The sequence below is a fragment of the Akebia trifoliata genome, chromosome 4, assembly GCF_017979445.1.
Source record: "Akebia trifoliata isolate Shusen 1 chromosome 4, ASM1797944v1, whole genome shotgun sequence".
Lineage (NCBI taxonomy): Eukaryota > Viridiplantae > Streptophyta > Magnoliopsida > Ranunculales > Lardizabalaceae > Akebia > Akebia trifoliata.
The window spans coordinates 41,467,445-41,611,623 of record NC_141378.1 but is presented as its reverse complement, the minus strand read 5'-3'; the positions used below and the strand labels follow the sequence as shown (position 1 = coordinate 41,611,623).

At 34.9% G+C, this 144,179-nt stretch overlaps 7 protein-coding genes across 20 annotated transcripts in view; 6 read left to right on the top strand and 1 right to left on the bottom strand.

Moving 5' to 3' along the window:
- The first annotated feature begins 5,286 nt into the window (after window positions 1-5,286).
- On the top strand, window positions 5,287-9,450 carry LOC147405025 (uncharacterized). The gene is made up of 2 exons (XM_086441150.1): window positions 5,287-9,051; window positions 9,193-9,450. The coding sequence occupies exon 1, from the start codon at window positions 6,237-6,239 to the stop codon at window positions 8,970-8,972; it is 2,736 nt and encodes a 911-aa protein (XP_086297276.1). The 5' UTR covers window positions 5,287-6,236; the 3' UTR covers window positions 8,973-9,051; window positions 9,193-9,450.
- Window positions 9,451-27,738: 18,288 nt separating this feature from the next.
- Window positions 27,739-59,928, top strand: LOC147405024 (B3 domain-containing protein Os01g0723500-like). 2 transcript variants are annotated; one of them, XM_086441148.1, is made up of 6 exons: window positions 27,739-28,340; window positions 53,696-53,864; window positions 55,775-55,914; window positions 56,713-57,058; window positions 59,236-59,306; window positions 59,504-59,928. In XM_086441148.1, exons 1-6 carry the CDS (start codon window positions 28,272-28,274, stop codon window positions 59,777-59,779), a joined length of 1,071 nt encoding a protein of 356 aa, XP_086297274.1. In that variant the 5' UTR covers window positions 27,739-28,271; the 3' UTR covers window positions 59,780-59,928. The 2 variants fall into 2 exon arrangements, with proteins under 2 accessions (XP_086297274.1, XP_086297275.1); XM_086441149.1 differs by having other exon boundaries at window positions 27,760-28,340; window positions 56,728-57,058; window positions 59,504-59,926.
- Window positions 59,929-62,232: 2,304 nt separating this feature from the next.
- Window positions 62,233-83,976, top strand: LOC147405023 (B3 domain-containing protein Os01g0723500-like). Of its 8 annotated transcripts, XM_086441144.1 has the most exons (8): window positions 62,234-62,614; window positions 65,851-66,256; window positions 67,826-67,965; window positions 68,810-69,140; window positions 77,236-77,303; window positions 77,528-77,614; window positions 77,747-77,847; window positions 83,309-83,971. In XM_086441144.1, exons 1-7 carry the CDS (start codon window positions 62,531-62,533, stop codon window positions 77,804-77,806), a joined length of 1,176 nt encoding a protein of 391 aa, XP_086297270.1. In that variant the 5' UTR covers window positions 62,234-62,530; the 3' UTR covers window positions 77,807-77,847; window positions 83,309-83,971. The 8 variants fall into 8 exon arrangements, 4 of the variants coding, with proteins under 4 accessions (XP_086297271.1, XP_086297269.1, XP_086297270.1 ...); XR_015178038.1 differs by having other exon boundaries at window positions 62,233-62,614; window positions 77,528-77,847; window positions 83,309-83,976; XM_086441145.1 differs by lacking the exon at window positions 83,309-83,971 and having other exon boundaries at window positions 62,233-62,614; window positions 77,236-77,381; window positions 77,514-77,614; window positions 77,747-77,830.
- A 2,933-nt stretch (window positions 83,977-86,909) lies between these two features.
- On the top strand, window positions 86,910-100,807 carry LOC147405022 (B3 domain-containing protein Os01g0723500-like). 4 transcript variants are annotated; one of them, XR_015178043.1, is made up of 6 exons: window positions 86,910-87,323; window positions 94,271-94,700; window positions 95,693-95,838; window positions 97,525-98,005; window positions 98,283-98,385; window positions 100,073-100,210. XR_015178043.1 is itself a non-coding variant. In XM_086441147.1 (4 exons), exons 1-4 carry the CDS (start codon window positions 87,267-87,269, stop codon window positions 100,349-100,351), a joined length of 912 nt encoding a protein of 303 aa, XP_086297273.1. In that variant the 5' UTR covers window positions 86,926-87,266; the 3' UTR covers window positions 100,352-100,807. The 4 variants fall into 4 exon arrangements, 1 of the variants encoding a protein (XP_086297273.1); XR_015178042.1 differs by lacking the exon at window positions 98,283-98,385 and having other exon boundaries at window positions 100,073-100,211; XR_015178044.1 differs by lacking the exon at window positions 98,283-98,385 and having other exon boundaries at window positions 97,525-97,887; window positions 100,073-100,208.
- Window positions 100,808-103,350: 2,543 nt separating this feature from the next.
- Window positions 103,351-120,432, bottom strand: LOC147405021 (seven transmembrane domain protein). The gene is made up of 7 exons (XM_086441141.1): window positions 120,274-120,432; window positions 116,602-116,671; window positions 115,214-115,273; window positions 107,244-107,358; window positions 106,949-107,064; window positions 106,111-106,235; window positions 103,351-103,701 (listed from the first exon to the last, which is right to left on the bottom strand). The coding sequence occupies exons 1-7, from the start codon at window positions 120,348-120,350 to the stop codon at window positions 103,578-103,580; spliced, it is 687 nt and encodes a 228-aa protein (XP_086297267.1). The 5' UTR covers window positions 120,351-120,432; the 3' UTR covers window positions 103,351-103,577.
- Window positions 120,433-132,376: 11,944 nt separating this feature from the next.
- Window positions 132,377-139,058, top strand: LOC147405020 (putative membrane protein At3g27390). 2 transcript variants are annotated; one of them, XM_086441139.1, is made up of 10 exons: window positions 132,377-132,854; window positions 132,945-133,053; window positions 133,546-133,741; window positions 133,902-134,035; window positions 134,468-134,756; window positions 134,934-135,040; window positions 136,087-136,228; window positions 136,632-136,824; window positions 138,033-138,276; window positions 138,678-139,058. In XM_086441139.1, exons 1-10 carry the CDS (start codon window positions 132,761-132,763, stop codon window positions 138,805-138,807), a joined length of 1,638 nt encoding a protein of 545 aa, XP_086297265.1. In that variant the 5' UTR covers window positions 132,377-132,760; the 3' UTR covers window positions 138,808-139,058. The 2 variants fall into 2 exon arrangements, with proteins under 2 accessions (XP_086297265.1, XP_086297266.1); XM_086441140.1 differs by lacking the exon at window positions 132,945-133,053 and having other exon boundaries at window positions 132,379-132,854.
- A 3,361-nt stretch (window positions 139,059-142,419) lies between these two features.
- Window positions 142,420-144,179, top strand: part of LOC147405019 (putative membrane protein At3g27390) — a 5,355-nt gene continuing 3,595 nt past the window's right edge. Inside the window, exons 1-5 of one of the 2 annotated variants that reach the window (XM_086441137.1) lie at window positions 142,420-142,591; window positions 142,722-142,830; window positions 143,305-143,500; window positions 143,599-143,732; window positions 144,151-144,179. The exon at window positions 144,151-144,179 is cut by the window's right edge and continues 260 nt beyond it. In XM_086441137.1, coding sequence (XP_086297263.1) covers window positions 142,498-142,591; window positions 142,722-142,830; window positions 143,305-143,500; window positions 143,599-143,732; window positions 144,151-144,179 — 562 coding nt within the window. In that variant the 5' untranslated portion in view covers window positions 142,420-142,497. The remainder of the gene's footprint in view (window positions 142,592-142,721; window positions 142,831-143,304; window positions 143,501-143,598; window positions 143,733-144,150) is intronic. The other variant, XM_086441138.1, reaches the window with a different exon arrangement.

Sequence of the window (144,179 nt, the reverse complement as noted above, 5' to 3'; positions counted from 1 at the left end):
CTCTACTCCTTCAACCATACAAGAGTTGTATTCTCCTAAAATACTAAGGACTCAAAAAGACTCAAAGAAGAAGAAGAAAAGAAGAAAGAAGATACAAGGTGGGTTCAAGGCAATCCCCCCTCTCTCTCTATCCTCTCCTCCTCCCTTTTCTATCACCCCTCTCCCCTTCATTTTATTTTTTAGGATGAATGGACCCCAAGGCTAAAGGTCTATAAGGGTCATTTCCATCAATGGAATGACCCTATGATCAAGTCGAAAATGAACCCCTATCTAGGGTACAAATACACCCACGTGGCACATTGTTTTTCACATCTTTTTAAATAAATAAAAAAAATGACCAAGTTTCTTTGAGGTTACCGCCATTTGGCGGGGAGAAAAGGGTGCCTAACACCTTCCCTTTTCTCCAATTGAGTCACTTACCATAATCTCAAGGGTTGATTTATCCTTATCCATCGAGAGTCACTAAATGTCGAAAATGTCACCTTTTCTAAAAAATACACATCGGGTGACCATTCACACCCACTTACAAAAATGAATGGTGGTGACTCCAAACCATTGTAGATGTGATCGTCGTAATGACGAAATCACGTGTCTACAATATATATATATATATATATATATATGGGTCCCGTTCAGCAATAAACATTTTGGCAAAACATTTTTGAAAACATGGGTTAGAGGTTTTGGAATGGGCTGATTTTTGGTGAGGATGATCTCTAGGATGATCTTTACGAAGAGATCATCCTCACCAAAAATCAGCCCATTCCAAAACTTCTAGCCCCATGTTTACAAGTTGAAAAATCATGGATCGTCCATTTTTTGTAAATCATTTTTGATGGGGTTAGAACTTTTGGAATGGGCTGATTTTTTGTGATGATGATCTCCTCACCTTAGTGATCATCCTCATCAAAAATCAGCCTATTCCAAAACCTCTAACCCATGTTTTAAAAAATGTTTTGCCAAAATGTTTGTTGCTGAACATTTCTCCATATATATATATGGGGGCGGTTCAAGGGCCATATGAGAAAACATATGAAAAAACTTTCGTTTTTCAAAATAAGAGTTAGAGGTTTTGGATTGAGCTGATTTTTTGCAAGGATGGTCACTATGATGAAAAGATCATCCTCACAAAAAATCAGCTCAATCAGAAACTTCTAAATCCATCAAAAGTGATTTACAAATTAGTGATAAAAATTGGTAAAAAATCGACGGTCCACATTCTAAATCACTTTTAATGGGGTTAGAAGTTTCAGATTGGGTTGATTTTTTTTTTTTTTTTGGATGATCTTCCCATCATAGAGATCATCCTCACAAAAAATCAGCTCAATCCAAAATTTCTAACCCATATTTTAAAATTTTATTAAAAACGAAAGTTTTTACATATGTTTTCTCATATGGCCCTTGAACCTGACCCTATATATATATATATATATATATATATATATATATATATAGATATATGTGAAAATAATTATATTTTGTTATAAAATAACATAGATTATAAGATATTTAATCATAAAATCTTAATTTATTTAAATATTAAAATTTTAAATTCTAAAAAATAATTATTTTAATTAAAATATATAAAATCTCGGTTGATTTAGCCAAGTTTTACTGACTCGACCGAGATTTTGAAAATATTGTCCAAGTCATCTTGTTTATCTCATAAGATGTGTGAAACTTGAGACGCTCTGTAAATCTGTTGACTCAAGCAAGCTATCCCAATTTTGGACGAGTTGGGACGATTAGTTGTCTCTTAGTCTTTCTTTTGTAGGTGGTGGGTCTAAAGTAGAGATAAGAAAAAAAAATCTTGCATAAGTTTTGAGGTGTGCCATGATATCTCAATGTTGTAGGTGTGGTAATGGAGGGATCATGAGGCGGGATAGCCACTACCCAAATAACATAAGCGTTGAATGCCTCACATGACACGATGCTTCGATGTTCCAATGGCATTCATGAATTATGAACTATGTCGAGGGCTCCCCACACTCAAGCTACGTCCTTGGGTTATAGTCCAAATGTCCATATGGGGAACCTAACATTGTCAATATGCAATATAATGGATCTATTTCTAATGTACTAGGCCACATGGTCGCATGTACTATGCTACAACATCGCGTGGTACGATACTACCCAACCACTGCACACCAAGTAGCTTGTACTGAGAAAAATGAATCCATAAGACCATCCGAGGGATGACACACCCTTGACCCACACTGGCGGCATAACAGGAGCATAACAAGCACATGTGCCAAGTCTCAAAGCCACAATGTCGGTCTCCTTATTCAAAATCGTCCTAGGATATGCTCAAATGCCTACGAGAATCCAGAAAGACCTCATTTAGGATCGTCCCTAGTCGACATTGGGTTGAAACAAGAAATGCCCATGTAATAGCCTGTGTAACCATGGGGAGGGGTGGGCAAGCACCCCCTTCTTAAAGAAGATTCTAAATCGTTTACACAATTTTAGGAGGAAACATCAAAACTAGGGGTCAATCCTATTTGACCCTTATGTATGTCAAAGAACTTTGCTTGATGAGCCGTCTGTTGTGTTGGATTCATGTCAACATAGGGCTCAAGGTAGTAGGAATGCACTTGTGCAACCATTGAATATACTTGCAACTCATCATGGGATACAAGAAGTGACGGACCAAGGATCGAGCAATGACACGCTCGAATCAATGTCTGGATTCGTAAACACTAAGGGTATGTTTGATTGCACATGGAAAATAGGGTGGAAAATCAATTTCCATGGAAAATGATATTTTTCAAGTGTTTGATTGCACATGAAAATGAAAATTCATTTTCCACCTTAATCAAAAAGTCCACCAAAACATGGATTTCAATTTCTCACCCATATGGGTGGGAAAGTGAAATCCACCCATATTTTTCATCTCCAATTTTTTCACATTCATATCTTCTTCTTCACCTCCACCACCACCACCATTACACTAACATCGTCATTGTCACCATCACCGTCGTCGTTGCCTTGGCCGTCGCCGTCGTCGTCACCGCCATCATCATCTCCGACCACCTTTCCTCTCTCTCTCTCTCTTCTTCTCCTTCTCCATTCCTCATCTCCGCCACCACCACCACCATGTTATCCCCTCATCTTCTTCCTCACTTACCTCCGTCGTCATCTCCACCGCCACCATCACCATCCCCACCGTCGTTATCGCCACCACCACCGTAGCCACCGCCACTATCGCCACCACCGCCATCGCCACCACCGCTACCGCCACTTATCTTCTTCCTCTCCCCCTTCTCTCATCATTCTTTTTTCTCCTCCTCTTCTTTTTTTTTCTCATTTAATTTTCCCATGATTTTATCCAAGTAAAGGTAAAATCAAACAATAGAATTTGATTTTCCAACCCTACCTATTTTCCATCACAATTTTTCCATGGATTTCAAATTCCATGGAAAGTCACTTTCCATGCAATCAAACATACCCTAATTGTAATCTTTGTGGTTTCCAATTAGGCGGACATATGGAGATCCCAAAATAGGACGTCATGGCATGTGCAAGAATAAGATGGGGTGATACTGTAAGGAACACAAGTAATTTGGACATGGATACCCAAAGAGTTAAAAGTATGACTCCTAACTATTAAAAAAAAGAAATGAGCAATCTTCGTTTCTCAAAGCTTAAACTTTGCCAAAACTTTACTGACTTAATCATCGGTATGTTTTCTAGTAGAGGTAAAGGATATATTGAAACTAAAAAATTGTGGTTATTGTCTGGGTTGAAAAAAAAAAATTATGCACACAACCATAAAAGAGGAGAACTTCAAAAGGAAAGTGTACGCAATCCCTCAGTTACAACTTTTACTAGCTCTTTCAAGTAGAATATCACAATGTCTAAAGTATAATAATGGAAAGTGGGAGAAGTCTTTATGAGGAGAAAAGGAAATTTGACCTCGCACACTTATGCAAAGAACATAATTTAAATACATTGATCTAGCTACGTAATAAATAAATAACTAACCCATCAACTTATAAGTTAGAATTAAGGGTGCTAATGGGTTGGTTCCTACGTTATTTAAACTAGAAGAATTATTTTTTTCTATTCTAATTCTTCTCGATTCTGATTCTAATTATTGTCAATTCGAGTTTCAATTCTAGTTCTAAAATAAGTGGAATTAGAATCGGAACTGCCAAGAAACATGGATATCCATCTTTTTAAGAATCGAATGAGAAAAATAAGATTTCAAATCATTATAAAGCTATTTTTTCCTTTCAAAAAATTAATATACTATCTACAAAATTATCGATTTAATTATAATTTTTTTTCAAATAAAGACAAAAGTACAGACTAAAGATTTTTTCAAAAATTAAAATTCATCTTTTATACAAGTCATAAATTTTTAAAAGAGACGACGCATTTTAAGTTCAAATGCATAGTTTATTTGAAAACTTGAAGAACTTTATAAATATAAATTAATTTTAAAATAGAAAAAGTTTAAAATCAACTATAATATAAAAAAGAAATGACAACGTAAATTCATTCTCATAATTCACATTCTATTTTAGACATAACTATGACTGATTCTTATAAGAGTCGTGATTTTTTAACTCGAAAATTTTCACTCGATCTGTACTTGACTGACATGGCAACAACATAGAATCATAGATCTTTTTCTTTGGGATACACAAGGAAAAGATCAAAGGTTCCATGCCTTCGTCACATCAACCGAGTAAAGACCGAGTGAAAATTCTTGAGTCAGGAAATCGTTAGCAATCACTTTGGATTCGGGTTAAATGGGTACTCATTGACCCGTTTAGTTAGAACTTAGAACTAGTTGTTGGCCGAATAAATCAAATCAAATCGGAGAGATTCGCTTTGACTATGTAGATTCGATTCTGACTCAACAGAGTCAATCCGAGTCGACAAACTTTATTGGATCCTATTTGCATGGAAATCGTACCCCAAACAAAATAAACCCATTAAATAAACATCAAAAATAAAAATATGAAAAATAAAATAAAGAATTTAAATGTAGTGGATGTATTATATAGACAGAAGAAAACATTATAAGTAAGTTGATTTGACTTTAGCCATTATAGGAGGACAAATAGGCAGTCGTGGGTCCCACCAAAAAACAATCTAAGAATATTTAAAGCTTTTTCTTCATGCCAGTGGTATGGAAAAATATAGTTAAATTCCATTAAAAAAAAAAAAAAGTTATTGGTTGAAGTTTCTAAAGTCAAATAGGGTGTGTTTTAATTTTTAACTTTTTTTTTACTGTATAGTAAAAAGGAAAAAAATTGATTGGAAGCAATCAATGTGGCCATGTTTTTGAGGATTGCAAGTAAATGAGAAGTTGATGAGGAAGATTTGCATTTAATTTTGTTGCAGAGGTGAGAGTGAGAGGTGTGGTAGGAGGCTTGGAGAGAGCTTGTTATCATTGTTGGCTTTTCTCTACAAATCAGCTTCAAGAGTCTTTATTTATTTATTCAATTTTTTTTTTTTTTTTGAGGTTTTGATGAACTTCTAGTTTTTTTTTTTTTTTTTTGGTTCTTGCTTTTCTGCAACATTCATGGTGTGAGAGTCATAAAGGGTTTTTGGTTTTGACATCTTTTGGGTTTTGTGGATCTGGGTTTTTGGTGGGTTTGAATTAGGGTTTCTGGAAAATTTGTAACTGGCGGGTCTTTAATTTGTTTGGGTTTAAATGATTTTGTGAATTTTTTGGGGATTTCGGGGTCTTGGTTGTACTGGGTTTCTCTCTTTTTACCCTGGATGTCATTTTTCTGTTGAATCTCTGGTTTTCTGGTTGGGTTTTGGTTGGGATGTCTGGAATCAATGATGGGTTTTGATCCTTGAGTTTGAATTTCTAGGTTTTTGATTTGGGGGTGTTGTATTTGAATTCAATTCTGTGGATTTGGGGTTCTTGGAGGAAGCTAAAGTTATGGTTTCTTTTGATCTGGTTTAAAGATTGGTCTGGAATCAGATTGTTCCCTTTAAAAGTTCTGACGAATCAATGGAAGAATCTATGGTTTGTAGGTTTGAATGTTTTTGGATAAAGTAAAGGCTCCTCTCACTGATTCTCTGTTGCTTTCCCTCCTTAACTTAGGGCTTTGATTTTTTGATTTTGAGAAAGTTCAGATTCTCTTTCACTTTGTTTTGAACCTGAACCTTGAATCTGCTTTGTTTTGGGTTCATTTAGATGGATTAAATCCTGAGTTTTTGGTGGTTGAACTTGAACTTGAGCTGGTTTTGGTTTCACTTTGTTTGGATTCATGCATTTTTCACTATGGAAGCCTATATCCCACTGTGCTGCCTTATTCCTAGAAAAGAAGAACAAAAGGAGAGATGGGTCTGGTGGTTTGACAGAGGAAAGCAAGCGAAAACCATCGATTCTTCGCCAATTACAAGAAAACAAGCTTCGAGAGGCACTTGAAGAGGCTTCGGAAGATGGGTCACTGGTAAAATCTCAAGACGTCGATCCAGAATCATTTTCCAATCAAGATGGAAGCTTTGGGAGGTCAAGATCCCTCGCTAGGCTCCACGCCCAAAGGGAATTCCTTCGAGCGACTGCCCTCGCAGCGGACCGCACGTTTGACTCCGAAGAGTCAATCCCCAACCTTCATGAGTCATTCTCGAAGTTCCTCACAATGTACCCAAAGTTCCAATCTTCGGAGAAGATCGATCAACTAAGATCCGATGAGTATGGGCACCTATCCGAATTGATTGCCAAGGTATGTCTAGACTATTGTGGATTCGGGCTTTTCTCTTACTTTCAAACTGTTCAGTATTGGGAGTCATCTGCATTTAGTTTGTCTGAGATAACTGCAAACTTGAGCAATCATGCATTATATGGGGGTGCTGAGAAAGGCACTGCTGAGCATGATATAAAGACTAGAATTATGGATTATTTGAACATCCCCGAGAGCGAATATGGCCTTGTTTTTACTGTCAGTAGAGGGTCTGCCTTTAAATTGCTAGCCGAATCTTACCCATTTCAAACAAACAAGAAACTTTTAACCATGTTTGATTACGAGAGCCAATCAGTTAATTGGATGGCTCAGAGTGCCAAAGAAAAGGGTGCAAAGATCTATAGTGCTTGGTTTAAATGGCCAACGTTGCAACTTTCCTCGAAAGAGCTTAGAAAACAGATATCGAACAAGAAGAGAAGGAAGAAAGATTCGGCTGTTGGTCTTTTTGTGTTCCCCGTTCAATCTAGAGTTACGGGAGCTAAGTATTCGTATCAGTGGATGGCTTTGGCTCAGCAGAACAATTGGCATGTATTGCTCGATGCCGGATCATTGGGTCCTAAGGATATGGACTCACTCGGGCTGTCGTTGTTTCGGCCTGATTTTATTATCACTTCTTTTTATCGGGTATTTGGTTCTGATCCGACTGGGTTCGGATGTCTCCTTATCAAGAAATCTGTGATGGGAAGCCTACATAACCAGTCAGGGTGTACTGGGTCGGGAATGGTAAGGATCGTTCCGGTTTTCCCGCAATATTTGAGTGATTCGATGGATGCACTTGATGGTTTGGTAGGTAATGAAGCCGAGGGGATTGATGGGAACGAAGAATTAATCCAAGAAAGTCATCGGAAATCACAATTGCCTGCTTTTTCGGGTGCGTACACGTCTGCTCAAGTGAGGGACGTGTTTGAGACCGAGATGGAACACGATAACAGCTCTGATAGGGATGGGGCAAGCACAATTTTTGAAGAAGCGGAGAGCATTTCGATAGGTGAGGTGATGAAGAGCCCGGTTTTCAGCGAAGATGAGTTTTCGGACAATTCGTTCTGGATCGATTTGGGTCAGAGCCCATTTGGTTCTGACCATTCGGGCCAATTGAACAAACCAAATTTGGGTTCTCCTCTGCCACCTCCTTGGTTTAGTGGTAAGAAGAATCAGAAGCGACACTCTCCGAAACCTGCCTCAAAGATGTCTAGAAGTCCAATTGATGATGATAGGTTGGTGAACTTTAGACATAATGAGGACCATGTGTTATCATTTGATGCAGCCGTGTTGTCGGTCTCGCAAGAATTGGATCGTGTCAAGGAAGTCTCAGAAGAGGAGCAGTTCACAAACGGAGGGGAGATTCAGGAAGAATCTGCAATCAGAGAAGAATCAATGCTGACCGAGTCAAAGTTGTCTGACTATCGACATGGTAGCCTCGAGAATGGCTCGACGTCTGAAATATGCCAAGAGACAAAAGAAAGTGCTATAAGGAGAGAGACGGAAGGCGAGTTTAGGCTATTGGGAAGGAGGGAAGGGAACAGATTTGCGGGCGGAAGATTTTTCGGTTTGGAGGAGAACGAACGAGTGATGAGTATGGAACGAAGGGTGTCATTTAGCACGGAAGAGAACCGAAAAGGAGGACGTTTGAGTCATACTTTGGAGCGTGGAGAGGTTCCTTCAACTTCTCTTGGTGATGATGAGTCTATTAGTGATGAAGATGAAGATGAAGACGGGCAAGAGTGGGGTAGGAGAGAGCCTGAGATAATATGCCGGCATCTCGATCATGTAAACATGTTGGGTCTCAACAAAACGACACTAAGACTTCGATATCTCATTAATTGGCTTGTCACGTCTTTATTGCAACTTCGGTTTGCGGGTTCGGACGGAGGCACGGGAATGCATCTCATTCAAATCTATGGCCCCAAGATCAAATATGAAAGAGGTGCGGCCGTAGCATTCAATGTGAGAGTCAGTAGTGGGGAACTAATTAATCCTGAAATTGTTCAAAAATTAGCCGAGAAAAATGGTATCTCTCTTGGCATTGGCTTCCTTAGTCATATTCGGATTGTAGATAACTCGAAACAGCATCGAGGGGATGGTCGCCATGATAGTAAAAATGGGTTCATCCGAGTCGAGGTTGTAACAGCGTCTCTCAGCTTTCTCACTACCTTCGAAGACGTGTACAAGATGTGGGTTTTCATGGCCAAATTTCTTAATCCGACTTTTATTGAAGGAGATGGATTACTACCCACCGTTCCTGAGGGTTCAGAAACCTAAGATTTCGAGGCTGATATAGATGTTTTTTCTTTTTCAAACGTGGATAGAAAATGCAAAAGCACGGAAGGACGCCGCGAAGGTATGTTTCTTGTGCAGTCTGCTTCTTTTGATTCTTCCTTGAGAGGGATTTTCCGTGCGAGCTGGTGAATGAATCTGTTTATCCATCGTTATTTTGTATTTCCTTTAAATGTTTTTTTTTCTCCTTTGTGGGTTCATGTAGATTGTAGAGTTTGCCTTAGAAATGTTCACCACCATAGAGAGCCATTATTTGGGACTCGAAGACGTCATAGCCTCGGTGGTACTTAAGTATAATACCACCTCAATGCGAAATCTTTGATATGCGGTAATAATTACATCGTAAAATACTGTATGATATCATGATACCCAAATCCGATGTTGAAGTTGAAGTTGAAGTTGTGTTATACTAAATTTTCACGCGGACTAAGACATCTCCGAAATTTATATGTTTCTTTTTCTATTATTGGTGTATAGGCTTCATTGTGATGAAATGCTTAGTACCAAAAAGTCTAATTGGTGAAGGTATTTTGGATTAAAGAAGAAAGTCAAGAAACAAAATAAATGATATTCATTAGGCTACGTTTTAGCCTCTCTGTGCACAAACAAGCTAAGAAAAGACTCTAATCTTTGATTTAGTCTCTAAATTGACTCAAATGAAATCTTTGTCTAGATAGACAAAAACAAACAATATTTGTTTGCATATGTGTTTTCTTGGTTGGTTCCAATAGGAAAAATGTTTGTTTGAGGGTCTCTGTCTTGGTTTTTCAAGGATCATGTCCCATTGTGTAATCTTAGTTTTGAAGTATAAATCTCTATCAGATTGGTTTTTTTTTTTTTTTTTTCGTTGAATTTTATCAGATTGATGATTGTTCATACAGGAATAAAAAAAAAAAAAAGTCAGGTTCAAGGATATGGATGTTTGAAGATCAACTCCTTTATTTAAATTTTGGATTTTTCTCTCATGACCCAATCTTTCATTTTCCTATAGAATGAGATTCCATTGTAGTCAAAAGCTAATCTTATAATGTGACAGTTTTTGGCAAAACATTTTTCAAAACATGGGTTAGAGGTCTTGGAATGGGCTGATTTTTGGTGAGGATGATCTCTACGGTGAGTAGATCATCCTCACCAAAAATCAGCCCATTCCAAAACTTCTAACCCATGTTTACCAGCTGAAAAATCGTGGACCGTCCATTTTTTGTAAACTGTTTTTGATGGGGTTAGAAGTTTTGGAATGGGCTGATTTTTGGTGATGATGATCTCCTCACTGTAGAGATCATCCTCACCAAAAATCAGCCCATTCCAAAACCTCTAACTCATGTTTTGAAAAATGTTTTGCCAAAAAGTTTGCTAAAAAGTTGGCCATTGAACGCCCCCCATATATATATATATGGGAAATGTTCAGCACCCTATATATATATGAGTAGCGTTCAATGGCCAACAGTTTGGCAAACATTTTGGCAAACTCATTTTTCAAAACATGGGTTAGAGGTCTTGGAATGGGCTGATTTTTGGTGACGATGATCTCTATGGTGAGGAGATCATCTTCACCAAAAATCAGCCCATTCCAAAACTTCTAACCTCATCAAAAATGGTTTACAAAAAATGGACGGTTCACGATTTTTCAACTTGTAAAATGGGGCTAGAAGTTTTGGAATGAGCTGATTTTTGGTGAGGATGATCTCCTCACCGTAGAGATCATCCTCACCAAAAATCAGCCCATTCCAAGACCTCTAATCCATGTTTTGAAAAAGTGTTTGCCAAAATGTTTGCCAAACTGTTGGCCACGGATAGGGATCCTATATATATATATATATATACAGGGTCACGTTCAATGGGAAACTTTTTAGCAAACTTTTTGGCAAAACATTTTTCAAAACTTGAGTTAGAAGTTTTGGAATGGGCTGATTTTTGGTGAGAATGATCTCTACGGTGAGGAGATCATCATCACCAAAAATCAGCCAATTCCAAAACTTCTAACCCCATCAAAAATAGTTTACAAAAAATGGATGGTCCACGATTTTTCAACTTGTAAACATGGGTTAGAAGTTTTGGAATGGACTGATTTTTGGTGAGGATGATCTCCTCACCGTAGAGATCATTCTCACCAAAAATCAGCCCATTCCAAAACTTCTAACTCATGTTTTGAAAAATGTTTTGCCAAAAAGTTAGCCATTGAACACTACCCATATATATATATATGGGAATTGTTCAGCAGCCCTAAAGTTTGCCAAGTTTGGTGCCAAACATTTTTCAAAATATGGGTTAGAAGCTTTGGAATTAGCTGATTTTTTGTGATGATGATCTCTATGATGAGGAGATCATTCTCACAAAAAATCAGCCTATTCCAAAACTTCTAACCCCATCAAAAGTGATTTACAAAAATTGAACGGTCCACGATTCTTCAACTTGTAAAATAGGGTTAGAAATTTCAAAATGAGCTGATTTTTTGTGAGGATGATCTCTTTATTGTAGAGATCATCCTCACAAAAAATCAGCCTATTCCAAGACTTCTAACCCCATCAAAAGTGATTTACAAAAATTGGACGGTCCACGATTCTTCAACTTATAAAATAGGATTAGAAGTTTCAAAATGAGCTAATTTTTTGTGAGGATGATCTCTTCACTGTAGATATCATTCTCACAAAAAATCAGCCTATTCCAAAACTTCTAATCCCATCAAAAGCGATTTACAAAAAATGTTTGGCACAAAACTTGGCAAACTTTAGGGCTGTCGAACCGCTCCCTATATATATATATATATAGGGTCCTGTTCAGCAACAAACATTTTGACAAACATTTTAGCAAAACATTTTTCAAAACATGGGTTAGAGGTTTTGGAATGGACTGATTTTTGGTGAGGATGATCTCTACGGTGAGGAGATCATCCTCACCAAAAATCAGCCCATTCCAAAATTTCTAACCCCAGTTTACAAGTTGAAAAATCGTGGACCATCCATTTTTTGTAAACCATTTTTGATGGAGTTAGAAGTTTTGGAATGGGCTGATTTTTGGTGATGATGATCTCCTCACCGTAGAGATCATCCTCACCAAAAATCAGTCCATTCCAAAACCTCTAACCCATATTTTGAAAAATGTTTTGCCAAAATGTTTGTTGCTGAACATTTCCCATATATATATATATATATATATATATGTTCGGCACCCAACTATTTACTCTACACTTTGCCATACGTGTTTTGTCCTATATGGATTAGAAATTTTGGAATTGACTGATTTTTGGTGAGGATAATCTCTATGATTAGAAGATCATCCTCACCAAAAATCAGCCCATTCCAAAACTTCTAACCCATGTTTACAAGCTGAAAAATCGTGGACCGTCCATTTTTGGTAAACTGTTTTTGATGGGGTTAAAAGTTTTGGAATGGGCTGATTTTTGGTGATGATGATCTCCTCACCGTAGAGATCATCTTCACCAAAAATCAGCCCATTCCAAAACCTCTAACTCATGTTTTGAAAAATGTTTTGCCAAAAAGTTGGCTATTGAACGCCCCCCCTATATATATATATATGGGAAATGTTCAGCACCCTAAGTTTTACCACACACTTTAACAAACATTTTTTGTCCTACATGGGTTAGAAGTTTTGGAATGGGCTGATTTTTGGTGAGGATGATCTCTATGATTAGAAGATCATCCTCCCCAAAAATCAGCCCATTCCGAAATGTTTAGCCCCATGTTTACAAGTTGAAAAATCGTGGACCGTCCAATTTTTGTAAATCATTTTTGATGGGGTTAGAAGTTTTGGAATGAGCTGATTTTTGGTGAGGATGATCTCCTCACCATAGAGATCATCCTCACCAAAAATCAGCTCATTCCGAAACTTCTAACCCATGTAGGACAAAACGCGTTTGTTAAAGTGTGTGGTAAAACTTAGGGTGCCGAACGGGACCCTATATATATATATATATATGGGAAATGTTCAGCACCCTAAGTTTTACCACACACTTTAACAAACGTTTTTTGTCCTACATGGGTTAGAAGTTTTGGAATGGGCTGATTTTTGGTGAGGATGATCTCTACGATTTGAAGATCATCCTCCCCAAAAATTAGCCCATTCCGAAATGTTTAGCCCCATGTTTACACGTTGAAAAATTGTGGACCGTCCATTTTTTGTAAACCATTTTTGATGGGGTTAGAAGTTTTGGAATGAGCTGATTTTTAGTGAGGATGATCTCCTCACCATAGAGATCATCCTCACCAAAAATCAGCCCATTCCAAAACTTCTAACCCATGTAAGACAAAACACATTTGTTAAAGTGTGTGGTAAAGCTTAGGGTCCTGAACGGGACCCTATGAACGCTACTCTATATATATATATATATATAGGGTCCCGTTCGCCACCCTTAGTTTTATCACACACTTTAACAAACGCGTTTTGTCTTACATGGGTTAGAAGTTTCGGAATGAGCTGATTTTTGGTGAGGATGATCTCTATGGTGAGGAGATCATCCTCACCAAAAATCAGCTCATTCCAAAACTTCTAACCCCATCAAAATTGATTTACAAAAAATGGACGGTCCACGATTTTTCAAAGTGTAAACATGGGGCTAAACATTTCGGAATGGGCTGATTTTTGGTGAGGATGATCTCTATGATTAGAAGATCATCCTCCCCAAAAATCAGCCCATTCCGAAATGTTTAGCCCCATGTTTACAAGTTGAAAAATCGTGGACCGTCCAATTTTTGTAAATCATTTTTGATGGGGTTAGAAGTTTTGGAATGAGCTGATTTTTGGTGAGGATGATCTCCTCACCATAGAGATCATCCTCACCAAAAATCAGCTCATTCCGAAACTTCTAACCCATGTAGGACAAAACGCGTTTGTTAAAGTGTGTGGTAAAACTTAGGGTGCCGAACGGGACCCTATATATATATATATATATGGGAAATGTTCAGCACCCTAAGTTTTACCACACACTTTAACAAACGTTTTTTGTCCTACATGGGTTAGAAGTTTTGGAATGGGCTGATTTTTGGTGAGGATGATCTCTACGATTTGAAGATCATCCTCCCCAAAAATTAGCCCATTCCGAAATGTTTAGCCCCATGTTTACACGTTGAAAAATTGTGGACCGTCCATTTTTTGTAAACCATTTTTGATGGGGTTAGAAGTTTTGGAATGAGCTGATTTTTAGTGAGGATGATCTCCTCACCATAGAGATCATCCTCACCAAAAATCAGCCCATTCCAAAACTTCTAACCCATGTAAGACAAAACACATTTGTTAAAGTGTGTGGTAAAGCTTAGGGTCCTGAACGGGACCCTATGAACGCTACTCTATATATATATATATATAGGGTCCCGTTCGCCACCCTTAGTTTTATCACACACTTTAACAAACGCGTTTTGTCTTACATGGGTTAGAAGTTTCGGAATGAGCTGATTTTTGGTGAGGATGATCTCTATGGTGAGGAGATCATCCTCACCAAAAATCAGCTCATTCCAAAACTTCTAACCCCATCAAAATTGATTTACAAAAAATGGACGGTCCACGATTTTTCAACGTGTAAACATGGGGCTAAACATTTCGGAATGGGCTGATTTTTGGGGAGGATGATCTTCTAATCATAGAGATCATCCTCACCAAAAATCAGCTCATTCCAAAACTTCTAACCCATGTAGGACAAAAAACGTTTGTTAAAGTGTGTGGTAAAACTTAGGGTGCTGAACATTTCCCATATATATATATATATATATATATATATATATATATGGGAAATGTTCAGCACCCTAAGTTTTACCACACACTTTAACAAACGTTTTTTGTCCTACATGGGTTAGAAGTTTTGGAATGAGCTGATTTTTGGTGAGATCATCCTCACCAAAAATCAGCCCATTCCGAAATGTTTAGCCCCATGTTTACACGTTGAAAAATCGTGGACCGTCCATTTTTTGTAGATCAATTTTGATGGGGTTAGAAGTTTTGGAATGAGCTGATTTTTGGTGAGGATGATCTCCTCACCATAGAGATCATCCTCACCAAAAATCAGCTCATTCCGAAACTTCTAACTCATGTAAGACAAAACACGTTTGTTAAAGTGTGTGGTAAAACTTAGGGTGCCGAACGGGACCCTATATATATATATATATATATATAAGGAAATGTTCAGCAACAAACATTTTGGCAAAACATTTTTTAAAACATGGGTTAGAGGTTTTGGAATGGGCTGATTTTTGGTGAGGATGATCTCTACGGTGAGGAGATCATTATCATCAAAAATCAGCCCATTCCAAAACTTCTAATCCTATCAAAAATGATTTACAAGAAATGGACGGCCCATGATTTTTCAACTTGTAAACTAGGGCTAGAAGTTTTGGAATGGGCTGACTTTTGGTGAAGATGATCTCCTCACCGTAGAGATCATCCTCACAAAAAATCAGCCCATTCCAAAACCTCTAACCCATGTTTTGAAAAATGTTTGTCAAAATGTTTGTTGCTGAACGGGACCCATACATATATATATATAGAAAGGGAAATGTTCAGCACCCTAAGTTTTACCACACACTTTAACAAACGTTTTTTGTCTTACATGGGTTAGAAGTTTTGGAATGGGCTGATTTTTGGTGAGGATGATCTCTATGATTAGAAGATCATCCTCCCCAAAAATCAGCCCATTCCGAAATGTTTAGCCCCATGTTTACAAGTTGATAAATCGTGGACCGTTCATTTTTTGTAAATCATTTTTGATGGGGTTAGAAGTTTTGGAATGAGCTGATTTTTGGTGAGGATGATCTCCTCACCATAGAGATCATCCTCACCAAAAATCAGCTCATTCCGAAACTTCTAACCCATGTAGGACAAAATGCGTTTGTTAAAGTGTGTGGTAAAACTTAGGGTGCGGAACGGGACCCATATATAAAAGAATTAAGGTGATATCTGATGAAGGTGTTGAGATCATCTCTATCTATTTGTCTAGATAAGGAAGAAGAAGCAATAAAAAACATTTGTGGTTAAGATGTGGGCAACAAAGAGATGTGGTTGGACTTGTAACAGTGAGTTGATGTTAACAAAAGCTGATATCCTCTTTATATATATGTTGATGCAGACCACGTCATCTACATGAGAAAAGGTAGACTTTGTTACATTAGCTGACCCCTCATTTTCTTTTTGTTGGGCCACCTTTGTTTGCCATGAAAATAATGCAGAGGTTGATATGTGGCTCCCACCTAAGTGAGTGCTTTTGTGGGTCCTCTTTTTTTTTTTCAAGTTGTTTAACAAAGAGATGTTACTCTATCCCTTTGTTTAAAAATGGTTGATAGGTGATTAATATCTGCCTTCTATCTTTCTCTTTTTCTTGGTTTTTTTTTTTTGGATGATTTAGACTTACCCCTCCACATATTTGTGAATATTTGAGATACCCCTTATGTTTTTAAAAGTGATGACATACCCGGTTGACCTTGGTCTTCTGTTATAGAATAATAAAAAAAATGTCCTAAATGCCTTCATCTTCATTCTCTAGCCAAAAAAAAGAAACTCTTGGATTTATCACCTTAGGAAAAACCCTCCATTTTTCTCCAAATCATTGGATGGTTCTCGGGATTTGTGTTTTAGCATGCTTCTAATGTATGATGATCATGTATTACATTACAGATAGCGTACTGATGGCTGTGATTAAATCTTAAGTAGGCCAATACAATTCATTGATGACTGTAAATTAATCCAATCAAAATTCAAAATTCGAGTAGTTCAATTTGGAAACATATTTCTTGAAGACTTGGATAGTGCAGCTGATAAGGTGTTCGGTTGGCGTAGCTTCTTTGTCAGATTATTATAAGCAAATTTAGGAGTCAAAAAAATTGTTGTGTGGAGGGGTATGTCTAAACACTCATAATTCAATAGAACTGTTAACTAAGGTATAGTGTTTGGGAATGCAGTTGGGAAGTGTGTCCCCCATGGTTTCAAAACTCGTCCGAGATCGAGATGTATTGTTCAAATCGTCTCAGTATTAGGCATGAACGAGACAGACACACAAGTCAATTTTTAGAATGAGATTTAATACCTCATGTTCATTTTTTAAATTTTTGAACGAGACGTCTCAAACGTATTGGAATACTCGGCTGAGATGACTCGGTATCAAGCTTGGACGAGACAAAAAGCGAAACCGAGTTTTAAAATCATGGTGTCCCCTGCTGCTTGTGATCTTTAAGCGTTTCTTGATACAAAAAGATTGCTTGAATTAGAATATAACTTTTGCTTCCAGCTTTCCTTGAATGCCAAAAGTCATAGTTTGGATAAGCATCTTAGAAGCATTGCAATTTTTTTAACATTATTATTATTATTTTTTTTAAACTTGTGGAACATTTTTAACTTAGCTTCGAACATTTGTTTTCCAGTGATAACTAATTGTTGTTTTTGTTTATCAAATGACTAGAGGATGCCAGTAGTGTAGAGTTCGCTCGTGCCTACACCACGGGCATCCTCTTTGGGGGTTAAAGGGGTAAAAGAGGTAAATAATAAAATTGGAGGGATATAATTAAAAAATCTTTAGGATTGAAAAGATAAAAGAGGAAAGAGAGTAAAGTTAGATGGGTAATACTGAAAATGGGAAGGGGTTGGGAGAGGAAGAGAGGAAAGACAATAAAATTCAAGAGGGTCCAGGAAAATAATAAAGCGGGGTTCACTTGGTTAGATGGCATGTTTATCCCCATAATTGTAGCAATGGTGGTGTAATGTCTTGAATATTTATTATGCATATTGAGGTAGTTAATTTTTATGTATTATGCGTATCTCGAAAATTTTAACTATTATGAAATTGATCTCGTAGAAAGATTTAAGGGAATAAGTTTAGAGCATTTGGAAAATCTATTTCAAATTATAAATATATGAGAATTAGAGTTCAAACGAAAAATTAGCATATGCCTCGTTAAGCGTGCAAATAACTCATCAAAATATGAGTTTTTATAGAAATCGTTTCAACAAAATCTGAGTACACCATTAGATTCGTATCGAAAAATTATTCAAAATGGATTATGAGTTTATGTAAATCAGAGTCTTGAACGATAATTTATTAACAAAAGAAAATAATTACATAAATGATCATTTCATCCTTGGTATCATATAAATATCAAAATTAGAGAAGAAAAAAAATTAGATATCTCTTTCTTCATCTACTTTCTTTTCCAATGTAAGTTCTTAGAACTTCTAGCTATGATTCGACACCCTAGAACAAGAATCAAGAACTCATAAAGAAAAGAAAAACCTTTACCTCATCGAGATCTTCGATTTAAGCTGGAGAGATTTCATTAGGAACAAAATCTAAGTTTGGGAGTTTTAAGCAAGGAGTTTTGTTGGGAGCCAATCTTGTCGAAAAAGTATCGTAAAATACCAAAACAAGTAGAAAATCTTCTTTTCTACCTTCTAATTATTAGTTTTTTTTAGAACATAGATTTATTAAAAGTATTTTGTTTGGATTTTTTATTTAGGGTTGAGTCACTTCATGCATGTTTAAGTGTTTGATGCCATAGTTTTTGTTTTATTTGTGTTAAATAAGTTGTTTTTGTATTTTCTTATAAGTTTTCGGAAATAAAATAAAATAAAATAATTTTTGAAAATTTTTTTGGAAAAAATCTGAGGGGAAATCTCGAAGAACGCAAGTTTTGCCTTTTGGACCGTTATTATAGTGATTTGAAAGCCGTTATAATGGTCTAATGATATTATAGCGATTTCAAAATTGTCATGTCAAAATTGTTATTTTCAAAATCGCAATGTCAAAATTGTTATATCGCCATATGCCAAAATCGCTATTTTTTTGTTATGTCAGACACGTTTTTAGCACTGTATCAGACACAATCCAGCATAGTACCAGACACATCTAATAACTTATTTTCATTAAATAAATTAAATAAATGTTCATTTACTTTAAATTATTTTATTGAAAATAAAATAATACTCTCATTTGGAAACAATGGAAATAATTTAAAAATCAAAATCTTAAATTATCAAAATCTAATTTTTGGGTTCAAGAACAAAACCCAGATTATGATGTTTTTATTAGATTTTCAAATCATGTTTTCTCTGATATTCCTTCAAATTAAGTTTCAAAAAATATGTGAAGTTGAATCTCGTAATTAAGACTTTCATTTCCAAAAACTCATTTTATGTTTGAAGAACTTTAAAAAATCACTTTTTCAACACTAAGTCAAATTTTTATCGTGTTCAACTTTAACTATTTATTGTTTTATCGTGTTTTTCGAGTCTTTCTACTCAACCAAAACCATCATATGGAATTAGTTTATACATTTGAATCACTAATGCTTTCTATAAAATATATATTTTGATAGATACTTAGGAAGATTGATGATTTATCAATGGATTGATATATGAATAGTGAGAATTTATGTTCTCCCTTGATTGAATGAGACAATGACTCTAGAGATATGATAGATGGATGGATAAATATCTCACATGTTCTCACAACCACATGGAGATATGATTGATTGATTAATAGAATGATGAGTGTATTAACATAAATGACTGGAGGGCATTACCATTGCTTGTATTTTTGATAAAAATAATAATTGTATATATGTAACAAAACAAGCTATTTTATTTATTAGTAAAGAATTGTAGAAAGCCTAGAAAAAGTGATGCGTTAATATATTGTCGGAAGCAACGGGTCAATCTAGGATAAAACTTTATATCATATATTCTTTGATAATATGGGATACCTTAGAGCGTAATATGACTTATAATATCTGAAATTTTCTTATATTCTTTCCTAATGAATATTGTGTGTAAGTTTTTATATAATGTAAAAATGATCTCAGTTTATATGTATTGTCTCTTAATAGGCTTAGACGCAAGGAGTTCATTATTAGGTTAGTTACTGATCACTTTAGTCTGTAGTCGTCAAACGAATAACCAACTAAATTGGTTCAAGTATTTGAATATTGGTTAACGACAAAATTTCGAGCTAGACAAATGGTCACCCATGCATGATAGCAACGACTGACAAAAAATTCATATGAAAATGATGAGATTCCATACCAAAAGTAGTTTGGAATATCGATATGTCATGTCGAGACTCTCCTATTGATGTGTTTCTCAACACTCTTATCGATTACACCGTTGTATTTGTATTATGTATTTTCCTTTATTATGTGATGATAAATAAATGTTTTTAAACTTCTGAATGTATGACATATCATTTTCATGAAAGAATCGATAGATTGATGAATATTACAAATGTTTACTATTTTTTTATCTAGTCATTATTCAAATGCTATGTTATGATAAAATTTGTATTATTTAAATATTCACCATGTTTATACGTTGCATGTTGTGACTAGTTGTTAGAACGATATATTTCATGTTGAGTAACTCTTCGTTACTCACCCTACTATTTACCATTTCAGATTACATAGTTATTGAGGAGCTAAATTTATGAGGAGTTGTATAAATAAGTTTTTAAGGAGACTTATGTTGAGGAGTTTCAACCTCTGTGTACTCGACGATTGTTGTAGGGTTTAACAGTTGTTCATGTTTAACATTTTGAGAGATTTGTACCTATTTTAAGAGATTATATATTTTTAGATTTAAATATGGATTAAGATTATGATTGTTCTTAGTTTCTGCAAACTCTGATTATTGTCTATTAATTATAGATTTTTGCCTCGTTATAACTATTAATCGTGAACTGTTATATATTAGTATATGTTAAAATGGGTTGGGATTGTTAATCACACATCAAGATTCTAACAAAAGAATCATTGGGATTCATTTTTGGATTTTTGGGCGTGAAAGGTGGGATCCATAATCTTATTTTATTATATAAACTATAGTTCGCCAGTACCTACGATACAAACATTCTATTTAGGATTAAGGGGTAAAAGTGGAAAAAAAGAGTTAAGGAGTGTAATTAAAAAATCAAGTTAAATGGTAAAAGATGAAAAATAATAAAGTGGGTTAAATGAGTAAAAGATAAAATATAGTAAAGTTGGAGGGGGTGAAAATGAAAGACAATAAAGTGGGTCCACAAATATTGTAGTTGGATGAGATGTTTATCCTACCTGGGTGGAAGTTTGTCCCGCATAAAAGTAAGTCATAGACTAGAGTTCGTCCATGCCTACAACACGGGCATCCTCTTAGGTAGAGGTGCATACAGTTCAGGTAAGAGGAAGTATTGGAACCAAACCAAACTTGGTCGATTCTACAAATCCTAAATTGAAATTGAACCAAATATACCTTAGATTTGAACCAACCCAAATTGAATTTAATTTGGTTCTCAAGTCACCAAAATGGCATATGCTCATCCATCTTTCTCTCACCATTCAAAAACCCTAAAATCATAATTAACCTCTATAAAATCAAATTGACAATTACCCAATCTTTCGCTAACCTGCATCACCTATCGGTTCCTCTGCAAACCCACCCACCAAAACCTTAACACTAAAGGCCTGTAGCCTCTAAATATCTGTTCCACCTTTAACAACCATGTCATCACAATCATCGTACATTGTAGAAATTCATCACCTCCACAACCACTTCATCTCACTACACCTCCCACAACCATTTCTCTCGACTCCATGAAAAAAATTAGATTTCTAAGTTTAAAGTCTTTAATGTGTTTTTTAATGAAGAAAAATGAACAAACCCAACATCATCTTCATCTTCACGATTTACAAGAGAACGACTGTAGACACCCCATTTTTGCATTCGTCTGATTAATCAACTCGTCAACCTAATTGCAACGGTTCCCAATAATGGATGTTTATTTTAATGTTTTATTTTGTTACCAGATATGTTTCAGAAATTCGGATGAGGTATCTCAAATTAACAGAACTGTAAAAACCACACTACGATAGGAAAATATAATCCCAATAGCTTAGAAATCATCATTTTTCAGACAAAAAGAAGTTTCACAATAAAAATCACTAAAAAATGACCAAATTATCAAAATACCCATAATCTTAAAATATTCCTAGAGCCTACATTACACTTAAGAAAATCCATTCAAACACATAAAATAACAAATCGAAACCAAATAAATCATTTCGCCAATTTTCATAGAATTCGACAAAATTACAAAAATACTCCTCGTAAAGTTCACGACCATTCCACACAAAAATTTCATAAATGATAAAAACCAACATTTCCATTGAATTCTTTTCAAAAAATTGATTTCAAAACATTTTGGAACATTGAAAAACGACTTAAAATGCAAAAAGTCTTCTTCGAGGGCAAAATAGTAATTTTACCATTTTTATAATTAAAAATTTTGAAATTAATAAATAAAATATTAAATAATTAAAGTGAAACATTAATAAAATTAATTTAAAATTTTAAACCAAAAAAATCGATTAATCAGGCTCTTAGGTAAAATTGTTGATGGTTGCCAAGATATTTATTCAAGGACCCCTCCATTTGGGGGTCTAAAGAATTAAAGATATAATAGAGGGAGGTTCTCGAAAAAATTAAAGTCAATAAAGTAAGACTAAAGTCAAGATATTAAAGTCAATCAAGTAAGACTAAAGTCAAAATCTTAAAGTCAATCAAATAATACCAAAAGTCAAAATCCTAATAGAGTTCTAATTAAATAATAATTCTATTTAACAATCCTAATTAAATAATAACTCTATTTAATAGAATTCTAACTAAAATATAACTCTATCTAAAATAATTCTAATTAAAATATAACTCTAACTAAAAGAATTATAATTAAACACTAATTCTATCTAAAAGGCACTTAAAAAAAATCTATAAATAGGGGTCCCTGCAACCTATTTTCGTATCCAAAAATAAATCCTAAGAGAAGTAGATCAAAAAACTTCCCTAGCCTCCCATAAATCCTAATTTTGAAGCCCCAACTCCTTACATAACACCCATACTTCGATTTTAACTCGAAAAACACCTGAAAACCTTTTAAAAACACCCAGAAATCCATAAAAAAATTTGAAGAATCCAGATCTAAGAAAGAAATACCTTGTTTCGGAGATTAGAAATCAGATTCGAAGACAAAACGAAGCGAGGAGTACTGTACAAGAAGCTGCTCCATCAGATCTGAGGGAACAAGACCGTTGTCTTCAGAAAGGTATAAATTTCTTATTTTTTGTTTTATTAGGTATTTTAGCAATGTAGTTTACTTTGGAATTAGTAGAGACCGGCGTTTGTCGGGCGGGATTGGTGCCTAACACCTTCCAACTTCGTAATGTGATCCCCGGACTCAATATTTTTTAGTAGACTAGTCATTTTTATCCGTTTCGAGTCTATATTCGGCTCCTAGACCGTAATAACTAGGTGGTGACTCTCAAACCTCAAGGGTCAAAAGCGGATCCGCGTACTCCGCGGATCGAGGGCGCTTTCAATGACATGCTCCTAAATATTTGTAAGATTATAATTGTTAACTACCAACCAACTCCTTACCCAATTCAATGGCATCTTTATCGGTAGGTCCTTCTCTAAGCACTGTTCATCCCAATTCTCATTTTTTGTCCTATGATAAATTTTCTCCAACTCACCCAGTATTTTTAATATCTATTTCTTCCATTGTTGAACTCAAAACTTACAAATAGGTCATACGTGATTCGAAATGGTGTGATGGATGCTGAGATTCAAGCATTGAAGGCTAATAATACTTGGACCCTCACGACTTTACCCCCTAACAACGAGCCCATTGGTTATAAATGGGTATATAAAATCAAATATAACTCAGATGGTTCAATCGAGCAATATAGGGCACAACTTGTTGTCGAGGGTTATAATCAAAAGGAAGGTCTTGATTATCATGAGATATTTACACCAATTGCTAAGCTAGTTACTGTTTGATGCCTACTTGCTATCGCTGCCATATGCAATTGGTCTCTTCATCAGCTCAACGTTAACAATGCATTTCTCCATATTGATTTAGAATAGAAGGTTTATATGAATCTTCCTTTGAAATTTACTTGCAAGGGGGAGCAACAAGTATGCAAGTTGAATAAATCACTATATGATTTAAAACAAGCCTCCCGACAATGGTTTGCCAAGTTGTCAATCGCTTTTCTTAATGCCAGGTATACTCAATCGAAAGTTGATAACTCGCTTTTTACCTGATCTACTACAACATCATTCACAACCGTCTTAGTGTATGTAGATGACATCATCCTTGCTGGCAATTATCAAAAAACAATCAAGTCTCTCAAGCTTTATTTTCAACAACATTTTAAGATTAAAGATCTTGGCCCACTTAAATATTTCTTGGGCATAGAGATTGCTTGATCTTCTTCTGGGATTCATCTCTCTCAACACAAGTATGTCTTAAAATTTTTGGATGATATTGGATTTCTGAGTAGACCAACTTCTTTTCCAATGGAATAAAGATTAAAATTATCCTCTACTAATGGTGATTTGCTCTTGGATATTTTTACCCATTGTCAATTAATTGGCTGTCTTTTATATCTCACAATCACTAAGCCAAACATTACCTACTCAATTCAAGTTCTTAGACAGTTCATGGATAAACCTCGTCATCCTCATTTGAATGTTGCACATCATGTCTTATGATATCTAAAACAATGACCTAAACAAAGAATCTTATTATCGACTTCCAATTCCCTACAATTACGTGCATTTTGTGATTCTGATTGGGAAAGTTGTTCAGAAACACGCCACTCTGTTACTGGCTATTATGTCATGCTTGGTACCTCACCCATCTTGTGGAAATCTAATAAACAATACATGGTATCTCATTCTTCTGTAAAAGCCGAATACCAAGCTATGGCATCTACATGTTGCGAAATCCAATGACTCTTATATCTATTACAAGATCTTCTTATTTCACATTCCCTATTAGCCATGTTGTATTGTGACAATAAGGCAACCCTCCACATTGTCGTTAATCAGTTTTTTCACGAATGTACCAAACATATTGAAATTGATTGTCACTTCATTCATAAGAAACTTTAACAAGGGCTAATAAAGACGTCACATATTTCTATGATTTATTAGCCCGCGGATGTTTTAACCAATCCTCTTGACACAATTTCAACATTTGATTCGCAAGTTGAGCATTCACAATCTTCATGCGCCAACTTGAGGGGGAGTCTTAGATATAGTTGAATTCAAAATTCAAATTAGCATAGCTAGATAGCTATTGTAACAATTTCTGTAATTAATACAAGATACTTATTTTAATCTTTCATTATTTCATTATTCAATTACCCATAATCATGGGCAATGTGTAAATACAAATTTGTATATAAAATCAGCATATGCTGGTCAATAAAACACAATTTGAACTCCTAAATTTTTTCCATTTGGTTTAAGTTTGCACAAGAGCGAGAAGGGGGATTGTTATGTTACTTTTGTCCTCACCCTACTTTTTCTTGATTTGTGTTCTTGAAGTGGCTTTTGAAGCTTGATCTTTCTTGTAGAGATTGAGGGTTGGTTGGGATACTTGTCGTATGAGGACTTGAGATAGATGAACTATTGGTTGAGAGTCGTAGAAAAATTTTTGGTGTAGGGATTGAAGTTGTGAAATACGTGGTATAAAACTTGAGTAGAGGTTTAAGAGAGATTGAGATATTGAGAGGGTGAGAGAGAGAATTTTTTAGAGTTGAGAGGCTTGAAAGAAAAGGTTCAAGCATGGGGAGAATTTGTGAGAATGGGGTGAGCTTTTATAGTATTTTTGGGTGACTTTTAGGGATAAAATGGGATGAAAGTAAGAAATGATGGAAAATGACATGAAGTTTGTGAATGAAGTGGAGGAATTATGAAGTTAGTGGAGGATAAAAATATGGAAAATGGTATGAGTGGATTGCTTTTGACCCAAACCCATGAATAACATTCAATTGGGTTGGGTAAGTAATCCATACCTAGGTTGAGTATTGGGTGAGGTTGAGGGATGTGGGTGTTGAGTTGAAAGAATGACTTATGTAAGGGGTTAGGTACTTCAATTTTGAGAGGGTAAAGGGTATTGTGACATGTATCCTAAAATGGTAAACATGTGTAGCTTTATGGTGAGTTAGGTGACGAGATTAAAGAGAATGGGTATAATGTAGTATGGAGGTGGCTAGTGATGAATTTTTTTGAAAAAATAATGGGGGTAGGTTATAATATGTGGTGTGGGTTTAGGTATGGGTTATTTAGCTTTTGAGGACCATGATAAGGTTGGTTGAAATGGATTTGGGAGATTGATTGTGTTGATGACAAGTGTCCAATTCTTTTCAGAATGAGTTTTTTGAGGGTTTGTGGACCCTTAATATTAGTCCATGGACCTTGATTGGGCTCTTAAAGTAGTGTTAGACTTGGGTTTGGTCATAGGTAAGGTTTATGTTAGGGGATGAGTTGGAATTGGTTTATGTTAGGGTTAGGTTTAGGTTTGAAATTGATTTAAGATAATGTTGAAAAGGGTTTAGGCTTAGAAGTGGTGGATTCTAGATGGGCTTGGTAATGGGGTTAGGATTTGATTTTATGTTTGGGGTTAGAGTGATGATGGATTTAGAAAATGAGTGGGTTTAGAATTTAGATAGGGCTTATTGTGGGTCCATAGGACTATTGGAGGTCTTAGGACCTTTAAAAGAACAAAAAGATCAAGTTTTTGAAGATTTGGGTCTTTAGGCCGGTTGATAAGTTTTGTTTTATTATTATTATAAACATACGTTTTAAAGTCCTTTTCAAGTAAGGCTCGTTCAAATTGGGTACATATAAAATTCTGATAAGAACTAGTTCATCGAAAGAAATAATTTTTTATATATTTATTCATGGATTCTTTACTCATACTTGTTTAATTGGAATTCTTGATCCAACTAAAAAGAACATACACAATTATGCTTCGTGATTCCATAATTTAATTTTTTCAATTTCCAATTGACCCTTGGATACAAATCACGAGAATGTATATTCTTCCTCAAATATGTTATTGAGAGGTAAAGAATTAAATCTTCTTAAGAAATAAAGTTTTTACGTGGAATATGAATCAAATTGAAAGACCCATTTAAGTTGTTAATAGAACTAACAAAAAAATTAAAATTTTCTTCACAAAATTTGTTATCTTCATTCTCTTTTTTACCTTACTTATTACTTCAACCTTCAAATGCCCTCATCTCTATCTACCCCTACAAACTGGGTTCATTCTCAAGTTGATAACCACGAGCCGCAAACCCGTATTCGAACCAAGCGAACTCAAGATTGTAATAGAGGATCATACACTTTTAAACCTGATCCAATTGTTGAATTGATTGGATTTGGATCCTTATATTGACTTATGTCTTGTTGAGTGTCGTGTTATCTGCCTTCGCTCCTAGGTGTTGCGTGCTCATGTATCGTGCCCCAGTTAGACCCATGACTCTCTTATATTCATAGTTGCGCCTTTCCCACCATATCATTCTTTTGGATCAATTGATTGGTTTACATGGTATTAGAGTGACAGGTTCGATAGTTGGTTGGTTAACATGCCTTATGATAGAAGACACTAACGACTTGACTAGGACAACTGTTAATGGATCAGGTTCAGATTGGTACCAATCTTACAAGGATAAGACCTTAAATTGATCCGCTAAGCTCTGATTAAACACTTATTGAATGGGATTTTTGTCAAATCTCAAGATTAAGATCCAAACCGAATCCAATAATGACCGGTTCGGATTAAACCCAATTAACTGTACAATTTATATACATTTCTCACATTTCATCAGATCAGGTCCTTATTGAATCATTGGTTGGATCCTTATTGGAATCCAATCCAAATTCAAAGTTATTAGATTAGAACGGATTGGATTTCGGGTCTGATCTTATCCATTGACAGCCCTTGGCCTGAATGGATTCTCCTAATTGGATTGGTCACAGATCGGCCAACCGATCCGATCCATTTGACAGTTGTACTGTCATCCCGAGCTGATCGTCTTCCCTAGGCTCACTCTCTTTGGATGCCCCCCGAAGTAACGATCTGGACAAATGTGCTTTTCCCGCCCTTTTTCCTTCATTTGTTCATTCCTTCTCAACTGCAAATCGGCCTTCCCGCCTTTTTTCCTCCATTTGTTTATTCTTTCTCTACTGCTATACAATCAATGGAGAGAGAGAGAGGGATAGGGAGAGGAGCTAGGGAGAGAGAGAGAGGAACTAGGGTTCTGAAATCTATCCTTTGTTCCTCATATGGAGGATTCGAACTCGAAATTAGGGTTTTAGAGAGTCAAATAACTTACTTTTAGTGGATTGTTTCCACGTTTTAGGTTTTATCGGAGCAACTGGTTTATTTCCTTAATTACTAGATTTGTTTTAAAGATTTTCATATAATTTTTATTATTGAGGAGGTTCGATCTTCCTTGAAAAGATCTGCTACAAATGGAGAACAATTTGGCAAGGAAACCCCATTTCTTCAAAGTTCTGATTGGGGATTTCAAGCCGAGGCTGGTATCTCTCTCTCTCTCTCTCTCTCTCATATCTTCTTCATTAAATCTAATCATAATCATTATTAGCTTAGTATAAAGTTTAATGAACTAGAATCAATTATATCATATTTGTTTTCTTGATTGTCTCTTTGTCTCCATCTTAGATGTATATTGTTTTTTCATTAATGAAACTCCAAAAAAAAAAAAAAAAAGGTGAGAGAGTGAAAATTTTGATCTTGATTGTAAAATGAGAATGTTTTGTATCCACTATCTACAACTATTTAACTTAAAGTTGGAGCATTGATGTAATTCAATATATGTTGGGGTGTTTAACCTTCTGGCTTTCGCTCACTGTGTAGCCCATTTCTGTCACGCCCTCATATGAGGATGCGCGTCATCCATAACTTAGCAAGCCCAACCCGAACATCAAACAACCCCAACTCAAGAAACCACATAGTTAGCTAAGAAATCAAATTGCCCAAGCCAAAACGAGAAGGTAGGGCTTAGAATCCAATAAAAGTCCAATCAACCGAGAGAGCATTTCAGTGTAAGGTCATGTTTAGCTGGCGTGTAGTAAGCTAAAAATCTTATGGCGATCAGAGTTTGATCATGCGGCAAATCTTCGCGTTTAATGACAAATCCGTATGTGCTTATCAAAATAATGTTGACAATGACATTATCTGACTTCCCAACCCCGATACAGTGAAATCCAATCAACTCAGTAATTAATACGTTGAGACACTTCGAATCAAACACGAGTATTAGCATTTGTGAAACATGGGTGTGAAATCTGAAAGCAGAGTCAGTAGCCCATAGCCAGTTCACACCCTATTTGGTGATGGACCTGGGCTAACCGTGTCGTGACACCTGTCCTAGACTAGGAGCTATAAAACCCCCACTCAGAGATTCAAAAGGGGTTGAGAAAAAATCATGGGAACACACAAAAAAAAAATCTGATGTAGGGTAGAACACACAAACCTAGAGTTTATGTTAAAAATTTAGTTCTAGAGTGAAATCTCAAGAACTAAGATTAACGAAGAATCTTTATATCGAGCAAAACAGACTAGAAATTTCAATCTAGGTTTTAGATTGATGGAAATCAATCGCAAACACTAAAATTAAGAACTAACATCGGCCTCTTATGCTAAAAAAACAAAGAAAGAGAAGAAAAGTCTTTTTTTTTATTAATCGATTTTCAAAAACACTTACTTTTCTGATTTGTTTATTGGAGCTCCTTATATAAATATCTCTATAAGAACTTAGAAATCTTCTAATACTAAAAGTAACTTCCTAATCTTTCTATAACAGATTACTAACCTTTTAATCCTATTAGAACTTAATTTGAACATCTAAAAGGACTTCTAATTATAACCTAAAGAATTAAAATAAATTTAAAACATAAAACAAATTAGAAATTAACTAAGAAAATAAACTTTCTAAAATTGAAATAGAAACTAATTAGGACTATTTAAGTAACTTAAAAAATAAAAACTTAATAAAAGAAAGAGTCCTAAGAGAAGTTGGATTAGGTCTTAAGGATCAATCAAAGCTTTGGTCGAGTTGACTCGGTTAAAAATATTTGCCTAGGTCAAACAGGGTTGACTTAGTAAATACTGTTGATTTTTTTCTTCGATGCATCTTAACTCGATCATAGGCATTGGGATAAGTGTCGACAAGCCTATCTACATCCTGTTATCTAGGTTGGAGAGAATTCACCCTCGAATTCGTAGCAACATCATTGGAAGGATTATCACCAAAATATGGAGATGGACTTGAACTGGTAGGTATTAAAATTGATCTTCTTTAGCACTTCTGAAGGCTCAATCTACTTGAACTTAGTTTTCTTGTAGGTGCCTATTGGAAAATTATCATTGCTAAGTTAGATCATCACTAAATATCCTTCTTCATGGGATTTGAAATGCTTATGCTTAAATTCGTAATAACTCTTTACGGTAAACAATCAATTAAAGAAATCATCGATGTGGAGAAGGCTATTGAATTGTGGGATGTCCGTCTTTAGCTGATATTCTACTCAATTGATTTGTGTGGGTGATGGAGTATAGTAGGTATTCAATTTATCAGGATAATCGGTGTAAGGAGTTGGTTGGGTTTGGGAAAGACGTTTAGGGTTATATGTAAGTGGATGGTTTCGGGATTGTTTTTGCAGTTTTCGAGAGGTATAATGTTGGGGAAGTCTGTGAACAACTTGGTTTGAAGGTGGTGGAACAAAAGGATTTTGTCGGGGAGGGAGGTTTGGGAGTGGGGAATTTTGGTTTTGGCCTTGGAGGGTTTGGGGAGTACTTTTTGTAGTGGAAACAACTCAGTCAATGCTGTTGATTTCTTCCTTTGATGCATCTTAACTTGATCATAGGCATTGAGATAAGTGTTAGCAAGCCTATCTACATCATTCTCCCCAGGTTGGAGAGAAGTTGTCCTCGAATTCTTAGTAGCATCATCGAAAGGATAATCACTGAAGTAGGGAGATAGGGGCTTGAGTTGGTAGGCATTAGAATTGATCTTCTTTAACACTTTTAAAGGCTCAATCTTTTTTAACTTAGTTTTGTTGTACGTGCCCATTGGAAAATTATCATTGCTAAAGTAGACCATCTCTAAAATATCCTTCTTCATAGGATTTGAGATGCCTATGCTTATATTTGAAAAAAATCTTCACAATAAACAACCAATCAAGGAAATCATCGATGTGGATAGGGCCATTGAATTATGGGATGTCCATCTTTAGTTGATATTCTACCTGATTGATTTGTGTGGGTAATGGAGTATAGTAGGGATCCAATTTATCAAGATAATTGGTGTAAGGGATTGGTTGGATTTGGGAAAGATGTTGAGGGTTATATGGAGGGCTTGGATTACGAGAATCATGTTGTAGGGTTACTTTTGGTGTTTTAGAGAGGTATGATGTTGGGGAAGTCCGTAAACAACTTGGTTTGAAGGTGGTGGAACAAAGGGATTTTGTTGGGGTGTGGAATTTCGGTTTTGGCTCTGGAGAGTTTGGGGAGTATTTTTAATAGCGGTAACAGCTTGGGGATGAGAAGAGATACCTTCATCAGCAAATTGAGGAAGAGATTGTAAAACATCTTCTTCAACTTGATGAACTCTTTGTAATGGCTGCTCTAATTGGACCTTGACTATGGATTGAATTTCACTTCGTTGTAATTTGAGTCTGTCATCAAGAGTTTGCTTCTTTTTTTGAAGTTTCTCCATCTCTTTGTCATATTTTGCCAACTCTTTATTGTATTTTGCTTGAATTTGCTTTAAATCCACTCCAATCTCTCATCAATTAATTAAAGAATATTATCAAACCAAGCAATAATTTCCTCAAGTGCACTACGTACTTCTCCGCGTTTAATATATTCTTGTGCGTCTCCCTTCAAAAGATTGTGGCTCCTTGTACCCATCGGCATGATGAAGAACAAAATGGTATGACTTTGATACCAACTGATATAGGGTAGAACACACAAACCTGGAGTTTATGTTAAAAATCTGGTTCTAAGGTGAAATCCCAAGAACTAAGAGTTATGAAGAATCTCTATGTCGAGTAAAACAGACTAGAAACTTCAATCTAGGTTTGAGATTGATGGAAATCAATCGCAAACACTAAAATTAAGAACCAATATCGAGTTCTTATGCTAAAAAAAAAAAAAAAGGGAAGAAAAGTCTCTTCTTTTATTAATCAATCTCAAGAAAAGTTACTTTCATGAATTTGTTTATTGGAGCTTCTTATATAGATAACTCCATAAGAACTTAGAAACCATCTAAAATACTAAGAAATAACTTCCTGATCTATCTATAACATATTCATAACCTTTTAATGCTATTAAAACTCAATTTGGATATCTAAACGGACTTCTAATTATAACTTAAAGAATAAAAACGACTAACTAGGACTACTTAAACACTTAAAAATAGAAACTCAATAAAAGAAAGAGTCCTAAGAGAAGTTAGACCAGGTCTCGTGGATCGGTCAAAGCTTGGGTCGAGTTGACTTGGTCAACCTAGGTTGACTCAACCTTGACTTAGTCGATGTTGTTGATTTCTTCCTTTGATGCATCTCAACTCGATCATAGGCATTGAGATAAGTGTGGGCAAGCCTATTTATATCACCCCCAAGTTGTTTCCACTACCAAAAGTACTCCCCAAACCCTCTAGGGCCAAAATCAAAATTCCCCACCTTCAAACCTCCCTTCCCAACAAAATCTTTTTGTTCCACCACTTTCAAACCTTGAGTTTAGGATAAAAATCTGGTTCTAGGGTGAAATCCCAAGAATTAAGAGTAATGAAGAATCTCTATGTCAAGCAAAACAGACTAGAAACTTCAATCTAAGTTTGAAATTGATGGAAATCAATCGCAAACACTAAAATTATGAACCAATATCGGGCTCTTATGCTCAAAAATAAAAACAAATAAAAGGAAGAAAAGTCTCTTCTTTTATTAATCGAACTTAAAAAAAACTTACTTTTCTGCATTTGTTTATTGAAGCTCTTTATATAGGTAACTCTATAAGAACTTAGAAACCTTCTAAAATACTAAAAAGTAATTTCTTAATCTATCTATAACATGTTACTAACCTTCTAATCCTATTAGAACTTAATTTGAACGTCTAAAAGGACTTCTAATTATAACCTAAAGAATTAAAACGAATTTAAGACATAAAACAAATTAGAAACTAACTAGGAAAAGAAACTTTCTAAAATTGAAATGGAAACTAACTAGGACTACGTAAGTAATTTAAAAAATAGAAACTCAATAAAAGAATGAGTCCTAAGAGAAGTTGGACTAGGTCTTGAAGACCAATCAAAGCTTGGGTTGAGTCGACTCGGTCAAAAATATTTGCCTAGGTCAAACAAAGTTGACTCGATCAATGCTGTTGATTTCTTTCTTTGATGAATCTTAACTCGATCATAGACATTGGGATAAGTGTCGACAAGCCTATCTACATCAGAACTACTTTGCAACTCACTATTCATCATCTTCTCCATCTCGAATTAGCATATTTTTTCCTCTACTTGTATTTTTTACTCACTTGATGTTCGCAGGAGCCTTGGCAAGCAGCATACTGGGGCCTCATCCTTCTTCTTTCGACCTTCGAGGAGCGAAGGGCAAACTATGTCAGTAACAACTAAGGGGAAAGGTTGAAAGATCGAAGGCCTAGGGAGTAGATTTGGAGGATTGTGGATCAGTTTGTTAGATCTAGGATTTCATACATTTCAAGGAGTGGAAGCCCTAAAAAGCTTCCACACTTTTGGCATCGTCTATGGAAAGTTGCGAAAATACCTACCTAGGAACACACTTGGGAGTTCACGCAAGTATGGAGATTCGAGTAAACAAACAAACACGAAAATAATATACTATAGTTCCGATCACAAAAACATCAGCAGGGGCAACACAAAACCAAGCAAGAAAGATGACCTTAGAGCCAAGGGAGCATTCCCCCTTAGCGAACCATGCGGGCAAAGCAATAGGACAAGCAGTACTAGGGATGGTGTGTGCCCCTCAAAATAACTAGGTAAAAAACTCTTATCAAGCTCGGGAACGTCTAGGTGAGCGGATGCCCCATTCCCAACCCCGAAGATCTCGGTACGAGGAAAAGCCTAGCATAGCAAGTGTAGAAATGGGGAATGTGGACAGACTTGAAACCCAAATAGTAAGCTCGGGAAGAAAGATCGTTATCACTATGGTGTTTCGATTACACCTGGAATAATATCTAGAGGTGCCAACCAGACTATGAAGGAGTAGCTTGATGATGAGAACAGTTAGTCATACTGAACAATATCAAGAAACAGACCTACTTCATTGGGGATATCGTGGAGTGCCCTCTCGAAGCAGTTCCCGATGAACCAGACTATCAAGAAGTCTAATCAATGGCATAACATCTTTGTTTAAATTTCTTTTAATATATGTACATGTCCTGGAACTGGCATAATGAAAAATATATCTCCAAGGAAAACAACACACTGAGGTCGTTTAAAACACACTCGTGTGACTCTGGAAGGGCAAGTTTGATAATAACAACACATCGAGCTCGTTTAAAACATATTAGTGTGACTCTGGGAAATACAAGTTTGATAAATAACAACACATCGAGGTTGTTTAAAACACACTTAACTGACTTTGGGAAAGACAAGTCTAATAAATAACAACACATTGAGGTTGTTTAAAGCACACTCATGTGACTCTGGGAAAGACAAGTCTGATAAATAGAGAACACACCAAGGTCGTTTGAAACACACTCGTGTGGCTTTGGGAAACACACTCCAACGAATCTAATTTGGGAAAAACCTAACATAAAATACCAAGGCCATTTAAAAACACACTCATATATCAAAAAGAAAAATTCAAGTAACAGCACAACAAGGTTGATTTGACACACTCTTGGTTCTAGGCATGACAAGTTTGGAAAAGACAAATCCGAGCGATGAATAAATATCGAGATATCACTCAGAACTCGAAGGTATAGCCCAAGTAGAAATCAGAAAAAAAAAAAAAAAAAAAGAAGTAAAAAGGGAAATAAGACAATGAAGGACAATAGTTAAGAAGTAAATATTTTTCTTTGTGAAAACCAAGATAGTACACAAAATAACCAGGGCATACCTTGGTGGTACAAGGTTTCTTTACAACAGACCAAGGAGGTACGAAGTACATTCAAAAGAAGGAAAAAATTTAGTACATAAAGAATTTTTGATAATATTCAATACATTAAGAAATGCAACAAACGGTTTTTAGGTTGAGTTACGACTGAAAAGAAATTACCTGAGCTCTGAGGTACCTGAAATTATATAGGAAAGGCACACAGGTGACAGATTGTGTATAAATGAAGTAATCCAGCCTCGACATCCTCAAAGACAGGGCCAACCAAAGTAGAATAAAGTATTTTACTTCTCTTCCCATACTTAGGGATAGTAACCATGTTTACTTCTGACTATCTCGATAGGAATTGTTTAAAGGCCATCACAACCAACAAAAAAAAGGAATTTTTTATAGCCCCTATGGGTGGTACAACTGAAATTTTTAGAAAAACACAATAAAACTCAGGGGCAGGGGGGTTATCAGTCCATGAATTGGTAATTGGAGGAAGGTCAGTTGCAACATCCAAATAATGAATGGAGAGTCGGGGGCTTGAGGAACAACTGCGGCATTCGTAATTAAGCCAGAATTTAAAAACATAAAATTAATCATTTCTATTAAAGTCCTATTTTTATGTTCCGCTACATCGTTTTGTTGGGGTGTTCTAGGGGCAAAAGTTTCATGTGTTATTCCAACATTTTAACAATGAACAATAAAATCATTATCAAAATATTATAGTCTTCTATCACTTTTTTTAAATTTTAGTTTTCTTTTCCAATTGATTTTCTACTTCTACTTTATATAATTTAAAAGCTTGAAAAACATCATTTTTATTTCTTAGTAAATATATACAACATAATAAAAGTAATAAAGCATCTTTTACCACTTCTAGTTAGCATACCATTTAATTCACATAAATCAAAATATATTAATTCTAAGATAGTAGAAGTTCTTTCTACACTATGATGTGATTTCTTTACTATTTTAGATTGAATACAAATTTGACATTTATCATCATTTTCTTTATTAATCTTAGACTACTAAGTCTAAATTCATCATATTCTTTGTAGTTTGAGAATTTAAATGTCCTAGTCTAGCATGCCATAAATCAGAAGACTCATCGATATAAGCCGAAAAACTACTATCATTTATTACATTCAATTTAATCATATTGTTTACAACATATCCTTTGCCAATGACAACATCATCTTTGGTCAAGATCAATTTTCCAGAATGGAGTAACTTGAAACCATTTTTGTCTAACATACATTGTTTGTAATTTCTGGCGCATGAAGAACATCTTTTAACAAAAGAGTTTTCCTAGAAGTTAGTTTGAGTTTCATAGTATTGGATCCCGTAATCTTAATGGTAGAATAATTTTCCATGTAAAGTTGCTCTTCATCTTGAGTTTTGTAAGATTTGAAGGCTAACCTATCAAATGACACATGTCGTGTTGCACCTGAGTTGATCCACCAATGTCCTTTGATTTCAACCATATTTGCTTCGAACATAGCAACAACCACTACATCCCCTACCATGTTAGATTCAGTTTTCGATTTCTTTCCTTGACGTTTTCTACAATCTCTTGCAAAATATCATTTTTTTCCTACATGCATTACAATCGTCTTCATTCTTTTTAAATTGACCATGACCATTCTTTTTGATAAATTTCTTGAATGGTTTACTCTTGGTAAAAGGCTTATTGTTTTTCCTTTTTTCTTGAACTAAAAATTCGACCATATGAGCCTTAATAGGCTTAGGGCGATCATCCTTTCTATCTCTGATCTTATTTTCTTTTTCTATTTTCAAATTTTTGAAAATTTCATCTAAAGTTTGCAAATTCTTGTTGTGAGACAGTTTTTCTAGTCTTTTCAATTGGGTGGTAATTTGGAAATAATTGCAACCACTTGGAAACTTTCGGGAAGTTTGATATTTTCTTCCTCCATTTCAATAACAATAAATTGCAATTCTTGAACTTGTTCAAGAATTGATTTATTTTCTACCATTTTAAAATCAAAGTATTAAGCAACTAAAAAAGGTTTCGTACTCGTTTCTTCGGTTAAATACTTTCTCTAGGGAGTACCTAATTCTTTGGCAGTGGTGCACTTGCAAAATGAGTTGAACAATCTATCAGTCATGGCATTGAGTACCTGGTCCCAACAGTCCAGATCATCTTCTTTCCCTTTTCGTTGAGTGTTCATTTGTTTAGAAGTTGCATCCATTGAGATAGTTGGACATGGTTTTGTGAGTACATATGGGACCTTAAATTGATTGAGCATGAAAAATGCATTTTGTTGCCATCATTTAAAATTCAACCCATCAAAACGTTCAAATTTCACAAGATCTTGATTCATGAACTTGATGTTTTGTGCCATTAGAGCAATATTTTATTGTTTATAAATTATTGAAATAAAGTGAATGAAAATGGAGAAAAAGATTGCTTTGAGGCACTTAGTAATCTAAGTTGTCTTATAGACAACAGACGCCCCCTTTGTGGTTGAAATCGAAGATGCAAATGGGTTGTTGGCGAATTTGTCTTCAGGATACAAAAGAGTCCAGTTTTACCAAAACTATATATTTCCTCAAAATATGCACTATCTTTGAAAAAATCTATCATACAGAATTTTTTTTTTTTTGGAGAGTATCATACAGAATTTCGGATAAATGAATACATTTTTTTTTTTGTAGAAAAACAGAAAAGAGTTTAATTAAGAAGAAAGTTAAAAAGACAGTAAATTTTTTGAGTAGTTTTCTTCACAGAATTGATCTCTATATATAGAGAACAATCCCAAAGGTCACATCTATTCGAAAATGGACAAAAGAACTCAATAGGTACGAAATCCATTGGAAGGTGTTCATTGGGAACCACTAGGCACCTATTTGGATCCGAGAACCCGTTAGGCACCCTATAGGCCCTTTAGGAACTCTTTGGGCCGGTTTGGAGCCTATCCAAAGTTGAAGGGCCCCCCTCTCTTTATTTCTCTCTTTCTTTCATTTCTTTTATATATACATATATATATATATATATATACATATATATATATATAGGGATCAGGTTTGGCAGCCAATGTTAGGGAGCAACATGTCTGTCCTATGTGTCTTAAAAATTTCGGATTGGGCTGATTTTTTGTGAGGATGACTTCTATGGTGAGAAGATTATCTCACAAAAATTCAGCCCAAACTGAACCTTCTAAGTCCATCAAAAGTGGTTTACAAATTTTCGGTAAAAAATCGACTATCCACAATTTCTAAACCAATTTTGATGGGGTTACAAGTTTCAGATTGAGCTGATTTTTTTGCAAGGATGATCTTTTACCATAGAGATCATCCTCCCAAAAAATCAGCTCAATTCGAAACTTTTAAGCCACATAGGACAAACGTGTTGGCTCCCTAAAGTTGGTTGCCGAACACCACCCTATATATATATATATATATATATTATATAAAACCAACAATTATTAATTTTTTCATATAGATAAAAAGCCATTAGGAGTTCTCAAGTAAAGTTTTTGAAATGAAGAAAGAAGTGAAGATTTTATTTATAGGTTTCAAAAATCCCTGCAAAAGTTTTAGAAAACAATATGGGATTTACAAAATATTTGAAAAAAAAAGCCAAGACCACTGTTCTCACAAATATCAATCCATGTGAAAAGATGTTAACTGTTAGGACTGCTCCAAATAATAAAAAAACTTATTTTTTCACTTTTAAGTATTTTTCAATTTACTATTTAAAAGAAATGTAATTAATTTTATTTGAATCAACACTAAATAAATATATAAGTATATTTATTTTTTAATTTTGTTCATATTTTTATGCATATGTTTTAGAAGTAGATCCTAAGATTTATACAGATGCTATAACATCTTTAGATAGTGTGTTTTGGAAAGAAGTTATAGATGATGAAATTGAATCTATTAAATCTAATAGAACTTGGCATTTAGTATCTTAGTTCCAGGTTGTAAGGCCTTAGGACATAAGTGGGTTTTCAAAAAGAAACTAAAACCAGATGGTAGTATAGATATAAGGCAAGATTCGTAGCCAAAGAGTTCAGGCCAAAAGAAGGAATAGATTATTCTGATATATTCTTACCTGTTTTGCTTGATTGACCTCTATTAGAGTTCTTTTACCATTAGCATCTGTTCGTAATTTGTATATACATCAAATGGATGTAAAAACTGCCTTTTTAAATGGTGACTTAGATGATGAAATTTACTTAGAACAACTAGGAGGTTATATAGAACCGAGTAAGAATCATTTGGTTTGTAAATTAAATAAATCTTTATATGGTCTTTTAAACAATCACGAAAACAGTGGCATGATAAATTTGATAAGAAAATAAAATAATTTGGTTTTAAATTAAATAAGAGTGATAGATGTATTTATAGTAAGGTGATAAATCAAAGTTGTGTGATTGTGTCATTATATGTTAATTTTTTGTACAAATATTGATATAATTGTAAAAATTAAAAATTATCATAAATCATCTTTTGACATGAAAGATATGGGAGATGCAGATTCTATTTTTGGAATAAATATCATAAAAGAAGATAAAACTATTACTTTATCTCAAGCGCATTATGTTGAAAAAATATTGGGAACATATTGTATGTTTGATTGCTCACCTTCTTTTACTCCTTGTGATCCTAGTAAGAAATTAATTAAGAATTCTGGTAAAGCAGAATCCCAATTAGAATATTTTAAAAATAATTGGTAGCTTTAGGTATTTAATGCAATGTACAGGACCCAATATAGCTTTTATAGTGGGGGTATTGAGTAGGTTTACTCTTAATCTAGGACCTAAACGTTGGGAAGCCATTAGAAGGGTTTAAAATATTTACAAGAAACTGTGAATTATTGTTTACAATATAGTGAAAAATCAAAATTTGTAGAATGGTTCTCAAATGCTACATGGAACTCTGATTCTCATGATTCAAAGTCCACAAGTGGTTGGATTTATACTTTAGCAGGAGGATCGATATCATGAGGGGTCAAAGAAGCAAACTTGTATTTTTTACATCAAGTATCTAGTCAGAATACATAGCATTATTAGTTGCAGTAAAAGAAACAGAATGGCTTTCAAGTTTTATTAGATTGATTCCATTGACTCTTGTTCGTGATTATGCAATTACTATTTACTGTGATAATAAAGCTATGTCGACTATTTCAAGTAGTAGAAAATATAAGGGTATGTCAAGGCATATAGGTTTTAGATATAACATTATTCGACAAATGGAGTAATCGTGCTTGAGTTCGTACCAACTTTGTGATTATGCAATTATTATCTACTGTGATAATAAAGCTATGTTGGCTATTTCAGGTAACAAAAAATTTAAGGGTAAATCAAGGCATATAGGCTTTAGATATAATATTGTTCGACAAATGGAGTAATCGTGCTCGAGTTCGTACCAACTTCAGAAATACTTGCAGATTCGCTAACAAAAGCACTAACTAGAGAGGTAGTTTTGATAACATTGAGGGGGATGGGCTTAAGATCGATATCCATGAAGATAAAGTAGTAGAACCTTAACTTAGTAGATTTAGAGATGCCAGTTTCTAAGTTCAAAGAGGTAAGAAACTATTTTACTATCTTTGAAAGTGCACAAAGTATGTTACATATTGCTTATCCCTATGATGTTATTTAGTGCACATTTCTTGTAATGAGAAGATGATGAGTTTAACTCTTAATGAATTTGTAGGCTATCTTAAGTTGGGGTGTTAAGAAGTTACAAGAGCACTTATGACGGATTCACTTATATGAGTATAAAAGTTTAGCTGCTTTAAACAGAGAAACAGTCCTCTCTATGAAATACTCATGAAAATCCAAATTTAAGCGTATGGCCGTAAAACACTAGCCTTTTGTCACTAATTAGTTAGATTATAATAAATGTGTATATAATTCCGATTTATTAAAAAGGATTTAAGTTCAAGGCTATAAGCTACTTGAATACCTTATAAACTTTGAATTATATATACAAGTCATAGGTTCAAATCATTAGGTGCCTATGGTGATACTTATTATGATCATTCTGACGCACATGAAGTTTGCCTCTATTAATTAATTATTTTTTGAATCAAGTAGGGGATTGTTAAGAAATAAATATACTTCATATTTATTTAGTGTTGATTCAAATAAAATTAATTTTATTAACTTTAAATAGTCAATTGAAAAGTACTTTAAAGTGAAAAAGTAACTGTTTTTTATTTGGGGCAATCCTACTGGTTGACATCTTTTCACATGGATTGATGTATGTGAAAAAAAAAATGGTTTTAGCTCTATTTTCAAATATTTTGTGAATCCCACATTGCTGTATAAAACTTTTGGAGGGATTTTTGAAACCTATAAATAAGATTTCTTTCTTCATTCTAAAGACTCCTTAAGAGCTGCTAATGACTTTTTAGCTAAATGAAAAAATTAATAATTTTTGGTTATATATACATATAATATAAAAGAAAGAAAAGAGAGAGAGAGAGAGAGAGAGAGAGAGATAAAAAAAAATGGTGGCCCTCGAACTTTGGATAGGCTCCAAACTGGCCCAAAGGGTTCCTAATGGACCCGGGGGTGCCCAATGGGTTCTTGGATCCGAATAGGTGCCTAGTGGTTCCAAAAGGAACCATTGGATTTCGGTGTAAAAGGTGCCTCCCAAAGAACACCTTCCAATGGGTTTCGTACCTATTTAGTTTTTTGTCCATTTTTGAATGGATGTGACCATTGAGATTGTTATCTACATGTAGAGATCAATTTTGTGAAGAAAACTAATCAAAAAATTTAATCTCTTTTTAACTTTTTTCGTAATTAAACTCTTTTCTGTTTTTCTACAAAAAAATGTATTCGTGTATCCGAAATTCTGTGTGATAGATTTTCTCAAAGATAGTGCATATCTTGAGGAAAGATACAATTTTGGCAAAACTGGATTTTTTTGTATCTTGCAGACAAATTCACCAACAACCCATTTGCATCTTCGATTTCAACCACAGTAGAGGCGTCTGTTGTCTATAAGACAACTTAGATTACCACGTGCCTCAAAAAAATCTTTTTCTCCCTTTTCATCTACTTTATTTCAACAATTTCTTTGTATTAATTTAATTGGTATGCATGCATACACACAATCACTTGTGTATGTATTATACATTGTTGTAAGTGCTATAACATAATTAGTTTTGTTATATTATTTTGAATCCTTCTATTTGTTTTACCCTTTTGTTTTGCGTACTCTGTGCATTTGTAGGGAGTAATAATGGCTTTCCCTCTCATGTTTATTGTTTTTTATTACTATTGTATTTTATATTGGAAATAATGTAGTTTTCTAGTTTTCTATTATTTCTATGTAAGGGCATTTATGTTCATTCACACATTGGTTAATATAAATATCCGCCAAGATCTCATTATGTGAGTTGATAATTCTCTTTTTACAATTATTCTTGGTATCAGGGCCTTAGAGGACCCATCGACCACTCCTTGGGTTCTTCCACTTCGGTTGTGGGATTTTGAAGCTTCTTTCTTTTCTTCTCCTCTCTTTTCTCCCATTTATCTTTTAGACCTTGAGATCAAACTAACCTAGCAACATCTTTGTTAGAGAGTCTCCCTTTCAGGGATTATATTTTTTTTTCTTTTTGGTTTTAGATACCCTAATCACGTGATGAAATAAAAGATGATGGTTCAATAACAAAAGACTGGTTTGCTTAGTTGCAACTAGAATTTTGTGGGACATCCTAGGGAGTGCAATATGACTGTTGGACTATTGGTTGGGCTAATTAGGACTGCGTTTGTTGTTTTTGGGTCTGGGTGTAGCCTTAAGACTTTGTTGCTGTTATTTTTTGTGTTTTGGGTCTGTGCAACAACCCTAGGATGTGTGAAAGCCTGTGTGAATCTAGTTTTGCCCTATTTTAGTGTTTTCTATGTTGTTTTTCTGCCCTACGACCTTGTTTTTGTCTTGAGATAGGGCTTCCTTGTGTTGCAGGCTTCGACAACAGGGTATGACTATTGTTGGCTGTTTTTTTGCTGTTGCGATAGTGTGTCTCTTGGCTATTGTTTTATTGATTTGCGATAGGGCTAATGATTAATAGTGTTGTTTTCAGCCCCTCTGATGATCGCACATTGGATTTAGGTTGGCAAGAGGCCTCCTTTCAAGCCAAATCTTCAGCTATGTGATTTTTCTTTTTGACTTTGAGGAAGACTTCCACTATTCTTTTTGTTTTTGAGGCTGGTGTGAATTCAAGTTTCTTGCCTCAACTTCTTCCTTATCTCCAGATTTCTAATAATTTTTTGGTTCTCGCACCCTAAGTGTATGTCGATTTAATCCTGCACGATTTTTCCCTAAAATTGTAATCCTTCTACATTTGATTATTATTGTTTAGAGTTATGACATCTCATTAGTTTTGGTCTCAGTTTGTTGAGGTAAATTTGGATGATTTTTGGGTACTGTTAATACTTGTCGTGGCCGAGGGGGTTGTAGTCATGGTTGAAAGAGTAGTCTTATTTGCAATCATTATGGGAAAACGGGCCATGAGAAGATTCGATGCTTTTCGCTTTATTTTCATTTGTTGAACTCTATCGCCACTCCTTTGTTAGGGCATTTTGCTCTCCATGCTGCCACTGTGGATTCCTCACTTGTTCCCACCACTGTCTCTCCTGACACTGTTGATTTACAACAGCTTCAAACCCAGATTGTCACTATTGTTTGTACTTAGATCCATGCTTATACTCGTTCATCTTCTATTGTGGTCTTAGTTACCATGCCTCTAGGTATACTTCTGCATTTCATGTCATACATTCTGGCCCAGCTCCCCTGACATAGGTTATTGATTCTGGTGCCTCTGATCACATGATTGGTAAGTCTAGCCATTTTACTTCATCTATTATTCCTGATACTTATAGGAAAATTTACCTTGTTGATGGGTTTTTTACACTTATACACAAGGGTACCATCCCGTTATCATCTAGTATTTCTCTTAACTCTATGGTCCATGTTCCTCTCTTATTTCTTAATCTTTTGTCTATGAGTAGTATTACCAAATCTCTAAATTACTTAATGACCTTTTTTCTTACTGACTGTACTTTACAAGACTCAATTTTGAGGAGGATTTTTGGCAAGGGGTATTAGAGGGATGGGTTATACCTGTTTGGATCTCCGCATATTGCTGCTTCAACCTCTATGCTACCCTCCTCTAAGAGTCTTACTTTTTCTTCTATGTCTTTAGATTTGTGCAATGCTCGCTTAGGACATGTTAATTTTCAACACTTATGTTCTTTATTTCTTGTTTTAAAAAATTCTTGTAGTGAGCATAAATTTCACTGCCTTGTGTGTGAGCTTTCCAAATCTACACATACTTCATATATCCTTCGCATGCATCGGTTTAATACTATGTTTGATTTAGTTCATTTTGATGTATGGGGGCCTTCCCTTGTTATTGCTTTTACTGGTCATCAGTATTATGTTACATTTATAGATAACTATTCTCGTTGTACTTGGGTCTATTTGATCTGATCTCGGTCTGAAGTGCTTCCTATTTTTGTTAACTTTTTAAAAATGATTCAGATTCAGTATAACATCATTGTTAAAGTCCTTCAGTCTGATAATAGAGGTGAGTATATTTTTTATGAGATTCGTTCTCACCTTTATGAGCATAGTATGCTCTACCAGTTGACTTGTCCCTATACTCTTGAGTAGAATGTGGTGGCGGAATGCAAGAACCGCCATCTTATGAACATTGTCTATTGCCTTTTTCGAGGAATGCATGTTCTTAAGTTATATTGGAGCATGACAGTCCTCACTGAGGCTTTTCTTGTTAACTATGCTCCAAGTTACACCTTCAGGGGAACATGTGCCTTTTCATGCTCTTCGCCCTGATAGCACCCTTTTTCCGATTACACCTAGAGTGTTTGGTTGCACTTGCTTTATTCAGACCGCACCCCTCAATGCACGAAATTAGATAACAAAGCTATTCAGTGTTTTCTTGGGCTACTCATTTATGTCCAAGGGGTATTATGATCTTGTTTCTCATCGTGTTATACACTTTATGGATGTTACTTTTTTGAAAATGTTCTTTACTTTTGTGCCACATCGTCTTTGTCGAGCTCTTTTCTTTTATAGGATCCTTTTCCTATAGTGCTACCTTCTCCAGTCTTCTCTCCATTTTTGCCAACGCTTCAGGTTTATTCCCGTTACCCTCGTCCCTTTCCAACCTTGCCAACCTCCTCCTTGGACTCAAGTATATTCCTTTCTACCCCTGCTCTTACTTACCTATTGTACTTCACAAAGGTAAGTGAGGGTGTGTTGCTGATCATCCTAGTGTCTAATTTGTTTCTTATTAAGGATTCTTTCCTTATCAGACTTATCTTGCTACCACTACTTCTATTCGAGTTCATCAATATGTATAAGAGGCTTTGCAAGATCTTCATTGGACTGGAGCCATGACTGCTGAGATGGATACTTTGCAGAAGAATCACATTTGGGAGTTTGTTCCCCTTCCCTCTAGGAGTAGACAACTGGTTGTAAATGGGTTTGCATTGTCAATTATCTGTCGGATGACACCATTGATCAAAACAAAGCATGCCTAGTTGCTAAGGGATTTATGCAGACTCTTGGAAAGGATTTTGGCGCTACATCTGCCCATGTAGCTAAACTTTCCACTGTTCACCTCCTTATTTCTCCAACTGCATAGCACTCATGGCTTCTTCACCAACTCGATGTGAAGAATGCTTCTCTGAATGGTGATCTGATTGAGGTTATCTATATAGACCACCCCCCTCCTGGATTTGTCTTCAGGGGGAGTATTCTGTGAATGTATGTTGCCTTATCAAATCTCTATATGGCTTGAAACAGTCTTAACAAGCCTGGTTTTAACATTTTTGTAAGGTTATTTTATCTATGAAGTTTTCCAGATGCCACTCAAATCATACCTTCTTTATTTGTCGAGGATTGAATGGCCGTTGCGTCATTGTTCTGATTTATGTGGATGATATTATCCTGACTAAAGATGATGCCCAATGGGTTGATAGGGTAAAGATGATATTGGGTCGTGTTTTTGAGGTTAAGGACTTGGGTCCCCTCAAGTACTTTTTGGGATAGAAGTGGTTCACTCTCGCCGTGGTATTCGCTATCTCAGCGAAAATACACATTGGATCTTCTTTAGGAAATTGGTATGCTTGGTTCTCGTCCTACTTCTTCTCCCTATGAATTAGAATCATCATTTTCATGCCAAACTGGTGATCTATTATATGATTTTTCTTTTTATCAGAGACTCGTAGGCTATTTGATTTATCTAACTAACACTAAACCAGATTTGATTTTTGCGGTTAATGTGGTCAGTCAATTCAAGCATGCTCTGTGCACTTCTCGTCTTGACGTCGTTTATCTTATTCTTCGCTACTTGAAGTCGAGTCTTGGTCTTGGGTTATTCTACTTGTCCACTGCTCAACCTCATTTATCTTGCTTTATTGACATTGATTATGTTGGTTTTATGATAGATAGGAGATCTATCTTTGGTTTTTGTACTTTTGATGGTGATAACCTGATCTCATGAAAAAGTAAGAAACAAAGTGGTTTTCTGTTTTTCTGCTGAAGCTGAGTATCGTGTTATGACCCTTGGCAAATGTGAGCTTATTTGATTTTGATCTTTGCTGACGGAGTTAGGATTACCTGGAGTTGGTTCTTCCATATTGTTTTGCGACAACAAGTTTGCTATCGTGCTTGCTTCTGACTCTATTCTTCACAAGAGAACCAAACATATAGAGGTTGATGTTCACTTTCTCAGGGAGAAAGTTCAATCTGGTGCTCTTCAGACAATATTTGTATCTTTTTCAAATCAGTTTGTCGACATGTTTACGAGTCTGTTGTTCTTTCCATTACTAACTCTCATCTTGTCAAGCTGGGCTTAGTTGATATATTATTGGAAATAATGTAGTTTCCTAGTTTTTGATTATTTCTATTTACACATTGGTTGGTATAAATATTTGTCAAGCTTTCATTATGAGACTTGACAATTCTCTTTTTACAATTCTTCTTTTTGGACCATAAGATCTTTGTTGAGACCATAAGATTTCTGTTGGTCATTATCATTTTGAAAAGCATAACTTTTGGTGGAGAACAATGGTTGGGTGGCTCAAATTTAATCAGGTCTTGTGCACGTGCCCAGTAAAATGAACACTTAGTAGATAACTATTGTATAAATAGCGTGGCGATACTTATCGTATGTGTTGCACAAAATAGGAAATTGTATTGCATTATTTCTACAACCTCTTCCTTTCACAATCTATTTTCATGCTTTCACTTCAATTGGTGAGGCCTATTTAGCTACTTTTGCTACTTTGTGATATAGTACAATATATCTTGATTTTTTTGTTGTTGTATGGTGTTTTAGAATTTATAGGCTTTGGGCTTCTTAATCGAAGCCACAATGTTTTAACTTTGCATTTTCGTTAGCTCTCTATCATTTCAACTACTGTATTGATTTCATTAGGCAAAGAAGGCGTGTAGGGTTTAGCTTGTTCTACTCAGCGTAAGAAAAATGGGAAATTGTATATTCTTTCTTCTTCTAATAAATTATGTTTGCCTGCACACAAAAAAATGGAAAATTGTAGAGGTTGGGCAATTATATCTTGGGCGCAATATGTCAGATATTATTTGCAACAAAAAATTTCGTAGAGGTGTGAAACACCTTAACATCCATGGTTGTAGACTTGGGAGAAAGGGCTCAACCTTTGTGCTGAGGAGATGAGTGCAAGTGAAACCTTCTATTTCATAGAAGAGTCGTAATTTTCTGACGCCCCCTCTAACACACTCCCCTATATGCCCCTTGAGGTGGCATGGGCTAGAACTATATATTTTTTTCTTGGGGTACACAATTGTATATGTGCACTTGTGTATCTTGAGGAAAATATCTATAGTTCTAGCACATGCCACCTCAGGGGACGTATGGGGGCGTGTGTTAGAGGGGGTGTCAGAAAATCATTATTCTTCATAGAATTCCTCATTTCCGTATTGAGGAGTCTTGACAGTAAAGTAATTTTGAATCCGTGTATCATTCTTCCCTAAAAATCATGTATATAGCAACGAAAAACAATCTCATTGTATTTTTCTTGCTGCAAAGGATATATCGATTCTTCGAAAGGGACATGAGGGTATAAGCTTTACCACATAATTCCCCCATTTTTTGTTGTGGATGAGTCTATAGCTTGCATTGCTTATTCAAAGCCTGTCAAAAAGTGGTGTATATTTCTTTTGGATCTGACTTCTACTTTATTTGTGTTGAATAACTCTATTTTATTTAGTATTTTGTGTTTTTTGTCCTTTTCATCTTTTTCACTTTTAGACTTTGTAATCCCTTTAAAGACTAATTAGGGTTTTGTAATTAATCAAGTTAGAATTCTTTCAATTCAAGTTGGTATCAGAGCCTACATCCATCGCCCCCCAACCCTTTTTACCTCCATCACCCCCCAACACCCAACCTTGTTACAACTCTAAAAACTCTTACCTTATATTTTTTTGTGTGCTCCACACCCTAATCGCACCATGCGATAGGGTCTTGTAAACCTCCTAAAGGGCTGCAATCATCGCATGCTCACTGTTTGGAGGTTGAGATCATAGCAAATCTGTTATTTGTGGGCTGTGATCACTGCATAACCACTGTTTGGAGGCTGTGATCACTGTAGACCCATTGTTTGGAAGCTGCGATCACTACAGACCCACTGTTTTGTTGTTTGAGGGGTGCGACAACAAGAAACCTGCTGTTTTGGAGGTTGCGATCACAGCAACTTGCTGTTTGAGTGTTGCGACAACAGCAAACCTGTTGTTTTGGAGGGATCACAACAACTTGCTGTTTGAGGGTTGTGACAACAACAAACCTACTGCTTGGAGGCTGTGATCATGGCAGCCTTGCTATTTGAGGATTACAATAGTCGCATGATTGTTTCTTGGTGCCCTACAATTGAGTTGATAGTTGTTTGGGTCACCTTCAATAGTGTTTGATCACCTTCCACGCCTCTTACGATCGTGTATTACCACCCTTAGGGTGTTGCGATTAGTTTCTTATTTGAACTCCCTTCAAACCAAAGCACATAAATTTTTTAATGGCCTTCGAGATGTCTTCTTTCTTGATCATCAGTAGTAGTGATGGATCGGGAGGTCTTCCTTCTCATTCGATCGAATTTTCAAGCATCCAAATTACCACCTTAAAATTAGATGGTCCTAATTACCTTCTTTGGGCCTGATTAGTTGAAATGTTTATTGTTGAAAAAAAAAAGATCGGTTATCTCACTGGGATGGACACACCACCTGCATTGATTGATACTACTTATCCTCAATGGTTTGTTAATGAGTCTATGGTCCGTTCTTGGCTGGTTACATTTATGCAACTACACGTTGCTGCTAGTTTTATGTTCTCCAAGACCGCAAAACAAATATAGGATTCTGCAAAGAGTATTTACTTTCAACGTTAAAATAATGTCCAGATTTTTAACATAGACCGTGAGATTTCTCGTTTTTCGCAAGGTGACTCTTCAGTCACCACCTATATATCATAGCTACATGCTCGATAGGAAGAGTTGACCTTTTATTCCTCATCCTCTACTTGGAAGGACTTTTTTAATGAGGCATTATATGTGTCGATTCTGGATAAGAATCGATTTTTTCAGTTTCTATTGGGCTCTGAGATGAGTTTGAGTATGCGAAAGTTCACTTATTGGGTATGAATCCCTTTTCGTTCCTATAGATTGTATATTCTTATGTTTTAGCTGATGAGAGTCTTCGTATATTGTCCTACCCTACTCTTCAGGAGACCACTCTACTATGCTTGTTAGCATACCTTCTCCATAGTCTTCCAGCAAATATCTGCCTACACGTCAACGACATAAGTGTGATTATTGTGGAAAATTGGGTCACGTGAAAGCTCGTTGTTATGCGCTTCATGGTTGTCTTAATCAGCAACGCCAACTATCTGACTGACCTTCAGCTCATTTTGTCTCTCAGTCGACTACTGATCAAGCACTCCCTTCGACTACTGATCAAGCACTCCCTTCAACTACCTCTTTCTCGGAGTCGATTTCTATGTCTTAGGCTGAACTTGACAAGTTCAGGAAATTCTTCAATTAGAGGGAAACTTTATCTCAGTCGGTTTTTACTTTTGCTCACTCAGGTACCTTTGTATCTGCTCACAGTGTTTCTACCACTTCCTCATCTTGGATCATTGATTCTGGTGCCTCAGATAACAATGATCGGTATGTTCTCTCTGTTCAAAACTTATAGTGTTTGCTCTGGTCAATGCAAGGTTCGCCTTACTGATGGTTCTTTATCTTCTATTGCTGGTCAAAGTCATTTTTCTGTTATACCTTCTTTATCCTTAAATAATACATTGCATGTTCCTTAACTTACTACTAATCTTATTTCTGTTAGTAGCATTACTAAACATTTGAATTGCAGTGTAATCTTTTATCCCTCATTGTGCCTTTTAGGATCTGGAGTCGAAGAGGACAATTGGCAATGGATGTGAAATGAATGGCTTGTATCTCTTAGACACGTTTGTTTTACCTAGCACTCATTTTGTTTCTCAGCTTAGTAGTAGTAGTCAGTCTAATAAGGTACTTGTAATGCGTTGGCATCTACGCTTAGGTCATATTTCCTTTGAATATTTGAAACACATGTTCCCTACTTTATTTAATAATATCAATTTGTTTGATTTTTTTGTGAAACTTGTCAATTAGCTAAAGATGTTCATTCTAATTATCCTATTAGTATGAATACTACTGCACTTGCTCTGTTTGACCTAATTCACTCTGATGTGTGGGGTCCTTCCCCTATCACATCCACTCTTGGTTTTAGCTATTTTGTCTTGTTCATCGATGAGCACAGTTGTACTACTTGGGTTTATCTTATGAAACATAAGAGTAAAGTATATGAGATATTCAAACAATTTCTTGTTATGGCTCATACCCAATTTGGTCGCACAGTCAAGACTTTCCGTTCTAATCATAGTACCGAATACACTTACAGTGAGGTATTGAAGATTTGTTTAGAGTCTAGCATTGAGCATCAAATGTCTAATGTTAAGACCACTAAGCAGAATGGTCGATCAGAAAGGAAAAATCGTCATATTCTAGAGTTAGCTTGTGCCCTCTGTATTGGCATAAACATACCACAATTCTATTGGGTTGATATAGTTCTTACTACGGTTTACCTTATTAATCAGACCGCCTCCCGAATTATTCAGTTTGCCACTCCCTTTTTTAAGTTCCATCCAGATCGTCCATTGTTTCCCTTTTATACGTGTGTATTTGTTTTGTTAAAATTCTTGACCACACTCGCACTAAACTTGACCCTAAGGCTATAAAATGTATTTTTTTAATTATTCCTTTACCCAGAAAGGATACCGTTGTTATCATCCTCTCTCTCGAAGGTGTTTTATTTCTCGGGATGTTTCGTTCTTTGAGCATACCTCAAATTACATTGGGTCAGTTGGCATTCAGTTTAAATCGTTTCCTTTAGATTCTCCTGATGATGACCCTTTTCCCTTGTTATTTTCTCTTCCCATGTCTGTTCCTCCTTCTCCTTTTCCTTCTTCTGTCAATTCTTCACTTTCTCAATTGCAATACTCTCGACAACTACACAATAGTACCATCACTTTTATACCAGACCAGCTTGCTTCCTCGCCTTCAGCTCCGCCTCCTACTGTTCCTTGTGATGATCATCCTATCTTCACTTGCAAGGGTAAACACACTTATACTTATCCCATTTCTAATTATGTATCTGATTTCATTCTCTCACCCTCCTATTGGAGTTTTCCTGCTTCTATTTTTGTTGTTTTTCTTCTTAATACTGTTGCAGATGTTATTGCCCATCCTGAGTGGCAAGCAGTTATGCTTGATGAATTGAATGCTCTTAAAAAAATTTAGACTTGGGAATTAGTTCATCTTTCGCTTAGGAAGAAGGCTGTGGGATGCCGATGGGTGTTCGTCATTAAGCATAACCCTGATGTTTATATTGCTCATTATAAGGCTCGTTTAGTGGCCAAAGGATATGCTCAACCTTGTGGGATTGATTACTACGAGTCATTTGCTCCTATTGCCAATATGACCACCATTCGAGTTCTTTTTTCTGTTGCTGCTACCAGAGGGTGGCCCTTTTTTCAGTTAGATGTCAAAAATGCATTTCTTAATGGTGATCTTCAGGAAGAAGTCTATATGGTCCAACCTTTTGGTTTTCTTTCTGCTACTTCTTCTGGACATGTCTGTCGTCTTTGTCGTTCTCTTTATGGAGTGAAGCAGTCTCCTCGTGCATGGTTTGGCCGCTTTATTAAGTCTATGCATCAGTTTGGTTTTCCTCAGAGTTTTGCTAATCATACCATTTTCCCGCCTCACTCCCAGGGAAAAATTGTCGTTCTAATTGTTTATGTGGATGATATTGTTCTTACTGGAGATGATTATGATGGTATTGTAGAAGTAAAATTTTATTTAGGCCGTCAATTTGAGATTAAGGACCTTGGGCATCTTTGTTATTTTTTGGGAATTGAGGTTGCGCGGTCCCATTTTAGTATCTTTATCTCTCAGTGTAAATATGTCCTTGATTTACTCTGTGACTCCGGTCAGCTTGTTTCTCATCTCATCGATACTCCTATTGAGCATAATCACAAGTTGGTTGATTCTGAGGGGGAGTGTTTGCTGGATATTGGCTAGTATCAACGTCTTGTGGGAAAATTGATCCACTTGTCTATGATTCGTCTTGACATTGCCTTTGTTGTATGTGTTGTAAGTCAGTTTATGCACTCTCCTCACACATCTCATCTTACTGTTGTCCATCGTATTCTTAGATATCTTAAGGGATATCCTGGTCGAGGTATTTTGTTTAGTAATCATGGTTATCTTCGCGTTGAGGCATGGACTAATGCAGATTATGCTAGTTCAATGATTGATAGACAATTCACTTCTAGGTATTGCACTAAAATTAATGGCAACTTGATAACTTAGTATAGTAAGAAGTAGTATGTGATTTCTCGATCAAGTGCTGAGTTAAAATACAGAGCTATGGCCCTTGGAGTGTGAGTTGTTGTAGCTCAAGACCTTATTAGTTGATTTGTGTCTCCCAATGATAGTCTCATTTTCACTATATTGTGATAATAAATCAACTATTAATATAGCAGCAAACCCAGTTCAGCATGACAGAATGAAGCATATCGAAGTTGATCGACATTTCATTAGAAAGAAGATTGTTTCTAGGCAGATTTGTACTCACTTTGTTCCTACATCCTAACAACTTGCCGATATTCTTACCAAAGTGTTAGCAAAACCGCCTTTGAAGGTATCTTGTCTGAGTTAGGCATTGTCGATATCCACTCACCAATTTGAGGGAGAGTGTTGAATAACTCTATTTTATTTAGTATTTTGTTTTTTGTCCTTTTTCGTCTTTTCCACTTATTAGACTTTGTAATCCCTTTAAAGCCAATTTAGGACTTTGTAATTAATCAAGTTAGAATTCTCTCAATTCAAGTATCTGCATTAACATGCGTTCATTCCTATAATTTAAATCTCAGATTTTGATCCTATGTTATAACCATGCATGTTTGCATTATTGAATTTGTGATACAGAGTTCTGTTTTCTTGTGAAAGGGCCTTGACATTCCAGATTGTAAGTGACAATATCAGATTCGTGTTTCTTGCCGATTTCTATAGCTTAATAAAGGTTCATTTTTATTTGCTAGTACCTGGTAATCTAATGGTTCATCAGAGCTCGCTTCTCTGTCCCTCCTTTATTTTTATTTTTCATTACTTTTATGGTTCTACAAGTCAGACTTTTCTATTTTGTAGAGGATTCCACCATCCTTTCTGAAGCAAATTTCACAAGAATCATCTGAAACAGCAATTCTAGAGGGTCCAAGTGGTAATCATTGGCATGTCAAACTAAATAAAACTCTGAATGACATATATCTACAAGATGGTTGGGAAGAGTTTTCAAGAGCTCACTCCTTGAGAGAAGGTGAATTTTTAGTCTTCAAACATTGTGGTTATATGCATTTCATAGTAAAGATCTTTGATAAAAGTGCATGTGAGCGAGAGGATGCCTTTAAGGTTAAATGTTCTCAACCCGCCAACATCCAAGGAAACAAGAGACAGAGACCATTGAAGAGTCCTCTGGAACCCAGCCACCTGTCTCACCATTTGAAGAAGCGTAAAAATGACTGCATCCTTGAACAGAAATGTCAATGCAAGGTTAGAATATGGAACCGAGTTAATTTTTACTGCAGTTCACATTAGGCAATATGATATCTGATTTCTTCTCATTAAAAAGATCTTTCCAATTTTCATTGAACAGGTTGAAGAACATATATAAGTTTTTGATCAGCCTGAAAATAAAAATATTTCTATTAGTTTATAAATTAAGACAATGTTCTTTGGAAAGGTAGAAATATTAAAAAGAATTCCGTTGAAACATCAAGAAATGATAAATCAGAGATGAAAACCCTCCCAAAAGTCATAAAATTACAATGAACAATCATATGAAATCTATAAATGAACATGATAATGTTCCGCTATAAGTTGGAGCAAGTATTCAAGAACCCGAAAGCTACAAACATTGTGGAAATGAGAATAACAATGTCTTATTAACCATACTTACACTAATTAAAGCATGGACGATTGTATATGTGAGGAAACATAAATGTGCTTAGGTGATTAAAATGCATCAAAATAAGTTGGTATATTGACATACTTAAACAATCACAATTATATTTGTGATTATATGAACGTGCTAAAGTGTGTAAAATACGTCAAACTAAGATTATATATTGATATGTAATTTATCGTAATTCATTACTACTAATGAATGAATATAATGTGTAATTTACCAGTAATTTATAATTTAAACATTATCAATGTTTTAAAATATGTATTCAAAAAAAATATTTCTTCTTAATATTATGTGGTGGAAATATTTTGGTAAACAATAAAATTCATAAGAAATATTATTTTTGAATACATATTTTTTTGAATATTATTGTTTACTAAAATATTTCCACCAAAATCTTGGATTTTTATACCTGAAATTTGATTATTTGATTGAAATTTACTATTCACTGAAATATTTTCCTAAATGAATGGTAATTTCCACAGAAATATATTAAAAAGGAAACTGCCTTTTAAATTTCGTGTTGAGCCTTGTGGTAGTGGAAATATTTCAGTATATTCCAGGGAAATGTGTCCAAATTTAATACTATGTTGATTAAGTGTAAATTATATTAAAAAGGAGGAGATGATGGAAAGAGGTGGAGAAACCTGGATGGAGAACAAACAACTACAGTGGGAAACTGAAAAGCCTCTTAGCTCTCAGCCCAACAAACAATCATAAATTAAAGCATTTGTTTCGATTTTAGAGGTTTTTTTCTTTGAAGGCTTTTTGATTATGTTGGATTGTGAAGGCAATGAGGAATCATATTTTTGAAGCCTATCTCCTGCCTTGCATTTTTTCTTCTGCCCTTGTTTCTCCTCTTTCTTTATTGGGGTTTCTTAGGATTGATTTTCTTGACTTCCTGGTTTGTATGCATTTTTTTCTTCTCTTTTCTCAATGAATAAAATAAATATAAGCATGTGAGTATTATATACATTTGTGGATATATTCTCGTCAAAATGCATTTCATAGCTCGTGCTTGTCCTTTGTAAAAGAGTGCTAGACATTGGATACCATTATTTGGTTTATAGGTTACCAAATATGACTAGAAGGACTACAATGTCATATTAAAGGCCATGGTTCTTTTGGATGACACCATGTGGACATTTCCATTTTATCTCACTTATAAATTTAGAAACCCCTTCTTAAGCATGATGGAGACGTAACTTCTTGCTCTTCCGTTTTTCCACAAAATTCTGGTAATTATTGGTTGTCTGATGCAGGAAAAAGAGGATCTCTAATACCAAAACCAAGTAGGACTGTGGAAACCAGAGGAATGAAAGCAAAGGAAACAGCATGCTCTTTTACCTCCTCCTTTCCTTATTTTGAGGTTCAAATTAAAGTGGGACCCCCATTTCATGTGGTGAGTTTTTATGTGTACCTTGTGTATTTTGGTTTATCTATCATTGCTTGTTGAGTCTTTGGGGTGAGCGTATGACATGGATCTTGTGATACAACCTTTTGTGTTATAATAACTATCAACAAGACCACTATATAGGTACAATGGTAGACATTCTGTTTTGTGTTCTACTGCAGTGGAAGGAATTAAAAAATGCTCTTAAAAAAGACTGAAAAAGGAAGCAAGGAAATAATAAATTAAAAGAACAAGCCCATTACATTTCTTATTTTTGGAGAGAAACTTCCCAAAGTAAGGCTTGAAACCATAATTAAATTAGTTGACATATTGCAATGCAAGTTTGATGTCGTGGGTTCAAGTCAGCTTACCCCAATTTTCTTTTTCCAGGGTACCAAACCTGGAACTTTAATCGGTCAATGGGAAAAAAAAAATGCTAGAATTTTCCATGTTCAAAACCTCTGAACCATAGCCATAGTGAAGATTACTCATAAAAATAAAAAGAAATACCATAGTGAAGATTAACCATGCTATAGAAGCAGATTACGATTGTGTTGCCATTGGTGCTTGTGATTTACCGGTCTGTTATAAATTGACAGGTTTACTTATTAAAAATAAATAAATAAATTGGTGGGTTTCATATGCTCAACTGCAATTTGTTTCTTTGAACCGTTCCATATAAACTATGAAGGACTACGACTGTGCCACCAATGGTGTTTGTGATTTTCATGAGTGGACCTACCATGTCTATGAATTCTTTACTTTCCATGAACTGTTATTGTAACTTCTCTTTTAATAACCAGATAGATATTGCTTATGCAGATGGTGCCGGTTTCCTTTTCAAGGTTACATCTTCCAAGTGTATCGACAGAAGTGACCCTACTAAATCAAGAAGGGAAAATATGGATGGTGAATTTTCATATTTATTCTGGAAAACACTTGTTGGATGGAGGGTGGGATTCCTTTTTCTATGCTAATAATCTAAAAAATGGAGATTATTGTGTGTTCGAGCTTGTCGATGAACTTGAAATGAAGGTTCATATTTTCCGAGTTAGTAGTCAAATGTCTCGTAACTCTATTAGGCTAAAGGAAGAAACACATGAACCTAGCATGGGAAAGGGCTGGAGGATCATGGACACTTCCTTGTGTACAGGTATGCATATATACTTGGTGAAATGGACACATAATGAACCGGTATCTCAATTATGTGTTATGTTACCTAGATAAAATCATTTTGTACTAAAATGAAAGTGACCGACACTGGCTTGATTCAACCAAAAGATTCTACCTTTGTCGACTTTCAAACCTCAAGAACAATATAGGGTTTTGAGGGACTTTGAATACAAGAGATTTTTAGGAAGAAAAAAATCAGGGATTTTTACCAAGAGGTTGAAGAAAAGTTTCTACAGGTTTTAATAGGTTAAAACATTCTTAGAGAGGTTAAAGACAACAGATTTTTGGGAAAAATCTAGGGCCTGTTTGAAGATGAAGATGTTTTGGGCATTTTATTGTTGTTTCTCTTTCAGGACCAAGGTCAAGGGGTATTTCATCCAAACATAGTCATATCTAATTTCCTTCAAAATCTAGGGGGGTACCTCATAAGTACCCTATTGTAGAGGGTCCTTGTTCTGGTGGTATGTTTTTAGTTTTTCCTTCTTAAAAAGCTTTGAAAAAATTAGAAAGGAAAAGAAGAAAAAGTGGTGCATAATTATATTATATTGGAGTGGTAATATGATAGTCCTAGATTACAGTGTCTATTGTTTTGGACATGAAGATATAATCCTCTCTAGTTTTTGACTAAGATGGATTGCACTGCTTGCTTGGGAGGTTATTTGGTGTTTGAGGGAGTTTTTAGTGTTTTGGGCTCCTCAACATCATACATTCGTATTTTGTGTTGTTTCCATTCAAAATGTGCATTTTACCTGTTTGGCATGTAAAAAGATTTAAATACTTTACCTTAAATCCTCAACTTTAGTATTTGTAACCTAAATCTGTTGACATATACCCTAAATGTTAGCTATCTAAAGTAGTTTCTTTTTAGAAAGGCATCATCTTCATCGGATAAAGGTAAAATGAGGTGTTTGGACACTCATGGCCATTCATCTTGTTCTCTTCACTTTTATACCTAGATATTTTGTCTTCTTCTCCATTTTTATCATCTTCAGTATTTTTGTATCGGAGATCAATAAGCTGTTTTAGCAATACTTTGTAGGATAGTCATTTGCTGTTTCATTTCTACATCCATTCATCCCGACAGGTGTGTGTTTCCTACTAGGTATGTACGCCCAGTCCCTTCATCTATTCTCTTTTCGATAGAGAACCAATCTGGTATGTGTTTCAGATAATAAATGTTGCACCTCATAGTGACCAAGTACCAAACCTTCACACCTCATAAGCAAAGTGCGATGATGTAATTCAATATCGAAGCGTGATGTTATACTTAAATAGTGCTGTCTTCGAAATAGTAATGTAATGGTATTTGCTACTCTATCGTTCTTATATCGTAGCATTGCTCTTTCAAGATGACATCTACCCCACTAGAGATCTTATCGTAGTGCATCTTTATTTTACAGAAGTGATACATTTTGGTACCATAGTCTTGCTTTTTTATAATAGATTCGTATGATACTAAATTTGAGTGGCACTAAAAAAAATATTTGTTGTAGCTCTGCGCTCTCTATCGTTCTAATATCATAACTTTGCATTTCGTAATAGAAGCGTATTTGCTTTCTTGGACATAATTCCATGTGCACAACGATTGTTTATAATGTAGGTGGATGAGCATGTTCAATTGTATTGTCACTTTGATGGATCATATTACTAAAGGAAATCCCTTGCTGATCATTTACGTATAGATTCCTTTACAACGTATACTTTTATATGGAAACGGTCGTTCCAATGTTTGTTTCCTATACCCCCTCTCTCTCTCTCTCTCTCTTACTTTATCTTTATGAAGAGTTTCATAATTCTTTCCCTCAATTGATACTAGATAGTTTCATAAAAAATAAAAAAAAAAATTGAAAGTAGAGAATTGGGATCTGTATTGGGTCAGTACAATATGATACATGAAGGTGGAAGGATATAGATTCAAGGAAAGTTGGAGTCGGTTCGCCAATAATCATGATCTACATGTAGGGAACATGGTTGTCTCATAATGTATGAAGGTGACATGATATTCCATGTATGGATTTTTTGATGCACCAATGGAATTCATGATTAATGATGTTAATTTTTTTTGTCAAGTATTAATGATGGTAAGTTGTATTTTATAGTTTTGACTATTTTATTTGGTTTTATTTATTTATTTTTTCTTTTGCTTATGAGAGACAGGACCTAGTGCCGTAAATCCCTATTTCATGGTGACTATTGGGAAGAAAAACCTTGCCGAGTGTCCTTACGTGGTGAGAATTACTTAACTTTCCTGTGATCTACCTAGAAATGATAAATTTTTTTATGCTACAATACAAAGTCGTAACAGTTATATATGGTGATGTCATTTTTGATCTTCAAAACACTACTCTTTTTTATATCATACAATGGGACTTCGATACTCCTCGAATAACATCATTATCAATTATGATAAATTTTTTTTTTCCAGAATGTTCCTTCAAATTTTGTAAAAGAACACCTCACTAAATTTAAAGGTTGCATGGCATCCCTTGAAAATAAATACGGAAGGATATGGCCTGTGAAAATACCGCAACGACGTCAAGCTTCTCGTGTTACATTTGGAACTGGTTGGCGTGAGTTTTCTATGGGAAACAACCTTGTACAAGGAGACGTTTGTAGATTTGAATTGATAGCAAAAGCAAAGCGAAATGGTAAATTGAAGTTTCGCTTCACACTCACTCAGGATAATTTCTCCCAAGTTTAAGATGCTTATCCTCTATGTTGTTTTCGTATAAAGTTTTTTAGATTTATTTTGGAAGAATAGGTGTATGATATGGTTTGGATATGCTGCGCGCGAACCTTCATTTTAAATGAACAATTTTGTGATTAAACCTCAGAAGAAACGAATTTAAGATGCTATATAGTAACTTTCATTAACACTATAATTGCTATGCATTTAATTTATTAATAGTAGTAAATTGCTCCTGTAATATTGTGAAAGCTACTTTTGATCTTTCGTTTACATTAAAATTGTAATGTATGTAAAGATGATCACTAATGATTTTCTCACTCGAAAATTTTCACTATGTCTGTACTTGGCTGATGTGGCAAGGGTATAGAACCGTTGATCGTTTTGTTGTGTATCCCGAAAAAAAAGATCTATGGTTCTGTGCCCTTACCACGCCAGCCGCATACACATCGAGTGAGAAAACCAGGATTCAAAGATAATATGCAGTAACAAGTAGATCCTCAGTAGCTGTAACTCCCTGCAACACTCTCCACAAATGAGTCACATTGTAACAAAATTACACCTCAGTTTTCTAATGATCATTGGCCTATTACTGTTTTTTTTTATATTAATGCTAGAGTGACCTCAGCGGGGGACATTTTGACGTGGTGGTGCACGCATGTTCATAGATGTGTTTTCTCTAAGATGTAAAATGCATCTACCGATATGTGCACACCACCACTTCAAGGTGTCCCCCATGTGTCCCCTGTAGAGGTCACTTCAGCACGACTTTTTTGTTTTAAGAACTCCCATCTAGGCCGGGATCCAAAACTTTGAAAATGGAAAATCACAAAACTAACAATTTTTAACTGTTTCATTTTACTATCTTGTTGACGTGGCACTCCATCACATGGTTTTAAAACTTGTTCGGATATCTCGTCCATGAATGAGATCAAGACATGTCAGATGAATCTTTCGATTGATTCAAGTTGTCACATTCAACAATGAGACAAAATAAACGGATTTTTGAGAAACACATTTATTTAAGACGTGGTTTTAAAACTCGTTTAGACTTGTCAATCCGTTTCGTTGGTGGATGATACCAAGATGAATCGGACAAGTTAAAATCATGATCCGTCAATCGTTCAAATGAGTTACATGAAAAACTAAAAAAAAAGTTATAACCTCCCACTAGGGGTGGATTTACAAAGGGGGCACTTGCCCCCACAATATTTTCCGAGTCTATAAAAACGACTTATTTGCCCCCACAAAAAAAAATTCACTCTTAAGCTGCCCACATTGGCAAAATCCTGGCTCCGCCCCTGCCTCTGACCCCATGATGGAGAAGATGATGTTTTTGGCAAAGAAGTGACTCCTTTATGATTTTTGCCCATTTGCACGTGTAGCACAGTACAAGATCATTCACATTTGCAAATGTTTTGTGATAAAGGCCATCCTTGGTATGATGTAAATGATTTGTTACATATGCTTGGTTACATTCTGAAATTTTTTTACATCACAAATTATTTGTATGAACCTCTTAAACCCTTCACAACTTTCAACAAATAGTTTGCAGCCTAAAAAGTACTGCAAATCGTTTGTTGTGCAAAACTTTTGCATTTGTAAATGATTTGTATGGTACCAAGCTGGGCAAAAAAGTTTACTATTGCTTGGTAATCACTAAGAAATTTCTTGCAAAATCATTTTTGTGATTGGTTGCAAAAATTTTCAATAAATTCTTGTTAAAATAAAACTTTTAAACCATTTTTATTTAAATTGACCTAATAAAAAAAAGTATTCAAATTACAAAAACACTCCCTATAAAATGTATGGTAACCCAAATATTGGAAATTCAAATACCCATTATCAAAGAAGCTATTCAAATTGCAAAAATAATACCTCCAATACTTGGTACAATAATATGCAAATAAAGTTACAAAAATACCCTCACAATGAGGGATATTTTGCAATAACATCAACGAGAAGTACTATTTGTAATTTTCAAATGCAAATTAATGTATGTTTGATGAGATGTATTTTTATGAATTTATTATTATAGTAAGGTTAATTTTTATGATTCTAAAATTTCTATTTCTATGATGAGGAGTATTTTTGAAATTTTAATATATAATTTAATATTTTTGTAATTTGATTAACATTTTTGGTAAATCGTATACTATTATGCATAAGTTAAAGTCGAATAATTTTGCAGATGATTTGAGATATTTAATCTATCCATGCAAATCATTTGCATTGTGCAACCAAGCACTCGAAATCATGGGAATCATTTTCAGAGGAAATTCATTTTCTCATAATTAATTTTCTTAAGATTTCATTTTCTCTTTTTCAGTCCAAAGAATGTGTCACGTGGCACAGAGTAAGGTACGGTTGGGGCGCGGCGCCATGATTTCGTTTGAATTAAATACACACACCTGTCTTTGTGTCATTCTGCTGTGATCCTGAGCAGATCGTTCTCCCTATGCTTTCTCCATTGGATGAACCTTTTTTCACGAATCTTAACGAACATCCAACGGTACGCAGTTTCAAAACCGTTGTCTTCTTCGATCCACCATAGCTTTCTGCATGTTTCTGTTCCCGCCATCAGACAATTGTACGGAAACTCCATCATGCTTTCTTCCATTTCCCGCCATTTCCTTCTGTCTCACCTGCTATAAATCAAGAGATCGAGATCAAGATCGAGAGATATCTTGTTTTTCTGAATCTGTCCTCTCACTTCGACAATTGGAGATCGAAATTAGGGTTTAAGACAGTGAAGGAGAGCACAGAATGAAGAATCGTTGGCAGGAGAGCAGTTTGGAGAGAAAATCTGATTTCTTTAAGGTTCTAATTGGGGATTTCGAACAGAGACTGGTAATGATCTTTTTTTTTTTCTTTAATTTATGAATCAAAGAAAGTGCAAAACGTGATCTTGATGATTGTGGAGCAACTAATCCTTGAATCTATATATGTGATCCCACATAAACTGAAAATGCTAAAAAAAACCCTAAATTCCACGAATAATTTGTCCCAAAAGAATAACAAACTCAAAATGTTAATAATGAGATCTGGGTCGGTTGCTCCTTCCCCTTGAACATGGGATTATTTCTCTCCTTTTAGATTCTCCAATAGATAACAAAAGATAATAGGTACTAAATCCTCTCTCTCCCCTGTAAGGCTTTGGATTGCCAACTCTCATGAAAGACTGAATCGAAGAGGAAAACAAGTGAAATAATGTAATAAGGACAAGAAATGGGACCACTCAAGTTCATGTTAGGTTTTGCTAGCTTTGCATATCGGTTGTACACGAGACACTTGAATCGAACTCTTTTTCAAAGAAATAATGCAGTACTGACCATTGAAACAATGTAGAAAAAAATGAAGGTAGAATTTTGGGGTAGAGTGTGGTATTAGCTTCCCAAGTTTTCTGTATAACATCGCCTAGAATTCCAGGTTTAGTTCAATTGTGCAATAAGATGAGTATTGTGGAGAAAAAAAATCTGTATGTCGTTCTGTATTCTTCCAATAAATTCATACTCTGATTTGTCCACACTTAATCAATCACACAAGAAAACGAAAAATAATAGAGACAACAAGAAAGAAATCACAAGAGATTTGTTTGTGGGGGTTTTCATCTATCTGACAATTATATCCTTGAGAATTCGAAAGTCATTTCACCAGTTTCTTAGATTTGTTTATGCATGCTTCGGCCCCATGATGAATAGTACTTTCCCAATGTCTTTAGTTTGGGGAGTGAACGTTCCTTCTAAAGTCTCAGTTTCAGTGTGGCTAGCACTGGAAAGAATAACTACAATAGATCAATTTATTAAAAGAGGCTTCCAAACTCCAAATTGTTGCTTGATGTGCTTAAGGAATGAGGTGTCTGCAAACCACTTGCTTCTTCATTGTGCCATCGTCCATCATGTTTGGTCTCATTTTCTTGGTCTATTTGGAGCGAGCTGCCTTCCACATTCTATTAAGGCTCTTTTGGAGTCATGGTGCTCATGGGAAGGTTCATTTATAGCTTCAAAAAGGATTCTTTGGAGTGTTCTTCCGGGTGCAATCTTTTGGGCACTTTGGAAGGAGAGGAATAGGCATTCTTTTGAAAGCAAGGTGTTACAGTTGCATGATCTTATTTTGTCCATCCTTGGGTTTTTGTTTTTTGGGAGGAAGATGTTCAAAGAGTTTAAAGGGTATTTTTTTGGAAGATTTTGTTGTTAGATGGGACTTAATTTGTTATTTAGAGGGGGCCTAAGGGGCTTTCCCCGCTTCTTTTTGTAAGTTGTATCTCGGGGTCATCTCGTCCCCTTTTTCTTTAATAAAATTTTAACTTATAAAAAGAAAATGTTATATGCCTTTTTTCACCCAAAGAATAGCCCCTTTTTTTGTCTTGACCATTGACATCCCAATAACCCAATGGTAATGACGATCTCCCTCACCTTGAGTTTGTACAAAATGGTGGTCTTACTTTCAGCATCAAGACCCACCATTGTATACACATCTCTTGCCTGGCAAAAATCCATTTGAATAGTTTGGCAAAAGACAATCCCATCTGTGTATTTAATGGGGGCTTTTGAGTAGTGTTAGAGAATCAAGCCAAGCCTTTTAATGTCGCCTATTTTTATTCGAATCATTGGCTTGGTTTAAAGATATTCACAGTCATAATAGGTGTATGTTACACCACCAAAATATAACATGTCCATTTTTTAGGAATTAAGCAAACAATAAGAGATGTACTTGCACGTCAATTACATCCTCCATTGATCCTGAATACCTCTCCTTTTTCTTCTTCTTTTGGTGTGATTTCAAGATAAGATCTAGAGTTTGTGTGGGATTATGAAACATTTCCCAAGTCACTGAGTCATGGTAGAGGAGTCCCAAAGACATCATCAACTCGGCGAGTGAATCCTTTCTCTTTGCAAGAGAGATAAAGAATAATAATAATAAAAAAAACTAACCTTAATTTCAACCAGAAAACTCCAATGTTTGCCAATGGAAGAAGGGGTAAAATCTTGCATGAACTTGATTCATAGAACAATTAGCGCAAACAATGCATAGATTTATCCTCGATTCCATAGAATAATATTTTTAGCATTGCAAACATGAACTTGAGACATATATTGTCTGATCTTCGTAAGAATGCATGCTGAATGGGAGAAAGGAAAGATCCAAGTCGGACTTGGATCACTACGTGAAAATTGGAAAATTTGATGGCCTAGGGTTGTTGAAAATTTTTATGTTCCCCAGATTTGACGCCTTAGAGCCGTTAAATTTCTCTCATCCTCCTTTAATTTGACGGTTTTTGCCCGTTGAAAAAAAAAAAAAAAAATCGACAATGAAAACTTTGACACATTGGTTTGTTGAATTTTATAAAATTCAACAGCCTTGGGCTGTCAAATATGGTTTTTTTTTGTCACATTGTGAATTTGACTCATTCATGGAGTTTGAGGAACGAGTCAAACTTGTCAGGGAGTTGGATTTGGACTCGGCAAGTAACTTTATCGGATTTGACTTATTCAAGTAATCTTGATGAAACGAGTCCATTTTCTCTGGGAGTCAGACTTCAGGGTCTAGTGGAAATGAGTTTGATTTAGTCAAACTTGGAAGGCAACTCCATAAGATTTGATTTACGTATGGTCTTGAGGAAATGTGTTTGATTTGTCAGGGAGTTGTACTCGGAAGGCAACTTGATAAGATTTGATTCCCTCTAGCTCTCAAGGAAATGAGTTTGATTTGTTAGGGAGTTGTACTCAGAAGGTACCTATCATATGTGTTGCACAAAACATAAAATAATATTGCACTATTTCTACAACATCTTTCTTTCAAAATGTCTTTCCATGCTTTCTCTTCAATTGGTGCAGCACAATTTAGCTAGTTTGCTAAGTAGGGATACAGTACATCTATTCATGGATTTTTTTTTTTGTATGGTATAATAGGATTGATTGGCTTAGGGCTTTTTGATCCAAGCTGCAATATTTTACTATTATGTGCTATTATTTCACCTATTAATGTAATGGTTCATTCAGAGCTTTCTTTTCCATCCCTCCTGTATTTCTTGTTATTACTTATTACTGTTATGGTTCTAAAGGTCAAGCTTTTGTATTTTGTAGAGGATTCCACTGGCCTATGTGAAGCAACTTTCACAAGAATCATCTGAAGCAGCAATTATAGAGGGTCCGAGCGGTAGTTGTTGGCATGTCCAAATAAATAAAACTACGAATGACATGTATCTACAAGATGGTTGGGAAGAGTTTTCAAGAGCTCACTCCTTGAGAGAAGGTGAATTTTTAGTCTTCAAACATTGTGCTAATATGCATTTCAAAGTAAAGATCTTTGACAAAAGTGCATGTGAGCGAGAGGATGCCTTTAAGGTTAAATGTTCTCAAGAACCAGCCAACTTCCAAGGAAACAAGAGACAGAGACCATTGAAGAGTCCTCTGGAACCCAGCCACCTGTCTCACCATTCGAAGAAGAGTAAAAATGACTGCATCCTTGAACAGAAATGTCCATATCAAGGTTAGAATATGGAAACCGAGTTAATTTTTACTGCAGTTTAAGGTTTCACATTAGGCAATATGATATCTGATTTCTTCTCATTGAAAAGATCTTTCCAATTTTCATCGACCAGGTTGAAGAACATATATAAGTTTCGATCAGCCTGAAAATAAAAATATTTCTATTAGTTTATAAATTAAGACAATGTTCTTTGGAAAGTTAGAAATATTAAGAATTTTTTTGTTGAAACATCAAGAAATGATAAATCAGAGATGAAAACATGCCCAAAAGCCATAAAATTACAATGAACAATCATATGGAATCTATAAATGAATATAATAATGTCCCGCTATAAGTTGGAGCAAGTATTCAAGAGCCTGAAAACTACAAACATTAGGATACATCAAAAGAAGTTGTTATATTGATATACTTAAACAATTAATATTATATTTGTGATTGTATGAATGTGCTAAAGTGCGTAAAATACATCAAAACTAAGATTATCTATTGATATGTAATTTATCATAATTCATTACTACTAATGAATGAATATAATGTGTAATTTAAGAGTAATTTATAATTTAAATTTTATCAATGTTTTAAAATATGTATTCAAACATACTATTTCTTCTGAATATTTTTTGGTGGAAATATTTTGGTAAACAATAATATTTCTTCTGAATATTATTGTTTACCAAAATCTTGGATTTTTATACCTGAAATTTGATTATTTTGATTGAAATTTACTATTCACTGAAATATTTTCCTAAATGAATGGTAATTTCCACAGAAATATATATAAAAGGAAACTGCCTTTTAAATTTCGTGTTGAGCCTTGTGGTAGTGGAAATATTTCAGTATATTCCAGGGAAATGTGTCCAAATTTAATACTATGTTGATTAAGTGTAAATTATATTAAAAAGGAGGAGATGGTGGAAAGAGGTGGAGAAATCTGGATGGAGAACAAACAACTACAGTGGGAAACTGAAAAGCCTCTTAGCTCTCAACCCAACAAACAATCATAAATTAAAGCATTTGTTTCGATTTTAGAGGTTTTTTCTTTGAAGGCTTTTTGATTATGTTGGATCATGAAGGCAATGAGGAATCATATTTTTGAAGCCTATCTCCTGCCTTGCATTTTTTCTTCTCCCCTTGTTTCTCCTCTTTCTTTATTGGGGTTTCTTAGGATTGATTTTCTTGACTTCCTACTTTGCATGCATTTGTTTCTTTTCTTTTCTTTTCTCAATGAATAAAATAAATATAAGCATGTGTATATTATATACATTTGTGGATATATTCTCGTCGAAATGCATTTAGTAGCTCGTGCATTTCCTTTGTAAATGAGTGCTATACCATTATTTGGTTTATAGGTTACCCAATAAGACTAGAAGGACTACAATGTCATATTAGAGGCCATGGTTCTTTTGGATGACACTATGTTGGCGAAGCTGGATAATTTGTGGTATAATATACATTTCCATTTTATCTCACTTATAAATTTAGAAACCCCTTCTTAAGCATGATGGAGACGTAACTTCTTGCTCTTCCGTCTTTCCAGAAAATGCTGTAATTATTGGTTGTCTGATGCAGGAAAAAGAGGATCTCTAATACCAAAACCAAGTACGACCGTGGTAACCAGAGGAACGAAAGCAAAGGAAGCAGCATACTCTTTTACGTCTTCCTTTCCTTATTTTGAGGCTCAAATTAAAGTGGGACCCCCATTTCATGTGGTGAGTTTTTATGTGTTCCTTGTGTATTTTGGTTTGTCTATCATTGCTTGTTGAGTCTTTGGGGTGAACGTATGAAATGGATCTTGTGATACAACCTTGTGTTTTATATTAACTATCAACAAGGCCATTGTATAGGTAGAATGGTAGACATTCTGTTTTGTGTTCTTCTGCAGTGGAAGAAATTAAAAAATGCTCTTAAAAAAGACTGAAAAAGGAAGCAAGGAAATAATAAATTAAAAATAACCCAATTATATTTCTTATTTTTGGAGAGAAACTTCCCAAAGGCTTGAAACCATAATTCAGTTAGTTGACATATTGCATTGCAAGTTTGATGTCATGGGTTCAAGTCAGGATACTCCAATTTTTTTTCCAGGGTACCAAACCTGGAGCTTTATCTGCCAATGGGAAAAAAAAATGCTAGAATTTTCCGTGTTCAAAACCTCTGAACCATAGCCATAGTGAAGATTACTCATAAAAATAAAAATAAAAACCATAGTGAAGGGTAACTATCCTATAGAGGCAGATTACGATTGCGTTACCAATTGTGCTTGTGATTTTCATGAGCAGACATTGCCATGTTCATGAATGATTAAAGTTTACCGATCTTTTATAAATTGACAGGTTTACTTATTAAAAATAAATAAATAAATTCGTGGGTTTCATATGTTCAACTGCAATTTGTTTCTTTGAACCGTTCCATATAAACTATGAAGGACTACGATTGTGCCACCAATGGTGTTTGTGATTTTCATGAGTGGACCTACCATGCCTATGAATTATTTACTTTCCATGAACTATTATTATAACTTCTCTTTTAATAACCAGATAGATATTGCTTATGCAGATGGTGCCAGTTTCCTTTTCAAGGTTACATCTTCCAAGTGTATCGACAGAAGTGACCCTACTAAATCAAGAAGGGAAAATATGGATGGTGAATTTTCATATTTATTCTGGAAAACACTTGTTGGATGGAGGGTGGGATTCCTTTTTCCATGCTAATAATTTAAAAAATGGAGATTATTGTGTGTTCGAGCTTGTTGATGAACTTGAAATGAAGGTTCATATTTTCCGAGTTAGTAGTCAAATGTCTCGCAACTCTATTAGGCTAAAGGAAGAAACACATGAACCTTGCATGGGAAAGGGCTGGAGGATCGTGGACACTTCCTTATGTACAGGTATGCATATATGCTTGGTGAAATGGACACATAACGAACCGGTATCTCAATTATGTGTTTTGTTACCTAGATAAAATTATTTTGTACTAAAATGAACGTGACCGACACTGGCTTGATCAACCAAAAGATTCTACCTTTGTCAACTTTCAAACCTCAAGAACAATATAGGGTTTTGAGGGGCTTTGAATACAAGAGGTTTTTAGGAAGAAAAAATCTAGGGTCTTTTTGAAGATGAAGGTGTTTTGGTCATTTTATCGTTGTTTCTCTTGTAGGACAAAGGTCAAGGGTATGTCATCCAAACATTGAGTCAGATCTAATTTCCTTTAAAATCTAAAGGGGTACCTCGTAAGTACCCTATCATAGAGGGTCCTTTTTCTAGTGGTATGTTTTTAGTTTTTCCTTGTTAAAAAGCTTTGAAAAAATCAAAAAGGAAAAGACGAAAAAGTGGTGCACTAATTTTATTATATTGGAGTGGTAACATAATAGTCCTAGATTACAATGTATGTTGTTTTGGATATGAAGATATAACCCTGTATAGTTTTTCACTAAGATGGAATGCATTGCTTGCTTGGGAGGTTATTTATTGTTTGAGGGTGTTTTTAGTGTTGTGGTTCCTCAAGATCATACATTTGCATTTTGTGTTGTTTCCATTCAAAATGAGCATTTTACCCATTTGACATGTAAAAAGATTTAAATACCTTAAATCCTCAACTTAAGTACTTGTAACCTAAATTTGTTGACCACATGTTAGCTATCTAAAGTAGTTTCTTTTTAGAAAGGCATCATCTTCATCGGATAAAGGTAAAATGAGGTGTTTGGACACTTGGGCAATATACTATGAATCCTTATTCCTAATATTCATTGAACTAGACGAGAGGAAACTTTACATGCACGTTCGCAAACACACACAAAGGTCTTCAAGATCTATTTGGATTAGCTTGAAAATGGAAATATTTTGATCAGTGTATGAATTATTACAATGTTCTTGAAAATGGTAGAAATAATAAGAAAAATTTCTTTAAAATTGCAAGAATTGATAAACCAACCAGACATGAAAAATACACTCAAAAGTCATTAAATTATGATAAACAATCATATGGAATCTATAAATGAAAATAATAGTGTTCACTATGAGTTGGAGCAGGTATTTGAGAGCCCGAAGCCAAAAACAAATATGTTTTGTGGAAATGAGAATAATTCAGTCACATTAACTATGCGTATGTAATATGTAAAATACTTGGCACTTGGTTAAAATGAAACAATTATTAAGTGCTTTATTCATGTATTATTATATATTTTTATTTGTATGTCAAATTAATTATTGATATAACCAACTAATTAAAGCATGGGTAATTGTATGTGTTATTGGAAATAATATAATTGTTATTTTAGTCCTAGTTGTTTTCTAGTCGTTTTGTCTTTTGAATATTTTATTATTATAAATTATTGCCAAGCTCTCAGATTGAGACTTGACAATTACTTTTCCATAATTCTTCTTGGTATCAAAGCCCTGGAGGACCCATCAACTCCTCGGGTTTTCCTCTTTGACTTTTGGGACCTTGAACTCTCTTCTCTTCTCTTCTCCCCTTCTTTTCTTTCTCTCTCATCAACTTTTCAGATCTTGAAGACCTAATAATAACCTAGCGAGAGCTTCGTTAGGAGGTTTCCCTTTCGGGGGCCTTTTTTTGTTTTGTTTTGGTTCATGATCTCTTAATCGCGTGTTGTGACAAGGATCGTGCCAGTGATCACGTGTTGCGATAGAGTTTCTGCGTTGTGTTTCTACCTCTCGATAGGATTTTCTGCCTTGCGATAGGTTGTTTAGAGTTACCCTAGCCTGCGATAAGGATCATTAGGATTTTCAACCCTTGCTGGACTGCTTGGTGATTTGCGACAGCAACAAGGGGTGGACTTTTGTGCCTGCAACACAAGAAGTAGTTTGGTGATTCACGACAATTGTGACAGCAGTTTGGTGATCCACGATAGCAACTAGTGTGCTGTTTGGTGTATGCGACAGCAGCTGGGAAGGGTTTCTGGTTTTGCGACAGCAATATGAGCTGTTTTGGTGGACTATTTTCTACCCTACAATAGCAGAGAAGTGTGATACTGCTAGTGGGTGTATCTCTGCCCTTTCTAATCAATAGAATTGCTGTTAGGAGCTTTTCCTGTCAACAGTTGGGAGTTTTTCAGCTCCTATTGGAATTGTTTTAATCCAGCGACAGCAACAGGAGTGCTGTTGGGAACCTATTGGCAGCTTTTCTGTCATCAACAGCCAATAGGAGTGCTGTTGGGAGATTTTCAGCCCAACGACAACAACAGGGGTGTTGTTGGGAGCCTATTGGAAGTTTTTCTGTCCATCAACAATAATAGGGGTGCTGTTGGGAAGGTATGCCACAGCAAGAAAGGATTTCTTGGTGACCTGCCATCAGATTGGGTTCAGATTTGGTTGCCTGCGATTATTAATGGTGGCTGTTTTTTTTTTTTTTTGGTGACCTGCAATCAGATTTGGAGATTTGGTTGCCTGCGATTATTTTTTATCCTTGTTTGGTGATCTGCGATTGTGTTTGTGGCCTAGGAACTGTGATGTTTGGGTTGTTTGTGGTCTTTTTACACTTGATTATTGGTCTTCCTTTTATCCATTTGTCGTTAAGAGTTATAATATCGTATCAGTCTTGGTCTCAGTTTGTGAGATTATTTGAGAAGAAGAGGTAAATTTGGGTGGCTTTTGGGTACTGTTACTACTCGTTGTGGCCGAGGAGGTCATAGTCTTGGTTGTGGGAGTAGTTTTATTTGTCGTCTTTGTGGGAAGACAATCCATGAGAAGATCCGATGCTTGTTGCTCTCCTTATTTTTTAAGTTGTATTGCTACTCCTTTGTTAAGGAATTCTACTCCCCGTATTGCCATTGTGGATTCCTCACTAATTCCATCATTGTCTCTTTTGGCACTATTGATTTACAACTACTTCAAATTCAAATTGCCTTTCCACACTTTGATTATTGGTCTTCCTTTTATCCATTTGTCGTTGAGAGTTATGATATCGTATCAATCTTGGTCTCAGTTTAGACTATTTGGGAAGAAGAGGCAAATTTGGGTGGCTTTTGGGTACTGTTACTACTCGTTGTGGCCGAGGAGGTCGTAGCCTTGGTCGTGGGAGTAGTTTTATTTATCGTCTTTGTGGGAAGACAATCCATGAGAAGATCCGATGCTTGTTGCTCTATCATTATTTTTTAAGTTGTACTGCCACTCCTTTGTTAGGGAATTCTGTTCCCCGTACTGTCATTGTGGATTCCTCACTTATTTCCATCACTGTCTCTTTTGGTGCTATTGATTTACAACCGCTTCAGACTCAAATTGCCACTTCTGTTCGTGATCAAATCCATACTTACTCATTTTCGATTGTAGCCTTAGGTATATCTTCTGCATTTCATGTCACCCAATCTGGTCCAGTTTCCCTGACATGGGTTATTGATTCTAGTGCCTCTGATCACATGACCGATGAGTCTAATCATTTCACTTCATATATTTTTCTTGATTCTCATAGGGAGATTTGCCTTGCTGATGGGTCTCTTACACCTATTCACAGTAAGGGTACCATTCCCTTATCATCTGGTATTTCTCTTGACTCTATGCACCATGTTCCTCACCTATCTTTTAACCTTTTGTCTATGAGTAGTCTTACCAAATCTCTAAATTGCTAAGTGACATTTTTTTCCTACTCACGGTACTTTTGAGGACCTGACTTTGAGGAAGTTTTTAGCAAGGGGTATGAGAGAGATGGGCTGTACCTATTTGGATCTCCTTATACTACTGCTCCAGCATCTATGCTATCCTCTTCTGGGAGTCCATACTTTTTCTTCTTAGTCCTTAAATTTGTGGCATGCTCGTTTAAGACATGTTAATTTTTAACACTTATATTCTTTATTTTCTACTTTAAAAAATTCTTGTAGTAGGCATAAGTTTCAATGTTTTGAGTGTGAGCTATCCAAACATACTCATACTTCATATATCCCTCGCATGCATTGATTTAATACTATATTTGATTTAGTTCATTCTGATGTATGGGGGCCTTCCCCAATTATTGTTTTTACGGGTCATCGATATTATGCTACACGTATCGATGACCATTCTCATTGTACTTAGGTCTATTTGATGAGATCTCGGTCTGAAGTGTTTCCTATTTTTGTTAATTTTCTTAAAATGATTCAGACCCAGCACAACATCACTGTTAAAATTTTAATATCTGATAATGAGGGTGAATATATTTCTGATGGGATTCACTCACCTTCATAAGCATGGTATGCTTTACCAATTGACCTGTCCTTACACCCCTGAGCAGAATGGGGTGGTAGAACGCAAGAACCGTCACCTTATGAACATTGTCTGATGCCTTCTTCGAGAAATGCATGTTCTTAAGTTATATTGGAACATGACGGTTCTCACTGCAGTTTTTCTTCTTAACTATGTTCCGAGTCGCACCTTAGGGGGACAAGTGCATCATGATTTTCTTTGCCCTGATAGCACCATTTTTTTTTATTACACCTAGAGTTTTTGGATGTACTTGCTGTGTTCTGGACCGCACCCCTCATTGCACGAAATTAGATGACAAAGCTATTAGGCCTGTTTTCTTGGGCTCCTCATCCATGTCAATGGGGTATTGTTGTTATGATTTTATTTCTCATTGTGTCATACATTCTATGGATGTCACTTTTTTTTTTTTTTTAATGTTCCTTACTTTCGTGCCACATATTCTTTGCAGGACTCTTCTTATACTTGTTCTCTTATAATGTTGTCTTCTCCGGTCTTCGATCCAATTTCACCAACACTTAAAGTTTACTCTCATTGCCCTCGCCCCTCTCCAACCTGGCCAACCTCTTCTTTGGACTTGGTATATTATCTCCTACCTCTGCTCTTATCCCATATGTTTCTGACTCTCACTTATTGCACTTAACAAAGGTAAGCGAGAGTGTGTTATTGATTACCTTATTGGCCCAGTTTGTTTCCTATCAGGGACTCCTTATCAGGCCTATCTTGTCGCTTTTGTTTCTATTAGAGTTCATCAGTCTGTTTTAGAGGCTTTACGAGATTCTCAGTGGATTGCAACTATGATTATTGAGATTGATGCTTTGTAGAAGAATCATACTTGAGAGCTTGTTCCATTTCCCTCTGGGGAGCGAACTGTTGGTTGTAAATGAGTTTTCAATGTCAAGTATTTGGTGGATGACACTGTTGATCGATGCAAGACTCGTCTAGTTGCTAAAGGATTTACGTGGACTCCAGAAAAGGATTTTGGTGCTACATTTTCTCCTGTAGCTCAATTTTCTACTATTCACCTTTTTATCTCGTTAGTTACATGTCACTCATGGCCTATTCACCAACTCGATGTGAAGAATGCATTTCTGAAAGGTGATCTAACCGAGGTTATTTATATGGACCCCATCCTAGGTTTCGTCTTCAGGGGGAGTATTCTGGGAAAGCATGTTGCCTTCTCAAATCTCTGTATGGCTTGAAACAATCTCCGCAAGCCTGGTTTCAGCGTTTTTCTGAGGTTATTTTATCTATGGAGTTCTCCAGATGCTACTTAGATCATACTTGCTTTGTTCGTCGAGAATTGGATGGCCGTTGCACTATTGTTCTGGTTTATGTGGATAATATTATCCTGATTGAAGATGATGCACAGTGGATTAATAATATAAAGATATTATTAGGTCGTGTTTTTGAGGTTAAGGACTTGGGTCCCTTCAAATATTTCTTGGGGATAGAAGTGGCCCGTTCTTGCCATGGTATTTTGTTATTTCAGAGAACTCACATTGGATCTTCTTCAGGACACTCGGATGTTTGATTGTTGTCTTGCTTCCTCCCCTATGGATCAGAATCATCGTCTTCATGTTGACTATGGTGATCTTTTATCAGATTCTTCTTCTTATCAAAGACTTGTAAGTCATTTGATTTATCTGACTAATATTAGATCGGACTTGTCATTTGTGGTCATTGTGGTCAGTCAGTTCATGCATACTCCGTGTACTTCTCATCTTGATGTCCTTTATCGTATCCTTCGCTACTTGAAGTTGCGTCCTAGTCTTGGGTTTTTCTACTCTTCCACTGCTCAGTCACATTTGTCTTGTTTTACAGATGTTAATTATGTTGGTTCTCTCACAGATAGGAGATCTACCTTTGGTTTTTGTACTTTTCATGGTGATATCTTATCTCGTGGAAAAGTAATAAACAATGTGGTTTCTTGCTCTTTTGCTGAAGCTAAGTATCGTGCTATGGCCCTTGGCACGTGTGAGCTAATTTGGCTTCAATTTTTGCTGATAGAGTTGGGATTTCTTATTTCTGCTTCTTCTACTTTGTTTTGTGACAACAAGTTTGCTATCATACTTGTGCCTAAGTTAGTTCTTCACAAAAAAACTAAACATATTGAGGTTGATATTCACATTCTCAGAAAGAAAGTTCGATCTAGTGATATTCAGATAGTCTTAGTAGCTTCTTCAGATCAACTTGTCAGCATGCTTACAAAGCCTGTTGGTCCTTCTATCATTAATTTTCACCTTGTCAAGTTGGGTTTAATTGATATATTTACCCCATTTTGATGGGGGTATTGAAAATAATCTAGTTGTTATTTTAATCCTAGTTATTTTGCAGTAATAACTTTTATTTATTTCTCATATGTAAGGGTAGTTTTGTCTTTTGACTCTTTTATTATTATAAATTCTTGTCAAGCTCTCAGATTGAGACTTGACAATTACTTTTCCCAAATTCTTCTTATGTGAGCCAGTGTAAGTTGATATATTGATATACTTGAATAATCACAATTATATTTGAGATTATATGAAGAACAGGTTGATGTGCGTAAAATACATCAAACAAAGTTGATATATTGATACCTAGTTAATCATAATTTATTTCTTCTAAAGAATGAATATAATGTGTAATTTATAAAAAAAATTTAAATAAATTTTGTCAATATTGTAAAATGTTTATTCAAAGATAATATTTCTTCTTAATGTTATTGTTTATTGAAATATTTCTGTCAATTCCCAGATTTTATACCTGAAATTTGATTAGTTTGGTTGAATTTACTGTTCAGCAAAATCTTTTCCAAAATGAATAGTAATTTCTACCAAAATACATAGAAAAAGAAACTGTCTTTTAAATTTCATACTGAGTCTGGTGGTAATAGAAATATTTCAATATATTCCGTGGAATTATGCTCATTTTTTTGTTGTTGAAATGTATGTCTAAATTTAATGCTGCCTCGATTAAGTATAAATTGAATTAAAATGGAAAAGATGATGGGAAGAGATTGATAAAGCTGCCTGGAGAACAAGTGACTAATGAAACTTCTTTTCATTTTCTTTCAAAGAAAACACTTTCCTATTAAAACGTCATTGGTTTCTCTCTGCAACCATCAATTGGAAGGGTTATTTTCAGGATATCTAATCAAATATTATATTCTAACAGTTGGAAGTCAATCATTGTGGTACTCGGAAGTCGGAATCATAAATGAAAACATTTCTTACTTTTTTTCTTCTTTGAAGACTTCTTGGTTAGGTGGATTATGTAGGCAACAAGGAATTATATATATCTTTGAAGTCTGTTTCCTGCCTTGGCTTTTTTCTTTTCTTCTTGTTTCTCCCTTTCTATCTTGGGGGCTCTTAGGATATGATCATCTCGACCTCCTGCTCTGAATGCAGTTTTTTTCTTCTCTTAATAAATTCTCTTTTCCTATCACAATAATAAATAAATAAATGCTATATAAAACAAAATAATAAATAAATGTAAGAATGTGTACTCTCCTTGCCGGTTGGTCTATCGACCACACGTTTTGCTTTAATAAAATAGGATAGCTTCTATTGCCACAACAATTCTTACTAAGAGCACCCCATGATGTGTACTAAATTCTTCTTTGATATCACATGAATTGGGGTGCCATTAGTAAAAGTTGGCATGGCAACAAAATGTCTCTAAAATAAATAGTCAACCTATAAATTAACATAAAAAAATCAGAACCCCCTTCTTAAACATGATGGAGACTCATGCCTTCTTGCTCTTCCATGTTTCCTCGGACTTCCTGTGATTCTTGTTTGTCTGATGCAGGAAAAAGAGGATCGCTGCGGAAACCAAGTAGGATCGTGGTAACTAAAAGAATGGAAGCAAAGGAAGCAGCATACTCTTTTACATCCTTGTTTCCTTACTTTGTGATACAAATGAAAGTATACAACGTTGGTCCCCCGTTTCGGGTGGTGAGTTTTTATACATACCTTGTGTCTTTTGGTACATCTTATCATCGCTCCTTGAATCCTTGGAGTGAATATAAATGACATTGATGTTTGTGATATAATATTGTCTGTTATATTAGCTAGTACTTTGTATAGGTTGATGTGAAGCAAAGGAAGCAGCATACTCTTTTACATCCTTGTTTCCTTACTTTGTGATACAAATGAAAGTATACAACGTTGGTCCCCCGTTTCGGGTGGTGAGTTTTTATACATACCTTGTGTCTTTTGGTACATCTTATCATCGCTCCTTGAATCCTTAGAGTGAATATAAATGACATTGATGTTTGTGATATAATATTGTCTGTTATATTAGCTAGTACTTTGTATAGGTTGATGTGAAGCAAAGGAAGCAGCATACTCTTTTACATCCTTGTTTCCTTACTTTGTGATACAAATGAAAGTATACAACGTTGGTCCCCCGTTTCGGGTGGTGAGTTTTTATACATACCTCGTGTCTTTTGGTACAATTTATCATTGCTCCTTGAATCCTTGGAGTGAATATAAATGACATTGATGTTGTGATATAAATTGGGAATGGAAAAAAATTTGTGGGATAACTAAGCGTGGAATAAAATTTGTGGGGGCAATAACGGCTGATATCTTTATCCGTCGTTATCTGTCTCAATAGTTCATAAATCCTTGGTAGACTCTGAAAATTCTTGTGGGGGCAAATGCCCCCATCGACCCCACTATAACCCCACACCTGCCAATGGTGCTTGTGATTTTCATGAGTAGACACTACCATGTTCATGAATGATTGAAGATTCCCAATCTTTTGTAAAGTGGTGGATTTCAACATTCAAATGCTCAATTGCTTTTTTGTTTCTGTGAACCTTGTAATATAATTATAAATTGTGAAGGACTATGACTATGCTACCACGGGTGCTTTGGATTTTCCTGAGCAGACACTAGTATGTTCATGAATGATACAAATGAAAAATTTCCATCTATTGTGTTTGCCCAACTTCATTATCTTTTGTTTCTTTGAGTTGTGCCATATAAACTATGAAGGACTACGACTATGCTACCAATGGTGCTTTTGATTTTCTCAATGTTCCTAATTTAGTTTTAGTGTCTAAAGAACCCACCAGCACAAGACATGCCCCGGGGGCATTCTGTAGATTTGTGTCCGTGTACCTTTATATGTCATGTACATTTGTCCTACATGTAGTTGTAAATGGACCTTTTGTATCGGGCCTGTACCCTCTTTTAGGCCTAGTATGATTGGCCTCCAATCTTAATGTTCTCAGCAAACACCAAGTCCATGCATACGAGTTGCTTAGCATATGTCAAAGAGATGCCAAGTGTAAATTAAGAGTTTGAGAAGGAGAATAGAAGAAGAAACTAGAGAAACGTGGGAAGAGTCGAAATTGACTCCAACCTTGGCCTCACAATCTATTATATATCATAACTAAATAATAAACGAAAGAAAAAAACAATACTACCCACTACTAATAATAACTTATTACTCCTAACTCTCCCCCTCAAGCTGAAGAATATATATCTTATAATCCTAACTTGTTACAAATAAAATTCACCATACTACAACCCAATGACTTGGTAAACAAATCAACAAGTTGATATTCAAACTTCCCATAGGGAGTAGCAATTTTACCATTCATAAGTTTGTCACGAACAAAGTGAATCAACTTCAATATGCTTCGTCCTCTTGTGAAACACAAATTTAGAAGTTGTGTATATATGTCTGGTTATTACAAAAGAAACTCGTAAGTATTCTAATGTAAAGCCTATCTCCTAAAGAAAGTGTCTCAACTAGGTTAGCTCACAACAAGATGTGTGTGACATAACTCTATACTTAGCCTTAACTCTAGATCTAGCAACAACTATTTGTTTCTTGCTTTTCCATGTCACAAAATTACCATCCAAGAATGTACAATACTATGTGGTGGATTTCTTATTTGAAACAGAACCTGCCCAGTCTGCATCCATATACTTTTCTATGCGAGCATGATCATTTGACTTATAACAAACCACGTCTTGGGGAACCCTTCAAGTACCTGACAATACACTAAAATGTTACCAAATGAGGTACTTTTTAGAGTTTTTATAAATTGACTAACAATACTCAAAACAAATTAAATGTTCGGCCCGGTAATGTTGAGGTAATTCAACTTCCCAACAAGTTTCCTATACCTACCAGGATTATCAAAAAGATCTCCCGGATCAATAGTCAATTTTTGTTTTAGATCCAAGGGAGAATTCACAGGTTTAGACTCAAGTATACTTTATCTGTGAGAGACTAATACCACCAGTTGAATATGCAACCTCAATACCAATAAAGTATCTTAGCTTAACTAAATCCTTAATATGAAATTTTTATTGTAAAAATGATTTTTAACTTTTCAATCCCAACAAAATCATTTTCTGTCAATACAATATGATCCACATATACAACTAGAAGAATATACCCACTAATGGAGTGAGAATGAAAAATAAAGTGATTTGTCCAATACCTCGACATCCCAAACTTAAGAACCGCATAACTGAATTTTCCAAACCATGCTCGTCGGGACTGTTTCAAGAAGAATATGATTTTCTTACGAATCAATTGAGAAATAATAAAATTAATGAAGGAAGAAAAAAAAAGAGACTGAAACTTTTATGATGTCTTTGATACCAATAGATTAAGAGTTTGAGAAGGAGAATAGAAGAAGAAATTCAAGAAATGTGATAGGAGTCGAAATTGACTCCTACCCTAGTAACACAGTCTATTTATATTGGGTCAAATACAAATCGTATTTTGTGGATAAGATGATTACAGAGAGAAATAAAGAGAGGGAAAGAGTAAAGACCTCTAGTGAGACAAAAATAGAGTCAAGGTAAGAAAAGTGATGTCTCCTTTGTTGTTTGCATGTCTTATTTATAAGGACAAAATAAGATGCGTACTTCCCCTTCTCATCAAATAATCCATTGTGTGATGATTTCTATCGTAAAATGCTTCGGATCACAATAACCTTTTGACCTCCAAATCCTCATCCACTTTGGGCCCCCATTAATTATATTGTTCTACTTCACTTATGATCAATCCACGTGGCACACATGTGGACCCATTTATTTGGCTCCATCTACATTTAACCCTTGCAAGATGCAAGGGTTATGACGACCTATGTGGAAAGCAATCCTTGGTGCAAGTTCTCATTGAATCTGAGCCAATAGAGTTAGACATCATGTGGGGTAGCATTATCCAGACGCGGCATCACCCAAATGAGTGTCGTGAGGATAGCATATAGTTGGCGTGATGTGGTTTGGAGCACCATGAGTGCTACAAGGAGGTTTTGGAGCCGCAATCACGATGTAAGAGCTGTGAGGATGATGTAGGCATCATTAGGATGGTGGAACACCATGAAGACTACAAAAGCACCATGAGGACGGCGTGGGAGCCACGAGCACGACAAGGGAGTCGTGAGGTTGATATAGGCGCCACGCAGATGCTGTGCACCACAAAGACAACACGAGTGACACAAAAATGACATTGTGAGGATGGAATGAAAGCCATGAACACTAGAAGCCGTGAGGATTACGTGGGCCTCACGAAGATGGCACGAGTATCATGAAGACAACGTGGAAGCCATGAGGATGTCATGGGAGTCGTGGTTGATGTATTATAATAAACACAAGGTGGTGCTACAAGTTAGGCGCCTTATATGTTGGGTAGCCTCCTCAAAGATCACAACATACCAACAAGTTATTTTGAATATAATTCAATCTCATAAATATTTCTTCCATTTTTTTCCATTCATCTCAGGGCTATGTTGAGACTCTCCGTGCTAATGACTAGGGGTGCAACTCGGTTCGGGTTGGTTCGGGTTAGAGCAAAATCAGAACCAAACTGATCACGGTCGGTTCCATCATATGAGAACCAGAACCGAACCGAATTGTTCTAAAATCGAACCAATCCAAATCGACCTTTATTCGGTTTGGTTTCATGGGTTGCGAAGAGACTTACGGTTTGGTCGTGAATCGCAGCCGTAGAGGGAGAGAAATCAGCCGGTGACAGGCTGGCAGCCGGTCGCAGAGACGAGATCAGCCGATGGCAGGCTAGCAGCCGGTCGCAGAGACGAGAGAGAGAGATTGATCAGACGGTGGCAACCGCTGGCGGCGGGTCGCAGAGACGAGCGATCAGCCGGTGCAGGTTGGCAACCGCTGGCAGCAGGTCGCAGAGACCAGCGAGAGTGATGAGAGAGAGAGATTGATTGATTGATTCATCGGCCGGTGGCAGGCTGGCAACAGGTTGCAGAGACGCGTGAGAGACGAGAGAGGCGTGAGAGACGAGAGATACGAGAGGGGGTAAGTTTAGTTTTTATAAAAATTAAATATTTTATTTAAAATTAATAGGAATTCGGTTTTCGGTTAGGTTCGGGTTTTTATATTACCTGAACCGAGAACCGAACCGAATTCATCGGTTTTTTATTTTCTAAATCCGAAATCGAACCGATATTGATTTAAACCGAACCAAACCAATCCAAATTTCACGGTTTGGTTCGGTTCTCGGTTTGAACCGAATTAAGTTGCACCCCTACTAATGACACCATTGGTTTTTGGGACATGGACCAAGAATAAATGTTGTTAGATCAATGGTTCAAATCAAGCTAGTGGAACAATGTATCCGCCAAACTGATTTTCGAGTTCGCCTTGTAAGGAGGTATTGAATAGGCATCTTTAGAGAGCTCTAGGTGTTAGTCTTCATAGTGTACATGGAGATATGGAAGCAATTGACATTCTGCCCTACTTATCATCAAATTTTTTATTTTTGAAGAATAATTTGTCAAAAATCTTTCCCACTGCAGCTTGGAGAGAAGGTAGAGGATTGTTGAGAAGGTAGAAAATTGTTTTCTAGCCATGAGGATGGTGTCAATCTTCGCTCGAAGTGAGCAATGTAGGTTTTCAATGCAAGCTTAGCGAAACCACATCCAGAGGTTGTCATACTTCGAGCTATGTAGGCCTTCAATGCAAGCTTAGTGAAACCACATCCATGATAGAGGTTTTCATACAAGGCGTCAAGAGATCCATCAATTGTTCCAATTGTGAGGGTGATTGATGATTAGCCAACCGCGACCAAGAGGAATTTCGCCATTTCTAACTGAAGTTAATTGCATTGGTGTGTGGTGTGTCAAGCTTGGCATGTCCTCAAACCAGGTCAAATAACAATTGGTAGAGAATACCACTTGAGAGAGAAAGAGTAAAGCTCCCTTGTGAGACAAAAATAGAGTTAGGGTTTGAAAAGTGAGGTTCCCTTTTTTGTTCCCCTCATGTCTTATTTATAAGGACAAAGAAGATGAAGTGACGTAATTGCTCGTCTTTCGTCAAATAATCTATTGTGTGATGATTTCTAAGGTAAAATGCATCAAATGGGCGATAACACAAATCACAATAATCTTTCGACCTCTAAACCCTCATCTGCTTTGGGCCTCCATTAACTGTATTGTTACACCTCACTTATGATTAGTCCACATGGCACACATGTGGACCCATATATTTTGCACCATCTACACTATTATATATCATAAGCAAATAACAAAAGAAGGAAAAAAGATGATACTAATAATAACTTATTACTCCTTACACCATTTCATGGGTCGCGTGTACATTGTGCATTGCCTCGTAAGTGTGATTGATTATAAAAGTTGCCTTTAGGCATTTGCCTTTCACTGTTGCATTTCTTGTGTGCAGAGTTCTCTTTTGGCTTACTTGCATGCCATCACCTAAAAGTGCCATATGGTACTACGTTGAAACGAGCGTGACCATGACACATGTTCATACATGATTCAAATGGAAGATTGTTAATCTTGTGTAAATTAAGGTGTTTCTTTCTTTATGTGAACTATTTAACTTATCTTTTTATTGACCAAATAGATATGTTGCTTGTGCAGACAGTACCAGCTCACTTTTCAAGGTCACATCTTCCAAGTCTATCAACAAAGGTGACCTTACGAAATCAAGAAGGGAAAATATGGATGGTGAGTTTTCATTTTTATCCTGCAAGTCGCCAATACTTCTTGTATGGAGGGTGGAGAGCCTTTTCGTATGCTAACAATCTTAGAAATGGAGATTATTGTGTGTTCGAGCTTGTACATGAACTTGACATGCAGGTTCATACTTTCCGAGTTAGTAAGATGTCTCATTGCCAGGGGTAAAAATCGAACTAAATGGTTCCTTTTGTGAAGGTATGTATATATACTTAACATGCATACATACTAATTATGGACTATGTTACCATGATAGTCATTTTGTACCAGGATGAAAGTGACACGGTTGTTTCCCATTTTGAATTGTCCCACACTCAATTTAGAAATAGATTTGTTTTGGTGGTTTGTGACGGGTGTAAATTGGGCCGCCCGAAGCCTATCCCGACATTGTTTCGTGTCCAATAGCATATTATTATTATTATTTAAAAAAAAAAAAAAAGAGAAAAATAGAAACAAACATAAAATATAAGTGAAGATATTCATTTGGAACTTTTATCTATCATTTGCACAAATATTATTTTTTTGTAGGTTGATAGAAGATAGAATTTTAAGGTTTTGGAAGAAAAATTAAGGGTTTATTTTGCCCTGTTGGTTATTGGTTGAAGATAAGGGTATTTAGGTAAATTTAAATAATTTATTAGAGAAGACTAAGGTCAAGGTGGCATGTCATTAGTTTTAAAATAGGGGTTGTAATCAAGATATGAAATTTTGGTGTCTCAACAATCATGTGGGATTTTGTAGATTTAAATTAAATATTTTTAGAATTTAAACATTTATTATGTAAATAAAATATAATTTTATGATTAAACATCTTCTAATCTATCTTATTTTATTAAAAAATTATAATTATTTTAATTTAAATATATGTAAATCAATCATCTTAAACCAAGTTAAATGCTTTGTCTCTATTGAGACAACTTAGTCCCGTCCATGGACAAGACAAGATGTCAAATCGAGTTTTGAAATCATGGTTGTAATGATTTGGGAAAGTCCCCCAGCCTTTATTTTGCAGAGATGTGATATACAAAGATATTTGGCAGAACAAAAATCACAATTTTTTTTTTCTTTTTTAGGTCATTGTTTTCAATCTTGGTTTTTCGTATAGTCTATGGATGATACCATTGTTGACAACAAATTTTACAAAATCTATTTTGAGATTCGTGAAAAAAAGATCACAAATGATTTTAGATGAGTTTTCTTCTGATGGACAATCAAATACAAAAATAGTGGTGACAGTGGCTTTGTTTGCGTTTGATCTTCTATAATAGTTTTTGTTGATTTTCTTCTATTCGACTTTCGCGATTTATCAATCAAAAATGATTTAGTGGTTTCTGAAGAATTACGCTTGATCTTTTATAGAGGTTTATGTAGATTTTTTTCTCTCCATGCTTCGTACATTATCGGTTGAGAATGATTTATTGGCTTCTGAAGAAGGGTTTTTGAGCTTGATCCTCTGTAGAGGTTTATGTAGATTTTCTTCTCTCCGGACTTCGCGCTATATCGACTGAGAAGTATTTCTTGTGTTTTAAAGAAAAGGTTTTGAGTTTGATCTTCTGTAGAAGTTTATGTAGATTTTCTTCTCTTCGGACTTCGTGTTTTTTCAGTTGAAGAGTATTTCTTGTCTTCTGAAGAAAGGTTTTTGAATTTGAGAAAGATTTCTTAATTTTTGAAAAAATACGTTTAAATTTGATCTTCTTTTGAATCAGAATCTAAATCTCTCTTGAAGAGCTTTGTTTTGTCTCTTGAGGAAGGTTTGAGAGTTTCTGTCTTCTAAGATAAAGTAATCCAGATCCCCCTCTAAATGGAGGACTTTAGTATTTATAGATTTAAAGTAAATTTAGTTTTCCAATTATACCCTAATTTAAATAGTTATGATTGATTTGTTTAAAAGCTAAACTCATTCAAATCCTATTTTTAGGATTCTATAGATTGTTGATGGGTTCAAACTCATTCATTTGAGTATAGGACTTTTTAATGGGTATCACTTGGATTTTTTCTAGATCATAGGCTTTATCTTCGAAAGTCCAAACCCAAGTTTTATGAGATCGGTTTCTTGTCAATGGCTTAATTTGAATGTGGGGGTTTATTTATGATTTTTAAGGATTTTATTTTAATTTACAAAATTTATAAGGATCTTTATAAAATTTTGATGCCTACAACCATATGACTCGAAAAAGAAGCGGAGGAGAAGAGAATTGTACGTCTCGATGACGGCATCTATTCCTATTAATGGTTTGGGACGATATTTGAAACCATGTCTTTGATAGAAAAAAATATTTGAAATAATTCATAAGCTTTTTCCTAAATCTCTAAACCAACAAGAAGCACAAATTTCAAATCTTTGGTGTAGTCGTATGTCTCGGACAATTTTTGAAAGAGACATGATTTTCTGACGCTCGCTTTGCAATAAGTTCTCAGATATGGCATGGGTTAGAACCATAGATATTTTTTCTTGGGATTCATAATGACACTTATGAGAATGTGCAGTTGTGTTTCCCAAGGAAAAAGATCTATGATTCTACCCCATACCACAACAAGGGGCGTATGTCAGGGGGATCATCAGAAAATCATTATTCTTTTTAAATCATGTCTTGGGTAAAATGAAAAAGAGTGCTGATTTTCTAACTCAATCTGATAGAATAACTTACTAACGTGGTGCCATGTGCAAGAATCATAGATTTTTTTCGTTCGGGATACACATTTGCACATGTTTATGGGGATGTGCATTTGTAATGCAACGAGTTCTTGTTAAAATAAAACTTTGAAACAATTTTTAGTTAATTAACCTCATAAAAAAAGAAGTATTCAAATTACAAAAGCACTCTTAGTACTTGTTACATGAACATAATCACCAAATAAACCATTCAAATAGCAAAAATATCCTTATAAAATGTGTGACAATCCAGATATTGAAAATTGAAGTACTCATCATCAAATAAACTATTCAAATAGTAAAAGTTATTTCTCTACTTGGTACAATAATATGTATATGAATTTACAAAAAATACCCTCACGGCCAAGGATATTTTGCAATAATACCAATGAAGTGTATTTTAATACTTTCCATACTTAGTACAAGAGTATGCTTATGATTTTATAAAATAATTCCTTATTTTGTAATAACATGAATGAGGGGTATTTTTATAATTTTCAAACGCTAATAAATGTATCTTTGGCTAAATTTATTTTTTGTGAATTCATATACATGTTATTGTGGCATGTAGTGAGCATAGTTCGTCAAGAGAAAATTTCGAAAAAAGTCAGACAAAAATTAATAAAGTATGGAAAACATCAAATGAATTAAAATTAAAATTAATTGTTTTGAGTATGAAAATGCGTATTTTGTATATCAAATAAAAAAGTAATACTAAAATTATAAAATAATTTGTCGATGTTAAATCATGATTAACCTTATATTTTTAAAAAAAATTGTGATTTAATCAACAACTATTAAAATCGTGATTTCCTTGGGACATCTTTAAAAAGTCACATATTTTTGTCAATATGGACTAGTGAGGGGTATTTTTTGTAATTTTGATTTGTAATTTCATCCTATACTAAGATCATCCTCCCTAGGCATTCTCTGTTGATGATCCTTAAAACACGAATCTCAACGAACACCCAACGGTACGGAGTTTCAAAACCCTCGTCTGTTTCGATCCACCGTAGCCTTTTTCGTGTCCGTTCCCGCCATCAGACAATTGTACGGTAACTCCCACCATACTTTCTTCCATTTCCCGCCGTTTTTTCTCTCTCTTGGAGAGAGAGAGATGTAGATTTTCTGAATCTGTCTCGTCTCTCTCATTTCGACAACTGGAGATCGAAATTAGGGTTTAAGTGAGTGAAGGAGAGCTTAATTAGAATGGAGAGGAAAACTGATTTCTTTAAGGTTATGATTGGGGATTTCGAACAGAGACTGGTAATGATCTTCTTTCTGTAATCCGAAACTCTATATAACTTCTTCATATTTAAATTTGGTAATTTTCTGCTTTTTACTACGAAGTTTAATTGATTTCCGGAACCAATTATACCCCCCTTTTAGTTTTTTATTTATTTATTTTTTTTTATCTTTAATTTATGGGTCTAAAATAAAGAACAAAACTTGATCTTGATGATCGTTACATGAACATGAGCATTTTTTTTATGTGATTTCAAGATCATCTTCTATTGTTCTTCTTTTGGTGTGATTTCAAGATCTAGAGATTGTGTGGGATTATGAAACGTCACCCAACTCATTGAGTCATTGCAGATGAGTCCCAAAGACATTAGTGAATCCCTCGTTTCAAAACTCGGTTTGACATCTCATCTCGTCCATGGACGAGACCGAGTTACCTCGGATGAGTCAATTTACATCCGACAAGATGAAGATTTAACTCGATTTAAAATGAATAATTTACATATATTTAAATTAAAATAATTGTTATTTTTAATAAAATAAGGTAGATTAGAAGATGTTTAGTCATAAAATTATATTTTATTTACATAAAGCATTTAAATTCTAAAAAAATAATTTATTTTAATTAAAATCTACAAAATCCCGGTTGACTCAGCCGAGTTTTACTGACTCAGTTGAGATTTTCAAAATATCGTCCGAGACATCTCATTTATCTCACGAGATGATGTGATTGTTGAGACACCATGTATATCCGTATCGTTGTTGAACGATACCAAGATGACTCGGGCGAGTCATCTCGATATCGGACAAGATTTAAAACCATGATCCCTTTCTCTTTGCAAGAGAGCTAAATAATAAATAAATAAATAATTCTAACCTTATTTCTACTAGAAAACTCCATCCAATTGGGAGAAAGGAAAAGGAAGGATCCAAGTCCAACTTGTCAAGGAGTCAGACTTGGATTTGACTAATTCATTGACTTCGAGGAACGAGTTGGACTTGGAAAGTAACTCGTTAGGATTTGAGTCATTCAAGTAGTCTTGAGGAAATGTGACCATTTTGTAATAGAGTCGGACTTGAAAGATAATGCGATAGAATTTGATTCAAGTTTAGTGGAAATGAGTTTGATTTATTAGGGAGTCGAACTTGGAAGGCAACTTCACAGGAGTCTTGAGGAAATGAGTCTGATTTGTTAGAAAATTGGACTCGAAAGGCAACTTGATAAGATTTGATTCACTTAAGACTCTCGAAGGAAATGAGTTTGATTGGTTGGGGAGTTGGACTCAGAAGGTACCTATCATATGTGTTGCACAAAACATAAAAATATTGTTGCATTATTTCTACAGCCTCCTTTCACAACCTATTTTCATGCTTTTTCTTCAATTGGTGACTCAATTTAGCTAGTTTTGCTATGTAGTGATAAAGAATTTTAAATAGCAAAAGAGATTTGAAAAATATATTTTATTTTCCTCTTTTTCTCATATTAATGACAAGTACATAGGACGTCCTTTTATAAACAAAAACCGTTGAGGTGTATCCTTATTTTAAGGATTACACTGTTACAAGAGAGAGATGAGTAGAGCTTTTATGAGGGATTGAGTCATTCGGCAGATCCATTCCAAAGACTTGTCATACTTATCTTTGACGTAACATTGAGATGATAAGGTGAATCATGTAGTTGGTTTAGAACCAAACTTGCAGTGATCTGGACCATAAATTCTTGGTCTTCTATACTCCCCCTCAAACTGGAATGAGGTCAAGACCACAGGCCAAGTTTGTCTCTTAATTCAAGAAATAACGCTTTAGGTAGCGGCTTGGTAAGAATGTTAGCAAGTTGAAGACGTGATGGGACGAAACGTGTAACCAAGGATCCAAGAGCCACCTTGTCTCTAACAAAATGATAGTCAATCTCAATATGCTTTGTGCGAGCATGAAAAACAGGATTGACGGTCATGCGGAGGGCACTCATATTATTACAAAAGAGCATAGACGGTTGGGAAAGAGTAACTCCAAGATCACGGAGAATGAAAGACAACCAAGTGAGTTCGGCCATTGCAGAAGCCATGGCCAGATGCTCTGCTTCGGCGCTGGAGCGAGCAACTGTAAGTTGTTTCTTTGCATTCCAAGAGAGACAATTCGAACCAAGAAAGGTGCAATAACCCATAGTTGAATGCCGAGAGGTGGGGCATCCAGCCCAATCTACATCATAGAACAAAACGCATATAGATCAAGTGTGCTTTTGGAAAGAATGCAAAGGCCACGATCTAGTGCTCCTCGAACATAATGCAAGATGCGTTTGACCAATTGAAAATGATCAATAGTTGGTTAGCTCATGCATTGATACACTGTATTGACCAAATATAAGAGGTCAAGCCGAGTCATAGTAAGGTATTGCGAACCACCCACAATATTTGATAAAGAGTAGGATTAGAAAATAAGTCATCGAAACTACGAATATAACTTTCCTTAACAGCCATAGGAGTAGATATGCTCTTACATGAGTCCATATTTGCTCAACGAAGAAGATCTTGTGCATATTTGTATTGAGATAAGAAAAGTCCATTTGGAGAATGATGAACCTTGATGCCCAAAAAATAATGTAACAAGCCAAGATCTTTCATGGAGAATGTTAGACTAAGAGTGTGGACGAAGTCATCAATGAGTGAGGCATTATTTCCTATAAGTATAATATCATCCACGTATAATAGTAAGACCATTATAGATCCCTCATGCCTATATATAAAGAGAGAAGAGTCTACAACACTACAAAAGAAGCCATATCTAAGGAGAAACGTACTAAAGTGATCAAACCATACTCGTGGGGCCTGCTTGAGTCCATAGAGGGCACGTTTAAGGCGACATACTACATGAGGATGAGATGAATCAATAAAGCCTAGAGGTTCTTCCATATAAATAGGTTCTTGTAGGTATCCATGAAGAAATGCATTTTTAACGTCTAATTGACGAATAGGCCATCCTTTTATAGTAGCAACAGTAAGAACAGTATGAATACTTCCAGGTCAGATGACAGGACTAAATGTTTCAGAGAAATCAATACCTTCATGTTGGTTATACCCTTAGCAACTAATCGGGCCTTAAGACATTCTAAACCACCATCAGCTGGTGACTTAGTTTTGAATACCCAACGACATCCCACAATATTCATCAATGGGGACCTAGGAACAAGATCCCAAGTATGATTATGTGTAAGAGCTTGCATTTCTTCCATCATGGCATGCTTCCAACCATCATGTTTCATGGCCGACTTGACTGTCTTAGGTTCAAGGGGAATGGGAGAGGTGAGAAGAGCATACTTGGGATTTGGTTTAAAGGTACCCACCTTGCTTCTAGTAACCATAGAGTGAGATGATGGACAAGAAGGTGGATTGGGAGGGGAAATGGTATTCTAAGAAATAGGAATAGTTGTAGAATGATTGGGAATGAGACTAGATGGTTGGATTGGTTGGTTGGGTAAGATGTGTTGAGAAATGTCATTGTGAGGGTTTGGTTCAATGGGAGGGGCAACCGATGGGGTTGGGATTTAGTTCAACATTAGGAAGGTGTTGATTGGTTTGGGAGAAAATAGGTGAAAAGGTTTGGAGAACTAAACTAGTGATGGGAGGTGGCTCATTAGATGAGGAAGGTGGACCAATGATGGTAGAGACAGGTGAGTTACAAGGATCAGCCCACTCATTGAAGGTAGAGAAATCACTATTTTCCTGTTCAACATTAGAAGTGAGTTGAGCAAAAGGAAAATTATTTCCATTGAAGACAACATGACATGAGATATACACTCTACTCGTAGTGCGATGAAGGCAACGGTAACCTTTGTGTTTATCACTATACCCAAGAAAAATACACGGCAAGGATCGAGGCTCAAATTTATTTGTGGTATGGTTACGTAAATATGGGAAGCAACAAGAGCCAAATACTAGAACTGTAGCATGGTCCGGTCTTTTCTGAATCAAGGCAGTGTAGGGACAAGCCATATTCAAAGTCAGTGATGGAAGTCGATATATGAGAAAAATTGCCGTAGAAAATGCCTCTACCCAATACTATATTGGAACCCCAGCATTATACATCATGGCAAGGCCCAATTCTATCACATGTTGATGTTTGTGCTCCGCTAAACTATTTTGTTGTGGTGTACCTGGGCAAGATAATTGATGGATGATACCGCATTCGGCCAAATGATTTAAGAATTCTGTTTTTGAAAATTCACCACCTCCATCGGATTGAAAAATCTTAATTTTTCGATCAAGTTGTCTTTCAACCATTTTGTGAAAAATGAGAAAAGACTCAAAAAAATCAGATTTTCTCTTTAGCGGATGTGAGAAATCATCAACAAAAACGACATAATATCGAAAACCTTGAACTGAAGTAAGAGGAGCAGCTCCCTACAAATCACAATGAACTTTATTTAGTGGGTCCATAGACCGATTAGTAGATGCAAAGAAAGTTAACTGAGCATTCTTACTCAATAGACAACTTGTGCACATTGCACTTGATGTACTACTAACAGAAATTAACCCATTATTTTTGAGAAATGTAAGAACTAACTCTTGCAGATGTCCAAGTCATTGGTGCCACACACCTGTACTAGTAGTCCGAAATCGATTAGAAAAGTAAGCTTCCTTGTGTGTACTATCCAAAGCGTAGAGACCACCACATTTATTCCCTGATGCCAGTGCCTGATTCGTCCACTTGTCCTTTCTTTGAAAACAATCACCATTAAATACAAAATAGCAAGGATAATCAGTAGTCAGCTGAGATACAGATAGTAAACTCTTTTTAATATCAGGTACGACTAGCACATTGTGTGAAGGAAGAGATGTAGTACCACTATAAATTTTTCCTTCCCTGACATGAGAAATATACAGGCATTTTCCATTTCCAGTCATAACAGAATCAGTTCCAACATAAGGAATTAAATTTGTAAGTATACCTGCATTTTCAGTGATATGAGCCGATGCTCCAGTGTCAGGAAACCAATTGGCATCTTGAGTATTGGAAACTTGCATTACAGCTAGAGCTTGAGTAATATCTTCAGCTTGAAAGCTATTATTGAAGCAATGCCAACAATGGAGAGCATCATGACCATGTTTTTTGCAAATCTGACATGTTATAATGATATTATCTGTATGATTTTGAAGAGGATGTGCATTTTGTTGGCCAGCAAATTTGGTGTTTTTGTGTTGGTTGTTGAACCTTTGCCCTGTTTGGGGAAAACCTCAGCCCTTAGAGGTAAATGATCGTCCTCTGCCTCTAGTAGAAAAGCCTCTTCCCCTAGCATTGTTTCTCCCAGATTGTTGACTATAGAATGCCATAGAAGGATTGGGAGTCTCAATTTGATTTCCCTTATTTCTCAATACATGGCTTTGAAGCAAGGGAATCAAGTCAGAATAAGAGGGAACAGGGGGTTTTAACATCGTTGTAGCAAGTGATTCATATTTAGAACCGAGTCCACTAAGGACCCAAAAGACCTTATTTTGATCAGAAACTGGTTTTCTAGTGGCATTCAATTGATCACATATTGATTTGAATGCGCTCAAATATTTGGAAAGAGATGATGTACCCTTCTTTAGACTGTGCATCTTTGACAATAATTCAAACTCTCAAGCTTGAGAGTTTTGTGCAAAGGCATTTTCCAATGCATGCCATACTTCATATGAGGTTTTTAAACCTACAATCAGTCCAAGAACATCTTCTGAGAGAGTTCCGGTGATCCATGCTTTCACAAGCCGATCGGTGTGAATCCATGACATTGAGTCTGGATTAGGAAGTCCTTCTCCTTCATTAGCAGATGCCGCTTCTCAATTTGGCATTGGTGTGTCTCCATTAATAAATTCAAGTAGATCTTGACTCTCAATCAATGAGAGTATCTGTGTTTCCCACAATAGAAAGTTGTTGTGTGATAATTTGAGAGAGACGAAGTTAGCAACATTGCGATGAGATGGAAAAAAGAGGGGTGTAGAGTTTGGTTTCTTCTATTCTGTATAGTAAAAATGGCAAATAGTAGAGATTGGGCTATTTCATAGTGATGTGAAAGGCCTTGACATCCATGACTGTAGGCTTGCAAGGTAAGAGATTCAACTGAGAAGATGAGTGCAAGTGCAACCTTTTATTTCTTTGAATCCTCGTTCATGCATTGGGGAATGTCTTGATAGTAAAGCAATTTTGAATCCCTGTAACATTCTCCCCTTAAATCATGTGTACAGCAACGGAAAACAGTCTCATTTTATTTTAATGGATGAAAATTCTGTATCGATTATTCTAAGGAATGCTGATGGAATACTGTGTGCAAATGGTTCCATTGTTCGGTAGCAAGAGATGTTTGGGACCATTTCCTCTTTTTGTTTGGAGTGGTGGGCTTTTTTCCCATGTCATGCATTTGGCTTTTGAGTCTTAGCTACAGAGAGGTGCTCCTTTCAGGAAGTCAAAACGTACTCTTTGGGGGATACTTCCCTTTGTGATTTGTTGGTCCATCTGAATAATCATATCTTTGAAGGAAAGGAAGCTTCGACTCATGATCTTATTATTTCAGTCTTTGCAGTGTTGTTTTTTTGGTCTAAAGTCCACAAGATGTTTAAGGGTATATTTTTTGGAGGACTTTCTAGTTAGGTGGGATAGTCTGTAATCTTAATGAGACTCAGTTACCGTTTTTGGAGTTTTTGTGGCATGTTTGGCTTTTGTAAGGTTGGTCAGCTCGACCACCATTTCTTTTTCTTAATAAAACAAAAAAACAAAAAAAATCAAGACTGTAAGTCACAGTATCATATACGTGTTTCTTCCAGGATTAGTAACATTGTATAATTTTTTTTTTTTTTAATCGGCATACTTTGTATAACTAGTTGAATGCTCATTTTCATTTGCTACTAATCTAATGGTTCATTTAGAGCATGCTTTTCCATCCCTTTTGTATATCTTTTTATTACTGTTATGGTTCTGAAAGTGAGTTTTCTATTTTGTAGCGGATTCCACTGGCCTTTGTGAAGCAAATTTCACAAGAATCATCAAAAGTAGCTATTATAGAGGGTCCAAGCGGTAGTTGTTGGCATGTTAAACTAAATAAAATTACGAATGACATGTATCTACAAGATGGTTGGGAAGAGTTTTCAAGTGCTCACTCCTTGAGATTAGGTGAATTTTTAGTGTTCAAACATTGTGGTAATATGCATTTCAAAGTAAAGATCTTTGATAAAAGTACATGTGAGCGAGAGGATGCTTTTATGGTTAAATGTTCCCAAGAAGCAGCCAACCGCCATGGAAGTAAGAGACAGAGACGATGGAAGAGTTCTCTGGAACCCAGACACCTTTCTAACCATTCAAAGAAGCGTAAAAAGGAATGCATCCTTGAACAGAAATATCCACATCAGTCTGACCAGTCAGATTCACATCAAGGTTAGAACAATTTGGATCTCGGGAAAAATATTCATTCCGTTATTTTTTTAAAGAAGTATTGTTGTCTTTTAGATGTTTCAACCATGCAATTTGGGTTTATGAAACTTCTTTTCATTTTCTTCTGGAGAAAACACTCCAACTTCTATTAAAACATCATTACTTCTCTGTGCAACCATCAATATGATGGGTTATTTTCAGGATATCTAATCAAATATTTATGTTTTAACAGTTTGAAGTCAATCAGTGTGGTACTCGGAAGTCTTAATCATAAATGAAAACATTCCCACAAATATTAGTCTTTTTTTTTTCTTTGAAGACTTCTTGGTTTGGTGGGATCATGTAGGCAACGAGGAATTATATCTTTGAAGTCTATCTCATGCCTTGCCTTTTTATCTTCTCCCTATGTTTCTCCCTTTCTTTCTTGGGGGTTCTTAGGTGGGATTATGTAAACATCTCAACCTCCTTCTCTGTATGCATTTTTCTCCTCCTCTTAATAAATTCTCTTTTCCTATCACAAAAAATAAATAAATAAATTTAAGAATGTATATACTATCATTTATGGATACATATTTGTCCACATGCGTTACATTTTACGTATTCTATGCATAATATCATTTAGTAGCTCGTGCATTTCGGTGCAAACAAGTGACGGACTTTGTACTAGAGTGCTGCCATTAATTGGTTGATCCATCTACCAAATATGACTAAAACAACTACAATGTCATATTAGAGGCTACACTTCTTTCTAACAAGCTATTTTGGATGATTTGAGATAATATGCATTGCCATTTGGTTTCACTTCTAAATTTGGAACCCTGTTAATTGTATTCTTCTTGCCGGTTGGTCTATTGACCACATGTTTTTTTTTAATAAAATAAATAGTCAACCTATCAATAAAAAAATGGAACCCCCTTCTTAAACAGATGAAGATGCATGATTTCTTGCTCTTCTATGTTACCTTGGACTTGTGATTATTGTTTTGTCTGATGCAGGAGAAAAAGGGCCGGTGCTGAAACCAGATAGGATCGTGGTAACCAAAGGAATAGAAGCAAAGGAAGCAGCATACTCTTTTACTTCCTTGTTTCCTTATTTTGTGATACAAATGAAACGATACAACGTGGGACTCCCGTTTCAAGTGGTGAGTTTTTATGCATACATTGCTTCTTGAATCCTTGGGGTGAATGTAAATGACACTGATGTTCTGATATAATTTTGTCTATTATATCATCTATCAGCTAGTACATTGTATTGGTGGATGTGAACTAGCCACTCTGTTTTGCATTCCAATGCATTTGAAGTAGTTAAAAAACTGCTCTTAAAAAGATTGAAAAGGAAACGAGTAGATATTAACTTAGAAGAATAAGGTCATAACATCTTTATTTTTTGGAGTGAAAGAATTGCCCAAGTAGGGTTGGAACCATAGCTCGGTTGATTTACATATTGCAACGGGTTCAAGTCCAGCTTACCCACCCTCAAATCTTATTGTCCCGGACTGCCAAACTTGGAGCTTCATCTGCAATAGGGAAAAAAAATCTGGAACTTCCTGTTATTTATGGCCCTGATCTTAGGATAATTTTGTGGAGGTATGTAGGATTTGGGTTCATCTCAGAGTGTCGGGGATTTAGGAGCAGAACTCACCTCATTTCGTTTTTGGTGTTTGTACAACTTTCTTTATTATATATATATATATATTTTATATATGGAAAACCCTAAATTATATTGTATTTTTTCGTGACTTCATCAATAAGAAATTTTAATCGCCGCCCATGAACGTAGGCAATTTTGCCGAACCACATTATTTGGGTGCTTCTACACAACATTTCCCATGTTCTAAAACTATGAATCATAACCTTAGTGAACATTTATTGTGTTATGGAAACTGAAGTACGATTTTGCTACCAATGGTGCTTGTGATTTTCATGAACAGACCTCACCATGTTCATGAATGATGGGAGAATCCCAATCTTTTCTAAATTGGTGGGTTTTAACTTCCAAATGCTCTATTGCATTTTGTTGTTGTGAATGTTCCAATATAATTATAAACTGTGAAGGATTACAATTGTGCTACCAATGGTGCATGTATTTTCATGAGCAAACACCGCTTTTTCATGAATGATTCAAATGATAGATTGCCATTCGTTGTATGCCCAACTTCATTTTCTTTTGTTTCTTTGAGTTGTTTCATATAAAATATCAAGGACTACAACTGTGCTACCAATGGAGCTTGTGATTTTCAAGAGACCCGACATTTTGCAAGATCCCTAATATTGTGTCAATGTCTAAGGAATCCACCAGCACCGGACATGTCCCTGTATCTTTGTGTGTCAGGTTCATTTGTCCTACATGTAATTGTGAATTGACCTTTTGTGTGGGCCTGAACCATCTTTTAGGCCTAGTATGACTGGCCTACAAGCGTTTTCTTTAGAAAATGGATGAAAGACTTGGTATATGAGTCTCGTATGCATATGAGTTGCCTAGCATGTGTCAAAGAGTTTCCATGTAATGAGTCCCATGTACAACATGCATTGCCTTGTAAGTGCGATTGATTAATAAAAGTCTCCTTTGAGCATTTTCCCTTTCACTGTTGCCTTTCTTTTATGTGAGGGATTCTCTTTAGGCTTACTTGCAAGTAATAACCTAAAAGTGCCAATGGTATTGCGTTGCAACAAGCGTGACCGTGACACGTGTTCATATGTGATTCAAATGAAAGATTGCGGATCTTGTGTAAATCAAGGGGTTTCAATTTCAAAATACCCAATTTCTTTCTTCGTGTGAACTGGTTAACTTATCTTTTTATGACCAGATAGATATTTCACTTGTGTAGACAATACCAGCTCACTTTGCAAGGTCACATTTTCCAAGTGTACCAGGAAAGGTGGCCCTACAAAATCAAGAAGGGAAAATGTGGATGGTGAATTTTCATTTTTATCCCTCAAGTCGCCAACATTCATTGTTTGGAGGTGGAGAGCCTTTTCGCGTGCTAACAATCTTAAAAATGGAGATTATTGTGTGTTCGAACTTGTCCAGGAACTTGACGTGCAGGTTCATATTTTCCGAGTTAGTGGTCAGATGTCTCGTTGCTCTGTTGGCTTAAAGGAAGAAACACATAAACCTAGTGAAGGAAAGGGCTGGAGGATCTATCGGTCAAGGAGCACTATTTCTTCAGCACCTTTTCTATCTGAACCAGGTCAGATCATGATAATCAAAGGAATGGAAGCAAAGGAAGCAGCATACTCTTTTACTTCCTTGTTTCCTTACTTTGTGGTACAAATGAAACGATACACGTGGGACCCCCGTTTCATTTGGTTAGTTTTTATGCATACCTTGTGTCTTTTGGTACATATTACCATTGCTTCTTGAATCCTTGGGGTGAATATAAATGACACTGACGTTGTGATACAATCCTGTCTGTTATATTATCTATCAACTAGTATGTTGTATAGGTTGATGTGTACTAGCCACACTGTTTTGCATTCCAACACATTGGAAGTAGCTAAAAATTTTCTCTTAAAATGATTGAAAAGGAAACAAGGAAATATTAACTTGAAAGAATAAGGCCATTACATCTTTTATTTTTCGGAGTGAAAGATTTGCCCAAAGTAGGGTTGGAAACATAGCTCAATTGATTTGCATTTTGCAACGGGTTCAAGTCCAACTGACTCACACCAATTATTTTCTGTCTTAGGTATGCTCCATGCCTTGCCGTTTTATTGGATTTTGGCTCATCAGAAATGAGGAATCAATCTTCTGTTTTGTTCTTGGCAGTTGAAACAATTCCACCCACCCACACCCTCCACCCTCCACCCTCTCTACACACACACCCCCTTCACCCTCTCCACTTACTCACTCCGTGCTACCTATTGTGCTTGTGATTTTCATGAGCAGACATCGCCATGTTCATAAATTATTTGAGATTCCCTTTTTTTTTTTTAAATTGTTGGGTTTCAACTTCCAACTGCTCAGCTGCATTTTGTTTCAGTGAACATTGCAATATAATTATAAATTGTGATGGTGTAGTGCCCCTGGTCCACACTGGTAGGATATTGTCTCCTTTGGGCTGAAGCTCACATGGCTTTAAAACTCGTCCTCCATGATAGGGTCAAGTTTTCCCTTATAGCTTAGGCGTCGAATGTCTACCCCGTCGATGTGAGACTAAACTCACGACTCCCCATGCCATTCCATCCAACACACATGATGGCTCTACTTCAACCCTCGGTCTTAGCAGCCATTTCCTTGCCCTGGGTAGGTGTACCGATGGGATTGTGACATTCTCCCTACCCAACAGGATGAGCCGTTATCGGCTTTGATACCATTTGTAGCGCCCCTGGCCTACACTTGTAGGATATCGTCTGCTTTGTGCCGAAGCCCTCACGGCTTTAAAACGCTTCCTACATGATAGGGTTAAGTTTTCCCTAGCCAAGGCTTCAAACGTCTACCACGCCAATGTGCGACTAAATTCATGACTCCCCTTGCCATTTCATCCAGCGCACAGGATGGTTCCACTTCAACCCCTCGGTTTCAGCAGTCCTTTCCCTGTCCTGGGCAGGCACATTACCAGGATCGTGACAGAAGGACTACAACTGCCGATGGTGATTGTGATTTTCATGAGCATGCACCATGTTCATGAATGATCCAATGATAGATTGCCATTTGTTGTATGCCCAACTTCATTTTCTTTTGATTTTTTGAGTTGTGCCATATAAACTTTGAACGACTACGACTGTGCTACCAATGGTGCTTGTGATTTTCATGAGCAGAACCCAGCCGCCATTTTGCGATGTCCTTAATTTAGTGTCTGTGTCTTAGGCATCCACCAGCACTGGACATGCCCCCAAAGCATTCATGTAGCATTGTGTGCTTGTACCTTTATGTTTCATGAACATTTGGCCTACATTTAGTTGTAAATGGACCTTTTGTGTCGAGCCTGGACCATCTTTTAGGCCTAGTATGATTGGCCTCCAATCTTGACGTTTTCTTTAGAAAATGGATGAAAGACTGAAGGCAAGCACCAAGTCCAAGCATACAAGTTACCCACCATGTGTCAAAAGAGTTGCCATGTAGTAAGTCCCGTGTACATTGTGCATTGCCTCGTAAATGCGATTGATAATAAAAGTTGCCTTTGAGTATTTTCCCTTTCACTGTTGCCTTTCTTTTGTGTGGGGGATTCTATTTAGGCTTACTTGCATGTCATCACCTAAAATTACCTTATGGTTATGCATTGCAACAAGCATGACCATGACACATGCTCATATGTGATTCAAATGAAAGATTGCCAATCTTGTGCAAATTAATGGGTCTCAATTTCAAATAATATGCGAACTGTTATTGTAATATATCCTTTCATTGATCAGATACATACTTTGCTTATGCAGACAATACCAGTTCACTTTGCAAGGTTGCATCTTCCAAGTGTGTCATCAAAGGTAGCCCTGCAAAATCTAGAGGGGAAAATATGGTTGGTGAATTTCAAATTTTATCCTGCAAGAAACCAACATTTGTTGTTTGGAGGGTGGAGAGCCTTTTTGCATGCTCACAATCTAAAAATTGGAGATTATTGTGTGTTCGAGCTTGGGCATGAACTTCACATGCAGGTTCATATTTTCCGAATTGGTAGTCAGATGTGTCGTCGCTCTTCTCGCTTAAACACGTAAACCTAGCACAGGAAAGGGCCGGAGGATCTATTGGACAAGGAGCACTATTTCTTCGGCACATTTTTGAGCTTTATATTTGAGATCATGGCAGGCAGTTGTGAAGCCGGGGTGAAAATGGGCCGCATCGAACTAAATAGTCTCGTATGTACAGGTATGTATATACTAATTATGTGCTATGTTACCATGGTAGTCATTTTGTACTAAAATGAAAGTGTCAGCAGACACATGGATTGATTCCCATTTTGAAGTGTCCCACAACTGTCAATCCTACAGATTATGTCATGTAGATATTACTCAGTTAAGAAATAGATTTGTTTGGTGGTTTGTGACAAGGGTTGTAAACTGGGCCACAAAGCCCAGTCCGAAACTGTTTCAGGCCCTGCTCGGGATGGGCTTTATACTGTATTATTATTAATATTATTATTTTGAAAAAAGAGCGGAAACAAATGGAAAAAATAATCTGAAGAAACTAAATTTTGAATTTTTTATCTGTCATTTGCACAAATAAATGTTTTTTTTTAAACCGTTAACTGATTTTTGGAAGAAAAATCGAGGGTTTCTGTTTACATGTTGAAGTTAAGGGTATTTAGGTAATTTTGATTAATTTATCAGAGAAGTCCAAGGTCAAGGGGCATGTCATTAGTTTGAATGTATGGGTGTTACTCAAACTCACCAAAACATGGAGGGGCTTTGTCGAAACTCGAAATCACTGGATTGACTCAAGTATAGTTACCTTTCCAATGATTTAAGTTTAACAATAAATTTTAAAATCTTCTAAGGCTTTTTTAGTCCCACATTGGACAAATAAGGCTATATTTATAATATTAAAATAAATAAAAAACACAATACAACAGTGTGTTAACTTAAAAAAGTGATTAGGTCGTGGGCCGCATAGCTCGCAGAGATAAGTGTCATTTGGCACTAGTTTTCTGAAAAAATCATCTAGAATTACAATGTGATTCAGATTTTTCATTTTTTCAACTTCAATACAGGGTAAATTTCCTTGAAATACCCAAAATGTATATACCATAGTTATGAAATTGACACTCAATTCAAAAGTTAGGATCATCTAAAATTTTAGAATATCACTTTCGTTCTTTATTTTATTTAATAAATCGTTGAAATAAATAAAAAATATATATCTAAGTGCACGTTTGATTGTAAGAAAAATATTTATCTGACAAATCATTTGACATGCGAATGATGTACTTGCAAATCCTTTTTCATTGTTTGAGCGTATCATCACGGAAAATCTCTACGTATTCTTTCATTTAAATTGGTTCCCATAGAATTTGTTTTGTTTATATTGTTTTTTATTAAGTCTAGCCTTACTAACTTGGTAATATTTCAAATCTTATAAGTGTCATTGATCTCACCATATGGCATCCAAAAACATGATATGATGCCACTAGATGTAGAGGACAAAATTCTATGAACTTAAAATCTATATATATATATATATATATATATATATATATATATATATATATATAGGGTCGGGTTCCGTAGACACACAAAGCTACTCATACAGCTACAACGCTTTTATCTTATATGGTTAAAAAGATTCGGAATAGGCTGATTTTTTGTGAGAATGATCTCTATGGTGAGGGGATCACCTTTGCAAAAAATCATCCCATTTCAAAACTTCTAACCCCATCAAAAGTGATTTACAAAAGTTGGACGGTCTAAAATTTTTCAACTTGTAAATATGGGGCTAGAAGTTTCATAATGGGCTGATTTTTGGCAAGGATGATCTCCTCACCATAGAGACCATCCTCATAAAAAACCAGCTCATTCTAAACATTTTTGCCTATATAAGACAAAATACATTGTAGCTTTATGAGTAGCTTTATGTGTGTGTATATATATATATTATTTTTTATCATTAAATTTTAATTTTAAATTGAGATTTAGTGGAATTTCAATAACCGCCCATTATCAAAACCTAAAGGGCTATGGTGTTTGGATTGCCAATTTGGTAACTCATTTGAACTCAAGGACCCTTTACTAAGTAAAGAGTGACAAAAATAAATAGATAGATGGTGGTATGAGTTAGGGGTGTCAATAGGTCGGTTCCTATTATCTTTATAACTGGAACCATAATATTTTTTTGGCTCTGATTTTTTTCAATTCCTATTCTGGTTTTAAAATTAGTGAAATTGGAACCGCCAAAACTCGCGGGTATCACATCATTCTGATTCTTAATAAATAGATAAGATATAAAAAAAAAAATTCTTGAGTAATTGTAGTATTCTACTTTCTTTATATACAAGTATTTTTTAATCATAAAAAAAATATAGTATTTACGAATTATTGTAAAAACACTCCTTTAAAAAATACAATATATCATCTTATATAAACATCAATAACATAATTAAAAATTATTCTAACAAGTATGAGGTAATTTTTTTTTTTCAAAAACTGAAATCCATCTTTAATTGTAAGGATCTAGAACCAGGGCTTCTTATTCCGGTTCCGATTGCATGGGTACCAATTAACACCCCTAGTAAGAGCAAACGGACACATATTAAAAGGGTTTATGTTTAACTTAAAATGTTAAAATGCTTATTAAAAGATTTGTAAGGACTATAATATTAAAAACAATGATATTTTTGTAAATTTGAAAACTACAAATAAGGTCATTTGTTTCAATTTTATGAGTTTTTTAAAATGGCATTTTGCTTATTATATCAAGTTTAAACATAAAAATGAGGGCATTTATGAGTTTTAAATTAGTGATGTGTGGCAAATCATTTTCTTAGGGTGGAGGGGTGAAAAAAGACTTGCCCGCTTCAAGCGGCAATCTCATGCACATGGCAAATCATTTATCTGCTTTTTATATTTATTTTGCATTCAAACACTGTTAAATTTAAGTTTTCCATGGAAAGATGTGTGAAGAAGGGAAAGAGGTGTTTTCTGGAGTGAGTCTAGTTTCATGACCATTGAAGTCCTCTTGAAAATCAACTCCTTAATATCACATTTGAACGAAGAAGCTCTCATTTCCATCCCTCTGAATCAAAACCTCACATTGAATCTGCTCTTCTAAAATAGAAACATTCGTTCACAAATTTAATCCATGTTTCTATGAATTCTAGGTAGAAACTAGACAAAAGAGTGAGCAAAAGATTCCATCAAATTAATAAGGATCTCCTTGGGGAAGAAAATTGAATGCTTGAGAAACCTTTCTTTAACAAACTCTACTCCTCTGTCCAGTCTTCTCTTTCACTCAGGCAGAAGGTCTCTGACATGCGGAGAAGAGCTGCCAACTGATAAAAGCCATCACCAGCGATGAGAACAGTTCAAAGCCTACAACTTTCGGGAGGTGCCACCCCAAACCTCGCCTCAAATAGCTGCAGAAACCATTTATATTCAATTATACAAGAAATAGTGCATCAAATTAATATCAACATTTCTTTGTGCAAAATGAATAAAACTGAAAAGCATAACATCGTGAGGGCATTAGCATTCTCCACTACATTCACTTTCTAATAATATCCCCGCTCATGTTATTTTTTAGTGAAAAAGACAAAGGTATGTTGGTCTTTTATATAATAAATATTTGTTTTAATTAATATATACTAAGGGCATTTTGGTCTTTGTATTTAAATGTCTTATTTGTAATAAATACTTTAGCAATTGATGTTAACACTTCTATAAATATGTTCATAAGAATTTTTCAATATATTTACAACAATGTCATTGCAAAAATACCAATATGCCCTTTTTCTTTTTTCACTACAAAACAAAATGGGTTGAAATATTATTAGAAAGTGAATGTGACGGAAAATGTTGACACCCCAGGGCATCTTGAAAATTAGCATTCCCCGTGTGTGTATATATATATACAAAGAATGACTCATGAAAGAAAAAACTTGATCCCAACTGTTTAGATATAAAATACAACAGTTGAGAAATACGTGTATCTTGATAACACAAATCTAGGAGATACTTATCCGAGGATAAATATATATTTTTTTAATGATAAGCGATAAATCTCAACCATATTTTGTGTTTATACGGTTGGAATCTATGGACACATGAAAAATGACTCAAAAAAATGCAATCTCAATCATGAAACACAAAATCCAACAGTTGGGAATTGTCCTTGGGATATGTGACATCACTAGGGTATGTGTTCTATCCATGTTGGATTTTATGTTTAGTTGGTCAGGATTGCTTGTTTTTATGTCATTTTGCATGAATCCACGGATACTAACTATACTAAAGCACAACTAAAACTTAATAATTGGGCCCTACTCCATTGGATTAGCCCACAGCGGCCCAGGTTCAGAAAGGAAGATTGATACCGATCAAGACTTCCATCTGCTATCCATGAATAAAGAAAACAATTTGCTTAAGAAGATTTAGGGGCTAAGAAGCACGATCTTATTTTAGTATTTCAAAAATCTTTCTGCCACGTACCTATTTTTTGAAAATATGTACCAAAAAGTCATTTCTAAAAGAAGATAGACTCTTTAGTACTCTTTTATCAAATATTAGTCTAAAAAGATTTTTGAAGCGAAAATACCATAATTACCCTTTCAACGATTTTTGAGGTTTTAAGAAACGTGTTTATTTGAGAATGTTTTAGGTACTCCTATGTTTTAAAATGAATAGCAAGCCCTTAGATTATGACCATCTCTTACAGAACAATGAAAAAAAAAGATATAAATGAAAAAAAAAAAAATCCTTGTTTTCTCTTCCCAAAAGTAGTAATCTTTAACTCACATAAATGAAGATGACTACAACAAAGATGATGATGCAGATGAGTATGGTCATCACCACCATCAAGCTGATTTGATCTATGTATGTTAGATTTATTAAAATATATAAATAATTTTCAATAATTAAAATATAATTTTAAAACTCGGCTTAAATGTTCATCGAATTGATTCAAATAAAAGATTAGCAAATCAACTTATATGAGTCAAATAAAATTATATTGAATTTAAGAATAGCTTTTAATAAATAAAAATATATATATATTTTTTTCACAGATATATTAATGATCAAATAAATAGGTTAAGTTTTTTATTTTGACTAGGTATATTTTTAGATCAAACCACTTTGTAAAGTTGTTAAAAGGGTATTTCAGGTATTTTTCCTAAAAGTATCTTCAAAAGATCCTTAATAGGTTAATATTTTATTAAGTGGCACTTACATGTTCTGTATTGTTTATTAGGGGGCTATTCGGTACATATTCTCAATAAAGAGTCCTTCATAGTCATTTTCCCAAAAAAAAAAAAAAAACAAAAGCAGAAGAAAGGAGAAGAAAAGCAAGGCTGCTAACAACAAGTGTACCACATACATGGGGGATTGGACCTATAACAAAGTAACTCACTTTGAATTACATTGAAAATCATAGAATAGGAACATATTGGAACTGATCGGAAGGGTATCAAGATCATATTTTGGAAGTGGAGGGGAAAATTGTAGGGTTTCCATTACAACTGGTTCTAGCGGGTGATTTGATGCCATAATCATTAGGAAGTGCTCCCTTGACCTTTCATGTCCAAGGTTACTGGAAAGTTCAAAAGCATTTACATATGTGCACACCGTGAAAGAGAAGGAAATCCCCAATTTAAGCACAAAGAATGCATCTATAGGTAGAGAAACATCGATGTTTCTACCAACAAAAAAAAAATGAATAGAGAACTTTGAATAAAAAGTAAACTCACAAAACAGCAAATTATATATTTTGGGGCATATAATGACACTTCAATTTATTGAGAAATGAGAAGCATGGATCAGAAGCAGACCTTGTGATAGATGGCATGGTTGCAAGAATTCCAGCACAAGCATAAATTATGGGGATTAGAGTCTTTGGCTTGTTTTTCCGGAGCCACATCAAAGATCCCAACGCAGCAAGAGATACAGTTAATACCTGAACAAAATAATAGAAATAGAATAATGAAATTAATGACACTGGAACGTATACTCAGGGGGGGACAGGTAGAATATGAAAAAGAAGCCTACATAGAAAATAAAAGAATTTAAGCAGAATTTTTTTTTTTTTTGTAGAAGCTGAGAACAGTTTAAGCCTCAATAATATTTGAGAGCTGCTATTGGCACCCCAAATTTTACTTGTTACACCCCAATTAAAATTAAAATTAAAATATATAAATCAATGGTTGAGAATAAGTAAAAGTTGGGGTGCCAATAGAAACTCTCTTTTATTTAGATTTCTATTTGATAGATTTGAGATTTTATATGAACCTAATATTAAATGTAAACAATTCCTGAAGTTGTTAGAATGTGTTATAATGCTTTGTAATCTGAGGTAATAACTTGAACCAAACTTTTGTAATGTTCAAATGGTGTGTTTTAATCTTTAATTAGGTTGTGATAAATAATTTAAGAAATTGGAGTGTAATAAGTAAAAGTTGGAATGCCAATAGCAGCTCTCAAATATTTGCTTTAATCTATTCTGGGAACTTAAATGCAACCATTGTCCAAGAATTTAATAGATTTCCCTATGTTCAGAGGTTTGAATATGATTTCTATACCCAACTAATCAAGAACTCAGGAACTTTGTTCAAACCACCACCAAAACATATCAATATCCAGAGAACGAGGAATGAAGGGAACTTATCCAACCAGATTTGCATTTGCTTCAAGGCCTTGTAGTATGTATTCCCATGTAAATTCTAATCCTCTAGCACCCACCCAGAGAGGTGCAAGTCTGTGTAGGACAGAATCAGCAAAAGCCCATCCTGCCAACAAAAAAATATAGATTCATTAGCAATAAAGGGGAAACACGCGGTGTGAACTAAGTCAGGAAAATGGGAAATAGTTCATTGATTATTTCAAACATCTTAAGATTTGTTACATTGATAACCGAAGAAAATAATTTCATCCCCAAATGCAAACATAGACTTCAAGGTTTACTCACCAAGTCCTACAGCTTGGAATTTATGATTTTGGGAGATATTTCTGTGGGTTAGCTGTGTCAGTGCAAAGTACAACCCAGCAACATCGATAAACCCAATCAAAGCTTTCAAAAATTCCTGAAGAACAATAGGAATGAGCTGCTATCAGTAATTGTGCACTATTGATGTGATGTCACCAAGGTTTGAAGCAGACCATAATACAGTGTAATGGTCAGGCCGTGATACATTATTAACTGTTGTAAAGGTAATGTAATACATGAAGGTGGTGGGTTCCACGGATAATATTAAAAATGTTTGGCGAGACATTTGAATTTAAATTTGAAATTTGAACTCAAATAAAAGTAAAGAGTACTAATAAAACACTAATATAATGGAGTTATTTAGTTTGAACACCATTTATCAGAAAAAGAAAATGGACATAATGCTATTATTTCAAGGTATGTGCTTTGTTAAAGAACATAGCATGTAAGATCATATATTTTGATAAATTGTAAAATTGATACATGTGTAACCCAAAATCTCTTCATATTTCATTTGTCCTAATGTTCATCCAAATTCCAACTTTTCATTTCAAGATATGTGCTTAGTTAGAGAACATAGCATGTAAGATAATAATATTTTGATAAATTGTAAAATTGACACATATGTAACCCAAAATCTCTTCATATTTCATTTGCCCTAATGTTCATCAAAATTTCAACTTTTCATTGCCATCATAGTCATATGGACACAGGAGCTGTAGTAAATGGAGGATGAATTCTACTCTTTAGTGGACTCATCTAGACTTCCTGATCAAACCCATGATTCACATTATATCCATTTTTTAAAACTCACGGTCCAGCCACTTCAGCTCATCATGAAGCCCAATACAGCAATCCAACAAGGGCCCTAGTTCAACCCATTAAAAGGCTATTTTCGACCTGATTTTACATCCAAGTAAAAAAATCTCTCTCTTGTGTGCGCAATGCGTGATGTGTTGTGGAGGGATAAAATTAACTCTCATCTAGAACATTCATTTGCACCAATCAACACTATCACGAGGTGGACACATGGCCATGTTTGGGTAGAATTCTATCTAATTAGGGAAGAATCCCGATTTGGGAGGATTCTTCCCCTTTAGATAATTATGGAATTTGAATAAGGGTAAATGTGAAAATTGTAATCTATTTAGGGTTAGGATTTCTTTTCTAAGGTTAAGGTTTTTCTATTTAAAGGACTAAAGACCATTGTAAAAGGAGAGAAAAAATGGGAGGAGAGGAAAAAAAGAGAGGTGGGGAAGAGATTATGTAACAGGGAGATTCAGAATATAGTGGGACGGCTCCCCGAGCCCATGGACATAGGCATGTTTGTCGAACCACATAGACAATCCCTTGGTTTTCTTTTTCTTTTTTCGTATTTTCCATTATTTTAATGATTTATTGGTGTGATCTTGATAAATGTGTAAATCTCGAGATGAATCACAAAAAAAACCTCTACAATTGGGGCCGTCTATGGGATTCGAGAACTTTACAACTTCTAAAATCCTTCCTGAATGAGCATCATCCTTGATTCCTGAACTAGTATGGTTCCTAAGCTCCTAAGCTTATCTTATTCCCTGACAAACACAAATCTGATCTTCCACTTAGCTCATAATAAGTCGAGACTTCAATAATATGATCGACTATCTTGAAACTCGGTCTTAGTTCCCTAAATGAGCCAAGACTTTAACAAATGATAGAAGAATCGACAAACTTCCTAGGTCGGACTTGAATCTCATAATGATCCAAAACTTAAATAAATAATAGAAGAATCGACCAAAGTCCTAGATCGGACTTGGATCTCAAAATAACTCAAGACTTAGATAAATAATAAAATAACTTACCCAAGTCCTAGATTGAGCTTTAGATCCTAGAACAATCCAAGACTTTGATAAATAAAAGAAGAACCGGCCGAAGTCCCAGATCGGACTTGGATCCCAGAACGATTCAAGACTTTGATAAATAGAAGACCAAGCTTAAACCTTGAACCTTTTCTTTCATCTGCTCTTGGGAAGAGTAGGGGATCGATTCCCTTAACGAACTAAGCATAACCTTAACCTTTTTGCCCTGCTCTCCCACAAGAACAAGTTTCGGTTCCCTTATCGACCCGACGTTAACCTTAGCTTCTTTACACTACTCCCACTCGAGAGAATGGCTCAGTTAATTAAACAGACCTTAACCTTAGCCTTTTGCCCTACTCCCCTCGAGAGCAAGACTCGATTCATTGAACAAACCTTAACCTTTGCTTTTTGCCCTGCTCCCCCTCGAAAGCAAGGCTCGGTACGTTCAACCAACCTTAACGTTTACCTTTTGCCCTACACCCTCTCAAGGTTGTTCGTTGAACCGACCTTAACCTCAATCTTTTTGTCTTGCTCCCCCTCAAGTGCACAACTTGATTTCCTTAACAAATCGACATCAACCTTTTTGCCCTGCTCCACCTCAAGAGCAAGGCTCAAAGATCCTTTTAATAACTCAGGTTCATAGAATAATCATTCTTGCATGTAAAATTGAAAAAAGACCAAGTAAATTTTTTCTACCTTATTGAAAACTTCAAAGAAAACGGTTCTTATTAAAATCCTATTGAAAATAAGTTTTTATGTAACCCCGAGTCCAAGTTCCAGAATAAACTTGGACCGAGCACCCAAATAGAAATTAACCATTATACCTCATAGTCCGGACTTAACCGAGCCCCCCAAGTATACCACGATGGGTCAAAAATTGAATAATGAATTGAACCTCTTAATTCAACGGAGTCCCTAGACTCGCTTGAGTTGGGCACGAGATTAGCCCCAAACCTTATTTGTCAAGTCGACCAAACTAACAAAAAGTGGCTCGGTGTGATTAAACCCCTTAGCAATTTAACTAGCTTGACAAGGTACACTTCTTGATCAAATTTTTTAGCAATAAACTTAATTCGATGGAATCTTGTGACTCGACCAAGTTTTTTATTATCATGAAAATACACCTTATAAATCAAATCAAAACATCGAAAAACAACCTCTCAACGTAAAAGTCCTCTTTGAGGGCAAAACGGTAATTTTCCAACTCCAAAATTCAAAATTTTGAAACTAATAATTAAAATTGTTGAACAAATAAAATCAATTAATTAAACCCACGGGCCAAATTTTAAGTGATGGCCCATTTACTTAAGTGGGGCTCACATGATATTTAATAAAGAACCCTCCATCGGGGTCCAAAAGAATTAAAAATATAATTTAATAAAAAACCTTCCATTGGGGGACTCTCCAAAAATTAAAAAAATTTCATTCTACGTAAGTTAAAAAAATTCAAAATTCAAATAAAACGTAATTGAATCCTAATCTAAACAACTTAACAGATTAGTTAGAGATAGACCTTATCTCTAAGAGACCTAATCCAAACCCTAATCTTATCACAAAGCTATTTAAAAAGAGTCTCCACCACATAATTTCAGAAGTCAAGAAAAACCCTAGAAAAGAGAGGTCAAAAAACTCTCCCAATACTTCTCAAAACCCTAAATCTGAAGCCCCAAGTCCATACCTAACCCCCAAGCCTTAGTTTTCAATCTAAAAACACCCACAAACTCTTAAAAACACCCCGAAAAGTTAGTAAAACATGCAGATCTAAGGGAAGAAAGTCTCATCTCGAAGGTCGGAGGCAGATCTAGCGACAAAGATAAAGGGAGAAGATTCACACGAAGAAAGCACTCCACCAGTTTCCGAGGGAATCGACCGTCGCAATCATTCAAGTAAAAAAACAAGGGTAATCTTTGGTTTACTCCAGATCTAAGATGTTTTGCAGTGTAAATTTTTTAGAAAAGTAGAGATCGACGTTTGCTGGGCAAAATTCTCCACTGAAAGCACCCTCGATCCGTGGGTGCGAATCCACTTTTATTTTTTTGGGAATCGCCACCTAGTTTTACGGTCTAGGATCTAAAACATGACTAAAGAAATAAGGAATACTAAACTATAAAATGATAGTGGGTAGGGGGGTCAAGTTATGGGATTGGAAAGTGTTAGGCACCAACCCCGCCTAGCGAACACCGATCTCTACTTTTCCCAAAAATTTGCATTGCAAAACAGCCTAAATCTAGAGTAAACGAAAGATTACCCTTGTTTTTTTTACCTGAGTGATTGCAACGGTCGATTCCTTCAGAAATTGGCGGAGAGCATTCCTCGTGTGAATCTTCTTGTTTTATCTCTGTTGTTAAATCTGTCTCCAACCTTCGAAATGAGACTTTCTTCCCTTAGATCTGAATGACTGACTTTTCGAAGTGTTTTTAAATGTTTTACTAACTTTTCAAAGTGTTTTTAAGAGTATCTAGTTGTTTTTAGATTAAAAACTATGGCTTAAGGGTTAGGTATGGACTTGGGATTTCCAATTTAAGGTCTTAGGAAGTATTATAAGAGATTTTTTACATCTTTTCTAGGATTTTTCTTGACCTACGAAATTAGGTAGTGGAGGCTCTTTTTTAAAGAGCTTTGTGATAAGATTAGGATTTGGATTAGGTCTCTTAGAGATAAAGTACTAACTAATATGTTAAGTTGTTTAGATTATGATTCAATTAGGTTTTATTTGAATTTTGAATTTTTTTGACTTACATAAAATGAGAATTTTTTAATTTTTGAAGAACCCCAATGAAGGATTTTTTATTAAATTATATTTTTAATTCTTTGGGACCCCCCGGTGGAGGGTTCTTTATTAAATATCATGTGGACTCCACTTAAGTAAATGGACCACCACTTAAAATTTGGCTCATGGACTTAATTAATTGATTTTATTTGTTCAACAATTTTAATTTGATTTATTAAGATTTCACTTTACGTTAATTAACGTTTTAATTATTAATTTCAAAATTTTGAAGTTTAGAATTGAAAAATTACCGTTTTGCCCTCAAAGAAAACTTACATAAAGAGGTTGTTTTTCGATGTTTTGAAATCAATTTTTCATAAAGAATTCAATGAGAACATTGGTTTCTCACTTATGCATTTTTGACGTGAAATGATTGTAGACCCTATGAGGCACGTTTTTCTAATTTTGTCGAATTTTGTGAAAATTGACGAAATAATTTATTTGATTTTAATTTGCTGTTTTATGTGTTCGAAAAGATTTTCCTAAACATAATGTAGACTCTAGGAATGTTCTGATGTCAAGGGTATTCTGGTAATTTGGTCATTTTTTTTATAATTTTTCTCATAAAGCTTCTGTTTGTCTGGAAATGATGATTTCTATGTTTTGGATCGTATCTTCCTAACGTAATGTAATTTCTAAAATTTGCTCGTTTGAAATATCTCATCCAAGCTTTGGAAACACATTTAGTAACAACTCAAAACATTAGAATATTCATCCATCATTGGGAACCGTTGTAATCGTTTGGACGAGTTGATTAATCAGGCGAATGCAAAAATGAGGTGTCTACACAACTTATCCCCATGTGAGGCATTACATTAAACCTTTTGATAGCATGGATGCCGCTTATCCAGTCCATGCATTTACTACCTTTCCCATAATAACCCCCGTCTTCATTAGACATTTAAGCAAACACTTGCCGAGTCAAATGGTATAAGTTGTTCCTAATCTTAATTTTCAACTACATATACATCAAATCCTAGGTATACAACATGCATCCAATAATACTTCTCAAACTCCTTGCCATTTTAAGTTTTGAGAACCTAAAGTACATTCCAAGTTCCTAATTATATATGTATTTGGCATTGTCACACCACCACAAATCTAGGTTCATAATTGTTGCAGAACTCTAGTCTAATGTGTCCTCCACTACATAAACTTGAAATTAGCATAAAAGGCTCAGCGATACCGTGCCTACCCTTAATCTTTTTAACTTTACTTCATAGTGCCCTTTAATCATAAACTTATCATATCCTTCCTGTACACGTTACCATTTGAAGAAGCCTTCTGCACACAATGGTTGCAGGTATGTAATCTTCCTCCCTTGCACAACAACTTACCCTTATTTCCTTTTTACCATTGAAGCCGTACCCACTACCTTCACCACTGTTACCACCTCCATGCTCGACCTGGAACTCCTCAACTTCTATTTCAGCAAGGCTTTTGTAACCCTCGGATTTGATCAAGGACTGGTGAACGAACAAATCATTGGCTTCCACCTTCTTGCATTACAAACCCCAAACCCCTTCTGGTCACCAAACCACTTCACAACTCCAATCGATCCGATTCCTTCAACCATGGATCGATCCTCAGATACACTCTCTTCACCTTCCCTTTTTCTAATCTCCCCCGACCTTATCGTGAACAAAACCAAATCAAAAACCCTAAACCCCCCAAGGATTGATATTGACGGCAGCCCCCTACTTTTGATTGAGAACTCAATCATTCCCCGTGATTTCTCATGGTTTTCCCTTTTCAATCCTACTATTGTGATTTTCACAAGTGTTCCTCACTCGATTCCCACAGACGATGCCAATTGTAAAGGCATTTTCTGTGATTGACCTCGAGATCTACAATCTCTATCAAGATTACACCAATAAATCATTAAAATAATGAAAAATACAACAACAACAAAAAGAACACCAAGAGATTTTTTACGTGGTTAGGCAAACTTGTCTACGTACACGGGACTCGGGGGGTTCATTCCACTATATTCTGAATCTTCTTGTTACATGATCTCTTCTCTTCCTCTCCTATCATTTTTCCCTCTCCTTTTATAGTGGTCTTTAACCCTTTAAATAGAAAACCCTAACCCTAGTTAAATTACAATTTTCACATTTATCCCTATCCAAATTCAGTAATTATCTAAAAAGGAAGAATCCTCCCAAATTGGGATTCTTCCCTAATTAGATAGATTTCCACCCAAACATTGCCTCATATCCACTTGCATATCAATTAGTGCAAATGAACGGTCCATATGGGAGTCAATTTTTATCCCTCCACATGCATACAGTCCTAAAAGGGGTTTTTTGTGGATTTACTAAAAATAATAGTTAACTAGTTTTATTAGTATTATAAAGTTTCTATTTTAAGAGAAGCTAATTGGTTAATAAGTCCTTAGAATATGGGAATTTTGAATTATAAAAAGTTTTTATTTCTTTCTTAATTTATAGAGTTGAATTGTTCAAGGAAAAGAGAAGGTGTTGCATAAGCCTATATATAAATGCAACTTCTTTAGTTCATTGGATGGAAAAGAAACAAAACTTTCAATGAATGAAATTCCTTTATATTCAACTTTAGAAGAAAAGAACAAACAAAAGTCAGATAGTTGAAAAGGGAGGACAAATATGAAACCCTTTCACAAGATGGCCAATGTTCAATAGGTGATCTTTTGTGGGGCTTTGGAATTTTTTCGTTTTTGTTTGTAGTGTTTGGATGTTGGTTCGCCTTTCAAAATGGTTAACTCTCCTTTGATAGATCTCCTCAACCTCCTCAATGTAACCTCTTTATTTGTTTGTTCTTCTTTCTTTTGATGAAATCCTTGATCTATCGAAAACCTACTCTTGCACCTCACTCTATACATGCTCGTATCCATTACTAATGCATAATCATTAAAACTCCACAGTTTAAAAATAAAAAAATCATAACTATATTATTTAATGGATGTTTCTAAGAAATTGAATGGCTCGGTCTAAGTCAAGACTTAGAATTAGCCAATTTCATTTTCCAAAACCATTTCTTGTTTTCAACTTTATTAGTCCAGCAGAGCCAACTCTATCCAACCGTGTCAGCCATGTACATGTGGAGACATCCTTACATAGTTACATACAAGTACACATAATTTACTCTTCCAAAGAACTTAAAGATAAACAAAAGAAGCAATCAAACATTATAAAGTACTGATGTTAATATTTTCAACTTCTCCTATGCACAGATAAATGCTAAAAGCTGTCAGAATCAACCCCTGACATCAAGAGTACTAATAATTTCCAATTCCCTATAATAAAAAAATTGATTCGTTAACATCTAAGTGGTCCATTTTGGAAAAGAATGCAATGAGAACATACCTGGTAAGGATCAAAACTGTCATTGTCAGGTACTTTGAGAAAGGTGGCCAGGCAAACAAGCTGCCAAGATAAACAATTACTATGAAATGTAAATAGAAACTATAAACTAAAGAACAGTTCATGAGTCCAGAATATAGAGAAATCAGATAAGATATGTGAAAACAATGGCTTGAAATTTAAGCATGTGTTTCAAGGCACGGAAGATTGAATAATGTTTGTTAATTAAGACCCTGTAAAACTTCTTAAGGGCACATACAAGATCATAAGCACTAGATTTCCTTTCTAGCTCAAAGTTAAGCAAATCTAGAAACAAGGACTAAAACCTTGATGAGGTAGTTAATACAAACCATCCACGTAAACTTGGATTCAACAAATGAGGTCAAAAAACCCAAGGGGACAAGCATTATGTTAAGCCAATCTTTCATTTCTTCAATGCTTGTTATAGAGAGCTTCCATTGTCACACCAACTTTTAAGAACAGCACCCCAAGATGTGTCTCAATTCTACGGTGATTTACATATGAATTGGGATGCTGTTAGCGAAAGTTGGTGTGGCAATAGAATCTCTCTTGTTATATGATTTTGATATTTTATTTGGAGACATTGGCTAAGGATTTTTTCTGCTTCATTCCAAACATAACATAATCCATTCATAAAATCAAAGTAACAAACTAGCCAACCTCCATCGGAACCTCTAAAGTCCGAGTTGCTGATTTCCTCTGTATTCACACATAGTAAAGGGCTAATAGAGGAGCTCTATAAGGATTGTGGCACCCAAACAATTGAAAATATATTCAATAGACAAAGAAAAGTTGATAGTGGGGTAAACAAGATTTAGAGTTTATAAGTAAAACCCACAAATTTATGTTGCCAATCTATCAAATAGGTGAAGTTCCAGGTAATAGTGGTAGCACTAGGACTGCAATATTTTGGAGGAAAGGGACCCGGGGGGATTTGAATTTGATGCGTGGTATGAAGTACACAAGAATTAGGTCCGCAATTTTTATTTTTATTTTACTTTTATTTTTTGATTAAAAAAAGGGGGGGACACATTAAACAGAATAAAAGACTAATAAGATATATTGAAGGATAAAAAATAAAAATCAATCTTTAATGCAACCAGCATTGATTTTGCAACCTTGGGTCTACTTCAAATCCAAATTCCTTTGAGCCATTGTAACTTTTACTGAGACCGTAACTAACCAAACCAAGTAGTTTTGGGGATCTATCTGATGCCCAACATATTAATGAACATTACATTGATATCGTAAAGTTCTTTGCAAGCAATTAAGAAGAAGATTTTTGCATACTAGGTTCCAACATCAAATGAATCAAATCAATTAAAGTTAAGAAATGAATGGGACCAAAGGCGGATATCAAGTTTACCAACCTTTACTAATGCAGTTCCAAGATAAACAAGAGCAGCTTTAACAGAGGTACCGATCGTGTCATACTCCGATCTGCACCAAATATTTAATTCAAAGTCGAGATATGATCGTAAAACAAGTTAAACAGCATACAACACTAGTGAAAGAGCCCATTATAGATATACAGATCTACTGTAATTTAACTAGTAAATTTAAAACCCAAAACCACCAATTTTTAGATTAAAACTCAGGAATTGTTCCTCTCTCCCACATTTTGAACAAAAGACCACAAAAACAACAATGAAATCCAAAAGCAGGATTCAAGAGAGTGGGACCCCAATGATACAAACAAAGTCAATACATACCAAAAGCACTTAAGTGTTAATGGTGAGTAAAATTAAGTGCTTATCTCTTTTGGATCGAATCACACCACCACACTACATAACTACCGTCCTCAGTAGACCAATCTGTGGTGGCTTTCACCGTGGTACCTTTCTTTTGCCCTCCTTCCCCAGGCTGCCCTTGACCTAGGATTATGTGATGACTTCATTCAAGTATCCTGTCCCCAGGACTCTATGGAAACTTTCATTCTAGTACCTTTCTAGAACTCCCAAGTAGCTCCATCCCTAGGTCTCCCCTTTAGTTGACATCCTCAACAGTAGACTCTGTGGGGAAGTTCACTTTGGTATTCTTTCGTAGCTTTCACTATGTTATCCTACTCTCAAGGTTCCCAAGTAGTCCTTTACCTAAGACTCTGTGTCGAATTTCACTTAGATACCCCTCTTAGGCCCCCATATCACCCCTTCCTCAGAGATCCTCAATGGCCTACTCTATGGTTCCCGAGACTCTATGGTAACTTTGACTTTGGTACCCTTCTCAGGCCCCCAAGTAGCCATGTGCCCAAGTCTCCCCTTCCACTGACATCCTCAGTGGCCCACCTTATGATGGCTTTCACTCTGGTACCCTTCCTTTGAGTCCCTAGGTTTTAGGTACCAAATATAATTAATTAGGAGTACGATAATTTTTTAGGTTTTAGGCTAAATAGTATTAAAGTTAGTTGCTTAATTTTAAGGATAAAATTTTGATTAGATTCGAATAGAAGGAAAAAAAAAAAAGAACTTGAATTTTGATTTAGGATTAGTTGTTTGTACAATTTCCTCGGAAACATTTATTGTATTTTCATTATTAATCAAATCATTTGGATTTAGGGATTGACCATCTCGAATTAGTCTAGGAGGTCCAGGTACCTCAAAGCAATCATCTTCTTTCTTATTTTTTATTTTGTTTATTTGTAATGATTCTACATGAACATTATAAAAGGTAGGTACCAAAGCGAGGTTCAATGTTCAAATTCCTTACCTCTATCTATAACCATCATCATCATTCTTTGATCACCACCATCCACCAGAAATTGACAATCTACACTACAACCACCTCAATCTCCATCAACATCCTACACTGTCATTCTCTATCACCATCTTCATTATTACTATTGCTACTTATAACCATTCCCTACACCACGAGCACTACCGTTGCTGCCCTTGATTAGCAACGCCTTCATATTGATATCTCCACCCAACACAAAAAGGGAAGAAAAAAATATGCTAGCCATCATCAACTTTATTTCAAACAACGTGTATTGTAGAATCGATCTCAGAATTTCTTCATAGTTGCGTATCTTGAAACCCTTCTTAATCGCAATCCAAACCCAATTCCAACTCCTTAACCCAATCGTAATCCCTATCAACCTGATAGCCCTTTTTCGAGGTAACCCTTTGAACCCAAGACATGGTGCAAGCAAACTCTAATACCATTTGATACAAAAACCTAACCAATACACCAAAAGCATTTAAGTGCTAATGTGTTAGGACTCTATTTTAGTTAGATTTTATTTCTATTTATATTAGGATTCTATCAGTAGGATTAATTATTGATTTAATATATATTTTGTTTGAATGGGTATTTTAGAAGAATAGAATTAGTAAATTATTAGGATTAGGACTATTTATTTATAAAAGGAGAGAATCCCCTTATCAATCAATGAAGAATATTTGTTTTAATCGTGTTTTTACACAATCCTTGGTGTGTTGAGCACTTGAGATCGCCCTTTTCTCTCGTTTGAGTGGGCACATTAGGAACTAGGTTCCTAATAATTGGTATCAGAACAGATTTTTCTGAGCATGCCAGTGAAAAAAAAGGAAAAGAAACAATCAAAACTTGAAATCATGGAGGAAAGTGTGGCTCATCTTGAAGAATCTATGGAGAACATACAATCCCTTCTTGCATCCATGCAGCAAACTTTGGAGAAGGATCGAGAGCAAACATGACAACTCATCGAGTGTTTGTCTATACAAAATCCATCGAATCGTACGATTAAATCTATTGATGGGGAATCAAGTGTAGGTAATCATGATATGCTGATTGAAGACCGTGTTCCGAATCGAGTGCAAGAAGACCGGTTTGAAGGTCGAGTTCAAACAAGGTGCGCAACAATCGATTTTCCAAAATTTGATGGGCTCAAACCTCTTAACTTCATCTACAAAGCAAAACAATTTTTTGCTTACCATCATTCTGTTGAACATGAACAAACTATGTTGGCTTCTTTCCATATGGAAGACGCGGCTTTGACGTGGTACCAGTGGTATAACCGCACTCATACGCATTCTACATGGAGGGATATGACATCGACTATGCTAAACCGTTGTGGACCTGTGGATTTCAAAAATTTAGAGGGTTTGCTCACCAAGATAAAGTAAGGGGCTTCAACTATTGCGGGTTACCAAGAAGAATTTGAAAATTTGGCAAATCAAGTTGAAGGATGGTCGGATCGTGCATTAATGGGAACCTTTATTCAAGGCTTACATGATGAATCGGTCAAAAAGTACTAATGTTTAGGCCATTGACACTCCAAGATGCCATGGGACTTGCAAGGCGACAAGAAGAGAAATTATTCGACTTCAACATGCAGATCAACCAATGTTGGGATTGGTTATCAATGGCCAAACAAATAACAAAAATCCTCCTGAGATGATAACAGCACCCGCACGATGAATATCCAGTGACAGAGATGAAAGCTCGACGAGACAAGGGATTATGCTATAATTGCGATGAATGTTACACTCCAGGCCATCAATGTAAAAGGATGCAAATATATTTGTTAGAAGGATGGGATGAAGTGGACGATGAAAATATTCCAATTGAAGTTATTTTTTCACCATGAGAACATGGTCGGTTGGTATTTGATTTGAATAGGTATTTTAGGAAGAATAGAATTAGTAAATTATTAGGATTTGGACTCTTTATTTATAAAAGTATGGAATCCCCTTATTAATCAATGAAGAACATTTGTTTTAATCGTGTTTTTACACAATCTTGGTGTGTTGAGCACTCGAGATCACCCTTTCTCTCGTTTGAGTGAGTACGTTAGGAACTAGGTTTCTAACATAATGATGCAGAAAATTTAAGACCTTATCTCTTTGGGATCGTAACACCCAATTTTCAGAAACCAAATTACATCACATAACCACCATTAATATCTGTTTTAACGAATTATTCAAAAGGTTTGACGAGATCCCATCGATAAGAAAAAAAAAACCACAATTAGGGTTTTATTTCCACACATTGATAGGGTGCAACTTACACAAATAACAGATCTGTAAAATATTTCCAAGAAAAATAAATAAAGGAGGACTTACAATGGCGTTGCAGAGTAGTAGACTGCGTGAGGACCGAAAGTAAGAATTGCACAGTTGAAGAAGTGAAACACAGTCATTCTCTCTCTCTCTCTCTCAGAGCTCTCTCGATGGCGAGGAGCAAAAACCAGAGAAGACTTCGCTATGAAACCTCGGTTCGATGCAACTCGTTGTATAAGAAGCTATACGAAGCGCACAGATACGGAGACACGTATTTAAAGCATGGGGCCGGCTGTTTGCACACTAAAATGGCTCATCTCACCCAATTTCTTTTCATACGTACCTTAACTTTAAAATAACTATCTGCACACACTGGTAAATGTATTTTTAACGATTTATCTTAAATTATTTATTTCACCTACCTAAAGGCACTGAATTATTTTTCTTCCTTTTCTCTTTTTCTTATTTCTTCTTTTTTTTCTTTGCATTTAGGAAAGTTTTAATGAGATTTTTAAGTTTTGATTTTACTTATTTTTCTTATCGTAAGACTTTCAATCAAATTGAAATCATTTACATGAGAAATAATTTGATAGGTATTTATCAAATTGATTTTATAATGTTTAGTAGAAAGTTTTATTTAGTAAGTATTTACTGAATCCGTTTGATGATAACTACAAATTGAATATATTTGATAATATTCGGTAAGTACCTATTGAATGTACTAAAACAAGTGCAATCTAAACCTACTAAATAGAACTGTCAAAAAATCTTTAAGTTATTATATTCAAAATCATCATTTTGTGATTTTAATCATGATTTTTCAACTTCCTTGATGATTAAATGTAAAAAAAATAAAATAAGATTATTTGAAAAGAAAAGAAAAAAAAAAATTAATCTCTATTGATTCAACCTCTCACAAAATTTAAAAGAAGATGAAAATGAGAAGAGAAGGAAACAAGGAAGGAAGAAATAGAAAGAGAGGAAGGGACAAGAAAAGGAGGAAGTAGGTTTTAGGTTTTTGTTCGATAGGTGGTGGTGGGTGCATTAAGTCAAAACGAAAAGAGTGAAATGATAATTTATTTATTTTTCCCACAAAAGTCACTTAAGTGGGTGCATTGAGCGCCATCAGTGTGCAAATACTCTCCCTTAAATTTTAAAAGCACAAATTCGTTGTGTTACTAAATACTCAATATATGATGTTAGCCCCTATAATTTATTTATTTATTATTTATTTTTATTTATTTTTTATTTTTTATTTTTTGTTGGGAGGGGGAGGGGGAGGGGGGGGGGGAGTTATGGATAAACATTTAACTTTATTGAAGATTTTTATTTATTTTTTTCATACTTTTCATGGTTGATTTTTAATCATCAATTTGACCATGTGTTTTTTTAGTGAGATGTTATATTTATATAAATCTCTCTTTTCCTTAATTTTAAGTGGTGGTTTTAATATCATAGATTAATGAACTCAATCCAACAATTAATGCACTTCGAGAAGTAAAATATCAAATAATTTGTGCTTTTATGAAAATAGCAAAATTTTGGGTCCCCAATGACATGTCAACTTCTCCATGCTTTCAGAGCATCAAACTCTTCCTCTTTTATATATAAATAATATCTGATTTAAATATCTAATTACATTTATATAGTTTTACATCTTTGATTTAGGTCCACTAGCTCCTTATCCTATCTCCTCTTTTTATATAATATCTGATTTAAATATGTATGTTGTAGAACCTAGAACTGTAGTTTATAAAAGTGACAAAGTATTTATTCGCCATTTGAAATTAATATTTTCATTCGCAAACATCACTATTTATGATGCTTAAGATTTTAGAACACCTAAATTTCCATTTTCTTATCTAAAATTTCTTTATGAATTTGATTCTACGCATATAATTCACAATTTTGTTCTAGATGAGTTAATATGTTATACATTTATTTTGATTTTATTAACTTCTTAATTGACTTAAAATTTACTCGTCCTAGCGCACCATTCCAACTATCAACAATATAAAAAGAAATAGACGTTTTCATCATTTCATGAGTAGATACATTTAAGTTTAGACAAACCATCATTCAAATATTCATTTCTGCCAACAACAAAAAACAAAAATCTTATTTTTAATTAAATAAGAAAAATTAATAGTTTCAAAAATAAATTTGAAGCATTTCTTATTGAGGACCCTAACACTAGATTCTTTTAAAATATTTTTTGAAAGATTTGTTCTTGTCATCAACTTTCTTCTTGGGTATGGAACTTGTTTCCCTCAAATGGATTGATCTTAAACTTGATCTCAGAAGATGAAGATCGTTTCTTTAATTAAGCTCATTGTTCTGATTGTTCTTTTTAATTTGAAGTTGGACAATTATATCTTAGGGACATTTCTTTATTCTTATGTTTCGAATCGTTCTTGAAATATTTCCAAGGTAATGTGAGTTTATATGATAATTGCCACTTGAAACTCCTCACCACACAATTTGTATCACTAAGTACGTCGTGTAAGATGAGTTGCAAGTCTTAACATGAAGACATCCTTATTTTTTTCATCCACCATTTTATTTTTCTAAAAATATTCCTAAGACAAATTTATTTAACTCTATATAAGATTCATAATTCTTTTTGGGTTTCATAGTTCCTTAGCGCTTTCACTAGTATGATACATATCATACGACAAAGACACCAAATTGTTTAGGACATAGTTTTTGCATAAATAGTCTCCAAAATTTCATTTCTCTCAATAAATTCGATGTTATGGGTTTATAATCATTGTAGTTTGGTCTGTATTTGATAGGGAAATTCACTGGGGTAAGAGTTATGAGCTATCTACGTTTGAAATTATTCCCACCAAGTGATTCTGGTTTGTCCAACTTATTTGAATCAAACCGTGTTCTTGTTTGATTGACCAAATTTTAGACTAGATATCACTTTTAGATTCTTTAAAAAATCAGTAAAATTAATAATAATTTGATATCTTTCCTTTTCTAAATTCTAACAAAATAATAATGGAAAATTATTTAAAGGACCCTCGTTGAGGGACTTCTTTATAAATAGTCCCTAAGTTTCAGTTGTTGCTTGTCAGGACAATTGGTAATTTTTTTTCTTTATAAATAGTCTCTTGACCTCATCTCCCACATTTCTGACAATTGAATGCCCGAACCGTTCGAACTCATCTTTTTCATCTAAAAATTGGACTTTTGACATCTCAATCAAGTTTTGGAAACTCCATTTCGTCATAAATGATTTAAAAAAGAAGAAGAAGTCATTTTAAAGGATTTTTTTTTCAAACATTTTGAAGATGTATATAAAAAATTAGGGTTTTTTCACGTTTTTCTTAGTTTTTGGATAAAAATCGATCAATAATAGTTCTTTTGGGTTGAAATCATTTAAACAAATCATTATCTCAAATTTTTAGTCAATCTTTCCATGTATTTTTGTCAGAAAAACTCTAAAATTGAAAATGGGTGGGTTTTACCATTGTCGAGTTCACTTTTTATTTTAAAAGACAGTGAACTCGTCAGTAATTAAAAAAACGTCAAGTTCGACAGTAAATAAAAAGTGGTAAACTCGACAGTAAATAGTGGTGATTTCGACAGTAAAAATTATGAACTCAATAGTATGAGGGACCATAAAGAAAGAAAAAGTTAAATATCCTCTCAAGTTAATGAGTAAAACTTAGGGACTATTTAGAAAGAATCCCTCTACGAGGGTCCATTAAGTAATTTTTCCAAATAATAATGCAATGCAACAAGAAATTATAGTAGCAATACATGCAATTTGTGAAATTAAAATATAGAGTAAAAAAGTAAACTTTTTTGGTTAGTAGATATGGATTGATTTATGAGCTTGGCTTACTACCACGAGAGTATTATTCTCCCTCTACGACTCGAATTGTTGATGAATCCCAATGACCATCTCTGAGGAATGAGCAATCCATTCTCCCAATCTATCTATCACTAGTATATAGTAGGTAATGTCAATGATGGTGTACTCCAAAAATGAAATCAAAAGAGGGAAGAAAAGGAAAAGCACAAGGAAAGAGAAATTAGAAACTTGTTTAACTATTTATATGAGTCCCAAATTCTTTTCTTCGATTTTTGTTTGTTTGCAAAACAATGATAAGTTCCTTTTTTATGAACAAATCGAGATAATTTCTATTAATCATAATGAAAACTTATGAGACACATGTCACTACTTGGTTTTCAGGCAAAAAAAATGCTCCAATGATTATAAAAGAAATCTTCTCAGGGGTATTTTGATAATTAAAATCTAGATATATGAGTAAGAAGAAGTTATGGATATACACAAAATTTGATAAAGAGTCGTCCTAAACTGAATTCCTTCAACACTGCACTCAACACTTCGCAGACGTGATAGTATGCAATAAATCATATGTTTTTCCTCGAGATACAAAAAAGGCTTTGGTTCTCTACATACTGCCACATCAACGTAGTGTTGAAGGAATTCACTTCACAATTTTCCTTTAATAAAATAAAATAATATCTTAAGAGAAGACGAGGTAAAATAATTACCAAGAGATTGTAAATGACTAGTTTTGGGAAGAAAAATCATGATCTTTTGTCTAGAGTTCTCCACTTAGAAAATATGGACCATTCAAGACTCTATGTTTCAAATGTTTTTCTTTGAAGGACTTTTTAAGACTTCCGTTTAATTATTGTAAATAAATACCAAAATAACCCTTTTAATTAAAATACCTATACTAGTAACCAAAAGAGTTGTTCTAAACTACTTTCTTCATTGTCTGGTTAAAGAGCCCTTCATTACTCAAAGAGTATTGATATTATGACTCGCAATCTAGCAAACTCAAATGACTCCATGACGTGAACAAGTTTGGGAATCATAGATCGGTATGCCTCGGGATACACATTTTTTGAGAAAATGCAATCATGTATCTCGAGGAATTTAGATCTACGGTAATCGAATTTGCCGAGTCATAGAGTCTTTTAAGTATGTCACCTAGCGAGTCATATTATGACAACTCTAACTCAAACAGAAGGCTTCTTTAGAGTCCAACTTGCCTTGCAAAGTTAGTAAAGATTTCACCCTTACTAAAAGTCCTTGGACTCACCTTGAGATATCAAAAAACAGTATCTGATGCGTTAGGGGGTTGCAAGGACAAAATTCTATGAAATTGGAATTTTTTATTTTCAAGAGAAGTTATTTTTTCACAATTTTAATTTTAAATTTCGAAGTTGTACAGAAGTTTAGTAGCCGTCCATTATTAAAGCCTTAAAACCTTAAATCAAGCCACAAAAAAAAAAACAATTTGATTTTTTTTTATCTGAGTTTTTTTTTATGATAATTGGAGGGATGTTTGTTAAGATTTTAAGTCTTGCTAAGGGTTGTTTTGTTCAAATGGATTACCACATTAGCAATCCAACACTACATCCCTCTTATTATCATTAAAAAAAAAAACTCAGATAAACAAAAATCATATTTAAAAATTAGAGACTTGTTGGTCCGTCTTTCTAAAAATTTGGTTTTAAAGGCCATTTTCCCTAAAATTTATCAGTTTAGATGGAATGGGTTGTTGGCTTCTCCCATATGAATGTCACAAATGATAGGGATTCATGCTAGCAATATTGATAATTGCATTAAAATCAGAAAAAAAAATTGTAAAATCCCAAGTTTTATATTCGTATCTTGAGGAAAAATAGGGGAAGTTTGAGAAAATTCTGAAAGTGGGACTCAGGGTAAAATTGTAGGATTTTGTTATGGTAATTTTTAATGAAATCTGATTTCACCATTGGATTCAAAATGATCGAAAAACATACTTTAATCAGTAAGCACGCTCAAATGCGAGTCCGAATAAAAAAGTTACAAAATTCTTGATTATCGAGTCGGACCAGACTAAAATAATGAATTTTTGTTAGAATAAGAATTGTTAAGATTTGATCATATCATTGGATTTTTAACAAAAAATTATAGAAAATGACCTATTTACTAGTCATTTTTAGAGATCAAAAAGTCGAATTATCATTAAAAACAAAAACGACATCAATTTTAGGGTTCTCTTGGGCCAAAAATGTAAATTTTTGTTAGAGACAGAATTTATAGAAATTGACTACATTATTAGATCCGAAACGAAAAATTAGACAAAATAGAGTATTAATTTGTCACTTTTGGAGTCCGGACAATCAAGTTATCGTCAAATAAAACAATAGGTAAAATATCGATTTTGTCCCAAAAATTTAAAATTTTTAAATTTTTTACTATTCATCTTCGTTTTAAACAAACCAAAAACCAGCCAACAGATTTAAAAAAATATATTTTTTTTTTCAAAATTTCAAACTCAGATCCGTCGTGAACGAACCGTCGTTGACTTTCGCCGCAGAAAGGAAAAAGGTATGTACCCTCGACATCTACAAAATCTACCCAACTTATTTTTGTTTCATCTTCTCTTTCACCTCGTATCATAAAAAATTAGTCATATATATATCATAAAAAATTAGTCGTATATATATATACGGGAGTTTCGTACCTTCGACCCTAAATTTCATCTGTTTCGGGGTCAAACCGTCCTCTGTCACAGAAAGGAAAAAGGACGACAGCATCAAAATCTTTGAAATCATCGAGTCAAATTCAAAAATCAACCATCTCGAAGTTCGTTCTACCTCAATTTTCGTGTCAACCGTTTCGATTTTCGCACACACACTTCAATCCTTTCGCACAGAGACTGTAAGGACTCTCAATCTCTATTGGTAACCGTAGATTTATGAAAATTGCATTTAAGATTTTATCAGAAATTTATTATATATTTTCAAATTAAAGAATTTTTTTTCATTGTTTCAAATTCACGCCAGAACTTGCATATTTGGTATGTTTAATTGTATCTCATAACAAATTATACGTTGATAGGATATTTCACCGGGTTATTTTCGTCAGTTGGGTCCTGTGTACTGCTCGAATCTCGTTTTGATCTAAATTTTGTATTTTTTCAATGTTATTAATAAAAATAAATTTCATAGTTAAAAAATTGATTTAATATTCAATGAACTCATATTAAGTTAATGAATATCAAAAAGTGGATATTTTGTTTGAGAGATTGAAAATTGTAAAATGTCAGAGTCACACTTGAGGGGTGATATCTGCATTTTACATTGTTTTGTTGTATGTAGGTTGGTGAACAGATATCTAGGGATAATGTTATTGGTTGCATGTTTATTTACTTTCTGTTAGCGCGATGCGCTGTTTACTTTTCTGTTCCGTTATTTATTTAAGGCTGAGTGACCACAGTTGCATGGTAGGAAACTGGATATCCATTCTCAATCTTGTATTGTTAATTTCTCTTTTATTTTCAAATGGAAATAATATATATATATATATATACATATATATATATATATACATATATATATATATAGTTATTCTGTAAGCTGTTAAAGAGTCTGTGAATGCCTGAAGGGATAGTGCGTCGTATCATCTGGAGTGGTGTATTATCTTGGGATGTATGATAGGGACCACCAAGCTCATACGTGGAATGAGACGCGTATGAGAGTGGAGTCATAATTGGAATCCGGATTTATTTTTCTCTATCTTTATCAGTGAACTTGTAATGTAAATGTGGTTGTATATGAATGGTTTGTATATTTGGGAATCTGTAGACACCTCATTTTTGCATCCGCCTGATTAATCAACTCGTCAACCCGATCGCAATGATTCCCAATGATGGATGTGTATTCCATTGCTTTATTCCTTTATCCGATATGTTTCAGAAATCCGGATGAGGTATCTCGAATTGACAAAATCTTAGAAACCACGCTACGTTAGCAAAATACGACCCCAGAAATATAGAAATCATCATCTTGCAGACCAAAAAGAAGTTTCACGATAAAAATCATTAAAAATTGATCAAATTACCAAAATACCCCTAACCTCAAAACAACCCTAGAGCCTACGTTATACTTAGGAAAACTCTCTCGAACACATAAAATAACAAATCAGAACCAAATAAATCATTTTGCCAATTTTAACAGAATTTGACAAATTACGAAAATGCCCCTCATAAAGTTCATGACCATTTCACACAAAAAATTTCATAAATGACACAAACTAATACTTCCATTGAATTCCTTATGAAAAATCGATTCTAAAACATCCTAGAACATTAAAAACTGACTTAAAACGTGAAAAGTCCTCTCCGGGGGCAAAATGGTAATTTCACAATTTTCATAATTAAAAAATTCGAAATTAATAAATAAAACATTAAATAATTAAATTGAAACATTAATGAAATTAATTTAAAATTTTGAACCGAAGAAATCGATCAATCGGGTTTTCAAGTAAAATTGTTGAGGGTTCGTGAGATATTTCTTTAAGGACCCCTCCATTTAGGGGTCCAAAGAATTAAAGATATTTTAGAGGGGGGTTCTCCCAAAATTAAAAGTCAATCAAGCAAGACTAAGTTCAAGGTATTAAAGTTAATCAAGTGAGACTAAAGTCAAAATTAAAGTCAATTAAGCAAGACTGAAGTCAAGATATTAAAAGTCAATCAATTAAGACTAAAGTCAAAACATTAAAAGTCAATCAAATAAGACCAAAAGTCATAATAGAGTTCTAATTAAATAATAACTCAATCTAATAGAGTTCTAACTTAAAAACAATTCTACCTAAAACAATTCTAATTAAAACACAATTCTACCTAAAACAAGTCTAACTAAAACACAACTCTAATTAAAAGAACTCTAATTAAATACTAACTCTATCCAAATCAACCCCTAAAAACATCTATAAATAGAGGTGCTCACACCCTATTTTCGTATAAAATCATAAACCCTAAGAGAAGTAAGTCTAAAAGCCCCCCTAGCCTCCCATAAGCCCTAGTTTTGGAGTCTCAACTCCTTACCTAACATCCCCCATTCGATTTTAGCATAAGAAACGCCTAAAAGCCTTCCAAAAACATCATAAAATCCGCGACAAACTTGAAGAGTTCAGATCCAAAAATAAGGAGATACCTTGCCTCGGAGATCCGAAATCAAATCTGGAGACAGAACGAAGTAAGGGAGTACGGTACAAGGAGCTATTTTTGTTAGATCTGAGGGAACAAAATCTTTACTATTGGAAAGGTATGAAATTTTTTATTTTTATTTTATCTAGGTTTTTAGCAATGTGATTTATTTGCGAAGTTAGTAGAGACCGGCTTTGGCCGGGCGGGATTGGTGTCTAACACCTTCCAACCCCATAACGTGATCCCCGGACTCTTTTTCTCTTTCGTAGATTAGTTTGCCTTTTTTAGAGTCAGTTTGGTTCCTAGACCTTAACAACTAGGTGGCGATTCCCAAACCTCAAGGGTCAAAAGCGGATCCGCGCACCCCGCGGATCGAGGGCGCTTTCAGAATCACATGTACGCCTGATAGGCATATAAAAAGATGATTAGTCAGTGATTACTAACAATATATAGTAATCAAATGTTCTGACACATCGAAAAGAAACCCATTGCTTACGGTCACGTCAAACGACCAGCCTGAACTGGACAAATGATCCCGCAAGTGTGGTAAACAGCGACCAACCACAAAATTAGGAACTAATATTTTATTATAAAACATCATGTCCCGACTGGGAGCGATCCAGTCGTAAATCCCAACTCTCTAATTCTACTACTCCACCATTGTGTATTATGTATCTGTTGCCTTATTTTGATATATAAAATGAAATGCATGTTTAATGTTTCCATTTGATCAATTAGATTTGTATAAAAAAAGAATGTTATAGTGAGTACTGTTGATCGATATAATGTGAGTTTTAAAATGTTTAGTTGCTCATCCCTGACTATATGTACCAGTTAATCGTAGTTTCTTCTGTAAAATTTTACATATTTTTAAATGAGTCAGTATGTTTATTCGTTCATGTTAGGAAAGGTTATTGACAGAAATTGTTTACTTCCCTACTAGGTAACCATTGTTATTCATCCTTTCCTTCTCCATTTTTTTAAGTTTCAGATCTACAGCTTGGCGAGACAGGTGTAAAACACGAGTGAAGACTATTTGGTAGGTTAGATAGACGACCATAGTTCATTACCTGGTGAGTATTAGGGCTATACCTCTTAGTGGTGTCAATTTGTTCAGGAGTATTATAGATTTTGTGTTGAACGTTAGAACTTTTATTAGAGTGATGAATGTTTGTATAATCCTATTTTTTTTAATCCTTTCACATTCTGATTTATCGTACGTTATTATATGTATATAAACTTCCGCTTGTATTATATTTTGTATGTATATATGTAGGATAATGTATGTCATTTGTCAGATGTAGGTTGAACACTTTGGAATGCTAACATAAATAGAGGAAACCATGCCGAAATTTTGAGGCGCCACCTAGTACCTCGAGATCTGACATGGGGCTTTGTGTTAGTATTGGCGGGACGTCATAAAAACAATTTTTCATCATAAATACCTCAAACATGAGGATCAATTTACAAATTCTAACCTAAAGTTTGTAAACCCTTTTTATGTGATCTATAACATAAAAAATGTGCTATTAAAATTAAGATCAAAAGTGAAAGTAAGTTACGAGAACTTGAGTTTATGTCCTTAAGAAAGCTTCAATGAGAGCGTGTTGTGATGTGGGGAGGGGTTTTATTGATGCATTCCCATTGAGAATAAAAAAGAAAAGAGATCTAATTAATAACATGACATTTTGGTCTCTTAATTATTCGCTCGCTCTAGATGAGTGAGAGGTCCAAAGGGCTTTTTTTAAGGATTGGTTGTTAAACCCTCGTCAATGAAGGCTTGGGTAGCTCCAACAACGTCTGGGGAGCAACCCCCTCTCCCCATTGCAATTCCGATTAGCTATTCAAGGTGGGTTTTACTAGTGTCGAGTTCACCACTTTTTATTTTCGATTTTAACAATAAATAAAAAGTATTGAACTCAACAATAAAGTGTGGTGAACTTGACAATAAATAAGAAGTGTTGAACTTGTCAATAAAAAGTGGTGAGTTCGACAATAAATAAAAAAGTGGTTAGTTCGACAATAAAAAGTGGTGAATTCGTCAATAAATAAAAAGTGATGAGTTTGACAATAAATAAAAAACGGTGAATTTGTCAAGAACAAGGGACCATTAAGAAATAAAATGTTTATTAAATGTACTATCAAGCTATTTCCTAAAATTTAGGGACTATCTAGAAAGAAATCTTTTTGCCAAGGTTCTTTAAGTAATTTTTTTTTAAAATGTGAATCCAGCTGAGTACAAGTGTACAACATCTGTAATTGGTAGGGGTGTCAACGGGTACCCATTTACCCGGAACCAAAATTGAAAACCCCGATTCCGATTCTCTTTTTATTGGAATCGATTAGAGTTGGGTTGAATATGAAACCGAACCGATAGGAACCGGAACCATTAGGTTCTATCCGATGGATACCTGCGGGTATTTAAAACTGATTTATTTTGTCATTTATTTTTTACATTACACATGATTCAAAGTAATCCTATATTTTAAAATTAACATATATGATATAAAATTCTTCAAATTTCGTATAAACTAAATATTTGAATTTAAGATGAGTCATTTCTTTTTAAATTTATTACTTGTAAAAAAAATACATTTTAATATTTAAAAATAAAAGTCATTAAATCATTTTAGTGCAACAAATTATTATTAAGTTGATACCTTATAAATAATATGTTATATTTTAGAAAGAATTTTTTATTATAATGATTTTAAAATTATTTTTCTCATCCGATTTTTGAGAATTAGAACCGATGGGCACCCGTGTTTTTTTATGATTTCGGTTTCGATTCCACTTATTTTAAAATCGAAAATAAAATCGATAAGAACCAAAATCGATAAAATATAAAAGATTATGATTCCAAATATCATAGGAACCGAACCGGAACCGGAACCGACCCATTGAGACCCCTAATAATTGGGGTTCCACATGTCGCCGCCTTCTCTCAAACGTGGAAAGATTGCCCGATTTCTCGTTGCAAGGAAAAAGAGTTGTCTTAGATATGCCGCTCCACATTTTGGTAAATATTTGAGATACCCCCATATTTGCAAACTGATGATATGTTCCTTGACCTCAGTATTCTCAAATAGAATAATTAAAATGACCTGAGTACCCCTTTGTTCTATTTCTCTCTTCTCAAAATCGGCAGCTTCAAGCCAAGGCCAGATTGGATTTTTGGGGGAAAAAAAAAGAAGAATTTTTGTTAGAAAAATTTAGAGATTCAAAATAAAATTGAAATAATTACAGGAAATTTGTCTTTCATGGAATATTGGAATTGAAGAACTTCAAGATTACTGATTTTGAGAAGAAAAATCAAATGGGTTTTTTGTCTAGAGGTTGAAGATGAGGTCATTTTGCACTAATATACAGTACACTCAAAATCTACGTATTCTACACCGTATTTTTATACTCTTCAGTAGCCCTTCAGATCTTCAAAGAAGACAAAGATGTTCCTGTCGTCATTAAGACCTTCAGAGTTCTATGAGTTCCCATTTCTTCCTTAGTAAGTAAACTAAAAACAAGGGTAAGTATTTAATGCTTAATATATTTCAATTTCTCTGCAAAAAAATATCTAAAGAACTATGGAGTTTCCTCTTAGATTTCTGCTTTATCTTTGCTACTTCATCCTCTTCATCCCTGTGTTTGTGTTTCTCTTTCTTCTTGGATTTGTAAAAGGTAATTTTTTTAACTTTCTCTTTGAATTTATAGTCTTTCTGCTGTAACCCATTGAGGATCTTATACCCATATTTTTGTTTCTGTTTTCAGTTGCAATATTCTGCCCTTTTGTGTTTCTTGTGATTGCTTTTGGAGATATAGGTGTTGTTATTGGATTATGGCCTGTGCATCTGTTTTGGACTTCCTATTGTATTGCAAAGTAAGAGTTTTGTTTTTTTCATTTTCTTTTAAATGTTTTAAATGGGTAATTGAATTTTAAGAACTATTTCATCTCATTTCATTCGTTTTTATATGTTCAACATGGGGTATTGAATTGATGTTCTTTGTTTAATTTTGATTTGGTTCATTCCATGCCTTCTAAATGTTTAAAATGGGTAATTGAATTGTGAGAATTATTTTATTTTATGTCATTTCATTATTTTTAAAATTTTAAAATGGGTTATTGAATTGATGTTCTTTGTTTGATTTCGATTCAATTCGGTTAATTTCATTCCTTCTAAATGTTTAAAATGGGTAATTGAATTGTAAGAATTATTTCATTTCATTTCATTCCTTCAAAATGTTAAAAAAGGGTTACTGAATTGATTTTCTTTGTTTAATTTCAATTCGATTCGGTTCATTTCATTCCTTTTAAATGTTCAAAATGGGTAATTGAAATTGATGTTATTTGTTTAATTTCGATTCAAAACAGATCGAAGAAATTTGGTCCATATATGAAGGGCCTCTTGATTCTTACTTTGCCAATCCCAATAGCGTTTTGGACGATTGTGGGTGTACTTGGGAGTGTGATTATGGGTATCTTTTATGCCTTTATTTGGCCTATAATGGAAACCTTCAGGGGCATAAGCAGAGAAGGTTTTACGAACAAGTTGGTTCGATGCTTAACGGTATTGTCCTGCTAATTGTTTCTATTAATTTTTATTTATTTTTGATCGATAAGCCTTTTAATGAGACCAGTAACTCGGTAATTGTTTCTATTGCCTTCCAGTTTGAATTGAAATATTGGAGAGGACTTTTGATGTTTTTTTGAAAACACCTGAATTACAGGATGGAACATGGAGCAATGTTTGGGGGGCATGCACCATCGTACGCGACTTTGGAGATTTTTCCTTCCATTCATACTTTTCAGTGATGGATGAGTTACTAGAAGTGAAAGGAAATGAGGAACCCATAGAACTCAAGTACTTTCCATCAAACTTTGAACTTTTATTTCTTTGCAACGTAGTTTTCTATTGGGTTTCGGTCATGGCAAAGTAACGTTCAGTTATTCTATGAACCCATAGAACTCAAGTACTATCCATCAAAACTTTGAACTTTTATTTCTTTGCGATGTAGTTTTCTATTGGGTTTGGATAATGGGGAAGTAATATAGATGTAAGTTCATATTTCAACTTATACAACATTATCACATTTCAGATTTTCAAATGGGATTAATTAGTAAAAAATTTAGTGTGTTACATGAGGATTTTCACACACAAATGTGAGATTATCAAGTAAAATATGTTTTGCTTCTTGGGTGCCTTTATTTCTTTAGTAACAGAGTTTCTTTCGAAATGGGTTATGTAGACTTTGAATTGGGTTCATCATTCTTATCTTGACTTTTCTTCTTGTAGTATTTTACAGGTACCAGGATGCATATTGGTAGCAATTTTAGGTATCTTGGTTGATGTGCCTATGTTTATCTTGATAGTGATATATAAAGCCCCCATAATGCTGTTGAAAGGATGGAAACGGTTATTCGAAGATCTTATTGGAAGGTCGGGCCCCTTCTTGGAGACTGTTTGCGTCCCCTTTGCTGGGCTTTTAATTTTATTGTGGCCGTTTGCGGTTATTTTGGCTGTTTTAGCTGGAATTATCTCAAGCTTCGGTTTTGGATGTTATGCTGCCGTTGTCACATATCAGGTACAATTTTGATCATGTCATACTTTCTCTGCCTTTGCTCTCAAAGTGATGCTAAACTGCAAGTTTTTAGTTACATACATGAGTTCCTTTTGTATCATTTGATGCTTGCTTGTGTCCCGATTACTTTATCTGCCTTTGCTCCCAAAGAGATGCTGTAAACTGTGTTTTCTTTCTTAGGAAAATTCTACGAAGAAAGGATTATGCTATGTTGTTGCTAGTGTGGCTGTGCTTGATGAGTACACCAATGATTTCCTCTACCTTCGAGAAGGGTCATGTTTCCCAAGGTACATAAGTTCTGTATGAAGTTCCCTTTTGATTCTATTCTGAATATATATATATATATAGGTCAGGATCGCGTGACTCATGAAAAATGACTCATGGAAATTCACAAGATCCCAACTGTTTAAATACAAAGCCCAATGGTTGAGATTTATCTTTGAGTAAGTATGTCTGAGATGTGTGTTATAGAGATACATATAAATCTTGGCTGTTGGATTTTATGTTTACTTGGTCAAGATCATGTGTTTTCTCATGAGTCAATGGATCCCAACCCTATCTATCAATCTCTCTCTCTCTCTCTCTCTCTCTCTCTCTCTATATATATATATATATATATATGGGTCCCTTTCAGCAACAAACATTTTGACAAACATTTTGGCAAAACATTTTTCAAAACATGGGTTAGAGGTTTTGGAATGGGCTGATTTTTGGTGAGGATGATCTCTACGGTGAGGAGATCATCCTCATCAAAAATCAGCCCATTCCAAAACTTCTAGCCCCATGTTTACAGGTTGAAAAATCGTGGACCGTCCATTTTTTGTAAACCATTTTTGATGGGTTAGAAGTTTTGGAATGGGCTGATTTTTGGTGATGATGATCTATTCCCTGTAGAGATCATCCTCACCAAAAATCAGCCCATTCCAAAACCTGTAACCCATATTTTGAAAAATGTTTTGCCAAAATGTTTGTCAAAATGTTTGTTGCTGAACATTTCCCTATATATATATATATATATATATGTATATATGGGTTGGGCTCCGTTGACTCACGGAAAAAACATTATCCCAACCATGTAAACATAGAACCCAGCAGTTGAAATTTATCCTTGAAATAAGCATTCTCGATATTTGTGTTCTCTGGATACATGTTAATCCCGACCGTTGGATTTCATGTTTACATGGTTGAGATCTTGTGTTTTCTCATGAGTCATTCTTCATTAGTAACCAGAGCCCGATCCATATATTTATTTATTTGTATATAGTTTTGTAGATAAAGATTGCATAACTCGTAAGTGTACTGTATCATAGATTCTTTTCGTGTGGGCATCCAGACCTAGGTATCGTGAGTCGGTTGAATCCACTTCACCTCTGCTTCCCGTAAAGGGATTGCATGAGCAGCTTGGTTCTGTTCATGCTAAGCAACCTCCAACGAGGACTGCTTCTGAGAAAATGAAGGCACTGAAGGCTGTGTTGGTAAGTTAACCTCTTCCAATATATATATATATATATATATTTTTTTTTTCTTTCGAATAGGCCTTTTAAGTTCACAATACCGAATCCTATTTCTCAGTTACTCTACTGTTTCCGTTCTATCCCAAGTCATGTCTTTTGTTAATTCAAGTGTTTTCATGACTGTTCTAGCTACCTCAATCCACGGTTTTTTAATCTCCCTCACAATTTTAAAATCTTCTACCTTCTTATTGATTTTCATTGCACATAACAAATTATCTCATTTCATGCCAATGTTCACCCCAAGACATTCACATCACATCCTCAACATGTCTCATTATTAGATACTAAAAATTGTTTCTTGGCCTTGGGTGGCCGATACATGCTTTCTATATTCTCTAATTTCTGGTGTTGATACATGTATCAGATATGGAATAATTTCATTGAAGGGTGTGAGCTTACTGGGAAAGAACTTATTAGAGATGAGGCTATTGGGATAACGGACTTGGAGGCTTGGCAAAATTCAAAGAATAACGTAGTTACCATCGGAATTCCCGCATATGCATTTGTTCAGTGCTTTCTCCGATCTATAGAGAGTGGTTCCCCTGGCTTTCTTATGCGTAAGAGCTTCCCATTATTGTCTTTATGTTTGATTATTCGGCAAATCCAGTGTGACTAAGTGTAAAAAAATAAATGTATAATCTTTTTGATGGAGGTCATTGATTTGATGTTTCACACGTTTTGGTTTGGTCATAACCCGAAAACAACCCAGCCAGACATGTGATCCAGGTTGGATGGTTAGGCTAGTCTGGTTGGTGCAACAGTTGGGCTGTGGCTGATCTTGTAAGTATGCCTTCAATAGTAGGATTGGCAATGGGTTGGATATTATCTGCTTACCTGACTCATCCGACCCGAGTGATTCAGGTATGGGTATAAATTTTTTATCCAATTAAGAATCTGAGTAAAATTATCCATCATTATTTTATCCAAGTTTTCTTAGGGTCGGATATGGATATGCGTCCTATCTGATTCCAATATTTGAGTTTAATATGGTAAATTTACTATACGATATATGTAAAACCAAAAATTAAGGTTTCTTCCATCATCTTCACAATTGAGGTGTATATATATATATGGGTCCCGTTTAGCAACAAACATTTTGGCAAAACATTTTTCAAAACATGGGTTAGAGGTTTTGGAATGGGCTGATTTTTGGTGAGGATGATCTCTTCGGTGAGGAGATCATCCTCACCACAAATCAGCCCATTCCAAAACTTCTAGCCCCATATTTACAAGTTGGAAAATCGTGGACCGTCCATTTTTGTAAATCATTATTGATGGGGTTAGAAGTTTTGGAATGGGCTGATTTTTGGTGATGATGATCTCCTCATCGTAGAGATCATCCTCACCAAAAATCAGCCCATTCCAAAACCTCTAACCCATGTTTTGAAAAATGTTTGTTGCTGAACATTTCCCTATATATATATATATATATATATATATATATCCGACTTGGATATCCGCTTGAAATTTCAGTACAAGCCAGATACAGATACCCTTTAAAAAAGTTGGATAAATGGTCTGACATGGATATCCTTACCAAAAGTGGGTAAAAAAATTGGATACGGATATCCGGATATAGAGTTGGATAAGGATATAAATATATGCTTCATCCGATCCACACCCGACCCACCATTGCCAGCCCTAGTCAATAGGTTAGTTTGGATTAATTGGTACAAGCAGATTACATGGAATGATCAAATCTCTACCATCCTTTGTGGGATGGAATGGAAACTGACTACATTACAATTGTTTCATATGATATCAGGTGATAGTGTCGAAATAACGAGCATAAATAGGCCCGAGGGAAGGATTTTTGACTGGTTGTATGAGCCCATGTGTATAATGAAAGAGCAGATTAAGAGTCTTCACTTAACAGAAACCGAAGTGTTGTATCTGTGCAAATTGGCTCTATATTGTGGCGATACTAAGAGAATTGAAGCTTGGAATAACGGTGGAGCTCCTCCGCTTGATGAGATTAGAAGAGCTCAGTTGGAGGGCATAAGTAGGAGGTACTGTATATTTATTTCTATCACATTTTTATAGTGTTATTTCTCTCTTTCTTTAAATCCAAAACTGATTCTTTTTGACACCCATAAGTACTATGGATAGAAATAAATGAGAGCTGCTATTGGCACCCCAACTTTTCTTATTATATCCCAATTAAAAATAAAGTAAATGGTTGAGAATAAGTAAAAGCTAGGGTACCAATAGAAGCTCTCACATTGTTTTTTTTGTTTTTTGTTTTTTGGGGTTGTGATAAATAATTTAAAAAATTGGAGTGTAATAAGTAAAAGTGCCAATATCAGCTCTCGAATGAATTCTCACCCTAAAGATTTTCTCTGCAATCTCATTTACTTTTGTATCCTATATTCTCATCCTTTCTAATATTTTCCTCAAAATCTGAAAACAGGTTGCATGGCTTCTGTTTGACACTCTCAAGGCTTCCAACTTTCCGACGACGAGTCCATGAAGTAGTAGTAAAAGTATTGATGCAAGAAGCAAAGCGGCAGTTTAGTGGGTATGGAAGTGAGATAGTATAGAAGCATTTGTGTATTCTCTTTACTTGTTTTCCTTATGTACTAATGGGCAAGAAGCATTTTTGATTTATTCAAAATCTACGGCCCGTGTGTATATAGGAGCTAGAGGTACTTAGAACATAAGTACTCTCAGAAGTACTTTTTGAAGTACTATCTGAAGTAGCTGGATACGTGTTGTATGTTTGGATACAGGTTCTGAAATAATTTCAAATCGAAATAAGATTTACGTAAGGAAAATCACTTGCCGTTACAAAGTTTGGATTCCAATTTTATGACTCTCTTGCGGTAATTGATTTGATTGTATTTGAAGGTCGAATAAGTTGGGTTTTTCCTATGAGGTAAAGTTGTTTTGACAAAAATTGATTATTTATCATAAAGAAGGCGAGTTTCAAGAAAATGATTTGGAATTCTTACATAGTGGAACAATGTACATGAGATGTATCTTCTAAGAAAATGCGTAGGCATTGAGAATTTATATTATGGGGACGTTACGATTATACTCTCTTGCTCCACTTTCAATATCTCGGGAAGTTATGGAAGAGTGTCTAATAGATGGTAACAGCTACTCGTAAACCTTTGCAAACTGCATTGAGATACGTGTAGGTGAACAAACTTTTATGGCTCCCCAACATAGAGTTTACTTGAGAGCCAAGTGGACGTTGATGTGAGTAGGGGTGTTAAATGGGTTGGCTCTGTTCCTAAGAAAGTTAGAACCATAATCACTATATTTTTTAGGTTTCAATTCTTGTTGGTTCCGGATTTGATTGTAAAATAAGTGGAATCGATAGTGATACCGCCAAAAATCATAGTACCTTTCGGTTCCAGATCTCAAGAAACAAATGGGAAAATATTCTTTACCAGTGATAAACCATAAGAAGAGATGAGTCATTTCAAACTCCAATATTTAGTTTATATGAAGAATTGAAGAACTTCATATAATATCTATGTTAATTTTAAAATATAGAAAACCTTAAATTATGTATAATGTAAAAAATTAAAAATAAATGACAAAATAAATTGGTTCCGGGTATCCATAAGATAGACTCTAATGGTTATGGTTCCTATCAGTTTGATTCCATATTAGACTTGGCTCTAATCGGTTCCAATAAAAAGGGAATTGGATCGGAATCGAAATTTTTGGTTTCGATACTAGTTTGGTTCCAAGTAAATGGGTATCTACTAACACCCCTAGATGTGAGGGTTTAATTCAAGTACATTTCCTTTTGAGTTCTGGTAGAAGAGGGTCCTCAAGGTCCAACTTTGCAAGGCCATAAGCCGTGTCCTTATACTTAGGTCTCACAATGTCTAAAGTGCCAAAATATGTATCCAAATATATATATGCAACATGGTGTTGTGGAGTCAAATCAATACGTTTTAAGAAGAAATATTTGAATATCAATTTGAGTCACAATAGACAGATGATTGTACTAAAGATGAAATCTTTCTTCAATAAAGGGTATTTTAGTAACACTCAAACAAAATTTATGATTTTAGATCTACCTTCCTACAAAATGCAACATGTTCTTTTTTGGTTGATGAATTAATGGTGATATTTTGATTTTATTCTATATAATAAAATCCAATGGCGGATCTCACTTCCTTTATCTTCTCATAAAAAACGTTAAAATTTAATCTCATTATGAATCTCGATGATAATTTTTTCTTATATTCTTTTTTCTCTTTTCTTTCCTTCCAAGAATATCCTTCTTACTTTATTGGAATATTTCATAAAACTCATGATACAATATTCTTGAATCCAATGGATGAAAAATTACCAATGATTGTTTATTTATTTATTTTTATTTAGGTTCATGTATTAATAGTGAAAATTAGAAAAAGAGTGCCATATGGCAAAAATGTAGATATGGTGTTGAGTAATTCAACACCTGCAGTATTGATCAACCATGTGATATGACTTGCGAGGTGACATATTCAAATGACTCCATGACGTGACAAATTTGGGTATCGTAGATTTGTACGTCTCAGGATATATGATTGCACTTCTCCCATAAAAAAATGAATCCCAAGGCATATAGAACTATGGTTCTCGAATTTGTCCATATCATGGAGTCATTTGAGTATGTCACCTAACGAATCATTTTACTAGAAAATCTTCATTCGGTCAATACTTGGCTAACGTGTTATGGACATGAAATCATAGATATATTTTCTCAGGATACTCTAATGCAAATTGGCATAAAAAGATTTGAATTTGTGTAAATAGATCTCACATCAACCGAGTATTGACCGAGTGAAAGACTTTCTATTTGAGAGAATATATATATATATCATCTTCAAAGACAACTGGTCTATCCAAATAAAATAATTACGTATTGAGTTCAAAGCCTACCCATGAGTTGGATAACTGTAATTGGATGTTGTTTTGGGACCATTGACCAATAAATGCTTGGCCTACTCTTGGTAGAGCTTTCAATGGATTGGAATGTTTCAAGAGACATGAAATCACATTCAATCCTTTTTTTTTTTTTATATTTGGATCTACTCCAAGAATCCAAATCTGCTAAATTCTATCTTTGGATCACTCAATTTTTGAGTCCAAGTTCAAAATTTTATGCCGTAGACCAAATTACAACCATCAATAAATTGGATCAGACCCCAAAATATGATACTTTTGACAATAGTTCAAATTATGGGTGCAACTTGATCTAGTTCAAACTGAGAATTGAATCAAACCGATAATTTTGGGATGATTTGGAAAAGTTATGATTCGATTTCAGGTTACGAAAATGGAGCATTGATTAATTTGGTTCGATTCTCGGATCAAACTTATATAGAACCAAACCAAATTCGTTGCAATAAACAAATATATATATATATATAATGAATTATTTTAAGAGTAAGGACATAAATTAATGATATTTTATGAATAAACTAATGACTTTTTATAAATAGTATTGTCATTTATTGTATGAAATTTTATGTTAGTTTTTTCATTAAAAAATATTACTTACAGTTTTATAAAATATTGGCAATCCATAGAGCCGAATTGAATCAAATCGACTTTAATTCGGTTTGGGTTGATTTGGTTTGGTTCGGTTAGGTTCTAATTTGACCTCAAACCAAACCAAGTTGCACCCTAGTTTAAATCGGACCTCAAATCTGATTCATATCCAATTGATCCCAGATCAACCTTGATCCGATTCGATCAAACTCCATTTATGGTTCAAATAAGATTGTTAATGGATCAAATTAGACCCGAAACTCGATTCATTCTGATCCGATGACTTCAGGTATGAATTGATGTTTTGGATTCTGATAAGAATACGATCCAATAATATTTTGATCCAATATCTTATTGGATCAGGTGTAGATCAACCATGTCTCGATCCGATAATATGTTAGAAAATATATAAATTATATTATATATTTTTTGAGATGTATGAAGTTTATTTAGATTATATATATAAAATAGAATTTAACTCAATCCGAACCCAACCCAACTGTAATGGATAAGTTTTGGATCTTAACATTGAGTTCCGATACTCGATAAGGTTCGATAAGTATCGGATTAGTCCTGGATCCGATCCGGACCCGATCCATTGACAGTCCTAGGGCCCAAATATAGATAAGATCTATCAAAGTGTGAACAGGAGTTGGGTTTCGGGAAAAAAACGAAGACACAAGTACTTGAAAAAGATTCCAATCTGTCTGAAAAAAAAAATCTGAAGAACAATGGAGTTTCCTCATAAAATTTTGCTTTATTTCTGCTATTTCATCCTGTTCATCCCTGTATTTGTGTTTCTCTTTCTTCTGGGATTTGTAAAAGGTAATCTTTTTTTATATTATTTTTTTATAGCTTTCTCTTTGAATTTATTGTCTCTTTTTCTCTAATTATGGATTTATTGTGTAACCCATTGTAGATCTCAAACTCATATTTTTTTTGTTTCTATTTTCAGTTGCAATATTCTGCCCTTTTGTGTTTCTTGTGATTGCTTTTGGAGACACAGGTGTTGTTATTGGATTAATTCCTTTACATCTGTTTTGGACTTCCTATTGTATTAAAAAGTAAGAATTTTTTTTTTCCATTTTCTTTTAAATGTTTAAAATAAAATGGGTAATTGAATTGTAAGAATTATTTCATTTCATTTTTTTTTTAATGTTCAAAATGGGTTATTGAATTGTTGTTGTTGTTGTTTTTTTTTATTTTTTTTTAAATTTCGATTTGGTTCATTTCATTTCTTTTAAATGTTTAAAATGGGTAGTTGAATTTTAAAATTATTTCATTTCATTCTTTTTTAAATGTTCAAAATGGGTAATTGAATTGATGTTCTTTGATAATTTCGATTCGATTCATTTCATTCCCTTTTTAAATGTTTAAAATCAGCAATTGAATTTTACGAATTATTTCATTTCATTGTTTTTTAAATGTTCAAAATGGGTAATTGAATTGATGTTCTTTGTTTAATTTCGACTCGGTTCATTTCATTCATTTTTGAATGTTCAAAATGGGTTTGAATTGATATTTTTGATTCGAAACAGGTCGAAGAAATTTGGTCCATATATGAAGTCCCTATTGATTATATCTTTGCCGATCCCAATAGCGTTATGGTCGGTCGTGGGTATAGTTGGGAGTGCGATTATGGGTATCTATTATGCCTTCATTTGGCCTATAATGGAAACCTTCAAGGGTATAAGCAAACAAGGTGTTGAAAACAAGTTGGTTCGATGCCTTACGGTAATATTCTCCTGCTAATTGTTTCTATTGTCTTCAAGATTGAATTGAAATGTTGGAGAGTATTTGATTTGATGTTTCTGAAACCACCTTAATTATAGGATGGAACATGGAGCAATGTTTGGGGGGCGTGCACCATTGTACGTGACTTTGGAGATTTTTCCTTCCATTCATACTTTTCGGTGATGGATGAGTTGCTAGAAGCGAAAGGAGATGAAGAACCCATAGAGCTCAAGTACTGTCCATCAAACTTTGAATTTTTATTTCCTTGCAATTTTATTTCTATTGGGTTTGAATAATGAGCAATTAATGTTTAGTTATTCTATCTAGAAGTAAGTTTGTGTTTCGATTTGCAAAACATTACTGCATTTCAGAATTTTAAATAGGATTAATCAGTAAAAATTTAGTATGCTACATGAGGATTTACATTCATGAGGTTATCAAGGGAGCACATTTTACGTCTTGGTACGTTTATTTCTATAATATAACCATTTCTTTTGGTTCTTTACTATCATATCTTCGGGTGTTAACTATATTTTTCAATTTCTAAGACTCAATGGACATGCTTGATGTCTGAAGTTATGAAGATTCTTAGTTGGATTCATCATTCTTACCCAAATCTTCTTTTACCTTTTTTTTTTCTTTTCTTGTAGTGTTTTACAGGTACCAGGATGCATATTGG

Coding starts and splice junctions, on each gene's coding strand:
- LOC147405025 (XM_086441150.1), top strand. CDS start 6,237: ATGCATTTTTCACTATGGAAGCCTATATCCCACTGTGCTGCCTTATTC.
- LOC147405024 (XM_086441148.1), top strand. CDS start 28,272: ATGGAGAACAATTTGGCAAGGAAACCCCATTTCTTCAAAGTTCTGATT. Junction 28,341..53,695: donor GGGATTTCAAGCCGAGGCTG/GTATCTCTCTCT, acceptor TCTATTTTGTAG/AGGATTCCACCATCCTTTCT. Junction 59,307..59,503: donor TTGCCGAGTGTCCTTACGTG/GTGAGAATTACT, acceptor TTTTTTTTCCAG/AATGTTCCTTCAAATTTTGT.
- LOC147405023 (XM_086441143.1), top strand. CDS start 62,531: ATGAAGAATCGTTGGCAGGAGAGCAGTTTGGAGAGAAAATCTGATTTC. Junction 67,966..68,809: donor TGGGACCCCCATTTCATGTG/GTGAGTTTTTAT, acceptor TTGCTTATGCAG/ATGGTGCCAGTTTCCTTTTC. Junction 69,141..77,235: donor GGACACTTCCTTATGTACAG/GTATGCATATAT, acceptor TGTCTGATGCAG/GAAAAAGAGGATCGCTGCGG.
- LOC147405022 (XM_086441147.1), top strand. CDS start 87,267: ATGGAGAGGAAAACTGATTTCTTTAAGGTTATGATTGGGGATTTCGAA. Junction 87,324..94,270: donor GGGATTTCGAACAGAGACTG/GTAATGATCTTC, acceptor TCTATTTTGTAG/CGGATTCCACTGGCCTTTGT. Junction 94,701..95,692: donor CCAGTCAGATTCACATCAAG/GTTAGAACAATT, acceptor TGTCTGATGCAG/GAGAAAAAGGGCCGGTGCTG.
- LOC147405021 (XM_086441141.1), bottom strand. CDS start 120,350: ATGACTGTGTTTCACTTCTTCAACTGTGCAATTCTTACTTTCGGTCCT. Junction 116,672..120,273: donor TACTACTCTGCAACGCCATT/GTAAGTCCTCCT, acceptor TATTTGGTGCAG/ATCGGAGTATGACACGATCG. Junction 103,702..106,110: donor ACCATGCCATCTATCACAAG/GTCTGCTTCTGA, acceptor TGGTTTCTGCAG/CTATTTGAGGCGAGGTTTGG.
- LOC147405020 (XM_086441139.1), top strand. CDS start 132,761: ATGGAGTTTCCTCTTAGATTTCTGCTTTATCTTTGCTACTTCATCCTC. Junction 133,054..133,545: donor ACTTCCTATTGTATTGCAAA/GTAAGAGTTTTG, acceptor GATTCAAAACAG/ATCGAAGAAATTTGGTCCAT. Junction 133,742..133,901: donor AGTTGGTTCGATGCTTAACG/GTATTGTCCTGC, acceptor CCTGAATTACAG/GATGGAACATGGAGCAATGT.